The sequence below is a fragment of the Ahaetulla prasina genome, chromosome 1 (assembly GCF_028640845.1).
Source record: "Ahaetulla prasina isolate Xishuangbanna chromosome 1, ASM2864084v1, whole genome shotgun sequence".
NCBI lineage: Eukaryota > Metazoa > Chordata > Lepidosauria > Squamata > Colubridae > Ahaetulla > Ahaetulla prasina.
Window position 1 is genome coordinate 293,985,509 of NC_080539.1, and position 144,179 is coordinate 294,129,687.

At 38.4% G+C, this 144,179-nt stretch overlaps 2 protein-coding genes across 3 annotated transcripts; both read right to left on the reverse strand.

Annotated features, from left to right (window-relative positions):
* Positions 1-427: 427 nt before the first annotated feature.
* SYT13 (synaptotagmin 13) lies at positions 428-29,453 on the reverse strand. Its single transcript, XM_058161718.1, has 6 exons — positions 29,161-29,453; positions 22,092-22,314; positions 17,738-17,872; positions 14,627-14,940; positions 3,904-4,033; positions 428-780 (listed from the first exon to the last, which is right to left on the reverse strand). The coding sequence occupies exons 1-6, from the start codon at positions 29,341-29,343 to the stop codon at positions 476-478; spliced, it is 1,290 nt and encodes a 429-aa protein (XP_058017701.1). The 5' UTR covers positions 29,344-29,453; the 3' UTR covers positions 428-475.
* Positions 29,454-49,890: 20,437 nt separating this feature from the next.
* On the reverse strand, positions 49,891-77,315 carry LOC131187445 (embryonic protein UVS.2-like). Of its 2 annotated transcripts, XM_058161719.1 has the most exons (11): positions 77,144-77,315; positions 76,995-77,019; positions 70,829-70,969; positions 68,785-68,902; positions 67,273-67,451; positions 64,461-64,542; positions 61,659-61,786; positions 59,008-59,123; positions 55,258-55,483; positions 54,322-54,440; positions 49,891-50,178 (listed from the first exon to the last, which is right to left on the reverse strand). In XM_058161719.1, exons 1-11 carry the CDS (start codon positions 77,213-77,215, stop codon positions 49,951-49,953), a joined length of 1,434 nt encoding a protein of 477 aa, XP_058017702.1. In that variant the 5' UTR covers positions 77,216-77,315; the 3' UTR covers positions 49,891-49,950. The 2 variants fall into 2 exon arrangements, with proteins under 2 accessions (XP_058017702.1, XP_058017703.1); XM_058161720.1 differs by lacking the exons at positions 76,995-77,019; positions 77,144-77,315 and adding an exon at positions 76,249-76,821.
* Between the last annotated feature and the right edge of the window lie 66,864 nt (positions 77,316-144,179).

Genomic DNA, 144,179 nt, shown 5'->3' on the forward strand with positions numbered 1-144,179 from the left:
TCTGCTGATTGCACAGGGTACAAATTGCTAGGTAAATAATATAGTTTTTCATAGCTTTCCAAAATAACCACAATTGGGTGGACAATACTGAGCCCAACCCAATTGGGGCTTGTGTTCTTAAAGTCTTGAATGAAATTACTCATTATATCTGATAATATTGGTCAGATATTAAGTAGTGAAAAGTAAAATTAATCCTTTGTGCATGGCTAGAAATAGAAGCGGAAGAAATGATCCGACATGCCAATCATTATCATGGCTCAATGAACTATTTGCCATTTTGACTAGCCCATTTCAACAATATTCATTTAGTAAAACACATTTAATAACAGTATTAATAAACAAGACTTGTGCTTAATCACGTGAAATGATTCAATTCATGATGTGTGCGTGTTTGGGATGTTAAACAGAACTCTTTTTTTCTAGGTCTGAGACCAGGTTATTGAACATGACAGGATCACCATTTCCACCTTGTGATCTACATGTGAAGTTGGTGCCACATAGCAATCTGCCTCCTGGGGTTCCTCAGCATTTCCTCCCAGTGGTTCCTCTCGGTTCCCACAGCATGCAGACCAAGGCTACACTTGCCCAGTAAGCGGTTCTGCCCATCAGCATCCTGGCTTAGCATCTCCAGCTCTACACTTGAAGCACAGAGCAGATCATGGGGCACCTCAAACATGATCATCTCATTCCATACTGGGTTGATCTTGTGTTTTGCATGCTTTGTCTGCTTCTTTTTCAGTTTCAAGGCCTGGTGCTTCAGTGTCACTTTGACAGATATATCTGCAGGGACAGGGATAAGATTTGGTCAGATGAAAGCAATCTTCAGATGTCAGCCTTTTTATCTTCCTCCTGACTGCTAATACCTTGGGAATTTCTTGAAAATGTCAACCATCACCAAGGACCAAACTTTGTACGAGACATGGGAAGAGGACTAAGAAGCTAATAAGAGATCTGAATTTAGCTTCTTCCCATGTCTAATCTCCTCACAGGTGGTGAACTCACAGATCACAGATAGCTCCCACAGAGTCACAAGTGTCAGCTGCATATTGTGAAAATTGATAGCAAAGTTTCCTGTTAAAATTTAACACTGCCATTTTACAGCCTTATGTGCTTTCTTTTTGAGACACTACTTATATGAAATGTCTTTTCATTGTTGTTTGTTTATTATTTATCATATTTACTGCACACACACACCCTAAAAAGCAGGCCAACCTAAATTCTCCAAAACGGAAGCTGAGGCAGAAAAAAAAGAAAAAAAGAAAATGCATCTTTGCTTTTTGTTTTTTAACCACTTAGCAATCCATAAAAGGATCAGTCCCCGTATCCCACATCTACTAAATTTACTCTAGAGCTTCTGATATAGAATTTAGTCAAATGCTTGTTGAAAATTTAGATATATAGTATCAGTAGGATCATATCCGCTGATACTCTCAAAATCCAGAATGTTGGTAAAGCAGGATTAATCTTTGTTGAGTGCTAAGTGATTTTCCTTCCTCAAAGCTTGCTCTTTTTCAATTATTGATTCTACCCAGTCTACATTTGACATCTTTAAGAATTCTTGAATGTACCCCATTAGAGAGTTTATGCATAAGTTCTATGTAAGCTTTGAATTATTTACATAACACCATGAAAAAATACATTAAGTGCATACATGCAATCCATACATATCCACACATCCAAACATGATCTTTTCTCATATACTACAGTTTTTATTTCTAAAAACTCTGCCATTTAGAATCTGATCCATTTCAATTTTGTGGCTCATATTAATCATGTCACCCAAATCTGTACAGATCAACAGTGATAAAGTGCACTAAACTGTTGGATACTTTTAGAGGCATTAATCATTCTTAACATTTAGCTGAAAAAGGAATAGGCAGCCATATTTGCCCTGAAGGCTGAATGTGGCAATTGATAAGGGGTATGGATGATTATCTCATGGGCCAACAATAAGAGTGGATTGATCCTGAGGTAGCAGTGCTCACGTTTCCTATAAACACATACAAATACTTAAACATAATCACTTGTGCAATTTACACTTATATTCTATCTTTTTCAGGGGCTAGGACGTTGAGCTTGTCGATCGAAAGGTTGGCAGCTCAGCAGTTCAAATCCCTAGTGCTGCCGTGTAACGGGATGAGCTCCTGTTACTTGTCCCAGCTTCTGCCAACCTAGCAGTTTCGAAAGCACGTAAAAATGCAAGTAGAGAAAATAGGGACGGGAAGGCGTTGAGTCATGCCGGCCACATGACCACGGAGACGTCTTCAGACTTCAGCTCTTTGGCTTTGAAACAGAGATGAGCACCGCCCCCTAGAGTCAGCAACGACTAGCACGTATGTGCGAGGGGAACCTTTACCTTTACCTAAGCTTCAAAACACATAGGCAATAGAAGTCACTTCTCTAGTCCTTCCCCATGGTAGTCTCATGTTTCTTTGAATGTGAGTACAGCTGCCTACCTGATGTGGGAAGTTAATACTGTAAATCAGACTGTTCAACTGAAGGTAGTTCAATTCTCCTTCAGAAAATAGTTTAAAATATGGCCCTGCGACTGATTGACTGAGGCTCACTCTACCTTCCTCCCTCCCTCCCTCTCTCTTTCTCTCTCTCTCTCTCTCCTTTGCATGCATATGTACACCTATACACCCAGGTCCACAAATGAATTCCCCAGACTGTGAACCTTTCTACCTGTGCTGTGAGATTCTATCATGGATACCCACTTGCCAATCTGACAGATGCTGTGAACAGATAAGGATTGTGCTTTTTCATTTTGTTCAGAACATGTAGTTAGAAAAAGGAAAATAAATGGTACTGTGTCTGTCCTTACAGTTTAAATTGCATATTCCCCAGCTTACCAAAAATTGTTCAATAATATGGAGAAGTATGATTTATTTATTTATTGTAGCATATGTATCACATCTTTCTCTCAAGCTTTCTTTCAAGCAGAATCTGTAGCCCTCTCAAGTCTTGGATACAGTTCCTATAGTCCCTCCAAAAATAGTTGCTGAACTGTAGCATTTAAAATGCGAAAAGGGAAAATTATTCAATCTGTGAACAAATCATACTGAGTACATCTTAAAAAACTTTAATTTAAACCTGTATAAGTTTGTTCCTAGATCAACCAGGTACGATGGCTCTCAAATTTAGTTGAGAGACAGATAGGCCCAAAGCTACACTGTGCGTATTGTGGTCAAGTAGGGGCTTCAGTCTGGGTCTCCTTGGTTTCACTCCAACATCTAGACATTGTAATTCGTGGTTCTCCATTTCTCAAGTGTGATGGAAAGAAACTAACAGCTGTTTGGCTGAAGAAATGCCTGGATGGGTGACATGAAGAAATTATTCCCTCCCCTCTTTCAATCATCTTCCTAATTTCATTTATTCATCTTCCACCTGTCATTGATCTTCCATAAGCAAGGCTAGCTTCAGAAGCATCCAAGACCTGAAAAATTAGTTTCACAGAAGGAGTGCATTTTCATTTAAAACAGGCTGTATTGCCAGCATTGGATGAGTTTGTTCACAATCATATCACTTCTACTCTGGACTGAATCACAAATTCTAGGTTCAATCATTTACTGCAATGTCCAGGCAATGCTTCAGGGCAGCATCTGCACAATCTTGAGAAATGTGGCCAGTTAGGAGAATATTATTGCTTCAAAGTGACAGATGGAAAACGAGGCTCAAATACAGTCCAGCTATTAAATCTTAGCAGAAGTATCATTCTGGCTCAGAGCCTTCTTATATGAGCTAACAAAATACAGTATACAATATATATACTGTACTGTAAACAGCTGCCAGCTGCCCATCTCACATATGTGACTAAATAGTGTCCTTGGCATTAAAAAAATGAAACTAAAAGAAATATTTCAGTTGATAGCATTAATCAGCAGGCTTTTATTTTTCCCATACCTTTTCCAATGAGTTCTTTCAGCTGCTTGGAATGAAGGCTCTTGGCTTTTATAAGTACCACAAGCAGGCGATTTGCTGCAGGCAAATAGCTGATAGAAAGCAGAACTTCTCCATAGCCCATGTCTGGTTCCTGCAGTTCAGGGAGGAACAAAAAAGGAATGCCCAATATATTTTTTTATCTTTTTCAACACAAAGAAGATGACTGACAGCCAGAGAATGAGATATGTCAAAAAGACAAAGATCTGTACAGTAAAAGTATAAAAGGTGAACACACCTCACAAAACACAGCTTTGTTTTGGTATCAAGATGTAAAGATCAATACACATTTCATCTTTCTTCCAATGTAGGCTTCTATTTTTTGTTTACATTAGCCTATGGTGAGATTTAAACAGGGTATTTGCAGAACAAAAATAAATGCAGAGATAACAGTGTTTGGAAAGCATGCTACAAAGCTACAAATTCTGGGTTATCTTTCAGTAGCATCTTCAAGGTATTTGAAAGCCATGAAAGCATGAATGTGCAGCTACCCAGGGAAGTAACTCTGGATGCAGGTTTCCTAGCAACCAGGTGGAATAGGGAGCTTTCCTTCTGAAGTTCATAGGGGATAAACAGGGGAATATTTCTGATGTACTTACTGGTGGTATTTCTCTGGTCTGCTCTTTTATTAGGCAAAGTCGTGAAGTGTCGTTCTTTTTGAAGTGACATCCTGCAGCAAGGCTACAATTTTATTCAATCTACTGGTTAAAGTTTTGATTTTAAAGTTTTTTTGTCTTACTTATTATGTTATATTGATATATTGTATAATGTCGTATAACAGTTTTGCTGCCAGCAAGAAAGAAAACGAGAGCCTACAGAGTGTGTTTATCCTAGCATGATCCTGTAATTAAAGGGCTATCAAAGCAAAGTTTTCTATCTGACAGTGTCTTCTATTGTCCAGTCCAAACAATTATTTTAATGAGAAATATCAGGAAGAGGTAAAATGCAAGCGGCTGGACTTGTGTAGTAGATTGAACATGCATTGAATGGTCTACTGGTCATACTCTTCACCACAGTAGTTTTAAAATCCAAATTATGCTATTTCCAAATATCAATCTACGGTACATTTCTTCTACTATTTTTTTTTTTTGAGATCATTGTCTTCTATTGATACATTTCATCATTTCTGGAAATGTATGAGTTTCACTCCATGCTTCAGTGATAGCAATTTGCAGGTGTTATGCAGGGTAATTATATTTTCCAGTACTGAGAAGAAGAAACAGCATTTCTCAGATAAAGCATCTTGATTATGTCATGTTTGTGTGATGAACATCTACACTGATTTATAGCAAGGGGAGAGAATTGCTGGCTTTCAAACCCAGTCTGCCCAGAAGAGCCTCATATAAATCCCTTTCCCTGCCTCATCTTCCTCAGCAGCAAAAATCAACCTTTCATCTAGTCTTTCATCTAGAGGACTCACACTTGCTCCATCTCATTTGCTCCATCTCTTACTTCTTCAGGAGAGGCAAGGTTTAAATGTTCAAAGTACATTTCTGTCATTCTACCCTTCAGAGGAAGTGGTGAGTTGGCAATGCATGGGGGAAAATAACTCCATACAGAATATAATAGGGAGTGATGACTGTCTACCTCACTTATGGCAGAGTCCTTTGGGGTGGGGTTTTGGCTGTCAAAGCTTCAAAACTTGACATCATCTCAAAACCTGAAATGAAGTGAAATGATGTACTGGAACCAGTTTCCCAGATTAGATTTTGTTCCTCCAATTCATAGTTAGTTGTACAAATAAAATCATCTAAATTAAGTTTGATTGAAAATCAAATTTTGTAGCAAATATGAGTGTGTGTGTGTGTGTGTGTGTGTGTGTGTGTGTGTGTGTGTGTAGGGTTTTTTTACTTGTACATCTCTTTGCCTCTCTTCAGAGGTGAGAGAAGACTTAGAGCAAGCCCTTGAAAAAAGTGGGAACCACTGGTGAAAGCACTAAATTTTCTCTCAGAATATTGCAATAGCCTGTGCCATCCACAACCATCACACATGGCTGAAGACAAACACAACCCATCCAAACAAATTAATTAGTGCAACAAATAAGTACAGTATAATGCCAATACATGGGTGATGTTATTATTGTAACTTTAACACAATATATTAGGAGTAATAAATATGAATACAATAATAACATTAAAATATACGTTAACATTGCATACTTCTAACTTTTGGTTTATATATTTACTAGTAAAGCGAATCCAGATTAAAATATTGTCAATCATAGTAAAGAATAAATGGATACCTGAGGAAAATATTATGTTAGACTGAATTATCATATTTAGTAAATAATTCATAAACTCTTTTAAATTTAGCAATTATTATAAACATACTCTTACTCAAGTCCTTTGCTGTAGCTTCATTTTTGGCAATTTCTGATACATCTTTCTAGAACTTTCTGGATGACTATAGAATACCAGTGATTATTCTAAATTTCTTTTTTGTTTCCTAATGATTCACATAACAGCCTTTTCACTCTCTGCATATTATTTCATTCATTCATTCATTCATTCATTCATTCATTCATCTTTCTTTTTGCACAAACCCTTGAAGGCAATTCAATCCCATTAACAATAAAAAAAAAACATTTGCCTACAATCCATCCAAACAGCATTTGTAGGTTAAAATTTATTTGTTGGTTGGTCTCAAAGTCACAAATTAATTTAATAAGGACTCATCTAGTGGAAGGCAACAGGTGGATAGAAGAATAAATCTATAAGAGCAGGGGTGAAATCCAGCAGGTTCTGACAGGTTCTGGAGAACTGGTAGTGGAAATTTTGAGTAGTTCAGAGAACCAGCAAATACCACATCTGGCTGGTCCCAGATTGGGGTGGGAATGGAGATTTTGCAATACCCTTTCCCCAGGAGTGGAGCAGGAATGGGGATTTTGCAGTTTCTTTCCCCTGCCACACCCACCAAGCCACGCCCACCAAGATACACCACACCCACCAAGCCGCACCCATAGAACTGGTAGTAAAAAAAATTGGATTTCTCCACTGTATAAGTGGTAAAAGGAAGAGAAAAGGGAAGGGAAACTGGAAATATATAATCACCATATTAATTCTATATTAAAAAAGGGGACAGGTTACTAAAAATAAGTTTGGAGCATCATACACAATTAGCCTTGGGACTCCCACTCCTCTATGAACTAGCAGCGAAGTTATTTTCAGAGTACCAACTATGCTGTAATCAAAATGCACAAGAGTAAAGTTTATCTTTACACATACTTTGGGAAATCCCCAAAGTATACATAAGAGTATAAAGTATTTAAGAGTAAATCTGATGTCCTATAAGAGCAGACTCTAGCCATAGCACATAAAATATCTTGCATAAAAAATAAAAACTGGCAAGTCAACAAGAAAAAGCTATTTAGAGAGTTATAAATATTTCAGAATTTTTTTTTCTGACTAGATGACCCAGATTATTACAGACATGGTTTTCCCTCCCTTTCCATGTATGCTTGAAAGTCTTTTTTTGCCTGGAATAGCTCCTATGACATTTTTTAAAACTCAGTTTTCTCAGGAGAATTCAGAGTGAAAGATAAGGAAGAATATATTCTGCTCAGATTATGTATACCACTGAAACATCCATCTTGTCTTGTCTTGTATAAATCCCCTCAAAATGCAGTAAACCAACTATAAATAATTGATTCTACTGCTTTAATCCAAAAAGGAACATTTAAAAAAATTTTGAAATCTATTATTTTAGTTTAGTTTTATTTTGGGAATATGGTGAAATTCAGGGGTAAAATCCAACAGGTTCTGATAGGTTCTGGAGAACTGGTAGCGGAAATTTTGAGCAGTTCAGAGAACTGGTAGCGGAAATTTTGAGTAGTTTGGGGAACTGGCAAATACCACCTCTGGCTGGCCCCAAGGTGGGGTGGGAATGGGGATTTTGCAATATCCTTTCCCTGGAGTGGAATGGGAATGGGGATTTTGCAGTATCCTTTCCCTGCCACGCCCACAGAACCAGTAGTAAAAAAAATTGGATTTCACCATTGGTGAAATTCTTTCAACAGAATCCTCATGTAGAGATATATCATTTTGTTGTTGTTGTTTTTTCCTAAAAAAGGCCTGTTTGGCAGAATTTTTTAATGCTGAAATATGAAAAGTGGTTGCCATTATAAAACAAAATGTCTTATTTGCCATTCACTGAAGATTACCACTACAATGGAGAGTAATAGAATATTAACTGAAGATACACTACATTAGCGGTATGTGGCCTGTTTGAAATTGGGTCGCACAGCTGGAGGTGAGCAGCAGGCAAGGGAGTGAAACTGAAACCCTGCCCCCATCTGTGGAAAAATTGTCTTCCATGAAACCAGTCCCCGGTGCTAAAAAGTTTGGGGACTGCTGCACTGCATAGAATGGCTCAATTATTATTCCAACAACTCATTTTATTTATAGACAACAGTGAGGAATAATCTGTAGTCCAATTCATAGACCTTATTGGACCTTACTGGATAGCAGAAAAATGAGAAATAGTACAGTTATATCCTATCAATCAAGAAACTACAAAACATGAAGTGGCTACAGAAAGGATTTACAAGGTAATAGTGAATTCATGTCATGATATTGTCAATGACAGGACCTTGATAGAGTAACTTAGTAACCCATATGGCCTAATTAGGTTTTAGGGTTATACTCAGTTTAACACTTTCAAACGCAAGATGCAGCATGATCAGTTAAGAATTGCTATGGCATACTAGGAAAAAGCTAAAAAAAAATTGGTTGCCTTTGCCTACATGAAATTTCTATACTAGCTGTAGTTTAAGTTCAGTGGTTCTTTATCTCACACCTCCTATTGTTTAGTAGACATTCTGCTCTGCTGTTCTTGGCCTTGGGATTGGGCCATGGTTGATTCTGGCAGAACTGATACTTCTTCACCGTGAGAAACTTTGGCTCCCAATATTCATTTGAATATTTTGTCCAATTGACAAAATACCACACTTCCAGCTGATTTGTCCAATTATTATATATAATCTATGAATAGGGGAGGGAAAATATACTATTCACTCTATATTAGACTTTAGCTTCAATTCATCAGTGCTAACCTAATGCCCTGAATGTTTGCAAAGCTGTGCTAAGACATTTCGGTGTCTGGCAGTGAACTATCCAAACATTCTTCACTTTGCATTCATTTTAGTGATGTTTCATCAGAATAAAAAATGTTTTTATCACATGGGTTAACATATTTGTTGTTATCCATTTCTAAAAGCCCTCAAATATTGTTACGGTATTGAAGCAAATGCCTTTTCCAATCAGATATATGATTAATATTCAATCAATTTGACTACTGAAATTGAGTTGAACTAATCATTTAGAATGATTTTGGATGATTTGAATAGCCCTGTTGAAAGTTTTCCATGTCATTTCAACAGTTTCACTGTAAAATGCCAGATTCTTCTTCATTGTAATTCTGTCCTGCAGATTTAAAAATGGGCTCAGTAAATTCATTGATTTCCAAAAAGATGTATCATACCACAGTACCTGCTGGTATCACCAAAATATAAAGCTGTATCTCCTGCATTCTATCAACTAGCTTAGAAATAATAATTGTAATACAATTTCAGCATGAGTTTATCACTCATTTTAAGGACAGATTCCAATTAGACAAATTGATTTAGAAGTGGATCTATCATGAAAATGTATGTTTCTGTATATAGAAAGGTCAATTCAGAGGCACCCAATTTGATTGGATGCATCAATTTGATTCAGCAATAAGAAGGGGATTCAACTAAATCATTTTCCGATCAAAGCTTGAAACTCACATTTTCGTACAACTTTAATCATACAACTTTCAACAAACCTAATAAGCTCATCTGGGAAATACAGTACCAAAAATATTGCTTCTTTTCCTTGTGCTCTTTTTTAAAAATCTCTTTTCTGCCACACAACTGATTAATGATTCAAGACTTCTGTCTCAGTTTACAATTTGATAGCTGTCTCTCTGAGGTCCCCTGTGAGTTATCCTTTCTTTCCATATGTTAAATTGGAAAATGAGGACACAATTCCAACCATGTTAATCTGCTCTTTTCAGGTTGGGAACAGCATTTCTACCTTATTACAACCTCAGACGATTTTTGAAGAAGGCCAATCAATGAGAAATATAATTGTCAGTTGCTAAATATAACTGGATAGTATATCTTGCACTTATTATGTACAAACAATTTCTTGGCATTCTTGGTATTGTATGTTCCTGGAGACCATCTGTAAATTGACTGAGGCCGTCTGTTTGAGAGGTATAATTAGCCACCTGCTAGGATTCTTCTAGGTTCAGAACAATTTTTCTAGAATAGTAAGACTTTAGTAGCAACATCTCAACTTTAGCACCTCCAAGCATCTGCTGAAAAGCCGTAGTGCTTGCCCTCTGGAATCAAACCCAGAAAGTCCCCACCCTGTTGGTTTTCTGAATAGCTACAGATCTAGTTGTTCTCCTTGGGCTAAGGTGGTTGATTTTCCCTTTCTTGCATATCAGTTGGTAGTGGCATGTTTTGGAGTTTGATATTTGCGTGAATTAACCAGTTCAGAGGACAATGTAGCTGTGAGTGTGATCTGTTAGTGCATTCCAAGACTGTATTACAATTACCCTAATTGTTTTTTGTTTTTATTTTATTTTATTTTGTCACAACATTATACACAAACATTGACATAAAACAACAACACATCATATAAACATATGTATAAGCAAAAGTATGCAACAACTATATTAATTTGATATAATGAAAGAGAACAATAGGACATGAACGGTAGGCACTTTTGTGCTCTTATGCATGTCCCTTATAGTCCTCTTAGGAATTGAGTGAGGTCAATAGTAGACAGTTTTTGGTTGAAGTTTTTGGGATTTTGAGAAGAGACCACAGAGTCAGGTAGTGAGTTCCAAGCGTTAACAACTCTGTTACAGAAGTCATATTTTCTGCAATCAAGATTGAGCGGTCAACATTAAGTTTGAATCTATTGTTTGCTCTTGTATTATTGCGATTAAGCTGAAGTAGTCTTTTACAGGAAGGACATTGTAATAGATGATTCTGTGTGTTAAACACAGGTCTTGTCGGAGTTGGTGGAGTTCTAAGTTTTCTAAACCCAGGATTTCAAGTCTGGTGGTATATTTATTTATTTATTTATTTATTAAACTTATATACCGCACCATCTCCCATAGGACTCAGGGCGGTTCACAGGCATATTAAAACAATATAAAACAATATAATAAATAAACATTTAAAACCCAGATTAAAACTAAATATTATCAAAGCCTGATCACTAAAACAATAAGAACCAATAAAACCCCCATTAAAATTTGGTTAAAACATTTTGTTCTTAGGCTAGTCCCGCACGCTGAAATAATAGAGTCTTCAGTTCACGTCTGAAGGTCCGGAGGTCAGTATAAGGTATTTTGTTGTTTTCAGAGGAGCGGAGAACTCTTCTTGTAAAATATTTCTGGACACGTTCAATTGTATTAATGTCAGAAATGTGGTATGGGTTCCAGATAGGTGAGCTGTATTCAAGAATAGGTCTAGCAAATGTTTTGTATGTTCTGGTTAGTAGTGTAGAATTTTTGGAAAAGAAGCTGCATAAAATTAGGTTTACAACTCTTAGAGCCTTTTTTGCTATGTAGTTGCAATGGGTTTTGGCACTTAGGTCATTTGATATGAAAACTCCAAGGTCTTTAACAGGGTGGGGGTCATCTGTAAGGTAATGTCCATCAAGCTTGTACTTATTGTTAGGGTTCTTTTTCCCAATATGTAAGACTGAGCATTTGCTGGTTGAGATTTGGAGTTGCCAAGTTTTAGACCAATCGGATACAAAATCAAGGTCTTTTTGAAGGGTAGAAGTATTGTTGGTGGTGTTAAATAGTTTGACATTGTCAGCAAAGAGAACACAATAACTTGAGATAAGGTCACAGAGATCATTTATGTATAGTATGAAGAGCGTTGGTCCAAGAACGCTGCCTTGGGGAACGCCACTTTTGACAGGAACAGGATTTGATAGAGTGTTGCCAATTTTGACCACTTGTTGTCTGTTTGACAGGAAGGCATTTATCCAATTGTGAAGAGGTCCTGAAATACTGTAGGATTTTAGTTTTAGGAGAAGTTTATCATGTACTACTGAGTCAAAAGCTTTGCAAAAGTCTATGTAGATTGCATCTATTGCTTTCCCTTGATCAAGGTTAGCAGTCCATATGTTTTTGCAGTGGAGAAGTTGTAAGTTACATGATCATTTTTTTCTGAAACCAAATTGTTTATTAGAGAGTAGGTTGTTTGTTTCTAGGTGGAGGGTAATGGATTGATTGATGATAGATTCCATTACTTTGCAGGTGATGCAAGGTAGAGAGATTGATCTGTAATTTTCAACTAGTCTGGGATCTCCTTTTTTTGAAGATAAGGATGACTGTGGCTAGAAACCAAAGTTTGGGAAGAGAACTGGTCGTGAAAGCTTTATCAAAGATTATGCTTAGGGGTTCTGCTATATTAATTGAAAGTTTTTTTTAAGAAGTATGCACATAGTCCATCAGGCCCAATAGATAATGATGGTTTCAGGTTGCGAAGAGCTTTTTTAACATTATCTTCTGTGAAGTCTATATGTGTTAAGTCATTGTACTCATTGTTAGTACGATTGGGGAATGTCGGATATGAGCCATCACTATTTACAAAGACTGAGTCAAAGAATGTGTTAAAGAGGCTTGCTTTAGCTGTTTCATCAGTACATTCTTTGCCGTTAGATTCTTTTAGTGGTGGGATGGATCTTGTTCTTTAAGTTTATTGTTCACAAAATTATAAAAAGCACGATTGGAATTTGTGTGTAGAAGATCTTCTTGCTTGGTGTGGTAAATGTTGCATTCAGTTTTTATTTGGTTGCAAATATTTCTGTAGCGGTTTTTGAAGTTTGCTACATAGCCCTTTTTGTTTCTTCTCCAGAGGGATTTTTTTTTGGATTGAAGCTTTTTTACTTTTATGGATAATTTGTTTTTGTTTTTTTTATTTTGGTGATGATTTGTGGTACGTATAGTTTAATGATTCTATTAATTTCAAGTAGGAATACTTTATAGTGGTCTTCTGCAGTGATACAGGTTGAGAATAGATTTTGCCAGTCAAGAAATGAGAGATTGTTGTTTATAAGGTCATAATTGGCTTTTTTAAAATTGTAGTTAGGAGTACTATTATTATGACGATTTATGTGAGGGCGTATATCGAGACAAAAATCTATCATGCAGTGGTTACTGTTGGAAAAGGGTTCTTTTATTTGTAGTCCATAAATTGAGTTCGTGTTATTGCAAAAGATGAGGTCGAGGCAGTTGTTGAGTCTTGTATTGTTAGTTACTAGTTGTTCAAGACCTAGGTTTGTAACGGCGCTGTACAGTGTAATATGGATTGGTTCAGTTGTACATTCATTTGTTATCCAGTTTATAGAAGGTAGATTTAGGTCACTCAGGAAGATGAGAGGATATGGACAAGAGGTAGCCCATGTTAGCAGTGAGGTTAACATATTTGCATGAGCGATGTCATAGTCAGGGGCTCTGTAGCATAGTAAGAATCTAAGTGTGGTGTTAGTGGACAGGTCACATACAATAGTTTCAGGAAGAGAAATATTTTTTAAATTCAGTAATTTTTTGTAAAAGATAGCTACTCCACCACCTCTGCGGTGTTCACGATCTGATCGAAAGACTTGTTACTCTTTGTTTGAAATAATAGAGTCAGGGAGGGATGAGTTCAGCCATGTTTCACAAACAAATATAATATTAAATGTACCATTGTTTAATAAGAGGATAAATTCGGGTAATTTGTTTACAATACTTCTTGCATTTATTAATTTACATTTGAGACCTGTAGTGTTTGGTGTAGGAGAGGTAAGGGGCGTGCATACCTAGTTTTGATTGATAGTTGATTGAGGGTTATGTGCAACAGGTGGTTGAAGGAAGGTTCTCCAACTGATGGTCTTCTATGATTGCTGCAAGCCTCTCCCACAATGCTCACATCAAGATAGATTCCCCCAGTATTTCTACATTTGATTTTTCTTGCTGAACATTACATATCTCTTCACTGAACATTATTCTTTTGAACTTGGTTTAATCCTAGCAAGGTAACTTTAAATCTTGATGCTGTCTTTTAATAAGGTGGTTCCCAATTAATGTGCTATGTGACTGTTTTTCTTATGTTATTTTTTTTCCCATTTTTTTCATTAGGTATATTCTATATAATAGGTTTATTCAATACAGTGCAGCGATCTTAAACATTTCATAACTTTTCCTCAAACCATGACTTACACATTTAAAAATAAGTGTATAAGATTAATAATTTTTGGTGTGCTACAGAATTGCTACTATATTCAATATTGTTCATCTGATTAACAAAGGTTGAGAACCAAACACCACTTAAAATTATTATCCAATTACTTATTATTAGGAATTAGTATCACCTTTCTATCCCTTCCATTTCATCTATATATCATTTATAAAGATATTGATGAGTTTTGGGCCAAGAATGGAACCCAAGGGGGTTCACATTCAATACTTCTCTATACGCTCATGGTGAAACATTCAAAGAATCTAATAATGTTGTCACTGTGACTATGGGAAAAAGTGAATTAAGAATTTTTGGTGTGTCTTAAGTTTAGGAACACTCACATGCAGCATTCTATATCCCAACAGGAGAATATAACATGCAATAATCAAAACAAATGAATTGATAGAATACCTTGTTAAGGACTTTCACTTTCTCAGACTGTACTGGTCCATATTGCTCCCCTACAGAAGCCAGATTTGGTTTAATTTCACCAATAATGCTGTGTCTAGAGAACTTGTCACAGTTCCTCAAGGTGAGGGTTAATGTCACCTCCTGCAGCATCTTCTCCTTAACCGGAAACAGTAGACCTTCTTCCCAGACAACATGGATTTCCTTCTTCTTCATCACAGTCTGGGCTTCTATAGTTCCAGAGTTGCTCACCAAAGTGCCTAAGATGTAGCAATCACTTCCATTGTTTTGGTCTCCTGATGTGGTTCCATATAAAACTGGTAGAGGCAGAGTGAAGGGGAAAATGCAATTATCATTTAAGTCTTGTGCTAAAATATTTTCAAGAGACCACTTGAAACCATTTGATTTGGTTTGATTTAGAATCAAGTCAAGATTTTGATTTAATGCAAAAAAAGCAAACTTCTATTTCTGCAAGCATGATGGGACATGGGTCAAAGTACAGAATTCTGTCACCTATCATCCTGATTATATATAGATTACATATTTGCTGTTGTGATAACAGAGTTGAATTCTGACATAAATGAATGGCAATAGAAAACATATCTGTTTTTCTTTAATTGTAATGAATGCCATTCAGATCTTGGTTTTATGGTGATTTAGAAATACCTAGAGAGAAAGGAAAAGAGATGTAGTCTAGTGAACTCTGTATTGTTTGATTTTTGAATTAAAATAATAAATGATATATGCCCAATAGTAGTCTTGAAACTGTTAATTGTCACAGTAGGGAGGAGTGTTAGAATTAAGGGGGGCATCCAGAGGCCTCTAAATGATCATTCTTATAGTCCTAGCCAGAATGGCCAAGAGTAAGGGATGTTGGATTGTATAATAGTTTAGCAATGCCTAGAGGTCCACAGAAATACCACTGCTTTTTTAAAATCAAGAGTGACCAACATTTTTCAGTATTACCCTCCATTACTTCCTAATTCAGATATCATAGAAAACCAGTAAAGCTTTTCAAAAGTCAACTGTATGAGAAGAAAGGGGAAGGGCACGGAATTAATAGATGGAGACATGGCTTATTACTAGGGTAAATTAAACTATAATTTATTGGATAAAGATAATTATTTCTTATTGGACCTTTATGTGACCTAGTCAATTACTTGTTCTCTTCTGTAACGTTTGCCATATGCAAAAATAGTTTAATTTTATGTTTAGAATAAAGTCAAATGCTGAGAAATGTGAGACATTAAAGTTTATTAAATATTTGATTGACTGCTCCTAGCTATGAGGATGCAAATCATTGCTTGGAAAGTAAATTATATGTTTTTTTATAGCCTTTAATATTCTTTTTCCCTGATGTTTTATACTTCATATCTTTTTTATGCTTTATATCTTTAAATCCAGCCCTGAATCCTGGTGGTTGTATAGATATGTCCCTAGCATTTTCTAGGCCAGGGGTCTCCAACCTTGGTCCCTTTAAGATTTGTGGACTTCAATTCCCAAAGTCCCTCAGCCAGCAAAGTTGGCTGAGGAACTCTGGGAGTTGAAGTCCACAAGTCTTAAAGGGACCAAGGTTGGAGACCCCTGTTCTAGGCAACGTTTTCCAGAACATTTTTGCCTCACCCTTCTTCCTGGGGATCAGAGAGAAGGTCACCCAGCTGGCTTTGTACCTGAGGCAGGACTTGAAATAACAGTTGCCCGGTTTCTAGCCTGATGCCTTTAACCACTACACCAAATTGACTGACTATATAAATGTCTTCTGTTAAAGTTTTATTTGTCTGGAATAATCCTATGTCAGGCTTTTTTTTTCCTCAAAGAGATTTGGATGGCCCCCATTCTGATGCTGTTAAGAAGAGCCATGAAGACCTGGCTCATCACCCAGGATGTTGAGGAGAGAGAATGATACCTCTTGTTTCATTGCATTAGCCATCATTTATTTTTATTTTTACCTTTTATTTTTTTTTAAATCAAGTTTTTTATTTTTGTATCATTTATACATATCATTATGTGAATGGTGTGGTATCTGAGCATCATACAATTCAATACAAATAAACATATTCATAATTATTACATTCCATTTTCCTTATTCTATTTAATAATACATTGCTTTACCACCCTTCCATTCTAAACTTTCTTTAACATTTCCCCCCTTCACATTATTATATTCAAATATACGATAATCTATTTTATTATTCACATTCCCATTATTTAACTCTTCCTCTCTATATTTATTAAAATTCCTTTCTTTCTTTCTTCCATTATTTAATATTTCAATAGTGACTTCTAATATCAAACACAATCAATTAAAGCATTCAACATATTCCTATTCTATCTTTTTTCTAATTTTCTCATTCAAACTCTAGTTTTCTTGTTCCATATAATTCTATTATTACGCATATAAGTAGTTATATCTACTTATCACATTACCTACATAATTGTCATATTTTACACACTTTTGATAATACCATCATTCATCTCATTTCCAATTAATAGTAAATTCTCGTTTATAATTTTTCCATAGTTACATATCCATTTATAGTAAAATGTTTATCCTAATATTTATTATATTACATACCAGCTAATTATCCAGCCTATATCATTCTAATATTAATACAATTATTAAAATATGATCATAACGTATCTATAACTCTTTTTCTCCCCTTAACCACTATTTCTTGTCCACATCCAATCCTTTAATCCTATTTTTTTTTACTTATCTCCCATATTTTTCTCTTAAGTCTTTTATTCCATCTACTTTGAGGTTTATAGTCTGAATCCATAATTTAATTTTTTCTCCTTGCCCTGCCCTTTCCCACTGTTTAATTTGAAAGCTTTCTGTTCTAAATCCTATCTTTTCCCCCCAAGCCTCTTCCTGTTCCTCCCATTTCTTTTTAAAAATCTTTTAAAGTGTTTTCCCCCTGTTTTAGTTTCTCAATCCTTATTAATTTTAAGTGTTTTAAAAGACACATTTTTACATTTTATTGAATGCATTGTAATTTTTTTGTTCTGAGCTGCCTAGAGATATTAAGAATCAGGTGACATACAAGTTTAATAAATTATAATTATCAGTACTATCATTTTCAATCACCCGCTTGCAAAATGGGAGGTCTTTACCTTCAAGCAAAGCAACTGACAATGCTTCTTTCTGCCGGTTGTAGCCCAGACAATAATGAAGTTCTGGGACTTGATTGCAGCCTGCAGCATTTTCAGGACTGAGGTGCTCAGTGACACAAACATCCTTCACACCACCTAAAACTCAAAAGAATGTTAATTAGAAATTGTGTTCTATTCCAGCTAAGATGACCATTGAAGAATGTTGTTGTATCTTTCCACTTGAAACCATGATATAAAGTGAATGGATGGCCTTTTGGAAGGAGACTTCAGGTAATATCTAGAAACTATACTTCAAGACAAAGAAATAGGTGTAATTAAGATCAGAGCTAAATTTGATTTGACCCAAATTAAACTTAAATTAGAATTAATATGAAAAAAATATCCCTGGGTGTAGTAATTTTCCTCTTTTATCATATCAAAAGGCTACTTTTGAAGCGTATCAAAGTTTTTCTTGAAGAAAGCTGCAAACAGCTGATGGTCTCCCTTATCCTTCTTCAATATAAAATTGCCTATTCTATTTGTAGGATAAGAGCAGTGGTGGTGCAGTGGTTACATTGCAGTACTGCAGGCTACTTCTGCTGACTGACAGCTGACTGCAGTTTGGCAGTTCAAGTCTCACCGGCTCAAGGTTGATTCAGCCTTCCATCCTTCTGAGATAGGTAAAATGAGAACCCAGATTGTTGGGGCAATATTCTGACTCTGTAAACCACTTAGAAAGAGCTGTAAACCACTGTGAAGCAGTATATAAATCTAAGTGCTATTGCTATTGTAACTCAACATTTTATGATGTTTTGAAAATTTGGACATTTATTATGGCTTAAATGTTGATGAACTACTTAACAATTGCTCTGTAAATGGCCACTTTCAAGAAAGCAATTGCTTTTGTAAATGAGTGCTACAACTGATTTTCTTCTGACTTCATTCTTTATACTCTAAAACCTCAAATTTGGATTTCTATGTATACATAGAGAATCACACATGAATCACAGGAATTTCATCATGAAATCAAAGATGATGGTGTATTAGGGAGCCAAAAATATAGGTATTTGTTGCAGGAATACTATGGGCTTCCTAGACTTATCCTTGGCCTGATGGCAAATAGGGCAGGTGGACAATAGACCTTGGTCTTGCTGCATGGCCACCAGAAATCCCATGTCACCAGCTTTAGTCCCTTACCCATGGGCATTTTATGAGCTAGGCATAATATTTACTTTTGAAACTCAATCATGTGCACTTCACCGTTGTAGAAATATGTTTTGGACATTAAACAGGGAGATTATGGGGATTGGAATTTCTGGGGTTGGCCCTGCATATATTGGTCATTTCTCTATAAGTTTTGAAAGCATGAAGTCAAAGAGTCAGTGGGGAGAGCCATGGAGATGAACTTGAGGAAACTAAGCAGAAGCAGTTGTTATATATAGGAAAGCATTCCTTAAAGTCAAAGAACAGCAAAAATAGGAGAAGAAACTCAGATTGACTCCTCCTTAATTCAGAATATGATAAGAGGGAGGGAAGAACCCATGCAGACTTTCACCAGCCTTTCTTATTATAATCTTATATCAATAAAAAGTAGTTCCCTAAGGACCTCCATCCCCATCTTGATGTTGTTTATACTTGCAGGGTTAAAGGCTCAGTAATTTTATTCATATATCTAGTGTAGTTGAGTGATCCAAGGGTAAAGAAGGATATTCTTGATGCTGTATTTGAATCACAGTAAACATTTGGAACACGCCAAGTTAAAATAATGCAGTCAAATTCAGAATTGCAGAGGAAGGAGTTGGATGCCAAAATTGCTTCCAATAGCTGGGGAACAGAGTTGCCTGAGTTTAATTACTTTTTCAGCTGGATGTGCTCATCTGCTATGCCATTTCATCAGCTGATGCTAGTAATAAGGCTGTAAGGTATAACAGCAGTGGTGGATTTCTACCGGTTCACCCCAGTTCGGGCGAGCTGGTAGTAGCGATGGCGAGCTGAGCACGAACCAGTTTGCTCCCACTGACAGCTGGGCCCTCCCACCTGCCCGTGTATTATACCTACCTATATTCATTCATTTTAGCCCAGCTGATAGGCACAGCAGAACAGATTGCTTCCCCTCAGCTGTTCTGAAATGCAATGCACTTGCACACAGCGCAAGTTTGGTGTGCATGCAAATGAAGCGAAAAGCGTGTGCACAAAGCGAACCGGTTGTTACACCAGTTGAAAACGCACCACTGTATAACAGGTCCTTTTTCAGGGCATAGGACAGTCTGCTGGGCCACTTGGCAAAGCCCATCTTTTAGAAAGACACCCATGCTAACTGAGCAGGGTCCCAGCAGTCCTAGAACCAGGACAAGAAAGTTCCTTCAGCATCCTCTGTAGTCTGATCAGTCAATCTCTTCCCATACGCAGAGGCCAAATCTACCTCATGAGAATGACAATATCTAGAAGGCACCATTTATTTCTGTTTCTGCCCATAACTTTAGGGTAATCTTTCTGTTACTGGCAGAAAGATTTGTTTCTTGATTCCACCCAAGATTGTTTTACTTACATACTTATCACAAGACAGCCTGTCATATCTTCTTACAAAATAGCTGCAATAAGGAGCTTGCCTATCTGCAACATGGTTGCCATGGTAGACCTAAGCAACCACAAAACATAGAAGGAGAGTGGGTGACACTGTTCCTCATAACCTTCCTCATTTCTCAGAAGTTCTTTGTGGTTACTCTTGATATTAGAAGGGGAGACAGATAGACATTCCAAGCAAACACTGGGTTAAAGCCATTGGCTTTTGATATTTTTCAGGAAGGTGTTTTGGGCAAGTGTTGATTTCAGAAATATTCTTAAAGAATGTATAGTATGTCTATCTGTCTGGCTATCTATTAAAAGGAATAGAGTTTCTAATAGGAACCAGGACATCTACCAATGAGCAACTGCCCATTGCTAGAGATAAAATCTGAGTAGCCAGAGAAAATGGTCCATCTGAAACTCTAAAGTTAAAACTGGACAAACCCTTTAAGATTTCAGAATCCTCTTCCACTTCACTCCTAGGAACATTTTCAATTTGCCATCTGACATCTTTTAAGTTTTTTTCCTTCTTGTTTTTTCTTTATTCACAACCCTCATAGTGCATGCATCCATGAGCAAGCAATCACTGTTCTTTAAAAGGATGAATAACAAGTAAACTATTTAACCTGTAATAGCAAGTTAAATTGTTTAAAGGAAATAAATGTATCAGTTTAATTTCTGTGTGAAATGTTCAGAAAAACAGAACTGGATTTTTATTTATTGTCATTAAAACCAGCTTGATAATATATATCAAGAGATTCACAATGCCATACTGAGCTGTCAACATCTGTTGTGCATTCAAAGGTTTTCTCTATATAAGCTTTTCCCATGGTGCTCTCTGATTGGGTTGAATTATAAATTAAGTGCACCTGCCCTCTGGAATAATCTGCATCTTAATATCTGTAAGGTGTCCATAAAGTGCCCTCTGGAATAATCTGCATCTTAATATCTGTAAGGTGTCCATAAAGTTAGAGCATTATGTTGCTTGTTGAATTTCTTCATTCAAGGCTACCTTTTGGACAAATGGTTCTGTTTCATTTTTCTTCTCCTACAACATTTGGAATTACTTTAAAAAAAAACATTATTATAACAATTCTTTTAATGTATAGCTGGTATTATAATTTAATTTAAATCACTTTGAAGTGCAGTTGCATAGGAAATCATTTAAAAATAACACAGGTAAATTAAGTTACCTTCAGCCACTATGGCTTTTGATCACACTCTCTGAGGAGGTTGTAGACCACAAAATGGGAAGCTGACCTATTAATATCCAAATTAAATCTCCTAGCTTACCCAAAATAATTACTGTTTCTTTTATTCTTTCATTAGTATAATAGGCAGAGCTCTCTGTCCTCAAGAAATTGAAAATAATTAAATGCAAATGATTTTTCCATTCAAAATACATTTCTTTATATGCTTCTAGAAGTTTTATCATGCCTGCTAGCAAATCCCCTAGAAAATTGAATAGCCGCTACCATCCTAAGAATAAAATGAGTTTTTTAAAATGATGCTATGAAAAGGAGAAAATCACAAGGGTGTTGAACAATAGCATGGAATTTGCCAGATGTGAACAATTACATAGATAATTTGCTTAAAGTAGAGATAATATAGATTAACATTGTTAAAAGCCTTGGTGCATTTCACCTTTTATATGGTATATTTTTGTGCAGTGTAAGTCTGACCCTTAATTGCATAGTTTTACTATGTTGATCATGTGCTCTGGGATAATATCCTATAATTAGAAAGAAAATTCATTATGATTCCTCATTTAAAGAAGAAGCAATCATAAGCAATTTAACAAAGGCCCCACCATTTTGAGGGAGAAGAAATAGCTCTTCATTGACTTGTATGGTCATCCTTTTCTTATCCAGAGCTTCAGGTTTTCCCTTGCTTGGCTCTTCTACTGTCTTCAAGTTGTAATCTACATAGTTAACAATTTCTGAGGTGGTCACGACAGGCTTTGGGCCATAGATATGAGGAAAGCCAAGGATTGTCCGTGGTTGTACTGGCTCTGCTGTCTTCTCAACATTAAACTGAAACGAAAAGACCCCAGATTTTATTTTTATTGCATTCATTTAGAATTTATTACAGCAAAATGTGCTTCTTTGACTGTGAATTTACATGATACGAATGCTACATTGCTGCCACTATTCATCATATTTTGGAAATTAGGGAATTTTCCTCTTAAAGAAACACATTGGGGCCTATTTTTAATTAGTCATTCCAGTCCCTACTCCTAATTCTCTAGTAATTCTTTTCTTCTTCTTTTCTCTATACCATGTGGATTAGAAATCATTTAAGCAGAAAATGCAATTGCTTCAATATTTTGTGGCACATACATATAGGTCCCTAGAGTAAACAACAGGAAAGAGTCACAATAAACTCCCCCACAGCCCCAACAATCATGCTTTATATATAAACCTTGAATTCCTGACAGATATGTCAAGCTTTCCTGAAATAAATGCAGATTCATTCACATTGCATATATTTATGTTCTGAAAATATTTCTCATGTGTGCGCGCACATAAGTAGGAATGAATGGGGAAAATTGGAAGTCTTGATAAATTTAAATGGTATTTTCTTCCCTCACAAATGTTTCTAGATGTATTCCAAAATGCTGAGGATTGCTCTTTTCTTGTGAAAAAGCTAAGCCTACTGACCGCACAACCGCAGCTCTCTTTCAAGCCAAAGTAGAGAGAATGAAAGCATATGCTGAAGTGTAATTAATGTTTTTCATTCTTTTTTTAAAAAATCCTTGTCTTGTTAATAATGCATGTAGACCGCATCCCAGAGGAAGCATTCAGTGCAGCCAAGTCCTTTCCTTGCCAATCGGCTTGTCTGTGGGGAAGCTGTCTAATTCATAATGCACTCTATTGTAGCATCTTTTGCAGCCACGATCAGCTCCAGACCCTACAGTTCTAAACATAGCCAAGCAGAGCCAAGAATAAAGATGATGGGAGATGTAGCCAAATAGCTATGAAAGACTGGATAATGTTGTGTTCAAAGCAGTATTTTAATTTACTCCTTATATGCTACTTGCAAGATCCACAAATTAGGCTCCTGCCCAAATTAAGTTAAATAATTATTTAATTATTTAAGAAAATAATAATTGGCTACTTAGTCTATTAGAAAACCTAACTAAGAATTACTGTATATGGTTCATTCTGTTCTTTTTTTCTTTTCTTTTGCTTTTTATTCTATGCTTCCCTCCTGTAAGGCTCCACAGTGAACTTAAAGCACATATAATTTGCTTAAACTGGCTCTTTTAATTGAGTTTTATAGTATGTTTATATTTTTTATTGCTGAGACTCCTATTGGTAGATGGGGAGCCATATAAATTTGCTGAATAAATAAATGGTAATAGTCCTAGTATTATTGCCCATGTTTTAAAACAAAGCACAAGGTTGATAGCTATTTTAAAAGTAGCATGTTCTTCAAGTCTTAGGGTAAAAAAGCCAAAGGGAAGAGCATCTTATAATAAATACATAATACAGTTAATCACATGCCATCTGCTATCTATCTATCTATCTATCTATCTATCTATCTATCTATCTATCTATCTATCTATCCATCCATCTATCATCTGTTGAGAGAGAGAGAAAGAAAAAGAGAAACTGAGTTGTTAACTTTAAAGGGGTTGTTGTTAAATTATCTCTCTATATAGGTAGCATGTATGAAATTATTTAATTTCTCCTTTCTTTGGAGGACAAAGTTTGGGCTTCATCCTTGGAGGGAGAAATCAGAAATTCTGGTTCCTCACGCTTGTCTGTCTTCCAGCCTCTGCAAGCCAGGATTTTTCCAGAATCTTCCAGAATTTCCAAAGAGGATCAGGGAATATTATGAGGGAAATGGAGTAGAGAAGAAGCAGCGAAGACTGTACTGATCGAAAAAATTATAATGATTGTCACTTCTTACTCCCCATAATGGGCTCTGGTTTGGCATTAAGCAATCATGTCTCCCATTATAGGTAATAAAATGAGAAACTCTTTTTTGGGGGGGGAATGACTTGTTTCTTTCCTCCTACTACAGGTACCATGAAATTGACTGGACCAGACCATGTTCCCTAAAAGTAACAGTATTCTGATAGCTGCTCAGAACTGTCCTGTCCATATAATACTACTTGAAGAAGGTTTTGTACATGAACAAAACTTCACTACTGATATGTGTTTCTATTCTATCTTTACTAATGTCCAAATGGATATTTTAGACCATAGCAAAGCTTATGTATCTGTATATTATGGAGTATTTTGTCTTACTTAAGTAACAGTGGATTTATAAATATGAGGCACTTTATTGAAGCCATCCTGCCAAAGCCAGGCACTCTAGTGGCACTCTGTCATCATGTAACAAGAGACCATCCCTTTGGGAGCCATATACATCTACAGTGGGGAATGATCGAGTGCATTGCATCTGTTCCTGTTTATTGTGTATATGACCTACACTGTCAGTCATAAAAAAGTGATCTACGTTCCCTTTGACAGATAGGTTTTGTGTTAAATAAAATTATCCGAAATGAAAGTTTGAATAAGAACAATCTGTAAAATACTGAGGCTTTAAATAACACTTTGGATTTTTTTCCCCCTTTGGCATGAGTAAAATTGGCAATAAATCACTGCTAGGCTGAACAAACACCAGCTGCTGGCTTAGAGTAGAAGAAAGAATCCTGCTGTAAGGCAGACCCATCACAAATTAAAAATATGCAAATAAAATATACGTAGGTTTTAGATCTAGTTAGACTGCATTTATTAACTAGATGTTAATTAACTGCTACTTTATTAACTGCATCCCAAAATTTGATTGCTTCCACTTGGGTTTAGGATTAGACAAGTTTAAGACCAATACACTTGGAAGCCATCAGTCTGAGAAAGATTAGTCTCAATTTGTGGCATTTCAAATGCAGACAGGCAATAATAATGCATGGAAATATTTGTGGCTCCTATTAAGCCATGGTTACGATTGGCCAAACACACTTACCTGTGGTTTACAAAATACAAAGATGGGTTCACATGCCCAATTCAAGCAAACCAAACCATGGAATGTTAGTTTCCTCAAGAATATCACGGTTATTAATTCAAATATGAACCTATGTGCTCGACATTATGATAACTTTTAATGGATTAAAACCTATTGCAATTATTATACTGTATGTGCAAAGCAACTGTTATTAATGGATAAAAGAGACATAAAAATACACCTCACACACAAACAAACCAAATTAAGTTTCAGAATTGAAAGGAAGAGACTTCTCTTCTAAAACACACATTTGGAAAGAAATCATTTTCCTGTCATTTTTAAAGGTAGAAGCAATAATCAGGATTAGGCAGGCAGGCAGGCTGCTCCTTTAATCATGTAATTACGACACCAATTCACAGTAGATATGATCCTCGCTCATTGACTGCATTGGCGGATAGTGAATATGTCTAGAGAAACAGACACTACAGATTCACATTCAAGGGCTAGAATTCTATCATTCCATTACAATAGAAACCTAACAGTAAGAAGATGGATTCTGAATAGGCAGAGTAGTTGTGACTATAACACAATTTTAACTTCTCTTGCCTCACATTTCAATGATGTGATCAGTCCTTTGTCTTGATTTATTGAGCATTAAGCATAATCAAATGCTATTTCATTTAAAGCTAAAATCACAAGGCTTTCATGGAACCTCTGTAGCACAGAAAAAGAAAGCTAGAAAAGAAAGCCTAAAACTGCTTGCACATATCATGTTCTCTATATTACAGGTAAAATCTGGCATCAGGCTAAATTGCTGAAATGTCGTTACATGGAAGACATAGTTTTTTCAGTGCTTCTTTTAATAGAACCCCACCACCACCTAAAGCAATCTAATGTGTGCAAATACCATTTTTTGATTATTGTTTTCCTGCTTGTGCTCTTGTTTTAAAATAATGCACATCCCATAGAGTCACTTTAGCAATTGGGGTGGCTTATAAAAGGAGAAACTAAGCTGTATATAAATAGATAGCCTACCCACCCTAGGCTCAACTTTTCCAAGCAGAGGTCTCTCCTCTTACAGCAGAGGAGATCAAAGCTGTATTATGTCTAGAATGCAATAGGTCTTTTTAAAAACATGCAAGAAGTATAATGCATGTTTATTTGGACCCCCTAGTTGCTAGGCAACATGAGTCAGGTCTACTAATTAGGGCTGCACCCCAAATGATCCCACTTAGTACTTTTTATAGTAATAAACAAATTATTCCTTCATGCAAACCACCCCCATCTCCTGCCTCACTGTCATTCCAACCCATCAATCCAATACTATCTATTGTGGGTCTTAGTCCCATTTCATGGTTTTTAATATATGACATATACATTTTTTAAACAGCAGAAGAAGCAGAATATTTGTCGCATTAAGATCAAACATCTGTTTCAAGAAAATGGATGTATGTATCTGTCTATTTGTTATTTCTATTATCTACAGATATAATTCTAATGTGAAAGAGCATGGTGGCTCACATGGTTAGAATACTGGGCTGACAATCAGCAAGCCCTTGTTTGAAATCTGAGTGCTGCTGTGTGATGGGATGAGCTCCTGGCATTCACTCCAGCTCTGCCCACTTAGCAGTTTGAAAATGTGCAAATGCAAGTAGATAAATAGGTACCACTTCAGTGGGCACATTAATGGGGACATGAAAGGAGTCTCCAACCAGGTGTTTCCAGGCAACACTGATATCATTGGCTAATCTTTTCAACCTGGAAGTATTTTGGTGCTTCTGACATGAATGGGATGGGGTTTTAATATGTATGTTCTGGGGGCGGGGCTTAAAGCGCCACACACATACACATATAGATTGCTCAGTGATTTGGATTCAGTTTGAAAGAAATGGTAAGGAACAAGAGTGTGAATGCAGCATCTGACAGCAAATCATTAAAGCAGCTGCATCATGCAAATCCTAACATATTTGTGTGTGTGCATTTTTTTCAAGGGAAAAAGCAGGAACAAATTGTTTCATTTGTAAGCTATATTTTAAATTAAGATAATTGAGTTGAATATAGTGATCAATTATCAAATTACTTTTGCTCTCTGCTGCAACAAGTTATGATTTTATTAGTTAAATTGTTGATTCATGATAGCTAGTATCAACATCTTCCATTGATCGAAAAAGGGCAAAAGTGTAGCAGCACGAGGCCATCCAGAGTTTTATGGAGTGAAATGGGCATCTAAAAGGATTAAAATCTTTTCTCAATTTCTCCCCAATGTGAAAAAAAAATGGTTCAAATTCAGGAGTCCATCAATCTGAGAAGCTTGGGCCTCTGGTGGCTCAGACTGGTAAGACAGTCTGTTATTAACAGCAGCTGCTTGCAATTACTGCAGGTTCAAGCCCCACCAGGCCCAAGGTTGACTCAGCCTTCCATCCTTTATAAGGTAGGTAAAATGAGGACCCAGATTGTTGGGGGCAATAAGTTGACTTTGTATATAATATACAAATGGATGAAGACTATTGCTTGACATAGTGTAAGCCGCCCTGAGTCTTCGGAGAAGGGTGGGATATAAATGCAAATAAAAAAAGAAGAAGCTCTGGGACCCACAAAAATAAAAGCAATTAGCGTTCACACACTTTTTGCACATGCAATAATGCAGGCACACACAGCACAATTCCAGAATCAATACTTTTGTTATTTATTCATGTCTTTTAATATAACAAAGAATGGTTTTGAACTTCATTCCTTTTAATATCTAATTTGAATTTTAGATACATTCTATTTATCTCTTGAAAGAAAACCAATGAACAGAGTGATTCACCATTTTCCAAATAAATAGCTAAACTCAGGAAAGAATGGATGCATTCATACATAATTCTAACCGAGAATATTTTTAATCATAGTTTATTGAACTAGCTATACTGGGCGGATTTGCACATCATGTTAAAGCAAAAGCAAATAACTCACATTATGCTTTATGAGAATATATGGGCCCAGAAAAGTATTTGACCATATCCATGAATGACTAGTAGGGAATTTGAACCCTTATCCCATATTAATTGAAATCTTTGTCTAAGTACTCTTTGTCATTCTCACCTATTATTGACATGCTAACATAGATATTCGCAGCAAGCCATTATCACATCAAAATGATGATGCTACATGGTGATGTCATAGTGCAAACTCCACTTTTACTTATGTAAACTGCGGGATTGTATCATGACACACATTTTGTCATTTTCCTTCTCCCTCCCTTGTGAACCCGATCGATGGTAATTTTCCATATGCTGTATTGTTCAAATCCTGAAATGATTCAAGAAGATTAACATACTACATCTAACCTGTGTTATGAACATTTAAATGTATATTATGCCATAACATTATATTCTTCATAGCTGTCTTAATATCCTTCATTAGTATCTGTTTATTGCAAACTAGATGTTATTGTCTGTCTTAAATTTTAACCAACATTTATTATTATGCCTGACACTTGCCCAGAATTTAGCACACTAGTTACACACAAGACTTCCTGTGTTGCAAAAGCATATAGACATAGGTGTTTATAGATAAAACAATGAGAATTATACAATGTTCAAACATTATTGCTATTTGGCATCCAAGCTTCAGTATTCCATCAATTATACCCTGTCCAGCTATCAGACCGACTATGAAGTCACTGTATCTTTATTATGCCATCTTTCTCTTTCATAAGACAAAAGCTGTCTGGCTGTTGCTTTCATAATCCCATATGCCACCTGAGCCCCCTTCCCACCTCCTTTGTATAGAAGTCACGCTACACCCTGAAATTCTGCAAACACAGACAATTGCTATAAATCTTAAATTATCCCATACCCTAGGTGACCTTGCTCAAAATCTACACTTGTTAAGCAACAGCATCTCTGAAAGAAGAGGAGAACAAAATCAACACACTGCTTTACCTGATGGAGTGCCTGAAGCACGCTAGGTTTGGCATTTTCCGTCTCCAGATCCCGTTCCTTGTCCGAGGATCCTTTCCCAGGTCGCTTATATTTGCAGAAGCAGGTAAGACCACATAAGGCAAGGAGGCTAGTAGCAGTCCCCAATGTAGCTCCCAGAGCAATCACTGGGACAGACAAAACCATTATCTCAGACTAGGAAGCCACAACTTTTATTCAGCCAGGGTGATCCTCATTCCTTGCTTTGCAGAACTGAGCCTGATCATAGCTTCTTTCAAAGCGTGCAGTAGATCCTCTCAAGCTGTTGATAGAGAAGAAACTATTGGATCCCTCCTGTTCTGTGAGATGATCCCATGCACTCACGATCCCTCCTGACAGTGTTTCTGGCTTAACGCTCCAAGGGAGCCACGCATAAGCAGAGAAAATAGTAATTCAAACGCCTGCAGCCCTTTAAGACTGCAAGCAGACAGCTTTTATTGAACTCATTCTCCAGCTCCACTGGGAAAAGTCTGATGTGCGATAGAATCAGACGTCAGCAAGAAAGGGGGTGGGCCATGCTGGCCAACTCACAAAAAAAGTATTTCCAAATCTATGAATGACCCCTTAAAGGAACAAGCAACAAGCCTGCTTTAAAAACTGTCAAGGCTACTGTTGCTATCTTAATGTAAAATTACATCATGATGTAACACCAAAACAACAAAGTTGTTGGATTGACACCTGTATACAGATGGCATTTTTTTTAAAGGCATGACAAGCGAGGCCAGTATGCATATAAAAATTAGCAACAATGGGATCTCTGCACATTTAGGGGCATCAAAATGGCAGGTGTCATTCAACAGGACAAGTGTAAAATGATGCATATTAGTGTCAAAATTTCTAACTACTCACACAACCTAAGGGGGCCAGAACTCACAGTGACTAATGAGGAAAAGCATTTTGGAATAATGATAAACAGTCAATGAAGGTGTTCACACAGTAAACATCTCCTGTAAAAAAAAAGCCAGCAGCATGTTAGGGATAATGAAAAACAGTACTAGAAATAGAGATGCCAACATTATAATGATTAATATAAATTGATGGTGCAACCACTTTTAATTCAATTTTAATGTATTTATTTTTATCCCACCTTTATTATTTTTATTAATAATTCAAGGCGGCAAACATACCTAATACTTCCTCCTCCTATTTTCTCCACAACAACTCTGCAAGGTGAATTAGCCCGGCCCCAAATCATCCAGCTGGCTTTCATGGTTAAGGCAGAACTATAACTCACTGTCTCCTGGTTTTTAGACTAGTTCCTTAATTACTTGTCCAAAGTGGCATCTGGAATATTGTGTACAGTTCTGGTTGCTGTACCTTAAAAAGGATGTAGTGGAACTAGAGAAGGTTCTAAGGAGGGAAATTAAGAAGATCAAGGAAAGGTTGTGACGTTTGGGACTTTTTAGTCTAGGAAAGAGATGAATGAGAGGGGTGCAATTGAAATGTACAAAATTATGGATGATGTGGATAAAGTGGCAAGGAGAAGCTATATTCCCATTCCCCAAATGTTAACTCTGAAGGTCACCCCCTGGAATTGAATCCTGGAAGAACCAAGACAGAAAAAATTGACACAATTATCAAATTTTGGAATTTGCTACCATAAGTTGTGGTGCTGTCTATCAGCTGGGTTGATTTCAGAAAAGAGGTGGATCAATTCATGGAAATCATGGGGATTAATGGCTATCAGTCTCAAAGACAATACGGTTGCTTCTAAAGACCATATTTTGGGAGACTAGTGGGTTTCTTTGTGCAGTTGGCTACTGTGACTGCTGGACTAAATGGAGTAGGCATTCAATCCATCAGGGCACTGCTTATTTCTTAACAGAGGGGAAAAAAGGTAAGGAATCACACTTTTTGAACATAAAAGCAAAATACTGATTTAGCGAATGAGATCAGTCTGAACTGAAGCTGTTGTGAACTATTGTCAAACCGCAACTAGTTTTCCTTCAGGATTTTGCCTGTGGAATTGTGGTAGAATTAAAGGAGCTGTACTTTTTCCTGGGTTTACTGAGTAAAAAAGTAAGTTTGCAGAGTTCCTCAGCAAAGCTGGCTGAGGAACTGGGAGTTGAAGTCCACAAGTCTTAAAGGGACCAAGGTTGGAGACCCCTGGTTTAAACTGTCCTAACTGAACATGTCAGAAATCCATCATCCTGATAATTCAGACCATCATTCCAGAAACCAAACATCTTTGCTGATACCACATCTAAAGTCAATCATTCTCCTACTCTCATATATTTTTTCCTATAGCTGTGAATCATCAATTACCATTTCAGTTATTATTCTCTTCTTGAAAATCTCAGCTATATTCTCTCTAACCTTCAGATATCTGGTCTCTTTTTCCTGTTCCACAGGACCATTCAACTCTTCCACAAAGGTTCATAATTTCTTCCAAGGTCTCCCCCAAGCTCCTGAGCTTTACAGCCACTTGTTTTTAATTGTCTCTTTTATTCACTAGGCTTGGTCCTTTTTTCTGTCATCTTCTGTTGTAATTCCTCCTTTGCTTGCCCTGATAAGCATTCATCTTTCCTTATGTATTTAAGTGTGGCTCCTCAAATACTTTGGTCACCTAATGCAAAGGAAAGATTCACTGGAGAAGAGCCTAATGTTGGGAAAGATTGAGGGCAAAAGAAGAAGGGGACGACAGAGGATGAGGTGGCTGGATGGAGTCACCGAAGCAGTAGGCGTGAGCTTAAATAGACTCCAGAGGATGGTAGAGGACAGGAAGGCCTGGAGGAACATTGTCCATGGGGTCATGATGGGTCAGACATGACTTGGCAACTAAAAACAACAACAACCTCCTGTTCCAATCCTCTTTTTTTCCTTCAGGTACTCTTGCAAGAAAATATACTGCAAATGTATTTCAAATACATTTTAATTGTTTTCAAGGAGAAATATAAACTTGCCAGACTGAAGTACTCGTCTTCATTCTTAAGGCATTACTACACAGGTTTTTTTATTTTCTCTATCATCCTTTCTTAGGTTAGTCGATCTCCATTTAGAGAGAGAGTTTAATAGAAACCTATCCTTAAACTCTTCTGCCAAATTCCTCTTCTTTTTATTTAATCAATAGTGATCTCATTAAAAAATAATTAGCATGACTAGAAATAAAGATGAACCAGCTACTTGTACCTTTCAGTGTGTCTCTACAAATAATTTTATCAAGAGTGTCATGGCCTACTTCTCAAACAGAAGGGGAGATGGTAACTCTTTTGCTTGGATTTATCTTTTCAGACTGAAGGTAGAGCATATGTGGTACCATGGTCCTTCTAATACTTATGTGTCATTCATACAACTAGAAAATAAGTTTGTCAGATTTTCCTCTGATAATAGTTTTCATATGTAAAGAGATTGGTTGGTTAGTTGGTTGGTTGGTTGGTTGGTTGGTTAGTTGGTTGGTTGATGAAGCATTGATTTTATATGAAACCCCACTTGCGTTCTGAAATGGGATTTCATCATTATCTTCTTCATCATCATCTTTATAATGTACTATTAAATAAGATGCATAATGAGCAATAGTTCAACATACAGCTATGATAGCGGAATAGTAAAGACAACAGGTATTTATAATTTTTTACATACTGTAATAACATTACAAAAGCAGGACAACATAGTAAAAAACTAATTTATAGCAATTAAAATAGCAAAGCTATTTAAGACAGATGCATCACCATATTGCCCAAAATTGTCAGCAAAACAATTCAATATAACTTCTAAAATTTACATGTTGTCTGGTAATTAATGATCAGGTTTACAGTATGGCTCAAAATGCATTCAGTTTCTTCTGCACTCTCAGCTGAAATATGTATGTTTTTAAACAATTCTTACATATTGTATGTCAAACACTCCCCCCCCCAAAAAAAAATTCAGATAACACCAAATCTGTTATTCTTTTGCAAGGCACTGAAGACTGGGCTATTTCTCCAGGCACTTGGGTCAGGGAGTTGGTGAGCTTTGTTTCTATTGATGGTGAGTTGGATTAACAGTTTATCCTTGGGCAGTAGGGACTTATTTTTGGTGGCTATTTTGTTGTAATCTTCTAGAGAGTCACTTTGTGAGATGTGTGGCTACATAAATCACATAAATAATAAGTTGTCCAAAGAGTAACCAGAGGGAAGTGATCTCAAAATCTAAGGCCAGATACTAGAAGCTCTTTGGCATGAAGAGACTCAGAGGAAAAAGGCTCAAGCAAAAATGCCAATGAGACTGGATAAGTAACCCAAGTAGGGGTCCATCAAGAAATAAGAGGAAAATGGAAGATGTGGTCTTACAGAAAATCTCTTGAAGGGATCTAAGCTCTACCACATCTATCCGACTAAGAAATGAATACCATGTAGATTGTAGATCAATACTACTTTTACCCTAACAGCTATTATAAGAGAATCTTTCAAGTCTAAATAAGGTCCCTCCACCTCCCTTTATCTTCATGTGAACTGGGGAGGGGCTTGACTAGGTCTTTTTGTCAAATTATGTTTTTGCCCTGGACTCAAGTCTCTTCTTTGTAATTGTTGCCCTGGCCATTAATGGCTCCAGTTCTGTCCTTCAAGGCCATTCTCTTTTACCTTTACAAGAGTATATAGAAACCCTTATGAAGAAATGTAAGAGAGATTTCATAGAATCAACTTACGCCTGAACAAGATGACGAATTGAGAAAGGATTTCAAGCTCCCCCACTTCTGATTCTCTTTGGTATTGGGGAAGAGAGATCCTGTCAGGCTTTCAAGTTCTTGCCATTATTGCCCTATAATCATGTCTTGGGATTCCATATCATACAAGGCATATACAAAAAAGGAGAAGGTCAAAAGAACATGAGGCAGACCCAGAAGAAGATGAAGAGACAACATCAAAGATACACTACAACAGCATCAAATAACATTGCTTGAGGCCTTCAGAGGAGCAAGAACCAGAACTTTTTATCTCCCTTGACACCTGAAGCAGTAAAAGAGGAAGTAAAGAAGAAGAATAAAGTAAAGTTTCAATGGTTCATGTGATGCTCCCTGACCTGCCTACCTAGAAGATTATCAGGAGTTGAAGGTCCCTATAGGTATAAAAAATATGGAGAAACTCCAGAAGATTCAAGTCAGATTGAATATCACTGGATATTCTAGAGTCTGGGCCCAGAATAAGATGAAAAAGGCCAAAGTGAGAAGACCTGACACAGGTTCACCACTGCTGGTACTGCTTCTGAGAAATAAAACATTTAAAGCAGAAATTTCTGGGCTTTATTTTTTTCATTTTACAGACCAAATAGCCAAGCATCCTCTATGTATGTGAGGGTCTTCCCAAATAGGATATTGCCATTTGCATTGCCATCGGCATGGCAGTTTCATAAAATATTCATCTATGATAATTGTCAGTCATCTTTCTTATGTTGAAGTCAGATATTAAGAGTACAAGGATGGAGTGGTACATTGAAGAACAGGGAGACAGAATAAAGATTTGAGGCAGCAACTATAAAGCTGCAATTGGAATAAATCTACAGGTTGACAGCTGAGGGGAGAGGGAAGTAATTAGGGTTGAAGCAGCTTGCTATGCCAGCAGAGAAGCTCTGCTTTTGTGTCTTTGGAGGATAACAGAGTCAATCAGTGCCAAAGTGCTTCAGATCAAGCAGTTCTGCCTATTCAAAACATTTTGCTGACTGGTGTGGAACCAAATATATAACTTGCTGTATTTGTAGAAACATTTATTTGTTACCTATTATTTTCCAAATGATTTTCCAAATGAATTTACAGCAACAGTGATAACAAAACACAATTCAATTCTATAGGGACAAAAAGATGAAATACCAACAAAATGTCATCATTCAAAGTTTGGTGACAAAGAGTTCTAATTACTATTCCTCTAAGAACATAAGAACATTGGTCCCTAATAAAGGACCAGGATAACTACTCCTGAGAATTTGCTAATAGAATCTGCCCTTTAGAAATCTTGTCTCGCAATACTGCCAACTCTCTTTGTGTAGAGATGTTTTTTTTTATTTATTTTTGTCACAACAGTATACACAAACAATTGTCATAGATAAAACAACATATTTTGAAGAAAATATATACATATATGTAAAAAAAATGCATCAACTATATCAATTTGATATGATGAAGGGACAGGAACAGTAGGCACTTTTGTTGAAGGTTTTTCATGATGTTTTTCATGATGTTTTTCATGATGTTTTGTTGAAGGTCTTTCATGATGATGGAGAGATCCATGCAGAAGGAGATGCTCTTAAGATATACCAGTCCCAAACTATTTGGGGATGAAGTTGGCACTGGAAATTAACTGGAACCATTGTGCTGCTGATACAAAACCAGTGTAATTTGATGAGCAATAGCAATAGCACTTAGACTGATATACCCTCTCTAAATGGTTTACAGAATCAGCATATTGCTTCCAACAATCTGGGTCCTAATTTTACCATCCTTGGAAGGATGGAAGGATGAGTCAACCGTGAGCCATTCAGAATCAAGCTCCTGGAGTGAGCAGTGAGTTAGTCTGCAGTTCTGCATTCTAACCACTGCGCCACCATGGCTCTGTAGATTTGAAAAGTAATGGCTGAGAGTATTATCATTGCTGTATATTGTATCTGTTTTAGTTTCTGAAAAATATTGAAGGCAGTTCCATGATAAATTCCAATAATCTAATGGTAATAAGAGAACTAATTTAATCTGGTGTTTAAGGTAGGTGGACTAGGAGTGGGGAAACATGAATGAGAAGGACTAGTCCTTCTTTCTTGGCCTTAGGAAAAAGCCAGTGGCAAACTGTAATGTATCTTTAAATGTTTTGGCGGGAAACAAGCACGTTGCTGATTGGTTGAAGCCGCCGGCTAAACTGTATTTAAGGAGAGGTTTTTCCCCAGCCCGGTTGCTGGGTTCACCCTATAGTAAAGAGCTGTTGTCACTATCCTGGTCTCCTGCCTCGTTATTGCCCGAATCTAACACTGGCGACGAAGGTGGGATCTCGAGGCTAAAAAAGCACCAGGAACGAGCTGAACGCACGAAAGAACCGAACCCAGCAAATTCAGGGCGGAAACGCAGAGATGGCCAGCTACACACCGCCCGCGCCGTTTGACCCATCCAAGGAGAAATGGGGAACGTACATGACCCGTTTCGAGAGCTTCCTCGAGGCGAACGAACTGCAAGGAGTTCCAGATAACAGAAAAAGGGCATATTTCCTGAGCCACTGCGGTCCCGAGGTCATCGACATTGCAGAAGCCCTGGCAGAGCCAACGCCGGTACAATCGGTACTGTGGCAAACTCTGCAGAACCTATTGAAGAACCATTTCGCGCCAACACCGTCCAAATACGTGCAACGTTTTGAATTTGGAGAGCGCAGACAGCAAGAGGGCGAGTCCATCAGCGATTACATGGCCGCCCTAAGGAAAGCCTCTAAATACTGTGGGTACAGAGATTTGGATGAGGAACTGTTGGAGCAACTCATCCGTGGGGTCAGGGACATTCGTTTGCGGAGGCGGCTGCTATCCAAGAGCAACCTAACGCTGGCAAACGCTCTGGACGAAGCCAGAGCTCATGAGATGTCCACCCTAGCAGCAGAAACCCTACAAAAGCCGCTCACACCAATGGCGAGCGCAAAATCAACTCCGGTCCACAACGAAGAAATCCAGACCGAATCAGACGGCGAGGATGAGGAAGGAGTTTTCCACACCGGGAGAATGAGCAAAGAAGACCGGGATGCGGAAGTTGCGGAGGGCAACACCAGCGTCAACAATGCAAGTTCAAGGACGCTACATGTCGGCGGTGCGAGAAGAAGGGGCACCTGGCTCAAGTCTGTCGAGCACCCCAACCTTCCCGCCGAAAATTCAAACCAACCAATCAGAGCGCGGGATCGGCAAGGCGACCCGTGATTGGTCAAAACAAAAAGGGCGCGAAGTCAAATCGAACGACCGTGATAGTGGGTCGTGCAGCAACCCGCGTAGAGAAGAAAATCTTCACAAAACCGAAAATCGAAGGAGTACCATGCCGACTGGAAGTGGACACAGGGTCAGCGATCACAATCATGTCCTGGGACACTTTTGCGAAAGCTTTGCCGAAAATCGCCAAACGCAAACTGCAAACACAGAGGCTAAAAGTTCAAGACTACCAAGGGAATCGCATCCCTGTTCGAGGGACAACCTCCGTCCGCGTCGAGTACGGACCACACAAGAAGACCCTGCCCATCACGATAGTCGAAGGGACCCTGCCAAGTTTGTTGGGACTAGACTGGTTCCGTGCGTTGGGCATGGGAGTGACTGGCATCTACAGAAATGACTTTAACCTAAAGGACACACTCATGGACGAATTCGAAGATGTTTTCAAAGACTGCCTGGGCAAGTACAAGGGGACCCCTATCTCATTCAATTTAGACCCCCAGGTAGCCCCCATACGGTTGAAAGCTAGGAGGGTTCCTTTTGCCCTTAAACCCAAGATTGACAGGGAGATAGACAAACTCATCAGTCAGAGGATATTAGTGCCAGTCGATCACGCAAAGTGGGAGACGCCAATCGTCACCCCAGTGAAACCAGATGGGTCAGTTAGAATCTGCGCTGACTACAAGGCAACGTTAAACAAAGCCTTGCAAAAAAGCGCTTACCCGGTCCCCGTGGTGCAACATTTGCTGCACTCACTTGGGCAAGGGCACGTTTTTGCCAAATTAGATTTGGCCCAAGCCTATCAACAACTGCCTGTAGACGCCAACACAGCCGAAGCCCAGACAATTGTGACTCACAGAGGTGCTTTCAAGTGTACCCGGTTACAGTTTGGGGTGAGTGTGGCACCTGGTCTATTTCAAAATTTAATGGAGCGACTTCTGCAAGGGCTCCCGGGGGTAGTCCCCTATTTTGATGATGTATTGATATCAGCCGAAAATTTAGAAGAATTGGGGGAGCGTTTGAGAAAAGTTTTGGGCATTTTCCGGTCAGCCGGTCTAAAGGTTAAAGTGAACAAATGCCAAATAGGGGTAGAATCCGTAGAGTTCTTGGGCTACAGAATAGACAAGGAAGGAATCCACCCCACTGAGAGCAAGGTCAAGGCAATAAGAAAGGCCCCAGCGCCCAAAAACAAAACAGAACTACAGGCATTCCTGGGTCTAGTGAACTTTTACGCGGTCTTTTTGAAAAATAAGGCAACCGTTGCCGAGCCGCTACATAAGTTACTGGGAAAGAATACTGTTTGGTCTTGGGGAAAGACGGAAGCAAGGGCTTTCGAAGCAGTAAAAAACCTACTCTCGAGCAATAGCTTACTGATCCAGTATCATAGCAAAATGCCATTGGTATTAGTTTGCGATGCTTCCCCTTACGGGGTGGGTGCGGTGCTCAGCCACAGGCTTCCAAATGGCACAGAAGCCCCAATAGCCTTCTACTCCAGAACGATGTCCTCGACAGAGAGGAACTATAGCCAGTTGGATAAGGAAGCTCTAGCTATAGTATCAGGGGTAAAAAAGTTTCACGAATACGTTTTTGGTAGAGATTTTGAAATTGTTACAGACCACAGACCACTTTTAGGGTTACTGGCTGGCGACCGCCCAACGCCTGTGGCGCTTTCGCCCCGATTGACCCGATGGACTATCTTTTTAGCCGCCTACTCCTATAAACTGCGGCATCGGCCAGGAAAAGAGTTGGGGCATGCGGACGCGTTAAGCAGATGCCCACTGCCAGGGGCGATCGAGGACCCCACTCCGGGGACGCCCATACTGTTAATCGACTCTCTGGACTCTGGCCCAGTCACGTCTAAGGAGGTGGCTCGGGCGTCATACCGGGACATTATTTTGAGAACTGTACTTGGTTGGGTACAAAGAGGGTGGCCCGCTGCGCCGGGCGAGCGTTTTAAAGAGTTTGTAAAGAAACGTGGGGAACTTTCGGCTCAAGGGGGGTGCCTGCTATGGGGGGATCGAGTGGTGATCCCAGAGAAATTGAGGAAAAGGGTGTTGGATCTCCTCCACGAGGGTCACCCAGGGATCGTGAGGATGAAGGGTCTAGCGAGAAGCTATGTGTGGTGGCCTTTAATGGACTCGGAAATTGCTGAAAGGGTAGGGAAATGCCAGGCCTGCCAGGAGTCCAGACCACTACCCCCAACGGCCCCGGTTCGGGAATGGGAGAAACCCCAAGGGCCCTGGTCTAGAATCCACATTGATTTTGCTGGCCCCTTCCACGGTCAAACCTTTCTGGTAGTAGTCGATGCCTACTCCAAATGGCTGGAAATCATTCTCATGAGATCCATGACAGCCGAGGCCATGATCTCAGTCCTACGACACCTATTTGTAACCCATGGGTTGCCCGACACGTTAGTATCTGATAACGGCCCGCAATTCACGGCAACCCAGTTTGAGGAGTACTTGGCAGAAGAGGGCATCCGGCATGCCCTCTCGGCGCCCTTCCACCCTGCGACGAATGGCCTTGCAGAGCGTTTCGTCCGGAGCGCAAAAGAGGCATTGTCCAGACTCAAGCCAGGCGACTGGCAAACAAAAATCGATGTTTTCCTGGCCGTCCAACACAGAACCCCCTGTGTCACAACCGGCAGAAGCCCAGCAGAATTATTAATGGGCCGAAAGCTCAGGTGCCCACTAGACCATTTAAATCCAAACTATACACCGGAGGGTTACAAGGGGGGACTCGAAAAAACAAGAGGAATGGACATAGGCGACCGAGTGTGGGCACACAACTATGGTGAAGGCCCGACATGGGTAGCAGGAAAAATCCTAAACATAACAGGTCCAAAATCATACTTGGTGGAGATAAAAGACGGCCGGGTATGGAGGCGCCACATAGACCAAATAAGAAAACGCATAGCCGAACAATCCGAATTAGACGAAACAGGCCCTGACTATACAATGTTTGAATCCACAGCTGACTCAAACCCGGGAAAATCGCAGGACTTATCTGAGTTCCAGGAGGTCCAGCGACGCCAACAGGTTCCATTAGAAAACAGCAGGGACGACTCGGCAAATAATCCAGGGCCGGATGGCCTAGAGGAGGAGCTGAGAGGAGCAAACAGCCCCTCCGCTCAGCTTGACCCACTCCCAGGGAATGAATTGCGCAGGTCCGAAAGAGTCAGGAGACGCCCAGTCTATTTGCGTGATTACGTTGACAAATAATATGTAAATATCATGTAAATATTGGTAAAGTGTTTTCTGGGAGGGAAGGAGTGTAATGTATCTTTAAATGTTTTGGCGGGAAACAAGCACGTTGCTGATTGGTTGAAGCCGCCGGCTAAACTGTATTTAAGGAGAGGTTTTTCCCCAGCCCGGTTGCTGGGTTCACCCTATAGTAAAGAGCTGTTGTCACTATCCTGGTCTCCTGCCTCGTTATTGCCCGAATCTAACACAAACCACTAGTGAAAATGTTGCCAAGAAAACTGCAGTAACATCTTTATTTGGTTGCCAACGGTCAACACTGACTTGAACACACACACACACACACAGACCGGGGGGGGACGGGACTGGAATCCCCACAAATAATTGGTGAACTTATCATGTCTTTTCAGTTCAATTCTATCTTATGTCCCTATTTGCCATTAATTGCATTTTTTTCTTAAATGTCCACATTCTATGGACAAGATACCCAGAATTAAGGATGAAGGTGTCCAGCAAGGTACTTTGGGTGCATGTATCACAACAAGGAAGCACGTTAGATTCTTTTGGGATCATTCCTTTCCTCACTCTTTAAGAAGAGTATTGCAGAATCATGAATCAGGAAACAGTGCAGAATCTTAAGGCCAAAAATGTTTTCTGCTTAAAAAAAAAGGCAGAAAAACCTCTGAGCTTTCCAAGGTCAGTGGGGAGGAATCTGAATTCATCACATTTCATTGTTTTCTGCCTTCAGATATCCATTACTGCCATCTGCCTGCTATTCATATAAGTAATGCTTAAAACCATGACAGGTCTCACATCCCTCCCATCACTTCATGGTTTATGAAAGGCTGAATTGCAGCCTGTAATGCAAATTAGAGAGGGAAATCTCAATAGGGAATCATAGGTATCTGAAGCTATTTGGCTTTTGCCCATGAACTCAGCAAAAGTCTCACATTGCATTAAATCCAAATGTGGTTTGAGTGGTTTGCTTCTTGCTGTGAACCCAGCTAATGTAAGTTCAGTCAATAAATTGTGAATAAGTCAGTCTGTGAAGCCAACAGTAGCAACACAGAGAAACTGGGCAGGAAAAAAAGAGTAACTATGTGGATGATTTAGCTGGATTGTGAAGCCATTGAAATTATTTATGAAACTAAGAGCTATGGTGGCCCAGTGGTTAGAATGCAGTATTGCAGGCTACTTCTGCTGACTACCGGCTGCCAGCAGTTCGGCAGTTTGAGTCTTACCAGCTCAAGGTTGACTCACCCTTCCATCCTTCTGAGGTCACTAAAATGAGGACCCAGATTGTTGGGGGCAATATGCTGACTCTGTAAACTGCTTAGAGAGGTCTGTGAAGCACTATGAAGTGGTATATAAGTCTAAGTGCTATTGCTATTTAAGCATATAGAGTGGCTCCAACTTAATTATCGTCCGGTCTCCAACCTTCGCTTTGCGGCGAAGGTTGTAGAGAGTATGGTGGCATATCAGTTTCCCCTGCACCTGGAGGAAACTGTCTATCTGGACCCGTTCCAGTCCGGCTTCCGGCCCGGTTACAGCACTGAGACGGCTTTGGTCGCATTGGTGGATGATCTCTGGAGGGCCAGGGATAGGGGTTGTTCCTCTGCCCTGGTCCTATTAGACCTCTCAGCGGCTTTCGATACCATCGACCATGGTATCCTGCTGCGCCGGTTGGAGGGATTGGGAGTGGGAGGCACCGTTTATCGGTGGTTCTCCTCCTATCTCTCCGACCGGTCGCAGACGGTGTTGACGGGGGGGCAGAGGTCGACCCCGCGGCGCCTCACTTGTGGGGTGCCGCAGGGTTCGATTCTCTCGCCCCTTCTGTTCAACATCTATATGAAGCCGCTGGGTGAGATCATCAGTGGCTTCGGTGTGAGGTACCAGCTGTACGCTGATGACACCCAGCTGTACTTTTCCACACTGGGCCACCCCAATGAAGCTATCCAAGGGCTGTCCCGGTGTTTGGAAGCCGTACGGGTCTGGATGGGGAGAAACAGGCTCAAGCTCAATCCCTCCAAGACGGAGTGGCTGTGGATGCCGGCATCCCGGTACAGTCAGCTGAGTCCACGGCTGACTGTTGGGAGCGAGTCATTGGCCCCGATGGAGAGGGTGCGCAATTTGGGCGTTCTCCTGGATGAACGGCTGTCTTTTGAAGACCACTTGACGGCCGTCTCCAGGAGAGCTTTCCACCAGGTTCGCCTGGTGCGCCAGTTGCGCCCCTTTCTAGACCGGGATGCCTTGTGCACAGTCACTCACGCCCTTGTGACGTCTCGTCTGGACTACTGCAATGCTCTCTACATGGGGCTCCCCTTGAGGGGCATCCGGAGGCTACAGTTAGTCCAGAATGCAGCTGCGCGGGTGATAGAGGGAGCCCCTCGTGGCTCCCGAGTGACACCTATCCTGCGCAGGCTGCACTGGCTACCTGTGGCCTTCCGGGTGCGCTTCAAGGTGTTGGTGAACGTCTTTAAAGCGCTCCATGGCATAGGGCCGGGTTATCTACGGGACCGCCTGCTGCTACCGAATGCCTCTCACCGACCCGTGCGCTCTCACAGAGAGGGACTCCTCAGGGTGCCGTCGGCGCGACAGTGTCGTCTGGCGACACCCAGGGGAAGGGCCTTCTCTGTGGGGGCTCCCGCCCTCTGGAACGAACTCCCCCCAGGACTTCGTCAACTTCCGGACCTCCGAACCTTTCGCCGCGAGCTTAAAACTCACTTATTCATCTGCGCTGGACTGGGTTAGTTTTTTAAGTTTATGGGTTTTTTAATGGGTTTTTATTTTTAAATTTTAATTATGGCCAATTTAATAAGTTTTTTAACTGTATTTTAATATTTATAGTGTATTGTGTATTTTTTACTTGGCTGTGAACCGCCCTGAGTCCTTCGGGAGAAGGGCGGTATACAAATTTAAATAATAAATAAATAAATAAATAAATAATGAGTATTGCGCAAAAATCTTCTCTGAACTGTTAATCTAGGCACAGTACTAGACTAGATTCCCTCCAACTTCCCCAGTCCCTCTATGGGTCAGATTACAGTTCCCACCATTCACAGTCACATAGCTCTGGGGTGATGGGGAATTGCAATCTGAAACACTTGGAAGATATATGGTTGGGGAAAGGCTGGACAAAGACACACAATGAGACATGACAAGGGATTCAAGTCAGCTGATGTCAAAGTTATATCCTCCCTATAAATGTACAGATAGTTCTTGATTTATAATCCCAATTGGGGCCAGAATTTCCATTGCTGACCAAGTGTCATTGTTAAGTGAATTGCATCTTATTCTACAACCCCTTTTTGCCTCAATTGTTAAGCAAATCATTGCAGTTCTTAAGTGAACAATGTGGTCATTAAGCAAATTCAGCTTCTGCATTGACCTTGCTTATCAGAAGTTGGTTGGGAAGGTCACAAGTGGTACTCACATGAGGCCAGAACACTGCAAATGTTGTAAATACATCCCAGTTACTAGGTGCCCAAATTTTGATCATGGATGCTACCGCAATGGTTATAAATGCAAAGTCATTTTTTTTCAATGCTTCAAACAATCTCAAAACAAATGGTTGTAAGTCGAGGACTACTTGTATATGCCATTCCTGTAGTTACTATTCAGCACTTGCCAAATGAGAAACTCTTTCTCAGTTGCAGCCTCTGTTTCTTTTTTTGTCAATCTCACATTTCTCCACAAATCTTAGCATCTGTACAAGTTTGTACAAATGCCTTCAGTACAATATTTGAATTAAGTAAAATATATATTTTATCCCAATTCCTTGTTTTCTGCTAAATGGATGTTGTGAAAAATTGGTGAAAAGAGAATATATCCAACTAATATTCAGGATAGTATGATTAAGTAGTTAGTTTTTAAAGGCTGTTGCTGCTCTGAGAATATTAACAAGTTATTGTGATGCCTCTAAAAATGTTGGAGTTGCTTTTCCCTGAAAATGACTTATTTCAATTTCAATCACAAGTCTGAGCAAAATGGCTCATGCATATATATATAACTCTAGGTGGTACTGGAATTTAAAATAGATGGGATAAACACAATTGATCCTTTAGAGTGACAACACTATATCAAAAACACCATGAAATTTTCTTCCATAAACATGAAATTCTAAAGATTGTGGTGAATAAACACAATAGCTATAAATTCCATGAACTGAACTCTGGCATTCAAAATAATAATTCTGAGAAGTTCTAAACATACACGTGGCTACTGACCATTCTGTCATAGGGGAAATATCTGAAAATCTTCTGACTATAATAAATACAGGCATCTCGGTCAATGAAGGCCCCAATTCAGGAGGGTGAGGTACAAGAGGAGAGGCTTTAGATAAAATGCTCTTGAGGGAACTTTCATTTCCAGTGACTCTTTCTTCTTCTTGCAAATTTGCCTCATCCTATTTTAAATCAACCCTGACTGCTCTTTAGAAGGCCAGATCCTGAAGATGAAACTCAAATACTTTGGCCACCTAATGAGAAGGAAGGACTCACTGGAGAAGAGCCTAATGCTGGGAAAGATTGAGGGCAAAAGAAGAACGGGACGACAGAGAACGAGGTGGCTCGATGGAGTCACTGAAGCAGTAGGCATGAGTTTAAATGGACTCCAGAGGATGGTAGAGGACAGGAAGGCCTGGAGGAATGTTGTCCATTCCTCCAGGCCTTCCTGGATGGGTCGGACACGACTTCGCAACTAACAATAACAACAAAAATTTTAAATCATCCAAACAGAGGCCAAAAGTTTATAATGATCTGAAGATTGGTTTCTGCAGTTTGTTTTGTGCAGATAAAACATTAATCATGCCACTGTCAGTCTCCTGCCAGTGCCCTGATAGCTTTCACTAGGCAGGTGGAACAGGGATCTAATACTGAGTTGGCTAGATTTAACAGCACAGAGAATCCTATCCAATTCCTTAAGATATAGAAGCTCAATGTGATCACAGATAATCTTGCAAGAACTTTCTTCTGCCATCTCTGCTGGCTTTGTCAAGTCAGTGTCCACTTCTGGGTGAACGTTGAACAATTGTAACCTCTAAATGTTGTGGTTTGGTTTTCTAATAGGATCCAAGTGACTTTAAATAATACTGCTGGATGACTGTTTGTAGATGTGATAAGGATGGAACCTCTTTGCCATTCTTGCCGCTATGATAGGGGTTGTATAACTATTTTAATTTACATTTGTTCTTCATTTTTCATCAATGTCACTCCAGACGTCTCTTCTATCATTTCATCTTCCAGGATACCTAAGTAAATCAAGCATTTCCTTTGGGAAGGCTGGCAGCGAAATAACAAGTCTACAGAGTATGTGGCATGCACACAGACACACAGACACACACACGCTTCATATTCCAGTGCTTGATCAAGAACCAGAACCTCAAGAAAACTGCCTGCCAGGTCTTCTAGAAAATCCTGAAGGAACCTGTGGAAATCCAAAGAATCCATTAGGTACCTGGGGTAAACCATTCAAATGGGTCTGAACTCTCTGTGGAAGTCCATATGGTTGGCCACTTCCATAGAATCTAGAGAATGGTAGGATGACAAGGACCTGATAGAAATATCTTCCATCCACAGATCAAATCTCAGTGCTTTTAAACATGCCCTGCTCAGATCAATGACCACCTTCATAAAACTGTGATGTTTAGGAACAGTGGTGGGTTTCAAAATTTTTTACTACTGGTTCTGTGGGTGTGGCTTGGTGGGCGTGGCATGGCTTGGTGGACGTGGTTTGGTGGGCATGGCAGGGGAAGGATATTGTAAAATCTCCATTCCCACCCCACTCCAAGAGAAGGATACTGTAAAATCTCCATTCCCACCCCAATCCAGGGGAAGGTTATTGTAAAATCCCCATTTCCTCCCAATCAGCTGGGACTTGGGAGGCAGAGAATAGATGGGGGCAGGGCCAGTCAGAATTTTTATTACCGGTTCTATGAATTATTCAAAATTTCCGCTACCAGTTCTCCAGAACTGGTCAGAACCTACTGAAACCCACCTCTGTTCAGGAACTCATTAGCCGTCTCCATCCCATGACCAAACAAATTGTTGTCTCCCAAACCCATCAGCCTGAGGAGCTCCAATGCTAATCGTGTAGAGAGGTCCAGCACTTCAGGCAGGATTGAAGTTTAGCAGTATGATAACCAGCATAGTAGCAATAACTCCCAGCTGGTATTTTGAGCCAGTAACACAAATAAAATCTTACATCTCATTATCTGTGAAAAGTGTCTCTGCTCATCCATAGAGTTTTTCAAGCAGTAATTTACATTCCTTCTCTACTGCCATAGGTTGAATGGCATTACTGATTTAGATGTGGGAGAAAGATTGATGGCAAAACAAGAAGCGGTTTGAGGGGGGGAGGTAATCCAGAAGACCTTGGAGAACAGAGATGCCTGGTGTGCTGTGGTCCCTGGGGTTGCAGGGAATCGAGCACGACTACAGCAACAACAAATTATTTGAAATCCAGATGAGCCTGTGATCTCTAACCTCTCTCTGCCTAACAGTAGTTAATCATTTCTCTCCTGTCCTCGCTTCAAACCTACTCGCCCCTCAGGGTAAATCTTAGAGACACCTGTCTCATCCCACCTCTGTTATTATTCACATCAAGCTCTCATGCTAATATTAAGCTACAGTTTACAACCAAAACTTTATGGTATTCTTTCTGTTAACAAAAAGGGGAAAATTACATGCACTGGCATGTATACAGAGAGATAAAAGCAGATGATTTTAAGGAGAGACTGGCTCTGACAACCAAATATTGGGGATTTGGTGCTTTCTGACTGCATGCAAATACCTGTATCTTCAGGACATGAGAATTTTTGGAAATAATCTACAATTTATTTTTAGAAATTAGTGTGTTTTTCATTTTGACAATTTCTGTCTGGGCTCAGGAGGAAAGGCAAGCAATTTCTGAGGCTTTTAGTGATTCCTCCATTACTATAGATTTGGACAGAAAATCCGTCTAAAACTGAATTGCAAAGGTGTGCAGAAACAGGAAAAGATCAGGACAACAGTTGCTCCTGGTAAGAACATTTATTTTTAGGTATCATTTGTCTTCTGCTGCCACCAAGAGGTGATAAATGGTTATAAACCATCTAGCATTTGCTTATTAGTAAGCCTATACTTATCTGAGTGGCTAAAATGATAGAAAATCTTGTGGCATTTTGAAAATTAATACATGTACCATAGCACAGTTTTGGGTTGTACTTCATCAGTACAAACTTGATCTCTTCTGGAGCTGAAGTGAGCTTATCCGTCAAGAACGTTGGCAATATTTGAAGAATTGTACCGTTTAAAATCAAAGAAATATTACACACAACACTACATAAAATTCCTGATATAAAATTCCTCTAAAATCTATTAAGACAAGTGTATGTTTGTGTGTGTGATACAAGTTTGGGTATATAGATTTTAGATGGCTTATACTATAAAAAGCATAATGACAAATGATTAATTAAAAAAAGTAAAGCTTATAGTACCTAATTGAGGTACTTCTAAACCTTGTGGAAGAGCATCATTTTTATAGCTTTCCCTAAAGTCAATAGGGAGGCAAGATTTTTTACAGTGAGGAATTTTCAAGCTATCCTTAACCCCATGTGTTACCCCAATCTCCCAAATTTGGACAACCCATGATGCTATTTCTCCCCAAGCACATACTGAGTAGGCAGATTGCCATAAGAAGGAGATAAACTAAAGATAGCTGCAGATTAAACCCATAATAACTTTATAGGTAACAACTGGAATTTGGAATTGGGCCAGGAAGCCGTCCAACAATCATTGCAACTCTCTAAAGGTAGGTGTTATTATTCTGAGAAATCTCTTAGTATCAATCAGCAGATGTGAAACTAAATTTTGTTCCAACTGTGGCTTCCAGGTTGTGTTCAAGAGCTGAACCATGTAATGCAAATTGCTGTAGTCATTTTATTTTGACTGATTCACAGACAGTGCTAAACCTCCTTAAATGGCATGCTATTAACCAAAGTCTTTCTAAATTGTATTGAACAGCTTGTAATCAAATTACTTCCATCTGTACAAATGTCCATTTGGGTAAAAATATTGGATATGAATATTTAAAACTGCTTATCTTTAGAATTACAGATGTATTTATATTAATCCCAAAGTGTGTATTTGTGTGTATGTGTGTGTGTATGTGCTTGCTTTTGTGTGGTTTCTGTTTTTAGAGAGGTTTCCTTTAGTTCTGTTGAACATTGTAAATTTAAATAAAAATTAAAAATTAAAAAAAGATAAAGGCACTTTTATATTATTGCAGTTAATGCGATTAATAATGCCCTGCTGATTATGAATATTGTTGAGCAATGCGTAAAATTTTCTTTCTTAGCTGGAAATAAATATTCATAAATGTGTTTCTGACTATGGTTAGTATTTAATTGGATCGCTATTACATTCATTAGGATGCTAATAATTAAACCTTGCTGAAGAAACACCTCTCAAGCCATTCTAAACATAAAAGCAGAAAATAAAAATAACTGGAAAATGATTAAAAGGCAATTTTTATTTCTACTCAGAAGATTCACATATTATTTGCAGCTACTTGAAAATCATCTATTCCCTGGTGTTAATTTTCCAAGCTGAACTCATGCCACCAATAATTAATGAGATCTAACTTCACATGTTGTTTAAAAAAAATTGCATTTCTGTAATCCTTAGGGGGGGTTTTGGCCTCGTGTGCACCCTCCTCTTCCAAAAAAGCAGTGTGCATATAATGAGGTCATGAGGTCATACTTTAATTTCTGTCTTTTTCTGTGTCCCTCTGTTACTCACACAGACAATCTTGTTGCGGAGTTTCTTCTATCATTCTGCTGGGTCGCATAGCAAATATCTGCAGCGAATGGGAATACACTGTTTTGTTTCCACATAAGAGAAGTGTGTATTTTTGTGTGCTTTTTCACATATTTTTATATTAGTTAAACAGTAATAATAGCAGCAATAATAATGTAGTTTGCTATTTGAAAATGTTAATATGTTATTTAAAGCTGATTTAATTTCAGTCAGTTTAAGGTGGTGTTTTTAAAGATAATACATTTGAACACAATCAAATGTCACAATGTGTCTATATCTACAGAACTGTCAAGTTGTAATATTTTCTGTGCCTTTCTATGGAATTGAAATTTGTATTTTGAAGAAGCAGGATATGAAGAATATTGATTCCTTTGAACTTTGGTATTCAAGAAGACTCCTGAAAATACCCTTTTGTTTTCTATAATGACCCACCAGGTGACTCCAGGATTCCCCACAGAATGAGATGAAGATATTCTCTCCTGCCATTTTCCCCCTGAAAATGGTTTTGCGGATGTGCAGTCTTCAAACCATTGGCAATACTGAATCTTGAGATAAATAGCCCTTGAAAGATTTGTCCTCCATGACTTTATCCAATTATATTTTAAAGCTATTCAAATTAGGAGAGATCACCATTTCTTGCGTTGATCAATTTCACAAGTTAAATATGATAAAATGTGTGGTCTTTCTTTTAATAAGCTTTGCATAAATAAACTCTTGAAATTGAAAAAAAATTAATGTTATCTATCCAGCCATTTAATCTCTAATGTTTTGCAAGCACAGAATGGAATAAAACTTCTGATTACATAAGTAATTTAATTATTTATTAAGCTAACTATGTAGCATACAGTATTTGATAATTTTTCATAACACAGCCCACAAACTGATGTTCAGAAATTCTAGACATTCTATTTAATTGAGTAGTCCATCTTGAATCCAGAAAGCTGAAAAGCAAAGTCAGTGTAAAACTCTATACGAAGGAAGTTTCCAGTAGAAGTATAAGGAGGAACTTCCATTTTTCCACAGAAAGTGCCGATAAGTGAAGAACTGCTTTGACTACCATCATAAAGCACAAGTCTGTCGTATCTGCAACCATCAATGTCTTCCAGCTCAAAAGAGGTCATGGTCAAAGATATCTGAGGAATCCAGAAAAAAGTACACTTTTTTTGCGCATGTGTTTGTATAACATAACATTTACTCTAAATTCTGCATCACAGTATAAGTTTAAACAACGGGAATCAGGATTTGGATTTGATTTTTTTTATAAATCAGTTATGTGAAATGAATCACATTTTTTAAAAAAACTATAGCTTATGATTTAGCATACTGTACAAACCCATAAATTATTTGGGAATAACCTATTGCTTTACATGCTGTTCCTGGTTATCCGTACATGTGCATGCATACTTGAGTGTTCTACTGTTCTACTGTTACTACCAGAGAAGCCCCCAAGTTGCTTTTTCAAGAGGCAACTGGACTTGGATGAGAAGCGAAACATTTGAAGATGTTTCGCGTTTCATCCAAGAAGCTTCTTCAGCTTAGACATTTACCAGAGAAGCATGTGCATGAACCAATATACACAGAAGCCCAGATACATCAGTGCTTCAAATATTTTACTTTGCTCTAAGATACACCGCAAAGTGCCCATTTGAAATACTTTTCAGAGTTCTCATACCCAGTTTCTTTTGTTGATCTCCTTGTAATGTTACCACTGACTGTTTGGAGAAAAAATAATATCCAAAGTTTTGATATAAAGTAGAATATTCTTGAATAACTTGCAGATTCTATGACACTTTCCCTTCAGAATCCTACTAGAGATGCAGGATTTCTCTAATTGGAATATAATAAAGGTCATGCAATAGCAAGACTAAAGATGATTTTGATAAACCATTGGCTATTTTTATCATAAGCAGTAAATAATCACAAAAACTGCTATCAAGAATCTTCTGGCGTTACACTAGATTTACCCTTAAGAGCAAAAGACTGGCATCAATTAAAAATGTACGGTAATTATGATTCTCTTTCATTAAGATGGAACTGAAGTCATAACAACATTATCTACACTTGACAGAATAGCTGCAATTAAAATGACAGTTTTTTCCTAATTTTTATATCAATTAAAATCCCCTTATCTCTTACTTGGGTTTACATATTGGAAAAATGCTTTTTAGTGCATAATTATGGTGACTAAGATTACATAAACCATATAAGGAAATGTATGATGCCAGTTAATCTGAAATGTTATTTTGATGTTTTTCAATTTAAACAATTCATGCGATATGGAGCTTAAAAGATGGTCAGATGCTATAAACTAATATTGGACTCTCAATATCTCAGAGTAAAAATGTTATTTACTATCTTAAATCCATATTTACAAAGATTTATAAAAATGAATAGAGATTCTGGCCTTTGAGCCTTTCTCTTTTCTCTCATAATTTATCATTTGTCATGGTTAAATAGGATCAGTTACAAGAAATGGCAAGATCAAGGGCTATCTACTATTATTGACTTGAGTATTAATAAAAAGGCTTATTTCTGCTGAGCATACACCGCAAAAAAATTGATTGGAAATTCTGAATTGTTTTTAAAAGAAATGATTATAATACTTTCTTCTTAAACTCATGACAACTTACCACTGAAGAATATCAGCAATGTTTTTAAAATGCTTCAAATCTACTTCATTTAATGTCAAAGAAATATATATTGAACATTAATCAGTATTTCTATATCTATCACAACAGGTTCTTTTGAAAGACTAAAAAATATTGAAGAGGACTTAAAAAGGGAACATGATTGCAATATGGGAATTTTGATGATATAAAATTCTTTAAAAACTGATCAGGTTTAACTGTAAATATATTTCATAACTGATACAACTATATTATATACATAAATATTTTTTCTATATGATGTTGGTAGAACCATCTTGGTATAGTGCTTAAGGTATCAGGCAAGAAACCAGAACACCAGGACTTCTATTCTTTCCCCCCCTCCCCCCCACCGCTGCTCCAAGACACAAAGCCAGGTGGGTGACCTTCGGCCAGTCACTCTCCCTCAGTCCCAAGAAGGAGGAAATGGCAAGCCCTATTCTTAAGTCTTCCCAATAAAACTTCAGAGGACTTGTCAGGCAGTTGCCAGAGTCAACACTAACTCAAAGGCATATACGTGATTAAATTGGTACTTAACAGAATAACAGAATGATAAAGTTGAAAGGGACCTTGGAGATCTTCTAGTCCAACCACTTGCTGAGGCAGGAAGTCCTATATCATTTCAAACAAATGGTTGTTCAATTTCTTCTTAAAAACTTCCAGTGTTGGAACATCCACAACTTCTGGAGGCAAGTTGTTCCATTGATTAATTGTTCTAATTTTCAGGATTTGTTTAGGTTGCTTCTCTTCTTGATTAGTTTCCATCCATTGCATCTTGTCCTGCCTTCAGGTGCTTTAGAGAATAGGTTGACTCCCTCTTCTTTGTGGCAGTCCCTTAGATATCGGAACACTGCTATCATGTCACCGCATGATAGCACTTAGTACATCATGTACTTCTTTTCATACCCAAGAAAATACCCAATTCCATCAAACATTCTTTATGTTTTAGCTTCCAGTCCCCTAATAATTCTTGTTGTTTTTCTCTGCACTTTTTCCAGAGTTCCATCATCTTTTTTACATTGTGGCAAACATTAACTTTATTCTATCCCTCTGTTAATGCAGCCTTGGCTTTTTTGGCAGCTGTAGCACACTGCTGGCTCATATTTAAGTGATTGTCCACTAGGACTCCAAGAACCCTTTCACAATTACTACTATTGAGCCAGGTACCATCTACATTATACCTGTGCATTTGTTTTTTCTTGCCTCAATATAGAACATTACTTTTTTCACCATTGAATTTCATTTTGTTAAATAGATTCCAGAGTTCAAGTCTGTCAAGATCCTTCTGTATCTTAAGCCTGTCTTCTGGAGTGTTGGCTATTCCTGCCAGCTTGGTGTTGTTGGCAAATTTGATGAGTTCCCCATCTATCCCCTCATCCAAATCATTGATGAAGATGTTGAAGAGTACTGGGCCTAAGTATGCCCACTGCATACTTCCATCCATGTAGATGCAGTTCCATTGGGGACTACACATTGAGTGTGGTTATTACCATCTTATTACCATACTGATTACCATCTATTTTCCAAAGCACCTGAGGGCCAGACAAGGAATAATGGATGAAATAAGGAAAGATTTAACCTGAAAATAAGGAGAAATTTTCTGACAGTGAGAGCAATCAACCAATGGAACAGCTTGCCTTCGGAAGTTGTGAGAGCTTCATCACTGGAAGCTTTCAAGAAGAGACTGGACTGTCATCTCTCAGAAATGTGTAGGGTCAACTTGGCCAGGGGGTTGGACTAGATGACCTACAAGGTCCCTTCCAACTCTGTTAATCTATAATCTGTAATCTTTAATGACAACACCGCTCAATTTTTCACCCACCCATTTATGATTCTTTTTCTAAAAACCCTTCATAATCCAATCCCACTTAACTCTCTCTCTTGCACATGAGTAATATTGTTTTGCCCAAAGAGCCCAACTTGCCCAGGTAGACCATCTGCTGCCTTTCAGATAGTGTTCTATTACAACTGTTATCAACCATAGCCAGCCTACATTGGGAAGTGATGGTGGCAATAGCTTGTCTTTGATATGGAGGATGTCTGTTGCCTTCAAGGATAAGTTAAGAAGAAAGTTTTGGGTTAATTATGAACTATTCCCTTGTTATTGCTGTGCTTTGAATGAGGGGATCATTTCACTTTCATGACACTATATATTTCTGAGAAAAGATGTAATCTGCACCCAGTTGGGTTTCTGTAAATTTAATCTCTGTTCAGAGGCCCCTGCAGGAGGGGCCAAAAAACTCTTTAAAATAGTGGTAACAACCACATAAATGTAGCCCTGTTTCTTTTGGCACACATTGTGACACATATTAAAAAGGAATAGGGCTTCAATCACAGTGTAATGGTATATGAGAATAACCTTGGGAGACACAAGAAAAACCCACAGACTGGGCAATCAGCATGTAAAAGATGTCTCAGCCCACAGAAGGACAGAGGCATGTAAAACATTTCAAAAGGGACTATCCCTAGTTTTATGGAGAGTAAAAGGAAAGGAAGTAGAAATGCTTTCAGCCTTCCAGACAAAAAGATTGTGCTTTTTGTCTGGAACATCTCATGAGGTTAACACACAGTCCCAGCCACCATCTTCCCTTTTTTTGATCTTTCACTGTCCTTTGCCCCATTGTGTCTTACCTTGTTTCCTGGAGGAGCACTGATAATCCATAGGCAAGCTTGATTTGGAGGGTATTTTTTAGGAAAGTTTGGAGTAGTAATGGCTCCGGAAGTATTTGTGAACGTTCCTCCACACTTTACTATGGTTAAGAAAAAGAACACTTTGTGGAAGTAAAAATAATAATAAAATAATAATAAAATAGACTAGACCAGATAAAATGGGTTATCTTATTACCTACACATTTTAAAAAGATTTTCTTTCTTGTGTGTTTCTTGAGACTCTAAGCAGGAGTGCAAGATTTTGCAAAATAATCGTTATGAAGCATTGGAAAGTGTTATTCCTTTTTCATTTTCATTTCATTTTTCATTTAGAAATATGAGCTCAAAGAAGCCAAGAGCGAAAGAGAAGATGGCTGCTGACATGTGAAATATCTGCCAATATCCGGTGAGAATTCCTAGCTCAGAAATACATGACAAAGGACAAAGCAGATGACTTCATCCTAGGGCTATCCATCCTCCTATTGATGATAGAGTTGAAGATATTGGGCTACTTTGAGCTCCACGGAAGCAGTATTTACTGGAATTGCATAAACTGGAATTGAAACTGGTTCTCAGAGAAGCACCAAATTAGAAGCCATGCAGTTTGATGAATCATAAAGTTGCATTTAGAGAATTTAATGAGATTCTCCAATGGAAGGTATACAGTGGTGGGATTCAAGTAATTTAACAACCGGTTCTCTGCCCTAATGATTTTTTCCAACAACTAGTTTGCCAAACTGCCCAGAAAGTTAACAACCGGTTCTCCCGAGGTGGTGCGAACTGGTTGAATCCCACCACTGAAGGTATACATTAACTGACGTTACAGATACATTTAACCATTACTAATGATTTATTTTGTGTGTATCTGCTTTGTCATTTCACAAGTAACTAGTAATGAGACTTGAATACCATTCATACCATGTGTGTAAGAGGCCATAAATCCTGTTGCAGTCTCATCTTCATCACTTACAAATTCTATAAGCATTGTGTTCCCAGAAGCCAACACAGCAGGCAATTGCCCTGTCCCACAACACTTGTCAACGAGAATCCGACCTTTTCTACTGCTTCCATCATAAATTCGGATATAATCAGAGGAACAATTTGGAGAACTCTGGAGATCAAGAACGTGAAAACTCAGAAAGACCTAAAGCAGAATAAGAAAAAAAATAAGCAGCTTTAAGTTATTTAAATCTGTTTCTTATAGAATAGAATAGAATAGAATAGAATAGAATAGAATAGAATAGAATAGAATAGAATAGAATAGAATAGAATTTATTGGCCAAGTGTGATTGGACACACAAGGAATTTGTTTTGGTGCATATGCTCTCAGTGTACATAAAAGAAAAAGAAAAAAAAACCTTCATCAAAGGTACAACATTTACATTTTTATAAAGAAATAAATATTTACAATATTTATTAAGTGTATCTTGATTTTGGTAAAATGTATCTTCTTATATTCACTATACCTTAATTGATGTAGCAGATGCTACGTACCACAAGAAAGCTGGGAAGAAAAAAACTCTTGTCATGTATAATTCAATGTCGCTCCATCATACTATAGAAGGTTTGTGGTTTTTTTGCTATGTATGTAATACGTTTTATTCTGCATCAGAATTAAAGAACTGATTGATACAGAAATGTTGAACATGATGGAACTAATATATTTAATAATTAATTCTATACTTCATTTATCTATTTTTTCTATTTTAAAAATTCATTTTCTAAAGGCTCTTCCACTTTTAATCTGCATTTAATCACAGTTCTCTGTTTCATTTTATATTCTGGGCATAAAAGCATATTGTTTATTTCTAATTACAACATACTCTTTCGAGTGCTACTCCACTCTCTTCTAGTCCAGTGATGGCTAACCTTTTTGCCGTTGCATGCCAAAAGCAAGAGTCGTGTGCAAGCATGCCCACACCCATAATTCAATGTGCCCTGCCCCCCCATGCTCCCCCTGCTTTTGGCACGCAATGGCATGATGGCACCGGAAGTCCTGTTTTTCACCCTCCCTGGGCTCCAGAAACTTTCTAGGAGCCTGGGGAGGGTGAAAATGGAGCCCCTCCAGAGGCCGGAAATGGACCGTTTCCTGACTTCCGGTGGGTCAAGAAGGCCTGAAAATCAGCTGGCAGGCGCATATGCATGCTGGAGCTGAGCTAGGGCAATGCTCACGTGCCCACAGATATGGCTCCACATGCCACCTGTGTCATAGGTTCGCCATCACGGTTCTAGTATATTAGCTAAATATAGAGCTGGTTATACATAGGGCTGAAATAGAAATATTTTAACTAAAACTTCCCATTTCATTTATAAGATTCATTTAAGAAGATGCTATGTATTAGATATTATTCACTGCAAAAATTACAGTAAAATGAGCAATCATGATAAATATGGTTCTGTACACAGTTGGAAGTGACCTCGGAGGTCTTCTAGTGCAACTCCCTGCTCAAGCAGAAAACCTGAACCATTTCAGATAAATGGTTGTCCAATCTCTTCTTAAAAATCTAAACTGTTCGAGCACCCAAAACTCTGGAGGCAAGTTGTTTCACTGATTCTCACGGTCAGGAAATTTCTCCTTAGTTCCATCTAGTTTCCATCCATTGCTTCTTTTCTGACCTTCTGGTGCTTTGGAAAATAAGTTAACCATATCTTGGAGCAGCCCCTCAAATATTGGAATACTGCTACCCCTGGTTCTTCTTTTCATTAAACTAGACATACTAATTTCCTGCAAACATTCTTTGTATGTTTTAACTTCCAATCCCCTACTCATGTTTGTTGGTCTTCTTTGCACTCTTTCTAGAGACTAAACATCTTTTTTATGTTGTGGGAACCAAACCTGGGTGCAATATTCCAAGTCTGGTCTTACTAAGACAATATAAAGCAATATTAAGAATTTGTAGAGCATAGCATTGTGCCAGTAACTATGGTTTTCACTGAATTCTGATGTATTTAATTCAACATCAAGAAAACAAATAGGGGAATGAGCAAATAAGATCACTGAACAATACATTTTATCTTCAAGTGTTTTTTTTAAAGAAATGTCTGTTCCTTGTTTGATCTTTTCCACCAGTTGTTCTGATTATGGGAATGGTTGGAAGTACTCAGCTGCTACATCTTTGAACATGTTCTCAAACATTTCCATGCCAGCAGTGGAGTTTAAGTTACCTCCAATTCTCAAATTTCTCAAACAGCCCTTCTTAAATTTGAGAAATGGCCTCCTGAATGGTTCACAGTACTGGACACATGAAACACAATGAAGATTTATTAACTTTATATGCAAAACTGTATAAGCAAAATGCACCAGCCCAAGGATAGAAATGAAAATTGGATAAATGCAACATACTTCTTAATTTAGAGTATATTAGCCTTTACCAACCCATCACCCTATAGTTTTTGGAAATTATAGTGGTTTAGTGAACTTGTCAAGTTGGAGAAAGGTGATTCAAGATGTTTGTTTTCTTTCTTAACTGTCACAGTTTCTTTCTTTCTGGACAATGACCTCCAGCTTCTTGATACTTTGAAGTGTTTTTCCTCAGAAGACATGGAGTAAAACAGTAAAAATGTTAATTTTATTTAGAAAACTTCTCTCTATCTTATTTTGGCCACCATTCCAAGGGGTTTGGAAGTATCTTGCCCAGAAATTATGAGGAAGAATCCACGTTTTTACAGGTGTTTTTTGCTTAATACATATTTTAAAGCAAAAATAGTCATAGTATTATTAAATCTGTATAGTATTGTTTTGATGAATTAAAGATTTTTTAATGCTATACAATTAAAAACCAATCTGTTCTAAAGCGTCCCTTCACCTCAAGAATGCAAAATAGTTAGATTTTGGAAAGTTTCTGCTTAGCTCTAAGAAAGATTTTCAAATCTAATTATAATGGTTGGAGGACATTTGATGTGGGTGGATGTCTTTTTTTCTCTTTTCAAATATTGTATATTATCATAAAACACAGCTAATATTATTTGAAAGCCCAAGCAGTGCATTCTATTACAGTGGTAATTATAATATGTTGACTGGAGTTTAACCCTCCAGACAATTTAAACATTTAAAGCTAAAGGGAGAAAAGTTGGAATAAAACCTTAAAGTAAATGAATTTTTTTTTTTAAAAAAAATCTCCTTTTCCCTTATATTGTTACTCATCCCACCTAAGGAAATCAACACCTGTGAAAGTAGATATGAATACAACATTCAAGTGTATGCTTGCATGGATATATATGAATGCACAAGGATGTGTTTTTGTGCGACTGTCTAGTCCCTGTGTATGCATGTATGTGTAAATGAGTGAAAATGTGTTCTGGCCCTGTTTGCTTTTACTCTGCCTACATTTTATTTTGTTTCTGCTCACTGTGATCAGAGAGCCCATGGAAGGGCAATCATGAAAAAATGTGCAGCTCAGACTAAAAAAATATTTCTATTCTGAAATGGGAAATGGATGATATGATATATTATCTATGGTCATTGATCTATGATATGAGATTTCTGCCTAGACTTGGGACTGATGAACTAGAAGAAATCTATTTTCAAAGATCCTTAGAAAGCACATCTCTAAAGTTTACAAGTAATAAGGGGTCGTGGCTCCCGTGTATTATCTATGGCTGCATTTTGTATCGCATCTAGATATTACTGCCTAACCCCCAATGCAACTACAGGTTTGAACATCTTACCTTTCCTTGTAGAGTTTGGATGAGCCACAAGCAGGTGATGTTTCTGGGATATGAATGGGGGTAATTATAAGAGCAGAAATGACCATCTGGATTACGTAGCACAGTGCTACAATCATCTAAAGGACAGAACAACACGTTGGCAAGGAAGAGGAGACATTTAAACAGAAAATTCAGCTAAATCATCTAGATTCACAAGGGAAAAATCATGTTTATTAAATATCTTTCAATGTAGTTTAGTAGAAATGTAGTTTCTTTTGCAGAAAACAATGTAATAATTAAATTCCATGTCAGAGAAACACCTTTCAATGACCACTGGTCTCACATCTCAGCAATGAACAACGTATTCAGAACTTTTAGCTCAGTTAAGAACAAAATATATGTTATGACTATAAGGGAGGCAGAAAAGGATGCAAAAGAATAGCTTTTATATTATTGGAAAGATGATCTCTACTCTGCCTTATGAAGGCCCTTTGTTGGTAAGGAAAAAGCTTCTGGTATTTGGCTGATGGATAGATTTTGCTTTCATAGAAGCAGCAGTAGTGGTCTCAGTATAATGGGTATAGTGGGTGAATGGATGAGGAAATTTAAGTGGGGACAACAGGGCTCCATTACAGTAAGGGAGCGCAGTGGCTCATGTAGTTAGACCACTTGGTTCCCGATTTGCAAGCCTGCATTCAAAACCCAAATGCTTCGGTGTAGTGGGATGGGCTCCCGTCATTTGTTCCAGTCCCTGCCAACCTACAAAAGCATGCAAACATGTGCATGTAAATAGGTACCACTTCAGGGGCTCATTAATGGGGACATGAAAGAAGACTCCAACTGGGCAATCCTCAGGCAATGGTGACGTCACTGGCTAATCCTTTCACTACGAAAGTGCCTCAGGGCTTCCAACATGAAAATAGAATCCATTGCAATTGCACTGGAAGCATCATATGAGTTTTTTTTCTATCTGGAACTTCCATAATTAGAGAAAAATGGAAAGGAATGATGAGGAGAATTAAATTACAGATTACATATTTGCATTAGCCATAATCCTCCAATGCCAGAAAACTCACATCCTTGTCTGAGGAATATAACTGGAATCGAAGTAAATTACCTTCTTGGTTCAGTATGAAGTGTATAGTACATCTCCCTGAGATCAGATGACATTCTAACAGTGGCATATCTGCCATGGCCACACCATTTCTGAAATAGCTCCATTATTCAATAAATTTTATGGAGCCATTGTTTCTCCATCTTATTTCTAATTGAGATCCATAATACATAGACCTTTTTTGGCATGCTTTATTTGGATGATTGGGTATCCTCTGCTCATTTTCTGTTTAATGATCCCAAAACTATAACTCACATTAGGTACAAATGCATCCCGGCTTTCTTCCATTCCAGATATCCCTTCGTTGTTTTCCAGCTACTTCAAGCCACTGAATGTCTCCCAGAGAATCAGTTGGATTACACCACCCACCTATAACTATTTTCAGATTGGAAATCTATAGTAACCTACGTAGTGCAATAATCAGCGCAATAACCATCTCAGTGTTTGAAAAGATTCATAAGGAGATTTCATAAGTAGGCATACATAAATACATGCATATTTATAATGTTATTTTCTTTTACAAATCAGAAGTGTTATGCAATGCATTGAAGAACTTTATGTAAATAAGCACATTTTGTTTCCACCATCACCATACACGATTTCATACACGGCCCTTTATTCCTTAAAATTTCTCACCCTTCTTTTCTCAGGATCTCTACAGCTTCATTGAATTATCACTTTCTCAGTGTTCCCATCATTTTAATTTGCTCACTCTTATTTTATATATTTGTTTTAAGATCTGATCTTTATTCAATTTATGTGAACAAACCGATGACTCAGCCTTGTGTTCCATCCACATTCATTTATTACCCATTCATTCTTGATCCATTTTTCTTATTTATCATGTGCTTTACATAAATAACCCATTCCTGTTACATTAGATTTAATTTTAAACGTCTTGTAACATAGCCAATGCTCATTTCCATATATCAAAATGGACAGAAGCACGTTTTTATACCAAGCTGTTTTTAATTTTCAATAAGCATTAATTCTTCATAATAAATCACTGTTTTCCTACCAATATTTCCATGTTGTAACATTTCTCCTTTCATTTCCCCATCTTTGGTAAACATTCTCCCTAGATACAGCAATTTATCTACTCACTCTAACTTTTCACCTATTTTATCTTTAATGCATACATTTTCAGATCCATATTTTTCCCTGCATTTGCTATAAATTATTTGAGTTCTCAAGTACATAAATATTCATGTCCCCAACTAAGTCACCAGAAATATTCTCTGTACATTTCTTTAATCATAAGCACATTAAATAATCAAGATGCATTCTTTTCCATCACATATTGCTCTCATTGCATTTAGTAGCTATTCTTCAACTTTATACTTATACAAAATACTCCATATTTTGAGCCAGTTCACACTGTCTTAAACTTTCTTTTAATTAACAGATGTACAGTAAATTATTCAAATTATACATTTGAAGCACTTTGTTGAATAATGTCATGCAATGTTCAATTATTTTATGTCTTGTAATTCAATGTTATAAAAATTCACAACCTTAAGATGAAAAGTGTGTGGTAATATATGACTTTATTACTCACTGCAGCTGTAGAGCTTATTGATTTTTTTCACATCTAAGTTGCTCAGCCCTACTCTTTGACCAATTGGTACAGATTCGTTAGGAATGGGGATAATGGTTGGTTTTCCAGCAGTATTAGAAAAATCATACCTGCAAACAAAACAAAACAGAACAAAAAACCCAGGTACAAATTACAAAGTCTAATTTGGCAAATTTATTAACAGCCCATATCTTATGAATGACAATCCTGGAAAACCAGGATCAGGATATAAGAAAACTAACCCATTAATTTCTAGGATAATATCTGAAAATATTTGTCACGTATAAGCATGAGAACTGAATTTGACAACAATGTGGCAGTGAGAGTTTTCCCTTTCCATTGGAAGCAGGAAAAAAAAACCCACTCTTGTTTTAATAAGAATTTCCCAAAAAAGAGATAATAGTCGAAGTAGGAGTTGGAGGAAGGGGGCGAATTAGACAACAATAAAGGGGAGTATTTATAGCTCAGGGATGAAATGAAAGGTCCTTGGTTGGTTGGTTGTTTCATTAGCTAAACTAGATAATCAGTGTTATCACTAGCATTACCAGGGGTGGGATTCAGCCTATTCAGACCAGTTCAGGTGAACTGGTAGTTCGGAAGATCAGCTGAGAGCGAACCAGTTCACTCTGACGATCAGATGGACCCACTGATCTATATTTCCTTTGTTTGAAGCCCAGCTGATCAGTATGGCGGAGCGGATTGCCATGCCTCAGCTGTTTTACTCAATGGGGCTGCAGTAGAAGTTAAGTTTTTGACCTGTTTTCAAATGTGTGTGTGTGGTGCGCACATGTGGCACACATGCGAGTGAAGCGAGCATACATATGCGAAGAGTGCACTTAACAAACTGGTTGTTACACCTGAATCCCACCACTGAGCATTACAATATCACTGATGATGTTACCTAGTAATGAAACATCTGCCAGAAAACAACCAAACTCAAAGAATACCAAAGACCATTAATTAGATTACAAAAAACTCCTTATAGCCAATGGAATTGGTCTGGTTCTCCTTTTTTTTCTTGCTTTTTGTGGGGTGAGGGATTTGTTGAATTAGATGAGAAACTATTGGTTTCAGGTTTTTTGAGTCTTTCCTTAACTTGGAGCAAATTATTCCTAAAGCCATTGAATAATGAAGGAACTATCACTTAACCATGCTTTTCAGCCAAAAATTCCATGAAGCCTGTATACTTTTGTTTATGGCTTCCCTCCCCCTGCCCTGAGTGACAATTGTGTTATTGGTTGTCACCCCATGATAACCAATAATATGTTAACCCCATACCCAAGAGTGGTAACAAACCACAGATGTCCAGACACTTAACTCTTTACTGAGTTCTTGGAATAACTTGGCAGAAGACTCTCAGGCATGACTCTGCTGCATTAGCATTTTATTACAAAAAACAATGAAGTCCAAACATGACAGTTGAATGGCTGAGCAAGGAGAGAATTACATAACTATGTTTCAGATTTAAATCTCTCGCCTTCGCTCTGCTTCTTTGCTTTTCAGAAATTAAACACTGCTCTCAAAAGAAGAAAACAAAAAGAATATTTTTTTCTGATTTTAAATGAAGGATTCTTATTTGAAAATGACCTCTGTGACCATATTATAAGTAATTGTGTTCTCTGATGATGTTAAACTATTTAACACTACCAACAATGCGGCTACCCTTCAAAAAGATCTTGACTTTGTGTCGGAATGGTCAAAAATTTGGCAACTCCAAATCTCAACCAATAAATGCTCAGACTTACACATTGGAAAAAAGAATCAGAACACTAAATACAAGCTTGATGGATATGATCTTGTAGATGATCCTCACTCCATCAAAGATCTTGGAGTTTTCATATCAAATGATCTAAGTGCCAAAGCCCACTGCAACTACATCGCCAAAAAGGCTTTAAGAGTTATAAATATAATCTTGCATAGCTTCTTCTCCAGAAAGATTGCACTACTAACCAGAGCATACAAAACATTTGCTAGACCAATTCTCGATTACAGCTCGCCTGTCTGGAACCCACACTTCATTTCAGACATTAATACAATTGAGCATGTCCAGAAATATTTTACAAGAAGAGTTCTTCACTCCTCTGATCTCAACAAAATACCTTATATGCCACCAGACTTGAAATCCTAGGTTTAGAAAATTTAGAACTCCGCCGCCTTCGGCATGACCTGAGTATAACTCATAAAATCATCTGCTACAATGTCCTTCCTGTCGAAGACTACTTCAGCTTCAACTACAAAAAAACACGAGCACACAATAGATTTAAACTTAAAGTGAACCGCTCCAATCTTGATTGTAGAAAATATAACTTCAGTAACAGAGTTGTTAATGCCTGGAATGCACTACCTGACTCCATGGTCTCTTCCCAAAATCCCCAAAGCTTTAACCAAAGACTATCTACTGTTGACCTCACCCCATTTGTAAGAGGTATGTAAGGGGTGTGCATAAGAGCACCAGCGTGCCTACCGTTCCTTTCCTAATGTACCCTTCGGTTGTATCCAATTCATATGGTTATATCATGCTTATATATATTGTTGTGTTTGACAAATAAATAAAATAAACAAAAATAAAATAAAACAATAAAATAATGTAGATTCCTTCTGTAATTGCAAAGAATTATGTCAGAAAAGAGAAAATGCTCTGAGTCAAAGCTTGGATTTTAACTGAAACTGTTCATTCTGTTTTGTTTAACAGCTGCTTTATGTGCCAGTAGTTATGGTGCTGAAGTTAGGTAAAAATTCTATAAATTCTATAAATTCAGTCAACTACTCAGTCAATAAACTTACGCGCCATAATGCATAACTGAATCATAGTCATATGGAAGACCCAGATTGGTGGTGTTCCCTTTTTCAAAATTCCCCCGTTCTCCTGAAATATATTAAATAATAAACAGATTTGCAAACACAACTTAACACGAACACACACACACACACAAATGAGTAAGGCTGGTTTCCATCCACCTATTTTAGATTTAAGGATTTGTGAGTGTAGTAATATTTTACCTGTCACTTTGTGAATTCCTGATTGCTTTTAAATTTTATCCTGTAGGAAGATTTTGTTAATGGAATCTAATTCAATCTTGGCATATTAGCACAGCAGACTCACATCACACAATTAGCCATTAAAACTGTTAATAAAACATAGAATTAATACTATATATATACATAATAGATGAGATAATTCCGCCATTATGATAAAGATAATAGATGGTGCTTAACTTATGCTATAGAATCATAGGGATAGAAGGGAGATTTCAGAGATCTTCTAGTCCAGGGGTCTCCAACCTTGGCAATTTTAAGCCTGGGGGGCTTCAACTCCCAGAATTCTTTGCTTTGCTGGGTGGGGAATTCTGGGAGTTGAAATCCCCCGGCTTAAAGTTGCCAAGGTTGGAGACCCCTGTTCTAGTCCAACCACCTGCTCAAGGCAGGAGCCTTATGCCATCTCAGTCAAATGATTGTCCAGTTACTCAGTGATCATTTGAAGTTACCATAAACCCCCATTCCCCAGGGCTACTTACAACCCAGATTTGAAATTCCAAAGAGCCCCAAATGGTCATGTGATCAAATTTTGGGTACAGGCAACTGACTCACATTTAAGGTTGTTTGCAGCATCTGATAGCCACATGACTGCAATGTATAATACAACACATTTTCTCTGAAACTGGTGTTACTTTTGGTTTCAAGCAAAAAAAAAAAAGTCAATAAAAACAATGGATTCGCTTAATGACTGCCACATTTGCTTTATAACCATCATATGCTCTTTACAACTGCCATTTGCTTCACAACCACTGCTAAAAAAGGTAATGGGTGTCTTGCAAGACAAAGTAAGCTTTATTACATGGTCACTAATTGTTTAATAATAAAATTAAAAAAAAAGCAGGAATAGCTAAGCTCTGGAGTCATGGTTTTTCAGGGTGGAACTGAATCCTTGGATTCGAACATCAGAGTAAAGCCTTTATTTTATAAAAATTGAAAAAGATCAGGAAAGCTTTCATCCATTCTTTAAGGAGCTTATCCCTGGAGACATCGGAAAGTGTCTTTGTCTTTATTATGTTTTCTGAAAATCAGAAGTAGTATTAATTTGCTTTGTATTTTCCCATCACAACTGAAGGTCCAGTTCACATTTTGGATGTTAAATAGTATTAATTATTGACTAATAGATGCGCCCCATGCAGGGCTGAAATTCAGCAGGTTCTGACAGGTTCTGGAGAAATGGTAGAGGAAATTTTGAGTAGTTGGGAGAACTGACAAATACTACCTCTGGCTGGCCGCAGAGTGGAATGGGAATGGAGATTTTGCAATATCCTTCCCCTGGAGTGGGGTGGGAATGGGGATTTTGCAATATCCTTCCCCCAGGAGTGGGGTGAGAATAGGGATTTTGCAGTATCCTACCCCTGGAGTGGGCTGGGAATGGAGATTTCGCAGTATCCATCCTTGGACTGGGGTGGGGCTGGAGATTTTGCAGTATCCTTCCCCTGCCACACCCACTAAGCCACACCCACCAAGCCACACCACGCCCACCAAGCCATGGCCATGGAACTGGTAGTAAAAAAAATTGGATTTCACCACTGGCCCCATGTCCAAATTTGTCCTTATTGGACCTCTTCAAGCTAGGTATCCTCCATGCTATTGTAGGTTAAAATCTCTTTAAAGAATTGAACGTGAAGCTTCTAGTATATCTAGCTCTGAAAACTCCCAATAAGGACAAAACAAGTTATGCAGCAATGATCCATAGCTAATGTAGAATCCAAAGGTTCATTTAAGAAGCAACCCTGAAGTTTCTAGAACGCTCAGACCAATACAAATCAGGGTAGTTTCTAGTATTAAGACCATATAGAAACAAAGAAAAGCATTGTTTCATAGCTTCTACAGTACATTTTAACACAAATTGTTAACTGTATTTATGTTTGCAGATACCTGGAAAAACTACAGGTAGTCCTCTATTTCTGACTATTTGTTTAGTGGCTTTTGAAAGTTACCCTGGTGTTCAGAAAAAGTATCTTACAACCAGTTCTTGTACATATGATTCAGGCACTTGGCAACTGGCATGCATTTAGGACAATTACAGCCTCCCAGGGGCCATGAGATTACCATTTCTGGCCACCCCAGGGGGCTTTCAATAAGCAAAATCAATAGAAAAGTTGGATTTGTTTAATGACTGTGTGATTCACTTAATGAACATGACAGAAAAGTTGTAAAACCAGGGATGACTCACGTAACAACAGCATCATTTAATGACAGAAGTTCTGATCCCAATTATGGTCCTAAGTCAAGGACTACATTTAGAGGAAGATTCATTTTGAAGTCACACTCTGGCTGCTTTGAAAACTTTGGCATCTCAGACTAGTTTGAACTTTTCCAAATACTTAGGCCTAATTAAACCTTCATTGGAAACCATTCTCTGATTCTGGCTAAATTGCCTTGGGCCATTTAATATGTACATATGCATATGCATACAGCTGTCCAATTCTAACTGGATTTAATGCATGTTACATCCAGAATGCTTTGATGGATAGATAGTCACAAGAAATAGAAATTTCAAAGCAACCAATCATTTCAGGCAACAGTTGACATGCTATCTGAGTGCTAACATGCCTACCTTTGGCAACATATTCCAGGTTAATTTTAACATAATTATCTCGGTCGCTGCGGGTTTGTTCATGTAGAAAACCTAGTGCGTGGTTGAGCTCATGCTGAATCAATCCTTTATACATGCAGCCATTTTTCAACAAACTGAGTTGCTGTCTGCCTCCAATCTTTCCAAAGTAGGACCAGCATCTGATAATACAGAAACGGAATGAGGTCATTATGTAAATTATGTTCTAATGAATAGAAAATTATTGTCTATAAAAGGTAAGACTATGCAAGTCTGAAAGGTACTTTGTGTTCTGGTTAAAGCATCAGGCTAGAAATGCAATATCATTGCAGTTTTAACAAGTGAGGGAGGGTTTGTAATTTAAAAGTAAATATTTATTTATTTTATTTTTTATTTATTTATTTTGTCACAACAGTATATATAAGCATAAGCATGAAAATAACTATATGATATATAAGCATATATATAACCATAAGTATGTAATAATTATATTAATTGGATATAATGAAAGGAAACGCTAGGACAGGAACGGTAGGCACGCTTGTGCTCTTAAGCACGCCCCTTACAGACCTCTTAGGAATGGGGTGAGGTCAATAGTAGACAGTTTTTGGTTAAAGCTTTGGGGATTTTGAGAAGAGACCACAGAGTCAGGTAGTGTGTTCCAAGCATTAACAACTCTGTTACAGAAGTCATATTTTCTGCAATCAAGATTGAAGCGGTTAACATTAAGTTTAAATCTATTGTTTGCTCTTTTATTGTTGTGATTGAAGCTGAAGTAGTCTTCAACAGAAAGGAATAGAATAGAATAGAATAGAATAGAATAGAATAGAATAGAATAGAATAGAATAGAATTTTTTTATTGGCCAAGTGTGATCGGACACACAAGGAATTTGTCTTGCTGCATTTGCTCTCAGTGTACATAAAAGAAAAGATACCTTCATCAAGGTACAACATTTACAACACAAATGATGGTCAATATATCAATATAAATCATAAGGATTGCCAGCAACAAAGTTACAGTCATAGAGTCATAAGTGGAAGGAGATGGATGATGAGAATGATGAGAAGATTAATAGTAGTGTAGATTTAGTAAATAGTTTGACAGTGTTGAGGGAATTATTTGTTTAGCAGAGTGATGGCCTTCGGGAAAAAACTGTTCTTGTGTCTAGTTGTTCTGGTGTGCAGTACTCTATAGCGTCGTTTTGAGGGTAGGAGTTGAAACAGGACATTGCAATAGATGATTCTATGAGTTAAACACAGGTCCTGTCGAAGGCGGCGGAGTTCTAAATTTTCTAAACCCAAGATTTCAAGTCTGGTGGCGTAAGGTAATATCCCATGTGTGCTCTAGGAAATGGGTTGAAAAATTGTTATCTTTCTTAAGAAATATATTGAGCTTAATCCAAATAATATGTGCTCATATCTTATACCTCAAATCTTTGTTTTAATATAGAAATACAACAGCAGAGATAATTCAAGGAATATGTTGTTAATTCTTGAAGGATAAATGTTCCTTACCTGTCTCCAGGGACAACGTTTATGTAGTCATATTCTACTGTGTGTTTGATAAACTTGATGCATGTCAAGATGACAAATTCTTCCATTGCTTTAATTATCACATCTTTGTGCTCCATGGCTGAAACAAAAGATTATAGAAGGGATAAATGAATGCGCTCATATACAGTACATTATGTTAAGTTCTAAGAAAATCATTTTTTTGCTGATGTGGGAAAACTTCTCACTTCTGAGGATTATTCTAATAATAAATACATTTGCTTCTTGAAAATAAAGTTTATGTTTGATAAAAGATTGCTATAATGTTATTATTATTTACATGGCTTCCACTCAAATAGCAGGGTTTTTTTTAAAAAAAACCAACACCTCTATTATTGCAAGGCTAGGAAGTCGTTCCAGTTTGGCTAAGAGTTCCAATTTCAAGGAAGTTTAGAAAATTGGAAACCATTATTACTTTGGGGGCTTTCTGTTGGGCTAATAGAGGGGAAAGTTATAATATACTTGAAATGCATGTTGATCTCACATACAGGTGTAGCTGCATCTCCATGAGGTTGTTTGTGTACTTAGAAAGATAAAAGTCCATAATATGAAATAACTCTATCAGAGTTATCAGAGAAGTATCTGAGAAAAAGAATGTGGGGTAATGGTAATGATTTTGAGTTAGTATCTCCACCACCAAGTGAATAAGACTGTGGGATAGATCTAGAAAAGCCCACAAAACTTAATTCTTTTTAAAGACTACCCCAAGGAATTCAGTCTGGAGGCAAAGGAGAGGAATGAGTTCCATTTGCATAAGCCATGTGAACAATTTAATAACTGTGTTAAGTTTATGTACATTTCATTTGTCATGAAAACATTTTGCAAATAAATCCTAGCCTGGCCCTGTTACTTCAAGCATACAATAAAGATTGAAATCCTTTACATATAAATATTAGTCAAGCAGTTCTTTGTTTAAGCATTTCAAATTATGAGATCCTACCAAAAGGAGCCTTCTGATTAAGGATTTGCAATTTTTTTAAAGCCACAACAATACTTGGCCAGTGAATGGTATGCCAGGAATCACACTGCAAAAGCATTCCAGTGTGCCAGACAAAGGAAGGGGTCAGGCATGCTGAAAGCTGAATTTTCTTTAATTGAATTAATTTAATAGCATTCAAATGATTATTTTCCATGTGTTTAATCACTGTACTCTTCAGTTGCAATGAAATTATAAATTAACAACCTTGGTAGGGGTCAAACGCTATCATTTGAAATCCCTTGCAATCTTAGCTATATCAACAAAACCCATTTGGAGATAAAAGAATTCCAGTAGTCTTTGCTATCACCTGAACCTAACATGGACTGTATATAATACAGTGGTGGGATTCAAACGTTTTTACTACCGGTTCTGTGGGCGTGGCTTGGTGGGTGGGGCAGGGGAAGGATACTGTAAAATCTCCATTTCTTCCTGATCAGCTGGGACTCGGGAGGCAGAGAATAGATGGGGGAGGGGCCAGTCAGAGGTGGTATTTACCAGTTCTCCGAACTACTCAAGATTTCCACTACCAGTTCTCCAGAACTGGTCAGAACCTGCTGAATACCACCTCTGGTATAATATACTTTAGTACTACAGCTAATATTATTGATGCTTGCAGTTTGCAGGTAGTGATGATGTTACTTAGTTCAGTAAGGAAACATCTGCAAGGAAACAGCCAATCTCAGAGAAAACCAGGAACTCCACAGTTCAATCCTTAACTACAGACATTTTCTTCATTTGGAATTATTCTTAAAATGTGAATACAGCTCTTCAGTTTAAAAACATACTAACAGAACTTAAATAGGAAAATTAAAAACAATACTATAAAATTATTGTATTACTGATTGAATAAGAATTCTATTTTATTATTAATGACCCACATCATGATCAGGCCCGCTCTGACCTTGGTTAGCAGGAATAGGAAAATAACCTCAACAAATCAGTACCAGTTCCTATTTGTTGCTGTCTATTGAAAATGGTTCTTTAATTCTTTTGTATGAAAGGATGTTCATTGAAGAGATTTAGACGTACAAAACTCAGGGGAGATATTAACTGGGATCTTGACCAGGCCATCTTCTGATCTGGGCCAGTAACAATTTCCACTACAGCTCATAGCACTTCTCTGTGTTCTTCTTTTATAAACGATATCATCTTGGTGAAAATCGGTTTCCCCTGCAAAGAAAAATGAGAGAAACAACTGAAAAATATTATCAGCTCCTGAGCAATTATATTACTAGCCTTTGGAGGTAGGCAGTCAAGAAACAAGCATGGCAGAGATTCCAAAGATATTCTTTTTTTATAGTCAGAGAGAATAATGAAATCTTGAAAGCCTGACCAAGTTTTTGTCTGCCCCATTGTTATGCTACAAAAGGATCAAGGAGTTATTTTGAATTTTTTCTCATGCTTTCCTCTTTCTCAGCATCGAATAACCTTTTCTAGAAGTCCCCCCTTAATGGCTTTCTCACCTCCTTCCTGACTAATTGAAGGGCCTTCCAGTTTGCCAAAGTCAGCAGGTAAGTCCAGAAGAGAAGAGTAGATAGATCTGGTAAGTATCTACTCTCTCCTGTGATACAGCACCTGCATTTGGAGGATCCATTGTGGAAGGAAACAAAAAGTCTCCTTTGGCTTGAAGATCATCATTGGTGGCAGTTTGAGGGAACAGAAGTTGTGTAAGAATTCCAGAGGGAACTGACAGACAATCTGGGCATCTTTAACCTCTTCCCACAACTTCTCTAATTCAGAGTAACCTTTCCAATAAATATGATATTCTAAGAATTCCATTCTGTGTTTACAATCTAGAATATATTCCACTTTGTATTTCTCTTGAAGAGCTGTGGTGGCCCAGAAGTTAGCATGCAGAATGGCAGGCTAATTCTGCCAACTGCTAAAAGTTCCTCTCAAGGTTGACTCAGCCTTCCATCCTTCTGAGGTCAGTAAAATGAGGATCCGGATTGTTGGGGGCAATATGCTGACTCTGTAAACTGCTTAGAGAAGGCTATAAAACACTGTGAAGCGGTATATAAGTCTAAGTGCTGTTGCTGCTATTGCTCTTCCTCATCTGCCAGAAACATTGTGGAGTCAGGTGGGGAAAGAGGTACACAATGCAAGGGACAGGGAAACTCCACATGAACAAGGAAAGGAATCTTGAGTGAAAACTATAGACAACTATAGACACAAGGCCACTGAGCTGATATATAACGTAATAAATTTTGTGTCTGGTTTCTTAGGTAAGAAGAATGTAAAAAACTTAGAGGGAAGTATTCCAAACCCCCCATCATAACCTTGTCTTTGACGTTTTGTTACATTTGTTTACAAAAGCCAAATTTAGCTTTTCTTTTAAGAAGAGTTGAGCAGCCTGTCTCTCTGGAAAAAACTGCTCAAGGAACAATGAAGGCAGGAACTCTGGACATCAATATGTAGAGATTGTAGCCATAAATTGCTTGAAATGGAGGCAAGATCTTATAGGAAAATTTTGCAAGAGGCAATACTATAATTCAATCCAATTTTCCTGCTGGTAAGAGACATAGCAATGCAAACACTAATGTTTATTAACATTAACACTAATGTTTATTAACATTAACACTAGTGTTTATTGTCTCTGATTGCTCAATAAATTCAGGGTGATGAGAGGATGATAACTGAATACAAACATCCAGGAAGTGGAGAAGAGCCTTCTAAACCCTGGGTGTAAATTGAGTGCTAAGGTCTGAGGTCACACAATTGACTCAGCTTCTATATCTATAAATATGGCCTAGAAAAAGTTATGCATCCTCTTGAGTTATAGTATTAGTAACTCCTTGCAGAGATTAAAATAAGCCACCTTGGTAAACAAATCTACCACCAAAATTGTGCTATACCTTTGGATAGCTGGAAGATTATAAGAGCACAAAAGTGCCTACCGTTCCTGTCCTATTGTTCCCTTCATTATATCAAATGCCTCCACCCTCATTGCATCGGCAGATAACCGCCCGGCCGGCCGCCCTGTTTCGGGTGACCCGCTCCCTCCTTTATCAGGAGGTGCGGGATGACCCGTTGCAGGGACATGCCGAGGAGTTTAGTGGTTATCTATATGATAAAATCGCTCAGCTCCGGGATGGTCTGGACCGAAATTGGGATGATCCAAGCGAGGGGGTGGAGACACGTCTTGTTGAGTCTGTTTGGGATGAGTTTGACCCTGTGGCTCCCGAGGACGTGGACGGGTTGTTGGGGAGGCTTCACACCACTACATGTTTACTGGACCCGTGTCCTTCCTGGCTGGTACTGGCCACTCAGGAGGTGACACGAGGCTGGCTCCAGGGGATTATCAACGCTTCTTTGTTGGAAGGGGTTTTCCCTGCCGCCTTGAAAGAGGCGGTGGTGAGACCCCTCCTCAAGAAGCCCTCCCTGGACCCAGCTATTTTGGGTAATTATCGTCCAGTCTCCAACCTTCGCTTTGTTGCGAAGGTTGTAGAGAGTGCTGTGGCGCGACAGCTATCCCAATACCTGGATGAAGCCGTCTATCTAGACCCGTTCCAGTCCGGCTTCCGACCTGGGTACAGCACGGAGACAGCTTTGGTCGCATTGGTGGATGATCTCTGGAGGGCCAGGGACAGGGGTTATTCCTCTGCCCTGGTCCTATTAGATCTCTCAGCGGCTTTTGATACCATCGACCATGGTATCTTGCTGCGCCGGTTGGGGGGATTGGGAGTGGAAGGCACCGTGTATCGGTGGTTTTCCTCCTATCTCTCTGACCAGTCGCAGACGGTGTTGACAGGGGGGCAGAGGTCGACCCTGAGGGACCTCACTTGTGGGGTGCCGCAGGGGTCGATCCTCTCGCCCCTTCTGTTCAACATCTACATGAAGCCGTTGGGTGAGATCATCAGTGGCTTTGGGGTGAGATACCAACTGTACGCTGATGACACCCAGCTGTACTTCTCCACCCCAGGCCACCCCAATGAAGCTGTTGAAGTGCTGTCCCGGTGTGTGGAAGCCGTACGGGTCTGGATGGGGAGAAACAGGCTCAAGCTTAATCCCTCCAAGACGGAGTGGCTGTGGATGCCGGCATCCCGATTCAGTCAGCTGCAGCCGCAGCCGTAGCCGTGGCTGACTGTTGGAGGCGAGTTACTGGCCCCAAAGGATAGGGTGCGCAACTTAGGTGTCCTCCTGGATGATCGGCTGTCGTTTGAAGATCATTTGACGGCCGTCTCCAGGAGGGCCTTCCACCAGGTTCGCCTGGTTCGGCAGTTGCGCCCCTTCCTTGATCGGGATGCCTTGTGCACAGTCACTCATGCGCTCGTTACCTCTCGCTTGGATTATTGTAATGCTCTCTACATGGGGCTCCCCTTGAGGTGCACTCGGAGGCTTCAGTTAGTCCAGAATGCAGCTGCGCGGGTGATAGAGGGAGCTACGCGTAGCTCCCATATAACACCGCTCCTGCGCAGACTGCACTGGCTACCTGTGGCCTTTCGAGTGCACTTTAAGGTTTTGGTTACTACCTTTAAAGCGCTCCATGGCTTAGGGCCTGGGTACTTACGGGACCGCCTGCTGTTACCACATGCCTCCCACCGACCCGTACGCTCTCACAGAGAGGGACTTCTCAGGGTGCCGTCCGCCAAGCAATGTCGGCTGGTGGCCCCCAGGGGAAGGTCCTTCTCTGTGGGGGCTCCCACACTTTGGAACGAGCTTCCCCCGGGTTTACGCCAAATACCTGACCTTCGGACATTCCGTCGCGAACTGAAGACACATCTTTTCATTCGCGCGGGGCTGGCTTGAATTGAATTTTATTAATTTTAAATTTTTATTAATTAATTTTAAATGGGGTTTTTAGTTTATTGTATATTTTTACTTCTCAGGCTAATTTTAAAATAAGTTTTTTAATTACATTTTAAATTGTACATTGTATTATCTGTTTTATTTTTGCCTGTACACCGCCCTGAGTCCTTCGGGAGAAGGGCGGTATAAAAATCAAATAAATAAATAAATAAATAAATAAATAAAAATTAACATAGTTGATGCATATATTTTTTTACATATATATATATATATATATATATATATATATATTCTTCAAGATATGTTGTTTTATCTATGACAATTGTTAGTGTATACTGTGTGACAAAAAGAAATTAAAAAAAAAAAACATCCAGGGAGACTGGAATCCATAGACCAAGCAGGGATGAGGGCAGTTGGTGGATTTAGTCATGACAGTCTTAGCCTTGTGACAGATGTGACAAGATAAAACATAGTCCTTGACTCCAGCCCTTAATCTTGGCCCTGGTGTATGGATCTTGTTCTTGTTGCAAGCAAATCTAATCCACAAATCTATTGTCTCCCCATTCTTAGCTGAGTAGTTATGATCGACCTCTCCTCTCCCCTTCTCTCCCTCAGGCTTACCCCACAGAAGCCTCTGCTCTTTATCCCCTTCTATCTCTCAGGCTTGCCCCACAGGAGCCTCTCCTCTCTATCCCCTTCTCTCCCTCAGGCTTGTCCCACAGAAGCCTGTCCTATGCTATCCCATTCTCTCCAGAGTTATTTTCAAGTTGGGAGGGGGAGTAGAATGTCTAACTAATTAGCATCAGAGTATGTTATTATAATATAGAAAATACTAATGCTCTGATGGTTATTTCAAAAAATCCTATCTTAGTGAGCACCTAGAAGCCAAGAGGAATATATGTGGCAAACTTCAAGTTTGTAGGCTTTATGGTTCTGGAGATTTCGTGATTCATGTGTGAGTGGTTTTCGCTTTTATATATATATGATTATATGGGAACGCATTTTTGGAAATACATCATATTGGATCCCAAGCTTATTATTTACTCTGGGAAGAAGAGTTATAGTTCTTCTATATGTATTTGTAACTTCTAGGGGATCTTCTTTTTGGAAAGAACATTAATAGGACACAATATGCTTTAATCTATTGGGTACAGATGATTGATAAATTTTTTAAATCATGTTGTTACTGAAAATGAAAAAGAGAAATGATCCTTTGATTATGAAAAATATATACACTGGACAGTTTAATAGGAGATGTCCAAAACCAAGGACATAAGGCATCTTTTTCCTCAAGTGGAAATATTTTCTCTCAACTTATTTAATTTGAAGAGGGAGGAAGCAAGCCTCCTATGTATAATTATGTGACAGGAATTTTATTTTCGGATGTCAAATTAAGGAAAGGTTTTATAAACTCAAAGATTTGACAGTTTCCCTCTTATCTGGATAAATCAGAAATAATCTGCTATAATTCAGGACATTAGCACAAAATTGATAACTTACTGATAGCCAAAATGACAACTTTAATCAGAGAAAAGACATTGTCTAAGTTTAACGTTGACTGGAACATCTTATTGATTTTTGTGTATGAAACCGAAAAGATGAAATTATGAAATGACTTGTAGTCCTTATAATTAGAAAAAATAAATTATAGAAAATGTTAGTAATGTTGTAAACATAAAGTAAGCGGTTAATTTACTTACAACTGTTGTAAAAGAAAATCGGAAGTCACTTCTTTATATTGTTTTTCTCTCTCCTTTTTTCTGCACTTTTGCCTTTGTCCTTTTCTTACCTCTTTTCTTCTTTTCCCTCTAAATGTTTTCTAGTTTTTACCTTGCTTCTTTGAAACAGGGGGAGGAGGAGGAGGAGGAGGAGGAAAAAGAGAAGGCGAAGAAAGAGTACCAGAGCATGAAGGAAGAACTAGAAAGGTTTTATTTATTTATTTACATTCCATCTTCACAATTTTTATAAATAACTCAATGACATGATGATATCAAATATTCCTATTTTCTCCTGTGAGTTTAGTTGGCCTGAGAGAGAGAGGTGACTGGCCCAAAGTCACCCAGTCTAAGCCTTTCTCACCTAAGGCGTGAGTAGAATTCAGTCTCCTGGTTTTTAGTGTAGTGCCTTAACCACTGGACCAAACTGCTTCTGTGGAATGTGAGTAATGAAGGACAAAGTGGTTCCAATGGTAGTAAGAGCACTGGGAGCCGTGACTCCTAAGCTAGGAAACTGACTTCAGTGGATCCCAGGAATAACACCAGAGCTCTCTGTACAGAACAGTGCATTTCTAGGAACAGCTAAGATATTGCACAGAGCATTCAAACTCCCAGGTCTCTGGCAGAGGTCCTGAAGCCAAGGAACACACATTCTACCCATAGGAGAGAGAAGGGATTTTGTTTTAATAACAGTGATTTATAAAAGGGTTATAAATATAAATAAAACTTACCTGAGTCCTTCGTTTCCAGAATTCCCTGCAAAAGAGAGAATATCTTTTTAATGTATATAATGTATTACTATGGCAGAGATGCAACAAAAAAAGAGGAGTTCTTCAAGGCAGAAGTCAAGATAGTTGTCTTCAGTTGATTGAGGACGCACCTGGACAGGTTTACTTGTTGTAAGCCTATGGAAGGTTAACCATAAGGTGCTCAATAGTGCTAGAAGATTCATCTTTGTATTTTCCCCCCACAGGTTTTTGTAAGTTACAAGCAGCTCTGCTTCTTCAGATCTAGTGGCTGTATTTGTTCATTGGATTACAATTTTCAGTGAAGACTGCTGGCTTTAATCATTGTATAACAGTTAGATGGCAAGATGCAGAAAGAAACAAGCTGTGAGAATTCCCAGTAGAATTGGCCAGGGATCATCTTGTGCTACTTTATCTTAAAAAACAAAAATAAGGAATGTTGCAATATGAGCAAGACTAACTGTTGGGTAACTAATAATGAGATGTGTGAGTAATCAGTACATAAATGAGAAGGAAAAAAGTGTTAGGAACATGAGCCCACTGTTCAACCATGCACCCGTAGCACTGTGCTTTTCTCCTGGTAGCTGGCAGTATTCCCACTTGCAAGTCCACAACCCAAACATAGTTAATCATGGGGATAACAATATGCAGATTACTACAAGAACTGCAGAAAGAGTCTAGTGCCAGATAAGGAGTTAAAGTGATAATATATGAACACTATATGACACAGAGGTGGGTTTTAGCAGGTTCTGACCAGTTCTGGAAAACCGGTAGTGAAATTACCGGTAGTTCGGTGAGCCGGTAGTAAAAATTCTGATTAACCCCAACCCATCTTTTCTCTGCCTCCCAAGTCCCAACTGATTGGGAGGGAATGGGGATTTTGCATTAACCTTCCTCTGGAGTGGGGTGGGAATGGAGATTTTACAGTATCTTTCCCCTGCCACACCCACCAAGCCACACCCACAGAACTGGTAGTAAAAAAATTACTACCACTGATATGAAACCCACCACTGATATGACAACAGCCCTCAACCTTTTGGGTACCAGAGATGATTCCATGGAGGGTGTTTTTTCCATGAATTGGGGGTATGGTCTCATGTACTGCCTGAATCCCATGTGCGGGCAGATGGAATTTTGCTTGCTTGTGTGTCCTGGTTCCTGATGGGCTGTGGACTAGTGCCACTCTGCAGCCAGGGGATTTGGGACCTCTAATATATGACAAGGATCTGGCATATACTTTTCTTTTTTGACAATATCTGCACATATTGCTGCAGTTATCAAGAGCTAAATATGATAAATTGCCTCTTGAGCCAAATTGCCTTCAGAATTAGGTATTCACTTCTTTTATTTCTCTTGGGCAATAGTTGATGGTTAGAGGAATGAGTTTCAATTTGGCCCATTGCACCAAAAAGACAACTTTGTCAGCTTTGCTTTTTGTGTGTGGAATCTTTAATTTCCTCTAATGTCTAATTGCTAAAATTATAAAGTCTCAAATTTATGTTTTGATTTTAGTTTAAAAAGCCAAAGAGTGGCATAAAGAAGTCAATGTGTGCTTCAGTGATTACAGAAAACCCCTCAGTTTTGTTGATTATATGAAGCTGTGGTATATCCTTAGAAAAAAATTGAAATCCCTGAACATCTCATTGTCCTAATGCAAAATCTATTCTGTACCCAGAACCAAAAGGCACTATCTGGATGAAACATGGTGAAATGGAGTGGCTCCAGTCTACAGTGGAGTAAGACAAAGTTATATATGTTATGGAGATTCCCAGGCATCTAGTTCATGGTTGTTTCAAAGGTGCTTTTCCAAAAAGCAACAGGACTTTCTTGGTTTTCCCTTGAAAACAGCTTGCTTCTCATCCAAGCTGAAGCCAGAACTGAAGACATTTTCAGTTGCCTTTTGGATAAGCACCTTTAGGACAAAGCCTTTCTCCTTAATTAATCAACTAAGGAAGGCTAGATTGGAAGAAGATTTGCATATTTTTAAATTAGAGAATTATACATCAATAACTTCTACTAGCTAGAAATGCAAATGATCTGAAAGTCAGAGTGCCTGAAAAAGGTGTGACTACAACTTAATAAAAAGAAAAGCAAACTGTAAACAAAGACATTCAATTAATAGATAAATTAATATAGTTGATGCATATTTTTTTACATATATATATATATATATATATATATATATATATATATATATATATATATATATATATATATGTATATATTCTTCAAGATATGTTGTATTATTTATGACAATGTTTGTGTATACTGTTGTGACAAAATGAAATTTAAAAAAAAGTCTACTTTTTCAGTTTAACTATTAAAGAAGAAATATGCTACAGACTAACTCTTAGTAGGGCAGCAATAAAGGGCTGGGGGAGGAGGAAGAATACCAGATGCTGTGATTTGTCTCTACCTACAAAGTTTAGAATCATGATGGCAATGCTTTTCTTGGCAATGCTTTTCCTCCCTCTATGGAAGTGAAAGATGGACTTTGAGAAGCAGGAATGAAATACTGTTGAAGCTTTTGAATGCTAGTATTGAAGAAGGCTCTTGAGAATACCATGGATAGTCAAGAAAAGTAATAAATAGATCCTTGAACAAATTAAACCAGAATTTCCATTTAGGGAACAAATGACTATTTTGGGGGGATATTCTATGAAGGCCATTCTCTCTTGAGAAGTTCATAGTACTGGGTAAAGATGAAGGAAAGGAAACAAGAGAACAACCAGCAACAAGGTGAATGGATTTGATTGCAGCTATGATGAGTGCATCATTCAAAGATTTGAAGGACAATTTTGGGGACACATTCTTTTAGAGAAAATCCATCTATATGGTTGACTATTTGATGACACGGAGTTAACCAGTCAGTCAATCAATCAATCAATCAATCAATCAATCAATCAATCACTTTCTACTTAATTGTTATGACTCGTCTGTACTTTATGACTCATAATGTTGTATCATTAAGTGATAAATTTGTACCCTATGACCATCATTTGTGTGGTAAACGTTGTACCTTGATGAATGTATCTTGTCTTTTTATGTCTTTTTATGACCTTTCGCCGCGAACTTAAAACTTATTTATTCCGTCTTGCTGGACTGGCTTGAATTTTTAAAATTTTAAATTGATTTTATGGGTTTTAAATTTCTGTAAATTTTATAGGGAGATATTTTATTTAAATGTGGCCAATTGAATAAGTTTTTTAAGGGTTGTTCTTAGTATTGTATGTGTACTTTTTGTATTTTATTCTGCTGTGCACCACCCTGAGTCCTTCGGGAGAAGGGCGGTATACAAAATAAATTATTTTTATTTTTATTTTTATTTTTATTATTTTTATTATTTTTATTTTTATTTTTATTTTTATTATTATTATTATTATTATTATTATTATTATTATTATTATTATTATTATTATTATTATTATTATTATTATTATTATTATTATTATGTACATTGAGAGCATATGCACCAAGACAAATTCCTTGTGTGTCCAATCACACTTGGCCAATAAAAATAAAAATAAAATTACTGTTCAATCATCCCTATCTGACAATGTTGCATTTCATTTGTATTGTGGAAAACAGATGATATCACTCTGAGCTGCTTTATTATCATACTGAGGTTGAATAATAACAGTTACTAATTTGTTCCCTACAAAACAATGATTTTCAAGTTCCATTTAAATGGATAAATTTCTATGCGAAATTTAAAAGGGAGTTAATTGTATTACATTTTAGCTAGGATATCTCCAATACTTAAAGTAACAAGAATGATAGGGAACATGTATTTACTCTCCCTGTACTATTGTTACCCAATTCAACTCCGTATGTAAATGTAAGTTCAAAGTGATGACCAAAGAACTAAGATTCTGGTTATTTTGATAGCTGTAAGAATGTCCAGCTCAGTATGCCACTCACAATCACATTAAAAGGAAACAGGGGATCTTATTTCTACAGCTGCAGGTTATAAAATAGGAGACCAGCCAATTGCAAATTTATCTGGCAAGGAAAAGGCAAAAAAACAAGAAAGAGGTCACTGCACTGAGCATAGCCTAGATGACTCTTTCCAGCTGGGGGAATAAGAGAAAAGGAATTTCAGATTTCTGCCTTGGAGGAATCTATGAATCTTGGAGATTTCTATTGTCTCCGTTAGACTGGGGAGGGGTGGTGGTGGAATGGAATCTGAACAAACAATTGGAATTACATAAGAACTTTAATCAATGCATGAAATAACTTCAAAACAATGGAGTTATCTAATTGAATGACAGCAGCTCTAGACATGTTTTAACTAGAGTCTTATAAATAAAACAGATTTTCCCCAAACAACCTTCCTTGCATAATTTTCTCTTTACTTGTTTAATTAGCACAGATAGTTCTCAGGAAAGGATTTGATCAGTTGTTAAAACAGGAAACAATAGTATGGATTCAGTGTTCAATTTACTTCAAATCTAACACAAGCTAATGGCTGTCAATAGTCTCATTTTTCATGTAGTTATAGCCTCTCCTTTAAAGATGCCCATGTCGATGACTATTGTTATGTCCCTAACATAACAATCCTTTTTTTAAAAAAATCTCTCCATCAGGCACAATCTGTCTGTCCACTTTCTCCACAGCAATCATAATTGCTCATGACCTTTTCCTAAACTAAAAATCCAGGCATTAAAGATCTGTTCTCAAGTGTATCATTTTCTGTTTCACAATATCCTTTTTCAGGCATAATGACCACAGTTTCACAAGAGTATTCCAGCTGTAATTGCTGGAATTGTCTTGTACAATATAATGTTTGTTTTATTCTTTACACTACTTGTATAGTTTTCATTCTTGTCACTGTGACACACCATTTATTAATAGTGTCCATCACTGGGGCAATATTTCCACCAAGAATACTTTCCTTAATAGGCATTGCTACCTTAAATCCTATAAGCATGTACAGTATTATTGGGGGCAAGTCATTGGCCCCCACAGAAAGGGTGCGCAACTTGGGCGTTCTCCTGGATGGACTGCTGTCGTTTGAAGACCAGTTGGCGGCCGTCTCCAGGAGAGCTTTTTACCAGGTTTGCCTGGTTTGCCAGTTGCGCCCCTTCCTTGACCGGGATGCTTTATGCACAGTCACTCACGCTCTTGTCACTTCTCGTCTGGATTATTGCAATGCTCTCCACATGGGGCTACCCTGAAGTGCACTCAAAGGCTTCAGTTAGTCCAGAATGCAGCTGCGCGGGTGATTGAGGGAGCCAAACGTTGCTCCCGGGTAACATCGCTCCTGCGCAGTCTGCACTGGCTACCTGTGGTCTTTCGGGTGCACTTCAAGTTGTTGGTTACCACTTTAAAGCGCTCCATGGCTTAGGGCCCGGGTACTTACGGGACCGCCTGCTGTTACGTTATGCCTCCCACTGACCCATACGCTCACACAGAGAAGGTCTTCTTAGGGTGCTGTCCGCCAAGCAATGTCGGCTGGCGGCCCCCAGGGGAAGGGCCTTCTCTGTTGGAGCACCTACCCTCTGGAACGAATTTCCCCCTGGTTTGCATCAATTACCTGACCTTCGGACCTTTCGCCGTGAATTGAAAACGTACTTGTTTATCCAAGCGGGACTGGCTTAATTTTTTAAATTTTTTAAATTTTTCAAATTTTAATAATTTTAATTGGGGTATTTTATTTATGGGTCAAATTTGACGGTTTTAATTTTCGGCCATTTATAGAATAGGTTATTTTAACGGTGGTTTTAATTTGTATATTGTACTGTTTTAATCTGGCTGTACACCGCCCTGAGTCCTTCGGGAGAAGGGCGGTATAAAAATCTAAATAATAAATAATAAATAAATAAGTATGAAGTTGGAAATTTTCACCCAATTCTGCACCATTATATATTTACTTATAACCGCATTTAAGTTTGATACCTGCTCAAATTTGTCAAACTGTCAATCTCTGGAGTTAGGGACTGTCACTACTGTGAGAGAAGCTCCCTCACTTTAGCAAGTATCATCTTACAGCTGTTCAGCAGATTTGTTTTGACAGCAGGGTACTTTATGAAGTGGTAAATCTGGCCATCTACTTATCTCTGTCTTCAGATCACTAGGGTAGAAAGCAATAGAACCCAATTCAATTTTTTGCATGTTTATTTCACATATGTAAACAGCTAGATACAATAGTTGTAATGATCCAAAAATACCATACCATGCCAGCAGATATTTTGAAAGCGAGGCTAAGACTAGCAATGCTAAATATATTTAGCATCCAATTTAATTCCATCTGTTGCCAGCCACCAAATTACATTTTGTCATGGCAATAGTCTGTAAGTAAAGAGAGATTTATTTATAACAGGCTATCCTGATATTGTAATTTAGCCAAATGCCAGAGAAGCTTAGAATCAGAAACAGTAAACATATAAAATAAGTCTTACCAGTAAAAAAAAAAAAAACAAGCCTTAAATAGACTCTTCCCTTCTTATGAAAGTACAGATAAAGTAAAATACCTGGTCATCTGACTAGGTGGCTCAGTGGCTAAGACACTGAGCTTGTCAATCAGAAAGATCAGCAGTTCGTTGGTTTGAATCCCTAGTGCAGGTCTCCTGCGTGATCAGGGGGTTGGACTAGATGACCTCCAAGGTCCCTTCCAACTCTGTTACTGTTAATCTAGGGAATCCCAGATCTAAGGTGCAAAGATCCAGATGATTTTTTAATTTATTTTATTTATTTAATTAATTATTTGTCAACAAGTACAAGGAAACAGTATCAGTATAGACATAGACATGGACACATGAAAAAAAAGGCACAAATAAATGGATAAATAAATAAATAAGCAAAACATAGCCATAAACACATAAAATCATCATAATGTATTGATGTGACTGATACAAATTAGATAATCACATCATTGCACAATGACATAATGATGCTTAAGTCATTATTTTGACAATATTTTGGCTTGTTCATTGTTGCATTCATGGATAAATGTATAAGGAAGGCTTGTAGGGATGTTAAAGGTTTGTTTATTGGTGTCGTGAATATGTACCTTGGTATGCAGAGAATGTTTTGTTGTTGACTGAGAACTTGAATGATTTGCCATGAATGTTAGATAGAATGTATGATGCAGTGAGAGACAAAGATTTGCAAATGAATATACCAATGACCAAAAAGTTGTCTCTTGAGAGGGGAAAATGGGACGAACAATAACAAGTAGCACATCATAGGGAGGAAAACTTGAAGAAGTAGATGACGTTGTATACTATGATAGATAAGGGACATGGTGGCTCATTGGTTAAGATGCTGAGCTTGTCTATCAAAAGGTCAGCAGTTCAGCGGTTCAAATCCCTAATGCTATGTAACAGGGTGAACTCCCGTTTCTTGTCCCAGCTTCTGCTAGCCTAGCAGTTCGAAAGCATGTAAAAATTGCAAGTAGAAAAATAGGAACCACTTTTGGTCACACAGCATTCATGTTGTCATGCTGACCATATGACCATGGAGATGTCTTTGGACAGCACTGGCTCTTCGGTCTTGAAACAGAGATGAGCACCGCCTCCTAGAGTCAGGAACGACTAGCACATATATGCGAGGGAACCTTTACCTTTTTTACTATGATAGAATGTGTACTAAAGATGCAAAAATAGAGTAAGTTTAAGATGGACGAATACTGGAATAACAGTTATGTGTTGCAAGGAATAAATGTTTATTGAAATAAGTGAAAATAGCTCTACATAAGAGTTATTCATTTATTATATGCTATTTATATAGCACTCATCTCACTGTTGCAGGAACTCTTGGCAGCATATAAATTTATACCAATTTTGCTAGGTGGAAATGACAGCAAGATTTATGAAGGATGTGGCATACAACAAAAAGTTGCAGAGCCAAATTCTGTATGAATATTAAGTGAGTGTGGATTGGCCAGTATGAAAGAAGAATGTAAGAAGGATTGGTTTTATAGAGAGAACAAATACACCGCCCTGAGTCCTTCGGGAGAAGGGTGGTATAAAAATCGAAATAAATAAAATAAATAAATAAATAAGAACAAACTGTCAATGGTTTAAGAGTAAATGGAACAAATGAAAGACAGAGTAAATTGCAGGGTCCAATCTGGGTTGGTCACCAGGACCAGAGGTGTTGTCTTCCGAGCTTTCGGTCTCGTACTGGAGCCCATCTTCAGGGACCTTCTCTCTAGCAGAGTGTTTACTGTTTTGTGTGTAGTATTTATAGTTATGTGGCTTTTTAAAAGTTCAATTCAGTTCAAATCTTTATTGTCAGTGCACAACATATGTGCAATGAGATTGGTTGAGCTCCCTCAGTGCCTCCCCCAACACAATACAACTCACAGTGAAGACAGAAAATCCATAACTCAATATGCTGCTAAGAGTTCCTGCAACAGTGAGATGAGTGCTATATGAAGAGCATATAATAAATAAATAACTCTTATATAGAGCTATTTTCACTTATTTCAATAAACATATATTCTTGCAACACATAACCGTTATTCCAGTATTTGGAACTTACATCTTAAACTTTCTCTATTTTTGCATCCAAGTACTTGATACGCTTGTGGTAAATCAGCACTCTTTTGATTGATGAGGGGCCTGTTTCCCAGGCTTCAATCACTTCCCTGGCTGTTTTTGTGCTTGTTCATCCAACAATCTTAGTAGCTGCAAAATTGAATGTGTCCTGTTATCCTCGGACACATAGTACATTCGCCTTCATTTGACAAAGTAAATTGTAATTGGAGTTGATGGTTGATGATATCCATGAAAAGGAAGATGAAAAATTTGAAGAAGAAAATGCAGTGCTGAAGTGATTCTGGACTTGGGGGAAAAGGATGGCTTACCAACATAGAAGGTATAGGAATGTGTCATATCACAGGAGAGCTGGGCCTCCTGGCTGCATGTGTTTCTCTTTGTCCCTACAAGTGGGGGTTTTGGTTTTGTCCCTATAACTAGGTGGGTTTCAGCAGGTTCTGACCAGTTCTGGAAAACCGGTAGTGGAAATTTTGAGTAGTTCAGAGAACCGATAGTAAAAATTCTGACTGGCCCCTCCTCCATCTATTCTCTGCTTCCCGAGTCCCAGCTGATTGGGAGAAAATGGGGATTTTGCAGTAACTTTCTCCTGCCACACCCACTAAGCAACACCCACCAAGCCATGCCACGCCCATAAAATTGGTAGTAAAAAAATTTGAAACCCACCACTGCTTCTTACCCTATTATATATTTGGGGGCAGTGCTTCAACCTGAACTCTTCCCCTTTAATACTCAGAGAAATCTCATATGCCAAACAGTGATCCTTGCCAGTAGCTGGACAAGAAGAAGATAATAACAGCAGCAAGAGCAGCAGAAGCAGCAATAGATATATGTAATCCTTATCTCCATCTCCTGGTCTCTGTGACCAGAGAAATCAGTTTCCCCATCTATTTTGGGGATCTGGAGCAAAAGATACAATTTAAAAATCAAGGAAAAATTAGATTTCCTTTGAACTTGAGGTAGTCATAAGAAAACAGAAACAATAGCATTGATGAAATCACAGAATCTTAAACATTAATCTCTCCTAAAAATCTACTGGGAGACTGGGTAAAGATCGATGGGCTCTCTGGCTCAAAAACGACTGCAATGGAACAAACAGACAAGAATTCAGTTTACTGAATTGCACAAATATAATAAACTTCACATATAACAGAAAAGGCAATTACCAAAGCAATCAGGCAAATCCACCCACAGAAAATATAAAGTATAACATATTTAAATGAAGCTTTGGGAGCAGTTTAATTACTTCTATGCAATTGGGAGCTTCAGAGGTTCTAATCTAAAGCTCTATTTTTCACCTTTGCTACCCAAGAAATCAGCTTGCCTCTGCAGCTTCAGGCAGCCCTCCATTCCACAATCCTTGGAGACCTGCAGATAGTCACTCTTGAGCATTAGCTTTAGCCATTGCTTTTCTGAGATCAGCTTTGTCTGGGGCTTATGCAATCCTCTCACCAAGGTTGTATCTGCACTGTGCCTCTGTACCCATTGCCATTTCCGTGCAATTTCTCTCCTTTCTGCCTCAAGGCCAAGACCTTCCACCAGAAAAGGTGTGGCTGGATTTTTGGACTTTATCAGGGAAGGGTCCCCTTCCCCCCACTTCCCTTCCTTCTGCCAGGATTCCAAAAAAACAATTGAGCTCAAAGAGAATTGATGGTGACTTGAGTATCAATCATCCCATCTATTAGTTATCACATGTTTTTCAAGCAAAAAAGGGCTGGGGAAAAGTCCTTGTTCAGTGAGATTTTGTAGCTTTAGTGTATTAGTGATCCTGATAAATGTGGAATGGGGGAGAGAGAAGGGTTGGACATGTGCGAGGAAGGTGGAATGGGGGAATGCCTTTCACTGTAACAGGTGGAGTGAATGGTGTTGGGATCATCTTTGTTGTTAATTGCGAAGTCATGTCTGACCCATCACGACCCCATGGACAACATTCCTCCAGGCCTTCCTGTCCTCTACCATCTTCTGAAATCCATTTAAGCTCACGCCGACTGCTTCAGTGACTCCATCCAGCCACCTCATTCTCTGCTTTCCCATTCTTTTGCCCTCAATCTTTCCCAGCATTAGGCTCTTCTCCAGTGAGCCCTTCCTTCTCATTAGGTGGCCAAAGTATTTGAGTTTCATCTTCAGGATCTGTCCTTCTAAGAGCAGTCAGGATTGATATCCTCTAGGATTGACCGGTTTGATCGGCTTGCAGTCCAAGGGACTTGCAGGGGTCTTCTCAGGGGTGAAATGTTTTCAGATCAGAACAGATCATGCGATCTGGTAGCGATTGTGGCTGGTAGTTCGGCGATCTGAGAGCGATGATGGAGCAAAGCTCCACCCACTTGCCCAGGTGTCATTACTTCCTGGTTTTACCTTCTGTGCAGTACGTGCACTTCCAGACCGATAAGGAAGGTAAGTAGATTTTACCCCTGGGTCTTCTCCAACATCATAGTTCAAAGGCCTCAGTTCTTTGACGCTCAGCCTTTCTTATGGTCCAACTTTCACAGCTATACATCGCAACTCTGATCATCTAGTTTAGCTATATTTCTTCTTTTTTTATCTCATGTTGTTAATGTTTTCTTGATTTATTCTACTATTAATTATACTTTTCTTGGGCTCTGCCTAACATTGCTTACTCCAAAAGGCAATATGAGGGGTATAGTTGTATTTAAGTGGTTTATTTTGTTATTCTTCTTATTTTATTGTTTCTCTCTACTTTTAATCGGTCTGTGAGTTTACACTGCCTAAATATTATGTAAATGGAACATATAAAATAAAAAGCAAGTTCAGGGAAGCTTTTGATCTCCTGAAGTTGTTTCTGTGAAAAAAAAACACCTCTATTTTTCCTCACCGTTTTATGTAACTGGCTTCCTAGCCAGTTCAAAGCATGGTTAGTTGTTGCACTCTTCTGGCAGATTGTGCATATTACATCACAAACTTGTTCATTTGTTAAAGAGTGCCAGGGATCTGATTAATGGTAAAAATCTGAGTTGATATATGTGAAAGAGATCAGACCCAATCTGTACAGTTTTCTTTTCATATATTCACATAATTCTATCAACTCTTTTATTGCTTTTTAAAATAAAAAATCTAAGCACAATGTATGTTTCCTTGTATATTTCATAGGATGTTTTTTTTCCTGCAAATTTCATGGCAGGTTTTGGATTTCTCTATTGTATAGAGGGGTTTGAAGGAGATTTTATTTATTTATTTGAGTGTGATTTTCCTTGTAACATTTATTCAAGGAAAATAAATGAAACTGAATCTTTTCATACAGAACTTCAATGATAGAGGCAGAAATAGTCCTATATAGAATAGAATAGAATAGAATAGAATAGAATAGAATAGAATAGAATAGAATAGAATAGAATAGAATTTTTTATTGGCCAAGTGTGGTTGGACATACAATGAATTTGTCTTGGTACATACGCTTTCGATGTACATAAAAGAAAAGATATATTCATCAAGAGTCATAAAGTACAACACTTAATGATAGTCATACGGTACAAATAAGCAATCAGGAAACAATCAATATCAATATAAATCGTAAGGATATACTTCTGTGCTTTCTGTTTTCTATATAAGTCTGAAGTCTGATTTTAAGATTATTTTTGAGTTTCAAAGTAATAAGAGTGTCAGTGCCCTGACTTCATAACGCAGTTTATTGGAAGTATATGGTCTATTCTACAAAACTAGGAACATTTCCACATCTCATGTACAAAGATCACAAGATGCTTTATGCATTGTTGTTGGCTCCAGATGAAACAAAAGAGGAAGAGAGGCAGGCATTCCTTTTTTTCAGGGAATGACCAGTAGCTATTATGATTGATGTCGAAGACTGTCATTACGCTTTCTCTTAGAGGACAAACTCCTTCCTGTTTGTTGCTCTTGCCATGAAAAATATCATGTTTTGAAACCTTATTGGGAATCACGTGGTGGTTAGCAGCAGTTAGGATATAGCTGAATAAAAGCAGCTGGTTGGCTTTCCCCTGTATGCAGCTGCTGACAGATTTTGTTGGCTTGAAGGAACAGCAGGAATCCTTTTTCCATATTTCTCTGGGTGGTAACTGGGGCTCCAAGCCATGAGCCTGTCTCCCTTTCTTGCACTGAATAGAACATTGCTAAACTGAAGGTCGTTGGTTCTCCCAGCCAGAGGTGCAAAAATCAAGAGTCATTGCTGTGAAATTGGCATCCATAACAATGATTTAAACAAATAAATACAGGTAGTCAATATGAACTTACAAACAGTTCATTTAGGGACCGTTCAAAGTTACAAATGTCACTGAAAAAAAATGACTTAGGATTGTTTTTCACACTTACAACCATTGCAGCTTCCCCAGGAGCACATGATCAAAATTCAGATGCTTGGCAACTGATTCAGGTTTATGACGATTGCCGCGTCCAGGGATCATGTGATCACCTTTTACGACCTTCTGACGAGCAAAGTCAGTGGGAAATCAGTTTCACTTAACAACTGTGTTACTAACTTACCAATTGCAGTGATTCACTTAACAACTATGGGAAGAAAAGTCATAAAATGGGGCAAATGTTTCACTTAACCAATGTTTCACTTAGCAACAGAAATGTTTGGACTCCCTTGTGGTCTTAAGTTGAGGACGACCCGTAAGTATTGGCCCTGAATTACATTGATTTATATAATTTTCACTAATTTAATAGCTGGCTATGGTATTTTACTTTGAGGATTATAACGCATCTCTAATTGGGAAATGTGTTAGTGTTTTTCCGTCATGCTAATAAAGCACTTTTTATTAAAATTGAAGTATTTTCCACTGAACTCTGTTTTTGTTTGCTTGGCATGTGAACTCTAATACTTGCATTCCCCCAGGACTAAGATATAGGCAGCAAAGCTTTCATTAAAAGACTGGGTTGTGCAAAATTAAGAACAAAAGCCCTCCCGAGAGATTTATAAATTTGGTTTGCTAAGTGAGTTTTTAGGTCATTTATGTGGAACATTAAATTGTCCTCAAGATGGAAATGTGTGATTAAACAGAAATAATTATGGGATTATTTAATGGATTCAGCCTTCTGGTTCTGCTTTAGTATTTATTTATTTTTCTTTATATAAAGTGCTTGCATACTGTACTTCAGATAACAGTTTCCTTGCACTCGGATTCAGTTATGAATTAGAAACATATTATTGATAGTAACTAATAAACAGAATTTAAATGCAAAATATTTGTTTCGCTTTTTTCAGATTGTTCTGCTATGAGAAGATAGAAGCTGAAATACTGTATTTTAAGAGTTTCATGTTTCTGTTTTATTAGGGTCATGTGTGTGTGTGTGTGTGTGTGTGTGTGTGTGTGTGTGTGTGTGTGTGTCTTTATATTCATACACATATACAGAGAGAAAACAAACACATTTTTCTTGCTCACTTGCATTTCCCTGTTTGATTTTTTTCTTTTTTACCTTCCTACCTTCCAATCACATAATATACATCATAATATATGGGTTCTTCATATAAAAGGACACTCCTGGCTATTACAGTGTGTTGTTATTCCAAGAAATAGATTGGCTCTGCAGGCAGTATGGTAGGCTTTGATTTCAACACATTTTTATATGAAATGACCTCTTTTTGATGGATTCATGACAATTGCTTAGAATCCTTTTGTTTAATAAAAATGCATTTCAAAAATTGTAAATTATTTTTTTTGGGGCGGGGGGGAATAATATTCATGAACCTAAGGCAATTTATACTGATCTTTATATGTGTCTTTTTTTTTAAAAAATGCAAATAAGCATCATTATATTTGAAGGAAGTAATGTGTTTGAATTCTAGTCACACAAATTTTGTGTAAGCTGAGCATCTAATAACAAAAAATTTCCTTCACTGAATATGCGCTAGAAATACAATCTATTATATTGAAAATATGATTGTGAGTGTATCTTTATCCTGTGCTGGATACTACTTCAAACAAAGCTGCCTGTGATGGGTGTATTCTTTTGTCTTTGGTTTGAAATAACTTGGTGATTCTATCAAAACAAATATTTTGGAAAAAATATTTTCTCAAAGTTCTTTCTTAGCTTGTGACATTGGTAGATACTTCGATAGATGAATATCAATATGAAAAGGCATTAAGAGTTGTAAACCTAATCTTGCGTAGCTTCTTCTTCGGTAAGATTACAATTAACCACAACCAGAGCATACAAAACATTTGCTAGACCAATTCTCGAATACAGCTCATCTGTCTGGAACTCACACTGCATATCGGACATTAATACAATTGAGCACGTATAGAAATATTTCACAAGAAGAGTCCTCCAGTCCTCTGCTCGCAAGAAAATACTTTATGCCACCCGACTTGAAATTCTGGGTTTAGAAAATTTAGAACTACACTGCCTTCGGTATGACCTGAGCATAGCTCATAAAATCATTTGCTACAATGTCCTTTCCGTCAAGACTACTTCAGCTTCAACCACAACAATACACGAGCACACAATAGATTCAAATTTAAAGTGAACCGCTCCAATCTCAATTGCAGAAAATATGACTTCAGTAACAGAGTTGTTAATGCCTGGAATGCACTACCAGATTCTCTAGTCTCATCCCAAAATCCCCAAACCTTTAACCAAAGGCTGTCTACTGTTGACCTCACCCCATTCCTAAGAGGGGCATACATAAGAGCACCAGCGTGCCTACGATCCCTGTCCTAATGTTCCCTTTAGTTGTATTCATTTTATGTATTCAATTCATGCTTATACTTATATATATTATTTAATATGTATTTGACAAAATAAACAAATAAAATAAATACATAAAATATCTGTATTCTATCTTACTGACTTACTGAGAATTGTAGTCAAGGATGAAGAATGTACAAATTATTTTTCATAGTGGACACAGTTACTCTACAGAAACATTTAAATATGGAAGATGGTTGCTAAACAAAATGAATGGATCAAAAGGAAGGAAAATAATAAAGATTTAGGAATGCCAGGGGTTTCCAAGCACTTTTCATGGTTTTTCAGGTGGTATGTATAACTCTAACATCTAATATTGTGACATCAAGACACCTCTCATTAAAATAGTAGGTTCTGTTCTACAAAGCAGCCCCAAAGAATTCAAGTGTGCATTATTATTGAACTATATCAGAGTCTCCTATATATTTGAACACATATATAGGCTACTTTCCTTTCTTCCAACTTGTTCTCATCTCTTCCACCTGAGATGTCACTATAGCCTATAAAAATTAAGTATTCCTTCTCCTTTTTCATATATCTGGGTGGAAAAAAGATAAAATAATTTTTAGTCTAGTTGGGTCACAGTGGATGCACTAGTTCAGCTTTCTGGCTTGAAATGAACTTTCTGGATTTCAGTTTCTATTCATAAGTATGTTTTCTGCCTTCCCTTTGTCTGTTTTGCTATTTCATGCAAAAGTGATCTTGTGACAGGCTCATAAGTCAAGTCAATAGTTATAAAAGCAAATTCATATGTTTATGTTAGAGGAAAGTTAGTGGCATATCTAAACATGTGACCCGTCTTTTTTGCAAACCTTTGACTGGGTAGCTATTTCTACAGAATATTTTCCCACCCATACAAAGCAAATACATCAGGGAAGAATTGTTCCTTGTCATTTCTTATGTAACTTCCAGCTATCTTGGCGGACCACTTATTATCTTGTTATTTTAATCATATCCATTAAATCTGTAGCTTCTCCATCAGGGGGTAGAAAAGGAGGAAGAAGTGAAAAAATGCTACTTGTGGATTGGTGATGGTTCCAAATAAGGATCCTTGATTGGCAGGTCCTAAATCAGGCTGAAAATCTCTCATAAGCCTCTGACAATTTTTGAAGTTCTTCCCAATCTTATTGCCCTATTGTATGATAATCCATATATATAAAAGCAAAAAACACTTTGATTGGACACACAAGGAATTTGTCTTGGTGCATATGCTCTCAGTGTACATAAAAGAAGAAGAGAAAAGATACCTTCATCAAGGTACAACATTTACAACACAAATGATGATCATAAGGTACAGATTTAACACTTAATGATACAACACTTAATGATAATCATAGGGTACAAATAAGCAGTCAGGAACAATCAATATCAATATAAATCATAAGGATTACGAGCAACAAAGTTACAGTCACAGTCATAAGTAGAAAGAGATTGGTGATGGGAACGATGAGAAGATTAATAGTAGTGCAGATTTAGTAAATAGTTTGACAGTGCTGAAGGAATTATTTGTTTAGCAGTGTGATGGCCTTTGGGAAAAAACTGTTCTTGTGTTTAGTTGTTCTGGTAATCACAAAATCTCCAGAATCGTAAACCCTACAAACTTGAAATTTGCCACGTATGTTCCTCTTGGCTTCTAGGTGCTCACTAAGAAAGGATTTTTCGAAATGACCATCAGAGCATTAGTATTTAATATAACATAATAACAGAGTTGGAAGGGACCTTGGAGGTCTTCTAGTCCAACCCCCTGCCCAGGCAGGAAACCCTACACCATTTCAGAGAAATGGTTATCCAACATTTTCTTAAAAATTTCCAGTGTTGGAGCAATCACATCTTCTGCAGGCAAGTTGTTCCACTTATTGATTGTTCTAACTGTCAGGAAATTTCTCCTTAGTTCTAAGTTGCTTCTCTCCTTGATTAGTTTCCATCCATTGCTGCTTGTTCTACCCTCAGGTGCTTTGGAGAATAGTTTGACTCCCTCTTCTTTGTGGCAGTCCCTGAGATATTGGAACACTGCTATCATGTCTCCTCTTCTTTTCATTAAACTAGGACTCCAAGATCCCTCTCACAGGTACTACTATTGAGCAAGTGTTGGCTATTCCTGACAGCTTGGTGTCATCTGCAAATTTGATGAGTTCCCCATCTATCCCCTCGTCCAAGTCATTGATGAAGATGTTGAAGAGTACTGGGCCTAAAACGGAGCCTTGGGGTACTCCACTGCATACTTCCCTCCATGTGGATGTAGTTCCATTGAGGACTACACATTGAGTGCGGTTGGTCAGCCAGTTATGAATCCATCTGGTGGTGGTGCTGTCTAACCCACATTTTTCTACTTTATCTAGTAGTAGGTTATAGTCTTGGCCATACCAGGTTTGGGAGATATGCTACATGAAACCCCAAAACAGCTTCCTAGCCAAAAATTGATAACCCTGCCTAAAATAATTTGCCAAGAAGGATTACAAAGTTTAATTTTCCTACAGAATTCCATGTTGTTTCTGTTTTGTCTTTCCCCACCATCTGCAATCATCTTCTTGGATATTATAGATCCCAACTCGAAAAAATCAACGATGGGAAGCAAAGCAGAAACAACAGCTAAAGAACTCATTTCCCAGATGGGTGGGAACTTAGAAAGTACACAAACTAGCATCACAAATATTACATCAATTTTCAAGGAAAGCCTGGCTTGTGCAATTGATACGATTTTTTTCATGAGGACTACCATTTTATTTAACTGCCCTATAGAAATTCAAGTAACTTCAAAGCTTTCCAGATGAATGAAGGAATTACGCTGTACGGTAATATTCAGATTAAATATGCTTTAATAAGATTCCTGTTAAACAATCTCAGTTTAACCTTTTGACTTCTCAACCAGCCATAACATAGGTTTAAAATAGTCCATTCTATCTTTATTAATAATAGAGTTCCAGTATCAGGCGACTTAGTTAAAGCTTCTGTATCTTTCCTTTAAACTTTATAGTTATGTCAAATGATTTATTCTTTCTAAATGGGATTACATTTTGCTATTGAAAATACTCCTTGGGATCATGTATATCAAGTCAAAACCAGTCTCCAGAAATGCCAACATCTTTTCTTCCCTGCTTCCTGCATGGACCTATTATTTCCTAGGTTCTCTCAACTCATTTTATCTCTACCTGACTTCATGGAAATACACAATAGAGGCAGAATTCAGAAGGGTGGTTGTTCACATATAAATGTTCTGTTGCAATTCTAATTCGTGACAGGGATAATAACAGACCAAAAAGAGATTTGATTTTGAATTAATAAGAATATAGATGAATGCTTGTGTGTCTACATAAATAGAAGGATGAAGACAAATGTCTGTCTGAATTATTTAAGACTCACCTGAGTTCAATTTTGTTACTTTTGCACATGAGGCAAGGGAGTCTTTCAATCTAGATTCTGAGCTGAAGAAATAAAGATATTTTTCCAGTTTTATAACCCAAATTATGTGAATAAAACTTTTTTTCTATGACATTGTACTAAACAAGTTTTCAAAGAGCAAGGATAACATCTTCAAGATTAAGAACAGAGATGTGAATGATATTGTTCAACTCTAGCCTCATATGAACTTTCTAGTTCACACACATATCAGTGACAAATTAATACTTGGTAGACTGAGATTATTAGATTTAGTAAAATAAAATGGTTAGCTTGTATTTTTCAGACACTAATTCTTTCAAGTTAGGTATAATATATAAATTTTAGGTACTTTATTTAACATTGCAAAAGATGATGAAATGTTGTGATGAAATGCTTTTGATTAATTTAATACTTTAAAGTGTATGTAAATTGTGAATTGCTTTTAGAATAGAATAGAATAGAATAGAATTTTTTATTGGCCAAGTGTGATTGGACACACAAGGAATTTGTCTTAGTGCATATGCTCTCAGTGTACATATACTTTAGTTAAATGAATAATATGCTGAATAATCATGATGTTGGATGAATTTTGCTTACATTTCCATGAAAACAAGCCACATTTTAAGGAGTTTAGCATTATTTGGAGAGACAACCTTGTGACCTAATCCTTGGTATGTTTAATATTATGCCTAACAAACTCAAAACTTTACTTACAACTTTAAAAAATGACGATTGGTCTAAAACAAATATAATGCTGTGGGAGAGATTTTTGTTTGTTGCTAATGTATGATAGACAGTTTAGTGGTTAAAACGATGAACTAGGAAGCCTTGTATTGTAATCCTGCATTATGCATGGAAGCCAGTTGAATGATTTGGGCAACCATCAGAAGAAGACAAATGGTTCAGTTTTGCAAAATGTTGTCAAAGATGTGCAGGGACTCATCAAATCCAAAGATTGTTTGGGAAGGGAAGGGAAAGGGAAAGGACCATACTGATTGGGATTATTTATTTATTTAATTTTAATTATTAATAATTATTTATTTAGGCCTCTTTCATAGAATATGCTAATATTCTATCTCACCTCTCCATCAAGCATCCAGTTATCAAGGAAATAGAATCTCTCACACATTCCTTTCATTTGTCAAGGTTCATATTGGAAAGTTGGATATCATTTTAACTGTAGATTTTGTAATCTTTTTTTTTCCTAGCTCTTTTTGCTATTACTGATATAAGACGGTATGTGTGAGAAAGAAAGAGAGAGGGGGGGGAGGGAGGGAGAGAGAGAGAGGGAGAGAGAGTAGGGAAAGGTTAGTGCTTGAATTAGCATTGACCTTCTTCATATTGACCAGCTACATAAATACATCTTTTTTTTTTAGGTTAAATGCAAGAACATCCATGAAATGATGCCATAGATTTGTACAGATATGGCATCTGTGGCAGGATGAGGAGACTGATAGCTATACAGATGTCTGGCAAAGAACCTCATAAAATTCAATAATTGATAGGCTGCATTTTCTTTATACACGAAGCGATAAGATCTACAGCACAAGATTTTAAACTATGACACTAAAATCATTAAAATAGAGTGGTTTGCAATGAGAATGGATCTCTGAAGTTCTTCTCATAGAGCATACCATTAAACGTATTTCTTTTCTGTCTTTTTATTAGGGCTCCCTCCCTTTAATAGGCCTTCCCCTATGAAATCAAACGCTTTGCAGATAAAATAAAACCCACATAAACAATGCGATTGCAACCGTGCTGTCTTCTCATTTTCTGTGATCTCTCAATTGGAAACACTGTCTCTTACCTTCCTGTAATGAGGAGTCGAGGGACAGCTGGGTCTCCAGAGGACCAGCTATTCTAGCTTCTTCCTGTAAATGGTGAAATGGCATCACATTTCCATTCTGCGGTGTGCAGGTCATCGGCTCCTTGGGAGAGAGGAGCTGACAACATCTGACACTTTATCTGCTATAAAATGAAAGGCCGCTCTCTACAGGGGGTTACCTTTTTTGTTCCAAAGTAATAAAACTGTATCCTGCTCTTCTATGCGCGAAAGCCTTGAACTTCATTTATATTTTACTCCTGTGCCTTTAGGTGTTATCATTCATTAGGATGGAGCTGCCTGGTTGTACGTTGTATGTCTCTGCTGCACATGAGCATCGTTAATTTAAACGAGTTCATCATGAGTAGATGATAGAGTGAACGGAAGCTTTTAGACAACTTTGGATAGGTTTTTCTGTTGTTGTTTTTTTTAAAAGAAGCCGGTATCTTCTAATGTGCTGCCCTCCTGAGTCGTTGTTTCTAGTAAGATTAGCAACAGACAAAAATAAAGAACAGGAACAAAACTAGACCTTTGTCTAGCTTTGTGATTTAGAATGGATTACTCCCAGTGGTGAAATCTAAATTTCTTTCCTACCGGTTCTGTGGGCATGGCTTGGTGGGCGTGGCTTGGTGGTGGTGGGGTCATGTGACTGGGTGGGCGTGGCTATGTGACTGGGGGATCAAACGATAGAAACTCACTAACAATGTCCTGCTGGAGAAGGGTTGCACTAGATGACCTCCAGGTCCCTTCCAGTTCTGGATTATCTTCTGAAACTGCATCTAGTGCCAGGTTTGTAGTCCTTCCTTCCTCTCCTTTTTCCTCCCTCCCTCCCTCCCCCCCCCTCTCTCTCTCTCACACACACACACAAATCCCCCACCCCAGGGGTGAAATCTAAAAATTTTCCCTACCGGTTCTATGGGCGTGGCTTAACTGGTGGCCATGGCTTGGTGGTCAGGTGACTGGGTGGGCGTGGCCAATAATAATAAATAATAAAAATAATAACGTACACAAAACAATAAAAGGTACCAAAAAAGCAACTTTCACAACACAACACAACACAACACAACTGACTCACACACAATGTAAAAGCAGCTTCACTTCACCCAAAATGGCCCCTGCAACAAGCAGGAACCTCACACAGCCACAAAAAGCCCAAAAACCAACTTTCACACTTTACACACACACACACCACACCACACCACACCACAACTCAACTGATTCTCTCTCACACACACAAAATGCCACATACAGCTTTGTGAATTTTTTTGTGTTTGTGTAGTTAGAGTGAAACACTACAGAAACAAACCAAATCTCAGAAAGCTGCACAAATATTTTATTTCATTATTTTATTTTATTATATTTATATTTTTAGATAAAAGCAGCTAACTTTAAAACTTCCTTAACTTTAAATACTTATGTCTAAAAAAAAATAAAACTCCTAAAAAACCCCAATTAACTCTTTTTTTAAAGCTCCCCCCCTTACTTACCTAAATCAAGGGAAAAGGCAGGCAGATTGAGTTGTTCACTGATGAGATGGATTACAGGCAGGCAGTTTCAGTTGCTAGCTAATGCAATTGATTGCAGCAGCCAAAGCAAGGCCGGAATAGCGAGCAAGGCCGAAAGAAGCAGGAAGCTGCCAAATAGGCAAGTCGGGACCAGGTGATTGGGTGGGCATGGGTGGGGGGGGGCAGGGATTTTTGCTACCAGTTCTCCGAACTACCCGCCCTCATTGCTACTGGATCGCGCGATCCGGTCTGAACCAGGAGCATTTCACTCCCGCCTCCCCATTTTTTGCCTACACCCCCCATTTTTTGCCTAACAGGCTTCAGCTTTTTTACCTTTTAAAAAATGCTTTTGAAAGTAAAAAAAAAAAAGCCTCTGACGATCAGGCACTTCAGCTGGGATTGACAGAGCCTTGTTTTAACCCTTTAAAAGAATTTTTTAAAAGCATTTGGTCGAAGAGGTTGTTTAAAAAATGCTTTTAAAAGTTAAAAAAAAGGCTCTGACGATCGCGTGGCTCAGATGGGCATTGTGGGGTGTCAGGGATTTTTGCTACCAGTTCTCTGAACCACCCGCCGCCATTGCTATTGGATCAGCTGATCGGGTCTGAACCGGGAGCATTTCACCCCTGATTACTCCCCTTCCACTTCTCGTCTCTCTTTGTATATTCCCTTTGAAGAGTTAATATTACAGCACATTGCACAGTCCTGAGTACTTTGTTTTTAATTTGCCTTGAATCATATTGTGATAGGTGACTCTTAGATGCTCTATGGTTGGCTCATGGTGACAAATGACTCTATTACCTGCTGTCTTAACACATACACCACCCGTTGATTCTTAATATATCCTGGAGAACGGAGAAAGAAAACCTTATCAGGAAGAGCACAGAGGCTGAAATGAGGTCAGGCCCATCGGCAGAATATTGGAGTCGATTAGGTCTACAAATGAAACTCATTGAAAGGCAGAGCACAGTCTCTCCCATTGGCATTAGTCTTTAAAGCAGGCCCTCTGAGACATGGTTGTAGAGCCAGGGCAAGACAGTACTAACTTAGTCATGCAGTCTGAACAAATTCTCTACTTGCTACAATAAACTTTCTATCAGAAGGTTCCTACAGACCCTTATTGTTGCATCAGAAGACCAGGCTGCAGAAAGCTTCACTTACTCTTAGCAGTGTCCATTGTTAGACTATGTGGATCATGTATGACCAGAGTTTCAGCCAAATATATCGTATTAGTTACATGTGAAGGCTCTGTTATTCAAGGGGTATTGTCATAAAAACTGAACCGGAGAAAGTTGTGCAGAAAATTGCCTATAGAAAGCTCTTCATATGTGTAACTTGATCCTACATAAATTTACTCAGGGGTGCTTTATTCATTGGCCTTTACCTTTTAGAAATTCAATTGCTGAAAATCATTAGATTTAGGCAATCCTAGATTAACATTTCCCACAACTCTACACAGATAAAACTCTGCAGTGCAAACAAATGACATTACTAGTCATTTTAAAATATATCGCTGGTGTATAATAGTTTATATAATTCAAAATCAATATGGGTTCATTGCAATAATAAATAGTTTTTATTTCCACCTATAAGCGTACAAGTCAAGACAAACAGATTTAGGAAATTTCCTTTCAATGGAAATGTTTGCGTAAATCAATGTTTTTCGAACTTGGCAACTTGAAAATTTGTGGTCTTTGACTCCCAAAATTCCCTAGCTAGCATATTAAATCACACATCTTAAAGCTGCCAAGTTTGAAAAGCACTTTATTTGAAAGTACCTTTACTCTTTTGGCAAATTTCTTATCCTGTCACTAGTAGATTCAAAACATCGGAATCATAGTTTCAAACTCCAGATTTGATACTTACACATCATCTTATAGGGTCCGTTGAGGTATCTATTTTTGGATATATTTTGATTAAATCTGAAGTGAACCATATTCACTGTACCTCTTGCGCCTGCCTAAGTGGAAGTCTCAGAATTACAACTGGGATTTCTGACAGTAATGTAGAATCCCTTTCTTGACAACTTGCTGTGTATATGAGACTATTTCCAGGCACCTGCTGTTAGAAATCTGAGGGGGAAAATGATTTGCCAGAAATAGGATTGAGGGATTATCTGAGCAGATGTGTGAGTGTGATTTCTGTATCATTTCCCCTCCAAAAAGTTGAATATCTAAAAAAAACCACAACCCTACCTTCTTTGCCTATCTTTTTAAAACATTTTCTGTAGCATAATGGAGTTCTTTCTTCCTAAGCAGAAAGGGTGATATTTATAAATCTCTGATACTGGACGTTAACTGTGTAGTTACATGTAACATAGACAGACTAAGAAGTCAGAATACAAATAATTTTTCAATGAGTCAAATAAATATTTTTAAAGTTGAGTTTGGTTCTCGGTGATGTTTTTTATTTGAACAATATGAAAATGCTCATTTTCTTTACCTGAAATACTTTCTTGACTAGCCAGTTTACCATACAGTCCTGGGATCTATTGGTGATGCCCTATCCAACCACTAAAGAGTCTGATATCACTAAATGTTGCTTAGTCTTACTGCTATTATGATTTATAGCTCCAGTGTAAGTAGGAAAGGTGTTGTGACCCCCAGGCCTAAGTAGGTAGTAGTAGATACAATCAGTTCAAAAACAAGCAGACTTTATTAGAACAGCTGAGAATTAACTCATTCTCAGCATAGTCCAAACCAAATCAAAGCAAATTCTTCATAACACAATTCTTCAGTTTTATCACCAACCTTGGTCTAATTAGGCAAACTGCCAAAGGCTTTTCTTGGCAAAAGTTCAAAAGCAGAAGACGCCGACAAGAAATAAATGCAGCAAGACAAGGAGCAAGGCTATCAACGTTGTTTTCTGGCAAAGAGCCCAAACCCTGTTGTTGGTCTTTTAAGCCTTATGGGAGGAGACAATCATCTCTTGCCCCTAGCCCCGAGTCGTCCTCTTTGCTTTAGCTGCTCTTGCCTTCTGGCAGCTCTTCTCATGCGTGCATTAGAAACAGGCTCCTCCTATTCCTCTGCCTCACTACTGTCAGCCTCTGGAGGCTCCAGAGTCCACACATCACTCCCAGATGGCCCTAGCCCAACCTCTGCCTCTGACGCAGAGCCCTCTCCAGGCCTTCCCCAGCCTCCAGGACTGGCCCATGTTCTTCTTCAGCCTCATCACTGTCCAACTCCATTGCCAGCTCCACAGGCTGCTGATGAACCACAATAAAAAGATCCCTGATCTGGATCATGCTTTATGGGCCAATCTTTCATTCTTTTAACTTTTAGTCAGTTATCAAGCACCTCTAAAATCATGCATCATCTAATTCTGTTTTTCCTATGCACAAGATGCAAATATTTCAGCTGTCTGGAGAGTCATAAGGTATATCCAGATTTGAGCATATCTACCAGAACATAGTCAGGTTTAAGGGCCCAAAATAGCCCTATGCAGTTGTTCACTACCCTACCAACGTCTCAGTGGTGGGCTTCAAATAATTTAACAACCGGTTCTCTGCCCTAATGACCGTCTGAGTAGGCATGGCTGGGTGGTCATGTGACTGAATGGATGTGGCCCACTTGAAGTCACTCATGTCGAGGGGCGCTTAGCCTCACCTGGCCTCTTGTGACCATAGGGATATTGAAATTGTCATAAGTGTGAAAAACAGTCATAAGTTGTTAAGGTACTGAGATTTAAGACCTGACCAACTGTAAAGCTGATACAACTATAAAGCTGATGAAATGTAAGGCTGATGCAATGAAGATGAATCAGCATTGGTATTGCCGGTAGTAGACTAGAAAGGGGTCCACTGGAGTTTTTACCACTTTAAGAGGTGTTTATAAAGGCAGCCAGGAGAGGGCGTATTCTCTCTCCCTGTGTCTGGTATTCATTGCTGAATACCATGTAGAGTTAAGAAGATTGATTGCTTGTCAGGTATTTGCCAACCACGTATATTTCTGTATATGTCTTATATATAAACCACTGTTAAATGTCTAAGTCTCTATGTGCTGTGTTTTGCTCCTGGGTTGTCTCCTAATAGTAGTCATGCTGTAAACGCCCTGACATAAGTCACTTTTTTCATTGCCCTTGTGACTTTGAATGGTCACTAAATGAACTGTTGTAAGTCAAGGATTGCCTGTACAAAAATACAAAAAGCTTCTTTGCTTGCAAAAAACTGTCCTAAATACCAATCATTAGATTAGAAATGGGGGAATACACACTGAAGATCAATGAGTTACAGCTGTCATGGAAAGCTAAACCATTCTGTCTGAATACCTTCCTTTTCCTCAGCAATACCTGCAACCCAGAGTTACAAATCAGGCAGGGTGCCAGAACACATTGAGGAATTAAAATAGTTAAAATACAACCAACTGTTGCTCATAAAGTGAAATCCTTTAACACAGAGGTCATTTAAGCTCTCCAGAAAGTGAGTGGGCATATTTGGGCTACAAATTAACATCTTGCGTGAGGGCTAATTCCATTCTGTCTTCCTTCAGACTTTGCTGCAGGGAATTTTTGCCTATGAATATAGCTAACTATCTCTTTATCTTTTAAGTGCTGACATCTGCTGTGGGCTATTAAGGAAGGTGGGGGCTGTTTTCTCCTTCTAAGAAAACATGTTTCTCCATGTCTCATGCAGGGAAATATATTCTTTTTAATATTTCTCAAAATATTCCATTCTTATAGGAGAGGGGTGAGTGTTAACTTTCTACAATTGGTGCCATGTTACTATGCCATATTATCATGAGAGCAAACTAAAACAAATTGGAAGGAGGATCCACTTATTATCAGTGAGCAATCATGTAGTTTGGCCACTCTGAAGCAATGCAAGATACTCCTGTCCCAAAGGTGCTTTTTCAAGAGGCAACTGGGCTTTCTGGAAACCAAGAAAGTCCAGTTGCCTCTTGAAAAAAGCACCTTTGGGACAACCATGACCTGGATGACTGAAGAATCCTCATAGACAAGAGTGCTCAGTGAACTGAGAAAACACCCAGGAGAAGCAATCATTAGATTCATTTGCACCACTTAAAGATATCAGTTGTCTCACTCACCTCACAAGATATCTAAGGTAATCATCCAGATTTAAGGAAAAATCCCACGTCCTCAGAAAGGCAGTAAAAAAATCAGACTGAATGCCAAGCTTGCATCCTGTCTCTTAGCCATTTCTTCTATAGCTATGCCAGCCCTTCTGTAAATTGCTGTTCAAGCCGCAGGAATAAAAGTATCACAAAAAAACTCGGTGGGGGGGGGGCACTCCAGAGAAGCTCAGGTACAAACAGAAAGTCTGGGCATACTGCCAGGATCATTAAGACTGCTGCTGTTGTTGTTAGTTGCAAAGTCGTGTCTGACCCATCACGACCCAATGGACAACGTTTCTCCAGGACTTCCTGTCCTCTACTATCCTCTGAAGTCCATTTAAGCTCATGCCTACTGCTTCAATGACTCCAGCCAGCCACCTCATTCTATTTATTTATTTATTTTATTTATTAATTAGATTTTAATACCGCCCTTCTCCCGAAGGACTCAGGGCAGTGTACAGCCAAAAAGATAAAAACTCAGAATATATACAATTAAAACAAAAAATTTAAAACAGAGCATATTAGAAAAAGGCCGACATTAAAAATTTAAAAATTTAAAAAAATTAAAAATTTAAAAACCCTAACACAATAAAACCCCAATTAAAATTAATAAAACTATTAAGCCAGTCCCGCTTGAATAAATAAGTATGTTTTTAGCTCACGGCGATTCTCTGTCGTTCCTTTCTTCTTTTGCCCTCAAACTTTCCCAGCATTAGGCTCTTCTCCAGCGAGTCCTTCCTTCTCATTAGGTGGCCAAAGTATTTGAGTTTCATCTTCAGGATCTGGCCTTCTAAAGAGCAGTCAGGGTTGATCTCCTCTAGGACTGACTTGTTTGTTCGCCTTGCAGTCCAAGGGACTCGCAGGAGTCTTTTCCAGCACCAGAGTTCAAAAGGCCTCAATTCTTTGGCGCTCAGCCTTTCTTATGATCCAACCTTCACAGCCATACATTGCAACTGGGAAAACCATAGCCTCAACTATACGCACTTTTGTTGGCAGGGTGATGTCTCTGCTTTTTAGTACGCTGTCTAGATTTGCCATAGCTTTCCTCCCCAGGAGCAAGCGTCTTTTAATTTCTTGGCTGCAGTCCCCATCTGCGGTGATCTTGGAGCCCAGGAAAGTAAAATCTGTCATTACCTCCATTTCTTCCCCATCTATCTGCCAGGAATTGAGAAGGCCGGATGCCATGATTTTAATTTTCTTAATATTGAGTTTCAAGCCAACTTTTGCACTCTCCTCCTTCACCCACATCAAGAGGCTCTTTGGTTCCTCTTTGCTTTCTGCTGTTAGAATGGTATCATCTGCATATTTGAGGTTGTTGATATTTCTCCCGGCAATCTTAATTCCAATTTTTGATTCATCTAGCCCCACCTTTCTCATGATGTGCTCTGCATATAAGTTAAATAGACAGCCTTGTCGGACTCCTTTCCCAATTTTGAACCAATCAGTGGTTCCATGTCCAGTTCTCACTGTTGCTTCTTGACCCGCATACAGGCTTCTCAAGAGACAAATAAGATGGTCTGGTACTCCCATCTCTTTAAGAACTTGCCACAATTTGTTATGATCCACACAATCAAAGGCTTTAGCATAGTCAATGAAGCAGAAGTAGATGTTTTTCTGGCACTCCCTAGCTTTCTCATGATCCAGTATATGTTGGCAATTTGATCTAGTTCCTCTGCCTCTATGAAATCCTGCCTGTACTTCTGGTAGTTCTCAATTCCCATACTGCTGGAGCCTAGCTTCTAGGATTTTAAGCATAATTTTACAAGCATGTGAAATGAGTGCAATGGTGCGATAGTTTGAACATTCTTTGGCATTGGCTTTCTTTGGAATTGGAATGTAGACTGACCTTTTCCAATCCTGTGACCATTGTTGAGTTTTCCAAATTTGCTGGCAAATTGGGTGTAGCACTTTTACTGCGTCCTCAAGGATTGTATTCATATTGCTCCAATTTCTGGAGAAGATTGAGAAGAAAGGAGAGGAAGAATGCTTCTTTTATGAGAGAATTTGCTCCCCTTTTTCTCCAGATTCAGAAGAGTGAGGATGAAGCTACTGGAACCAGAAGTTCCCAAAGCAAAGAAGAACAATAACATGAGTACAAGTTCACATTGAGACTAATGAATTTCAGACAAAAAAGATTGACTTACAGCAGCCAACCCCTCCTTACCAAGGGTTGTTACATTATGTTTTGTCTGTAATCCTCACTGTTAGCATGATTCTGAGAAGTTGCATTCACAACATTCCTTAAGAAAGGCAGATTTGCTCTCAAACCTACTGTATTTTATTTATATATTATATATTGTAAAGTTTTCTTCTTCTGGCATATAGCTCTAAAAGGCTCTGGACTCTAGTTTGACTCCACTTGCAAAGCTTTTCATACACATTTTTTTTCCTGCATAAAAAGACTTCCTTCACTCGAGCTGAACTTTAGCAATAACTAAATCTGTGTTTTTCTAAATTGGCGTGTTTAAGATGCATGGAGTTCAACTCACAGAAGTCTTCAGCCAGCACTGGATTAGACGGCTGTTTCCATGTGTTCTAAGACTGGCAAAATGGTCTGGCAAAAAGTCACTACTCGTGACTTTTTTTAGGAAGTTTAATTCAACTTCCACGACCTAAACTTTGGTGCCTTTGTCAAGTTTTATAGGTGGTGCACTGCTAAAATTTGATACTTAAAATGCACCTTTAGGTAAGTGGCTAACTTACCGTATTTTTTGGAGTATAAAACGCACCGGAGTATAAGACGCACCTTAGTTTTTGGGGAGAAAAATAAGAAAAAAGCTGATTGGCAGGTGGATTGGCCTTTCAGAATACCCCCAATCAGCTGATCCCAGAGGTGAATTTTAGCAACAGGTTCCTTGATTGTGAGCTCTGTGCCTTGCTTTTTTTTTCTGCCTCTGAAACTCTATTTCAGAAAAAACTTTTTTCTGCCTCTGAAAGCCTCCAAAACAGAACTTCAGAAAAAAAAAAACCTCTGAAGCTCTGTTTGGGGGCTTTTTTTCTGAAGCTTCTTTCAGCCTCTGAAACCTCCCTTTGAGAAGCTGGACGAGGCTACATTCGGAGTATAAGACGCACCCAGATTTTCACCCTCTTTTTTTGGGGAAAAAGGTGTGTCTTATACTCCAAATAATACAGTACCTAAAGTACATTCCAATGTACTTTTACTGGAGAACATACATTCACAACACAACATTAAACATACAATTATAAGATCTTTATGTGCTTTGTAGACAGAAAGATGCTGAGTTCGTTCCAGTTTCTATTTGAAATGCAGTCACGTTTCCTATAAATTAGTGCAGCTGTTTAACAGCTGAAACAGTAACACCCACCATGTTTTATTCTTCGTATTTCCATTTTACATAATATAATCACTTCGTTTTGAATGTTGCTTGGACACTAGAAACAATCCTTCTGCTTCTTGTAAGATGCTAATAATCACAAATGTACAGTACCTCTGTGTATGTGTGTCTTGCTCACACACAAGCGAATACGCACCTAGTATGTGTGCATGCACATATTTTTTTCATCTCTTGCCATAGTGACTAAAATAAATAATCTTTAGAGCAAATTGGGGAAATGTGTTAGAAAGAAATGTGATTTTTAAATCTGTTTCACAGAGAATTCTTGGAAGGTTTGCTCTGTTGCACAGTGGGAAGCATGATTCTAGAAGCTGGTTGACACATTAGTCCATCTGTTTTTGAAAATGCAAAGCATATGCACTCAAAAATTATAGCTAATAAATGTGTGCAACATTCCTCTAAATACTACAGAACTCCATGATTGTTCTTCATCTTATTCAAACTGGTAACCTGTACTTGCATGCAGAAAAGTGAGGCCTTCTCAGAGATTTTTTTGTCTCAGGAAAATAGCACAAGATGAAGGTGTACTTGCCCATTAATTTGGCAAATTATATCTGCCGAGGTATAAAAGATATGGGACAGTGGTGACATTTGTAGGAGAAAATCAGCTGGTGGGTTATTGAATTATTTTCTGCATTTGCTGATCTTCCCACTTTAGGGCTCTTCAATCAGTTTCCTCTGTAGTTCTAGTTTCAGAAGCCAACTTTGGAGACAACACTCAAAAGCTCTGCAGGAGAAGAATCAATGAGAATGAAAAGCATCCAGCATTTTTCTCCCTAGGTATTTTTCTGCAACAATATTTCCAACTCCAGTGAACAGTAATAGAGTTGGAAGGGACCTTGGAGGACATGTAGTCCAACCCCCGGCTCACACGGGAGACCTGTACTAGGGATTCAAACCGCCGACCTTTCTGATCTACAAGATCAGTGTCTTAGCCACTGAGCCACCTAGTCAGGGTGGATTAGTTAAGGAATCTTTTGTTTGCTAGTGTAGAAGCTCTTTTACTACTGATCATATTTATTGCTTTTTTTGTTTGTTTGTTTTAATTCATTGATGTCATGTTGTCCTAAAAGTGGGATATAAATGTATAAATAAATAATACAGATGTCAAAACACAACTTTTGGCAGCTTGGGGTATAGAGTTCCCACTCTCTGCTAATATAAATTCAAGCTTCATGGGCTTTGATGAGAGCATCAACACAATCTGAGAACAGAGCTTTCCTTTCAGTTATACAGACTATGAAAGTAAACATAACCAAACCAGGTTATGAGCAAATAATATGGTATAGATCAGTGGTCACCAACTGGTGGTCCATGGACCACTGGTGGTCTGTGAGAAAATTTTGGTGGTCCTCAGAAAAAATTATTTGCATTTTTTATATTGCACTAAATCAGGGGTCCTCAAACTATGGCTCCTGGGATGGATACGTGCAATGAATGTTTGTGTTGCTGCAGAGAGTCTCCCCTCTTTTTGTGTGGGTTGGGGGAGGGGACAGAAATTCTGACTTGGGGTCTGCTTCAGACTCCTGGTGCGGGGCTTTGGGCAAAGGCTGGAGGAAAGTGCTGCTGGTGGCAAAGAGCTGGAGGGCCTTGTTCCAGTGGGATTGCCTCATGGCCTGGAACTGGCTAATCATCTCAGCCTGCTAAGCCTCCAGGCGCCGGTACCGGGCTTTGCACTCCCACAGGTCTTTCCTCTGCTTGGAAAGCCTATGCTCATAGTCCTCATTGAGGTGCTTCTGCTGAGCCTCCTTCTAGGTCAGATCCAATTTGAACTGAGCCAGCTGTTTTCCAACTCTTTCTCATGGTGGCTGCTTAGCTCCAATAACTGCTCCCTGTTGGGCCCAAGGAGCCCGGGCGGGCAGGCGAGGAGGGGCTGGGAGGGGAGGGGAGGGGAGGGTAGATGATGGTGAGATGGCCCTCAACGTCAGTGACATCGAGTTGACCATGCTCACCCAGTCACATGACCACCTAGCTACACCCACCCAGCCGGACATTAGGCAGATCATGTTAGTGGTCCGCAGGATTAAAAATTATGAATTTAGTGATCCCTGAGGTCTGAAATGTTGGGGACCCTGGTATAGATTATTTCCTTTCTTAAGACATAGCAAGCTTCATTCATTCCAGCAAAAGCTTTCTTCAAGAGCTTTTCTAAGACTTATATTCCCTATGACCATGATGGCGAACCTATGCCATGGCTGTCAGAGGTGGCACGCAGCATCCTCTCTGTGGGCACATGAGCCGTTAACCCAGTTCAGCTCCGCTGTGCATGTACGCGCACCTCTTGCTGGCCAGCTGGTCTTTAGGTCTCTGATGCGCATGTGCGGGGGGGGGGGGCAGAGGCACAGAGGTTAGGTGCATGCAGGGATGCATATGCATGTGTGGGGCGCATGCACAGGGGTTGGGCGCATACGTGGGGGCCATGTGCGCATTGCATTTTGGGGGTTCAGGCACTTTGGGCACTTGGTCCGGAAAAGGCTAGCCATTACTGCCCTATGATCTTCCAATTGACTTTACATACTCCTTTGTAAGAAATGGGTATTGAATACAGAGAGACAGCAGAATGTATGTATGATAGCTGTGTATACAGTACAGTATGATCAGTTGTATGATTATTTCTTGAGTTCTGGGAGACAGGATAGGTCAGCGGGTTAAAGATGCTGGATCTGCTGGCCAGAAAAAGTCAACTCTCTGTACTCCAGTGGTTTGAGTCCTTACATTGCATCATGGATTGAACTCCCATCACTCACCTCCGCGTAAGCCTAGCATTTGGAAGCATGCAAAAATGCAAATAGATAAATAGGTACCACTTTGGTGGGAAGCTAATGGCCCTTTGTGCAGTAGCAAGAAACCAATTGGGGCTGAATCTACCAAATGCAAGGAGAAATTGGTGGAGAAAAACCTCTGATGATGCCAATACTCTGCAGAATGTCGTTAGCCAATCTCTGTGTGAAGCTAGTTTGACCCCTGCAATGCACCTGTGAGAGTGAACTAAATGAACTAGCAATCTTATGCAGCCAAACTACTCTGTAATAACATTGCAGACTCCCTGGCTCTCAATGTACAAATACCATAAAACAAACAAACAAACAAACAAACAAATCTTGAGTTCTAATTGTGCTGGTTTAAATCTGTCCTCTGCAAGCTGTATAAGGGAATGACTTTTCACCTATTTCAAGATGTCCTTTCTCTTTTATAATTGCTTCTTCTTCTGGTTGATAAATTTTTAAATTTCCTTTCCATAGGACTCATGTCTTATCCAAGAGAAATATAAAGTTAACATAGAGTTAATAAAAATTTTCAGAATCATTGTGAAATTGGTAAAAAAATAGCTCTATTTACAGTGTTCTTTTTTTTTTTTTTTTTTTTTTTTTTTATCCAAAAAGTTTTTATTGGTCAAAAAAGGTTTATACAAATACATATCAGGTATGGTAAATTTTCATTTTTCTTATACAAGATAAGAATTTTACTCAAAATTTTAAACACATACAACAGCCATATGGCAAGCAGGTGATACGAAGTAGCTAAGTTTATCAATCTTACATACGCAATAAAGAAGGGTCAAGAATAATCAGAATATCATACAAAGGAGAATAAGGAAAACCAACACAATACCAAATATCATTGTCACTTCCTAGTTTTGGATCTCAGAACTCTGGGTTCAGCCTGACCCAACTCCAGGGCGCAACAGCGGCAGCCGCCTCCTCCCATGGTCTATAACCTCCCTTCTTCAACTCCTGGGTCATCTAATTCCAGGAGGGCTTTGTGTTCCTCCACGTAGGCCGCAGCCTCCGCAATTGTACTAATTTTTTCGTAATGCCCTCCCGGAAAATCATCAATCCTCTGGCATCAGCCATCTGAAGCCTACTCCCTTCTGGTACAATTTGCTTGACAAAAAGTAATATTTCTTTCTCATTTCACGTACCTGTCTGGGAATCTGCCTCAGAATGGCTATCTCCCTGCCCCTATAAGTCAGTGCCCCACTCCTATGTTTTCTAAGAATTTCATCTCTCGTCTCTCTTCTCACAAATTTGACATGAACCTCTCTAGGAACTGCATGCGTGCGTGCATATTTTGAATTAACTCTATAAGCTCGATCCACATCCCAATTCATAAAGTCAACACCTCTCCCAAGAAATTCTCCCAACAGTTAGTCACAACATCTCTCAAGTCTTCTTGGTCCACTTCTTCCAGATTTTGAAACCTAAGGAAATAAGACATTTTATCCATCTGTAGTCCAAGCACAGCATTGCCTGTCGCCTCCTCTCTTTCTGCACTGCCCGCATCTCTCCTCAGACCTTCCACTTTCTGCTTGTTTTCTGCTGAGACTTGTTGAGTGTCCTTTAAATCCTTTTGGATAGTCACAATTTCTGCTCTTATTTCATCCAGTTTCTTGTCCATATTAGATAACTTTTCCAAAATTCTCTCCATTTCTCCAGCAGTTGGTCTCTGACCTTTGCCATTTAAAAATTTTTAAAATCCTCAGGCAAGCACAGTATCCTTGTAATTTCCTCCGGATCCACCAGGGGCACTCACAGGAGCAACGAGTCCAGAGTACAGTTAGTCAACCAGGAAGTCAAGGGAAGTGATGTCATCAAGATTCTCATAGTGAAGGCGGAAGCTGGACGCCACCATTGTTCCCCAGAGGAGGGGGCCTCAAACCTCCCTCCTAAATTTCTCCATCACCTCTTCTCTCCAGAGCTCCACAAAACCGGTAATCTTGTTATTTTAAGTTCTCCTCTCTCCAAAGTGATTCGTGCTCCTTCCAGTCGCAGGGGAGAGAAACCCCCCCGCACTCCAGGGTACTCCACTCACATTTGCCGATATCTCCTTCCCTTCTCCCTTCCTCAATTCTTCTCCGTTCCCTGTTCGCCACCAGGCTGCTGCAATTATAAATCCAAAGCCCCGGTGTCACTGGGCACAGCGGCCTAGGCGACGACCAAAATAATGGCCGCGGCCTGAGGCCTCCGAACCCCTCCGAGCCTAGGACGCGCCAGCATCGGTCCCCCCAGTCCTGTATGTCGGCTGGGAGACCCCTGGCGAGCCGTCCGTGCGGCAGGTGTCCTTTTCGGAACACCTGGCCCCTAAGGGCCTCGGAGGCGGCCGGATTCGGACACTGGAGGCAGGAGAGGCACCTCCAGATGTCCGTTGCCGCCGGATACCGGAAGTCGTCCTTTCTATTTACAGTGTTCTTTAGATCTTTAGCTGGTATATGGCACTGAAGTTCAAGTTTATAGATCAAGTTTAAAGTATTGGATATATATTGCTTCTCCCAGAATCAGTGCCAATATATGGTATTTTTGGCCTCCCTACTTGACCTTCATGCTCATTTTCAAGATATATCAAAACCAATACTTTAAGCAACGTCAAGCATTTTAGTTCCATACTCTGCCTTTAGAGTTGCCATATCAAGGACTTTCTATGAGAACTTGAGATAAGGAAAAAGCATATTAGTTAAATTTTTAGCACCTCTGCTGGTGTTCCACTAAGTAAAATTGTTAAAGCCACCATTAACTTGGAGTCAGCTCTTCTTTTTTTCAACCATATAAAAAGGTTTACACCAACTCCATCTTCAGTTTCCATAATATATTCCACACAACTTCAAGGGTCTTTTAATCTCCCAGGAACAAATTGAGGGATGCTATAGGAAAAGCAGAAAAGCTGCAACTCATGAATATGATTTTTGTTATATTCAAGCAAGCTGAATAACTGCAGAAGTTTGTTCCTGCAGATGGGAAGAGAAAGATATTCAGTCCACCACCCGCCATTTCTTTTTAAAATAGTTCAATATTTTAAAATTGAAAGTATTGTTTCTTTTATCTGAGAAAGCCCCACAAATATTTTTCATACGTCAGCAAGTTTTTTAATGTGAAATCTGGACTTTTCTAAAGGTGGATATATTTCATGTCTAGATTTCATATGAAAAAAACACCTCTGTTTAGAGTTCAGCTATGCTAGCTTAATTAAAATGAAATGATGGCTACTGAATACCAAATGCAATTCTTAATATTGAATAGAATTAGGACTTTAACCTTCAGTAAGTGTAATATTGATTGATTGATTGATTGATTGATTGATTGATTGATTGATTGATTATGTGCTATCAAGTCATTGTCAAGTGTAGAGATTCTCAGTCATCCAGGTCATGGTTGTCCCAAATGAGAATCTCTACAGACTTTTAGCTATATGATTTGGGTTGAACACCCTTTGAATGGTGTGGGAGTAGGAATGGATTTCCAGAGAAAAGAATTCCAGACTACAGGAACCAGGAGCACTACTCAGGTGACCCCGAGGACACAGATAAAGTGTCCAAGTGCTTCAATGACCCTCTAAAAGGATGCAAATTACCAGCTGTCTGCAAGGAATATAAATCCTTCCATTCCCCACTATCCTGTCAGAGCTGAAGAAGCTTCTTGGATGAGAAGCAAAATGTCTTCAAAAGAAAAAACAAGAAAGTCCAGTTGCCTCCTGAAAAAGCACCTTTGGATCTTAGCCACCACATACATGTATTTTCTCCATGATGATCTGTCCCAAAGGTGCTCCTTCAGCTTTTCCAATGGCATACCCATTTTAGACCAATTATAAAGTATTGTTCAACTGTTTGGAATCCCCACCATATATCTGGCATCAGAACAATTGAGCGGGTTCAGAAGCACTTCATGAGAAAAGTATTGCACTCTTCTGTACACAATAGAATTCCTTATGCTACTAGGCTCGAGATTCTCGGTTTGGATAACTTAGAACTGTGTCGCTTGTGGTCAGACCTGGCTATTGCATACAAAATTATATGTACTAATGTTTTACCTGTAAACGACTTTTTCTGTTTTAATTGCAATAATACACGCGCGAACAACCACTTTAAACTCAATGTAAATCATTCTAAACTTGACTGTAAAAAATATGATTTCTGTAATAGAGTTGTTAAAGTCTGGAATGTCCTACCTGATTCAGCTGTCTCAGCTACAAATTTTCACAGTTTCAGTCACAAATTGATTTCCGTGGACCTTACTTCATACTTAAGTGGTCAGTAGAGGGGGCGTACATAAGTGCACTCATGTGCCTATCATCCCTGTCATTGTATTTTTATTCTTTTATTTTAGTTCTCATTTTTGTTTGACAAATTCCAATAAATAAAATAAAATAAAATACCCATTGTCAGTGTAACTGAATCCATCCACTTTGCTGCTGGTCCACATCTTTTTCCCTTTTCTCTTCCCTTTTCCATAATTAGAGTCTTGTTCACAGAACTCAGTCTTTGAAAAATATGTCTGAAGGAGGATAATTTGAGTATGAGAATGAGGAAGCATCTCCTTGTAATTTTTTTGATCTATCTGTAGATGAGGAATGGCAAGACGATCTATATTATGCCCATAAATTTCATTTCTTGAAGTCCAAGGCCTAAATTATTTTTGATGATAAGGCTTAGTTATAGTCATGATATCTCTGGATTTGTGTGTTACGTTGATTAAGTTGTGTCCAGGTGTCTTAGTCTGAATATACAAGGCAAGGAGAAACATTTTATTACTTCAGTGAAAGGACCAGAAAAGCTGGATTTTTAGCAATGGTGACTGCTGAGGAACATTTTCTCACTGCTATGTCCTCTCCTCCTCATCTTTAACAACCAAGTCACTGTTGTCAGTCACCCAAAAGTCAAATTTGGCAATCTGGGCTCCAGATCGTTTCTTCCAACCCCAGCAACAGCTTGTTTAAATGGATATGTTTTTCTCCTTTTATTGATAGCTTTATTGTCAACTTCACTATCAGACTTTAAGCAACTAACTGATGATTTTTAATTCAGTGTGAGCTACCTCTTTAAAGTTTCAATTTTAAATAATAAATTGATGGTAAAAATTTTCATTGAGGCCTTTGAACTCTGGTGCTGGAAAAGACTCCTGCAAGTCCCTTGGACTGCAAGGCGAACAAACAAGTCAGTTCTAGAGGAGATCAACCCTGACTGCTCTTTAGAAGGCCACATCCTGAAGATGAAACTGAAATACTTTGGCCACCTAATGAGAAGGAAGGACTCACTGGAGAAGAGCCTAATGCTGGGAAAGATTGAGGGCAAAAGAAGAAGGGGGACAACAGAGAATGAGGTGGCTGGATGGAGTCACTGAAGCAGTAGGCATGAGTTTAAATGGACTCCAGAGGATGGTAGAGGACAGGAAGGCCTGGAGGAATGTTGTCCATGGGGTCGCGATGGGTCGGACACGACTTCGCAACTAACAACAACAACAAATGAGATTCTCAGTCATCCAGGTCATAGCTGTCTCACAGGTGCTTTTTCAAAAGGCAGTTTTTTTTATTTATTTTTTTTATTTGCATTTATATCCCGCCCTTCTCCGAAGACTCAGGGCGGCTTACACTATGTCAAGCAATAGTCTTCATCCATTTGTATATTATATACAAAGTCAACTTATTGCCCCCAACAATCTGGATCCTCATTTTACCTACCTTATAAAGGATGGAAGGCTGAGTCAACCTTGGGCCTGGTGGGACTTGAACCTGCAGTAATTGCAAGCAGTTGCTGTTAATAGCAGACTGCATTAGTCTGTTGAGCCACCAGAGGCCCAGTTGGATTTCTTTCCTTGAGGAAGAAGAAGAAAATATTTTGCTTCTCATCCAAGAAGCTTCTTCCTCCTCCTCAAGGAAAAAACAGTCCAGTTGCATTTTGAAAAAGCAGTTTTGAATTTCATCCAAGTTCTCCCCTTCTTGTTCAGCTCACTGACTATCATGCTAAATGGCCAATAGAGGGCAGTAGAAGCCAACTAAACCATTGCAAGTCTAGCCATCAAAGCTGCCTTTAAGATATGAAGACAGTTATGCTTAGAATAATAGATTGGGGTTTCTTTAAAAGATTGTTGAGCTTACATTTCCAACTTGCCTAAGTTTAAAGTGTGAGGCATTAAAATGTGATTTTTTCCCCCTCTTTCATAATTAATTCATTTCAAAGGGCAAAGATGAAGAAAGTAAATGGGTTCTTCCCTCTGCTTTCTCTCATACTGGCTGTGAATAAATTTATCCACTCCCCACCCCCACCCCTTTTTTTTTGGTTTTCTTTTATATTAAAATTGTGGAGGCATAAAATTGTTGGAATTAATCACAAAAGAATGAGTGAGTGTTATATGTGATGAAAAACGAATGGCATGTACAAATCAAAAACCTAATGTGGCAAAGTTACGAATGCTTTGATCACTTTATTTCTTACTCCTCCACTTTTATGTCCCTGTTCCCAAATCATTCATCAACCTCAATTCCCTGCTTCCCAGCCATCATGGCTGTGACAAATTTGGGGGATCCAATATGAAAGTGTCTGATAATATTCCTTTATATCATCATTTTCAACACTTACTTTTGTCCTATAGCTTTCCAATGGGTTTAATTTATAGTTTACACTACAATGTAAGTTCTCAACTTACAACAGTTTATTTAGTGACCATTCAAAGTTACAATGGCATTGAAAAAAGTGACTTATGACTGTTTTTTATACTTACAACCATTGCAGCATCCCCAGGGTCACATGATCAAAATTCAGATGCCAGTCACCTGACCCATATTGACGACAGTTGTAGTGTCCCATGGTCATGTGATCACTTTTTGCGACCTTCTGAGAAGCATAGTCAATGGGAAGCCAGATTCCCTTAACAATTGTGTTACAAACTTAACAACTGCAGTGATTCAACTGTGACAAGACAGGTCGTGAAATGTGGCAAAGCTCACTTAACAACTGTGTTGCTTAACAACAGAAATTTTGAGTTCAATTATGGTCATATGTCAAGGACCACTTTTTTTTTGTTTTTTTGTTTACATTTATACCCCGCCCTTCTCCGAAGACTCAGGGCGGCTTACAGTGTATAAGGCAATAGTCTCATTCTATTTGTATATTTTTACAAAGTCAACTTATTGCCCCCCCAACAATCTGGGTCCTCATTTTACCTACCTTATAAAGGATGGAAGGCTGAGTCAACCTTGGGCCGGGCTCGAACCTGCAGTAATTGCAGGCTCTGTGTTCTTAATAACAGGCTTTGTGTTCTTAATAACAGGCATTACCAGCCTGCGCTATTCACCGGCCCTTTGTATATTGTTTTTAAATTTTAACTTGCCCTGTGGGACATGGGATATTTCTCAGGAAATTTTATAATTAACGAAGAGGGCAGTGATGGTTGTGGTATACAGCAGTTTAGTGAGGAAGGAACTTTTACCAACTGTTGGGAAAAGAACACAACCTGCTCTGTTTGGTGGCATCTGGAAGATGCCCTCCCTGCTCCTGTTTCCTTGACATCTGCCGTGCTGCTTATGCTTCTACCATCTGACTTCTTCTGCTTCTTGGTATGGTCCATTTCAAGACTAACAAAGTGCACATTCCAAAGATTATACTGCCAAGTCAAGGAAACAGTAAGGGGAGCATGTGGAAATGTTTAAAGTTACTGCTTACTTACTCAAGAATAGCTTGAAGATACTTATTAATGGATGTTGCTTAAATTGAGATTAAGTACCTTACATTTTCTACTTTACCTGTTTTTTTTAAAAAAAAGTGGTTTGTTTTTTTTCTTCTATTCAATTTTGTCCAATTTTCAGAGAACTGCCTAGCCAAGTGTCCGTTGCTTTTTTGGCCAGGTTTTTCATTTTCAGACAGTGGTTTGCCATTGTCTCCTTGCTAGATTGAGCTTGCTAGGTCATCCAACTGGCTTAATATCTAAGGTGGGGCTAGAATTCCTGGTCTCTTGGTTTCTAGCCTGGTGCCTTAACTACTTCACCAAACTGACTAGAAATTGTAGAGAATATTTGTAACTTGGGTTATAGATTTAGGCAGAGGTTTGTCCTCTGAGCTTGCTGTTTGGCTCATGGACATTTGATTACCAGACTAGATAACATCTTCAGTCATTTTTTGGGGGAATGAAGTGTTGTGTTCGCTTATATATGTCCTAGGCGGTTGGTTTGTCTTGTGACTTGTGACTGGTCTCAAGACTGATTGAGCCACAAGACTGGTTGAATCACAAACTGACTTTCAACAGTTTACTAACAACAAGTTAGTAAAACTTTTATTATTTTCCTCAGATTGGTGTGGGGCATAGATGTGTCATTGCATTTAAACAAAGTTCCCCATGCTATCCATCAGGTCTACCTGATACTAATGTGCCTAAGGTCACTGTGTTGAAGTTCTTATGGTTAATTAAAAGAATTGTTCTGTTCATAAGAAGAAATCCATTAAGAGTCCAAACCAGCATGTGAATCATCAAGTTCTTTCTGAGACCTTTTTTTTTTTTTTTTTTTTTGTGGTGGGGAAGGGGGTATGGTATCTTGGATTTGGTGGGTTATTTAGAATACACTACACTCCTGTTTACTATGTGACTTAATCTGCAGTATATGTTTGCAGTAGACCATGCACAGCATTGTGCATTAGTCACTTGTAGGTGCTACATTTGTGCTTGCCGTTTCACTATTATTTGAAAAAAAATATTCCAGAGTTTATGATGGAAAATTGATGCAACCAAGATCTGGCATCATGGAGTTGACAGTAGCACCTCTTTGTCTATTTCAGCCCAGATTTTAACCTTTCAAAAAGTCCCTTTCAAAAATTAAAAACTGTTAAAACTGGTTGACTAATTGCAAGCAATGACCAGAATGGTAAACTGACCCATTCAGATTTTATTGAAGAATGCCATAGTTATAGTAAAGTAGTTATCTACAGAAAACATGGAAGACAATTTTCACTTTACTTACTTCCAATTGTATTAATCGTGGAAATTCATTCCATCTTTTTCAATCTGCAGCTGATAGACAAGTATAATTTTTTAGGCAGGCCAGAGGAGTCTGGTGCGTTAGACTCCATTTGGCACACTAATAAGAGCTTAGTGTCATTAACCATAGGACTAACTGGAAAAATTTTCTTTTATATTTTTACTTAATCATAAGCCTGATGTATGTATGTTCAGGGGTGCAGAGAGATAGCTGAAATGAAGCAGAGTTATTTCTAGTTTCTGCCTTTTTAGCTACATACACACAAAGATACACACACACACATACACACACACACACATACACAGAGTCAAAAAAGCAAAAAAAAAAATTATGAAAATTTGCCTGACATTTTACATCGACAGAATGTGAAACAGGCTGAAACTAACAACATGAAATTCAGCAGAGACAAAATGTAGGACTGGGCATGTCTTGCTTTGCAGAAATAATTTTTTAAAAGGATTTAGGGGTTGCAATCAATTGCAAGCCAAACATGAGTCATAAGTGATACAGCTGCAAAAAAATGTATAGTGCAGTTTTAAGTGGCATAAGTAGAACAGTAGGTTAATAAATAAAGCAAATTATAATTGCTTCACATTACCCTGTTTCAGAAAATATCAAATCCAGTTTGTGCATAATGAAGGATGAAGATAAATTTGGGAATAGGCTTAATGGAAGGTAGCTAAACTGGGACATAAAGCAAATTTTATGAAGAAAGTTTGACAGAATGAGGTATGTGTTACTTCCTGAAGACTGGGAGAGAAACTTGACAGCATTTCTAAAATGTTGAAAAGGCTGTCACATACAAGAAAGCAAAGATTTATGCTTTGTTACTTCAAAAATCAGAACTGGATCTCGAGGCTTAGGTACATGGTGATAAATTTGGATTGAGCATTAGAAGAAAAATGGATTGTAATAGCAGAATGATAAGACATCTAGTTAGTAGTAGTGATTGTTTATTTTTTGTTGGAGGCTTTCAAAGAGAAAATATGGTCTACTTTGACTTTCCAGCATGAAACAAGAGATTGGATTAAACAATTTATAGAACTCTCCCTTCTAATTCTGATTTTTTAAAATTTAAAAATAGCAAGGCTGAATCACCCTATGTTCTACCATCTGTAATAACTTTCCATTCACTGTGCATGTGTTGCATATTTGAGACAGTTCTAGTAGATGATTAAGTTAGCCCATCAACGCTGGCTCACTTTATAGCTTGATTCATATGTGGTTACAGCAGGAGTGTCAAACTCAAGGCTGGATGTGGCCCATGGGGTGCTTAGATCTGGCCTGTGCGGCCACCTGGAAACAGTGAAGGACTGGTCTGCGTTGCCTCTGACAGCAAAAACAGACGTGGGGAGGGCCGCACATGGTCCTCCCATGCTCCATTTTTGGCCACAATGACCTTCTGCTGCCTCTGCCAGTGAAAACGGAGCCCGGAGAGGCCACATGGCCAAAAAACAGAATCTCAACAAGTGACATTGAGCTGGTCAGGCCCCCCTGGCCAGGCCCCCTGCCCCCGGCCTCCCAAGGTCAAACACAACCCTGGTGTGGCCCTCAGTTAAATTGACTTTGGCACCCATGGGTTACAATGTTTTTTCAGGAAGGTTTAGAGGGGTCCAGAATGCCACCAACTTATTCAGCTGATTAATGGCTCCATGACTGCTAACAATATAGCACTATAGTAAGGAAAATACACAAGTGTGCTACTGTTTTGATCAACTCTACAACACTTTTTGGGCTCAGTTCAGGATGATGATGATGATGATGATGATGATGATGATGATGATGATGATGATAATAATAATAATAATAATAATAATAATAATAATAATAATAATAACAACAACAACTGTGGCTCTCGAGGACGTGGACAGGTTACTGGGGAGGCTACATGCGACCACATGTTTACTGGACCCGTGTCCTTCCTGGCTAGTGCTGGCTACTCAGGAAGTGACACGAGGCTGGCTCCGGGGAATTATAAATGCTTCATTGATGGAAGGAGTTTTCCCCGCTGCTTTGAAAGAGGCAGTGGTGAGACCCCTCCTCAAGAAGCCTTCCATGGACCCAGCTATTTTGGGAAATTATCGTCCTGTCTCCAACCTTCGCTTTGTGGAGAAGGTTGTAGAGAGTGTGGTTGCATGGCAGCTTCCCCGGTACCTGGATGAAGCTGTCTATCTAGACCCGTTCCAGTCCGGCTTCCGGGCCGGTCACAGTACGGAGACAGCTTTGGTCGCGTTGGTGGATGACCTCTGGAGGGCCAGGGATAGGGGTTGTTCCTCTGCCCTGGTCCTATTAGATCTCTCAGCAGCGTTTGATACCATCGACCATGGTATCTTGCTGCACCGGTTGGAGGGGTTGGGAGTGGGAGGCACCGTTTATCGGTGGTTCTCCTCCTATCTCTCCGATCGGTCGCAGACGGTGTTGACAGTGGGGCAGAGGTCGACCACGAGGCACCTTACTTGTGGGGTGCCTCAGGGGTCGATTCTCTCGCCCCTCCTGTTCAAAATCTACATGAAGCCGCTGGGTGAGGTCATCAGTGGTTTCGGGGTGAGTTATCATCTGTACGCTGATGATACTCAGCTGTACTTTTCCACCCCGAACCACCCCAACGAAGCTGTCGAAGTGCTGTCCCGGTGTCTGGAAGCTGTACGGGTCTGGATGGGGAGAAACAGACTCAAGCTCAATCCCTCCAAGACGGAGTGGCTGTGGATGCCGGCAATTTTGTGACTGGATCAATTGAGGTGCCACTGAAGGTGTCTTCTTACTCTTGGTCTACAGAAGCCACCTTCTGAGGTCACACCAGGGTCTCTGAACATGGGTTTTTGTAAGGCTGACACAGGGCTGATAGCGGGAAAACTCAGGCAAAATTGTCTTTGCGTGGTAAGCGGTTGTGTGACTGCAGAAAGTAACCCCCCCCCATTTCATATTCCTGTAAAACACAACGTCCGCAGCTTGCAACAGGGTGGACGTAAAAGCCCGTCTTGACTCAGACACAGCAAATTGAGGATGTAGTTTGGCATCAGACTACATCAGACTGTGTTTGGTCCTACACAGAGTTCTTGATCTCTGTTAGAAATACACACAGTAATCATGTGTCAATATGTCACCTCTTGTGTGTGGCCCGGGCCACACATGAATTTACTAGGCTTATATACTGTTTGTTGTCCAGCCGCATGCCTTTCTGAATAATTATATTTAAAAATATTACATTAAAAATCAACATAACACAAACACACACGTACACAAACATAGAGATACACACGCACATATATATAACTCACACACATATAGTATACTTAAGCCTAAACTGTGCATAGGGACTACCCAGACGGCTGAAAAAAGTGATTTCTGACAGGTTCTCACACTTTTGACCAGTCCTCACACTTATGACCGGTCATCATTTATGCCTGTTGCAGCATTTTGTGCATAAGGACTACTCAGAGGGCTGAAAAAGTTATTTTTGACCTGTCCTCACACTTTTGACTGGTCCTCACACCTACAACTATCTTTACATTTTGCACCCTATCTTGTAACCGTGGTGAAGAGAAGCAGTTGTGAAATGAGTGATATGGTTGTTAAAAATGCTGCAATGGGCATAAATGTGAGGATGGTCATAAGTGTGAGGACTGGTCAAAAATTACTTTTTTTAGCCCTCTGAGTAGTTGCTATGCCCATAGCCACATCCACTCAGTCACATGAGCAGTTAGCCACGCCCACCAGTCACATGACCACCAAGCCACACCCCAAAATAAGCCACGCCCACAGAACTGGTACGAAAAAAATTACCCCCCCCCCTTTCAATGGTGTGGCCCGGGCCTTTGCTTATTTTTCTGTATTTGGCCCTCACCAAAAAAACTTTGGACACCCCTGGTCTAGATAGACAAATTCATCCAGGTATTGGGGTAACTGATATGCCACCACACTCTCAACAACCTTCGCCACAAAGCGAAGGTTGGAAACTGGACGATAGTTACCTAAAACAGCTGGATCAAGGGAGGGCTTCTTGAGGAGGGGCCTCACCACCGCCTCTTTCAAGGCGGTGGGAACTTCACCCTCCCCCAAAGAAGCGTTGACAATTCCCTGGAGCCAGCCTCGTGTCACCTCCCGGGTGGCCAGCACCAACCAGGAGGGACACGGGTCTAATAAACATGTGGTGGCACAGGATCAAACTCCTCCCAGATGGTCTCAACAAGACTAGCCTCCGTCATCTCGCCCAAAACTACCCAATTTTGGTCCAGACCGTCCCGAAGCTGAGCGATTTTGTCAAACAGATACCTGCTAAATTCCTCTGCACAACCCTGTAAGGGATCATCGCACCCCCCCTGATGTAAGAGGGAGCAAGTCACCCTAAACAGGGAGGCTGGGCGGTTCTCTGCTGACGCAATGAGGGTAGAAACATAGGCCCGCTTGGCCTCCCTCAATGCCACTAGATAGGTCTGGGTGAAAGACCTAACTAGTGTACGGTCAGCTTCAGAACGGCTGGACCTCCAAGCGCTCTCTAGGCGTCTTCTCTGGCGCTTCATCTCCCTCAGCTCCTCGGAGAACCAAGGAGCTGGTTGAGACCTACTGTTCTGTTTCCCTTCCCCCAATACTCCCAGCAAAGAGTCAGTCAGAGGCCTCTTTTCTGATTTATTTACATATATATAAATGTCCTGGCTACGTCTACCCACGGGCCTGCCAAGTTTCTGGAGATAACAAGGAAATTACAGATAAGGCCAGAATTACTCACAAATATATTCTTCCCTCCGTTGATACAGATTGCCCGCGCAAATTCATTACTTTGTCCAAGACAAAAAACCAGGAAGTCCTGCCTCCTATTTATAGTCTCTGCAGATGTCACTGCATGACAATTATGACTTGGCTTTGTCCCAACTCTTCCGCTGCTGCGCACGCCGATCACGTCTTCATAATCTTGCATCACTCCAAAACTGTTCTTGGGGCGTTGCCAAATCAGAAGGAGGCTCCATGGAATCAGGCTTTGCCGGCCCCTCCTCCTCCCTTTGAGTGGGTGCCAGGGAGGGAAAGGGCTCACGAGAAGCAGGGCTGGCCAGGTCTTCTCCCTCACTTTCTGAATCATCCGAGTCCAGGAGTCCGGGTCCAGGAACTTGGGTCACAACACCTACGCCGGGTCAGAGGCCGCATAGGCACGACACGGTCCAAGGCTCCCGCCGCGGCCTGTTCCCAGGCCGCAACAAGCTCCTCGGCCGAGCCGTGGGCCAGATCGCCAGGGAACGGCCCAAGCTCCATCAGGAACCTCTCCGGGTCCATCAGTCGCCTGGGACGGAACCAACGCATTGGTCCCGTCTCCCTGCGGTGTTGAGCGGCGGTCCGAAAATCCAGACGAAGGAGGGAGTGATCTGACCATGACAAAGATTCATTGACTTGTTCATTGTTGATTAAAGACTTTTAAGAAATTGAGGCCAGAATACTTGGGACTGCTTCTGACTAGATTTAGCTATCTATTCATATTCAGAGTTTTATGGAGGCAGTTCTTCAAATGCTTCTATGACCTAGGCTAGTGCTTCTTAACTTTAAGATGGGTGGACTTCAACTCCCAGAATTCCCCAGCCAGCATGGGCGGTGAAGATGTGTTGAAGATTTGTGGACTCCACTTTCATGCTGGCAGGGGAATTCTGGGAGTTGAAGTCTACCCAACTTAAAGTTCCCAAGGTTGAGAAGCATTGGTCTAGGGCAAGAGCAGTGGTGGGATTCAGCCAGTTCGTACCACTTCGGGAGAATCGGTTGTTAACTTTCTGAGCAGTTTGTTGAACTGGTTGTTGGAAGAAATCATTAGGGCAGAGAACCGGTTGTTAAATTACTTGAATCCCACCACTGGGCAAGAGTGTACAAAAATGATTTTCAGTGGATGTTGTCTAGATGAAAATATACTTGCTGGTCATTTTTGTATCAACCTTTTAATTTCTTTCAGTCAGTCTTGTCCATTCTGAAATCTCTAGCATCCACCTGATCCAATACCTTTTGAGGCTCCCAGATTGGAGAAGACCATTATTAGCTTTCAACTTTATTTACTCTCTGCAAATATCTCTATATTGTAAGTTCCTAAATCTGAAAGTATTTTATTTTGTATTATAAGAACTTTGCTAAAAGATGGCCTAACAATATTGCTAAATTAGTCATTGTGCCACATAAAGTTTTTATTAAAAAACACTTCTGATATGTAGGTGTTTTAACAGCTATATTATATTACTGCTACTTAATTGTTTTTATTATATATTGCCTTGTTTTTCAGCCGGAGCTGAAATGAATGCTTTTTTTAAAAATAAAGTAATGGTAAAGGTTCCCCTCACACATACATGCTAGTTGTTTCCGACTCTAGGGGGCAGTGCTCATCTCTGTTTCAAAACCGAACAGTCAGCGCTGTCTGAAGATGTCTCCATGGTCATGTGGCCGGCATGATTCAATGCCAAAGGCGCACGGAATGCTGTTACCTTCTCACCAAAGGTGGTCCCTATTTTTCTACTTGCATTTATTATGTGCTTTTGAACTGCTAGGTTGGCAGAAGCTGGGACAAGTAACGGGAACTCACCCCGTTACACGGTAGCACTAGGGATTCGAACCGCCGAGCTGCTGACCTTTTGATCAATGAGCTCAGCGTCTTACCCACTAAGCCACCGCATCCCCCTTGTGAACATTCCTAAATCACAGCTATGCAACTTCCATTGCCTCTTGGATTGCATCAGATTGATTTCTAAGTGAAATGAATATTTTCGTACATTGATGAATTCTTTTGTCCCACACTTGCTCCAAATTAAAAACAAACAAACAAACATCTTTTTCAGCCCCACATGCTCTAGAAAGGTTTGTAGCAAATGGGACATAGAATTTAGCTGAAACGCTCCCTTTCACCCAGGAAATAAGTACCTACATCCATAACTTTGGATGTACTCCAAAGTACATCCTCTTTGGATTAAGTATGTACTCTGGGTTTTTTCCTATAAGAAGTTGCTTTCTTTGAATCTTGTTGTGACTTAACACTGTGTGTGCAGAATTGTATTTTCATTGTAATTTTACTTCAGGTTTTGATTATGGAGGCGCCTTTTAAAAGTTCTGGGATTAGACTGGACTGAGGTAGGCAGAAGTACTTACAATGCAACTTTAAATATGACTCAGAAACAGACTTCACTATGCTCAGGGTAATATATATTCTCAGGTTAGTGAATATAGGATTGTTATTTACAACCCTATGTATACCATATATACTTCACTTGGAACAGGTTTCTCTGAATCCACTTGGATTTGTTTCTGAGCAGGAATATGTAAGATTGCCCTATTGAACTATTCTCTTTGGTGATGGATAATGATGCTTGTGATCCCAAAAATCTATTTAAATTTCTCTACTCTTCACAGTATAAAGCAGGGGTCTCCAAACTTGGCAACAATTGAGCGTGTCCAGAAATATTTTACAAGAAGAGTCCTCCACTCCTCTGATTGCAACAAAATACCTTATGCCACCAGACTTGAAATTGTGGATTTAGAAAATTTAGAACTACGCCGCCTTCAGCATGACCTGAGCATAACTCATAAAATTATCTGCTACAATGTCCTTCCTGTTGAAGACTACTTCAGCTTCAACCACAACAATACATGAGCACACAAATAGATTCAAACTTAAAGTGAACCGCTCCAATCTTGATTGTAGAAAATATAACTTCAGTAACAGAGTTGTTAATGCCTGGAATGCACTACCTGACTCCGTGGTCTCATCCCAAAATCCCCAAAACTTTAACCTAAGACTGTCTACTGTTGACTTCACCCCATTCCTAAGAGGTCTGTAAGGGGTGTGCATAAGAGCACCAGTGTGCCTACCATTCCTGTCCTAATGTTCCTTTTGGTTTTTATTCATTTTGTGTGGTTATTTCATGCTTATACTTATATATATTGTTGTGTTTGACAAAATCAATCAATCAATCAATCAATCAATCAATCAATCTTTAAGATTTGTGGACTTCAACTCCCAGAGTTCCTCAGCCAGCAAAGCAAAGTCTTAAAGTTGCCAAGGTTGGAGAGCCCTGGTATAAAAGAGTATTGGAATCACCAGCACTGGAATGGTCTTGTTGCAAACAACATTGAAGAAATAAATTGTCGCAATGTAAGGAAATCTCTCCCAGGTTGAATCTTTGCACCTTGATCATAAATGCCTAGATCAGTGACAGCACTGAGATTGTTCAGGCATAGCCAGGTGTGGGATTACAGGACAGTCAATCTCAGGTACAAAAAAATTTCCTTGGTTATCAGTATACCCCTTTAGTTGATAACAAAAAAATATGTTTTCCTCTGTGCTTTGTACTGTCAGTAGAAATTGCAAAGCACATAAAAAGTAGAAAGACTGCTTCAAATAGACCAAAAGGTGTGTATGAAGGGGGAAAAAAGGATTGCTGGGTTTCCTGTATCATTCATTATTTCATATTTAATTCATTATAACTTCATTCAAATAGCTGGGAGCTTATCATGCAGTTTCCCTTTGAACCATCCACAGGCCAGGAGCATTGCACAATTCAGGGTCCATTTTCTATGCCTGCTCTTTCACTGACAGTTTTGTGGCTTGCAGCTGTCAGCAGAAATGGAGTAAACTTCAAACTAGGTTATGCAGATGCCATGCCATATCATGGACTGATTCCAAGCCGCATTTGTATTAAAAGTATGGGATCATGTGTTATTTTCTGAACTTAGTTTTTTCTATCTCCCATCAAAACCCTTGAAAATATTCAGATGCTGAGAATTTACAGAACCAGCTATTTGTTTGATTGAGTCAGAAATAAGAGGTAGAATGATGAAACAGAAAGGAGCATAGTGGATAGGAAGATTACTGTCTGAATGTGAACTGGTTTCTAAAGTTGCTCTATTACATGGTGCAAGTTATTAAACCTTTGAAGTATTCAAACCTTTGGAGGGGTATTTGTTAGTTTGTTTTAATGTGTACTTTTCCAGTAGGAATTGCATGGATTTTGACAGGAATGTGAATTGCACCCTGGATGATCTCTCTCTGTTCAGTGCAGTAGAGGAATAATTTATTTCACCTGTAAAGGGCAAACTATTTTTTTATGGAATATTGATATATTCTTTAAGAACTTCTAGAGAAGTTCCAGGAAACATAAGGATTTTACAAAACAGTTTGGAAAACTTCTGTTTGAGCCTATGATTGTTGTGGATAGGATAGGATAGGATAGGATAGGATAGGATAGGATGGGATGGGATGGGATGGGATGGGATGGGATGGGATGGGATGGGATGGGACAGGACAGGATAGAACAGGACAGGACAGAACAGAACAGAACAGAACAGAATAGAATTCTTTATTGACCAAGTGTGATTGGACACACAAGGAATTTGTCTCCGGTGCATATGCTCTCAGTGTACATACAAGCAATAAGTGATAAATCATGATCATAGTTCATTGTAAAAAGACATTCATCATAAATCATAAGATACAATATTTAGGGATAGTCATAGGATATTAAAATAAGCAATCAACATAATCATACTAGGATGCTAAATAAAACAGCATAAATCATAATATACAAGCAATAAAGTTATAGTCCTAAGAAGATGAGATAGGTAATAGGAAAGATGAGAAGAATAATAGTAATACAAACTTACTAGGTAGTTTGATAGTGTTATGGTGATTAGTTGTTTAGCAGAGTGATGGCATGGGGAAAAAAACTGTCCTTGTATCTAGTTGTTCTGTGCAATGCCCTATAGCATATTATATTCAATAGAATAGCCATTGTAAATGCATAACTGAACTATATATATTCTCTTCTACTGGCATCATTAAAATATGACCATGATCAAGTTTGCTACCTCAAATGAATTCAACATCTTTCCACTGCATACATACATATGTACATACACACCCACACCCATACATCCACACACAAATATGTATATATAGTTTTCTTAACATTCCTTCCTAGTCCTCGCAGTTTATCAACAACTTTTTTGCCTGTGGTGTGAGAGTGTAGCAACAGATGCAGCTAATGTGTCACTGATCTGAAGAATAAGATTTTGCAACCTTCTTGATAAAATGAATTTCATCAGATACCTGAAATTTTATCTTAAATTGCAAGTTTACATGAATAGGAGCTGGAATTCACACAACGTGATAGGCTATGTTTCTCTCAACTTATTGAATAACCACAGTTGGGTAGATTGTGTGACATGTTAATCCAAAACAAAAAGGGCCTTTGTGTGAAGTATGAACAGGGTTACTGTTACAGAGAGAAAAAGATTGTTAGCAGTAATGTTCGGAATGGAATGGCAATCATACAACAATTATATTACAATTTAACAATAACCATTGACAAAGCAGTATGATGGGTAAAACTGCAGACGATAGAACAGAACTTTTTGATATACTATAATTTATAGTATAGTATAATTCTTGTTCAATCTCCTTCTGATATCTCCTGGAGGACAAACTAATTAGGAGTGGCACTTTTAACACATTCTAACTTTTAGTCCTGAGTCCTTTCCTTTCCTTTCCTTTCCTTTCCTTTCCTTTCCTTTCCTTTCCTTTCCTTTCCTTTCCTTTCCTTTCCTTTCCTTCCCTTCCCTTCCCTTCCCTTCCCTTCCCTTCCCTTCCATTGTTTCTTTCCCCTTTCCCCCTTCCCCATTCCTTTCTTTTGGGACAAGATAAAGGGGTAAATTATCCCTGGCCTACTCCTGTTCTCCAGCAGGAGAAATTGCTATACAGATGGAAGAACTGGGGAAAGCAATCTCATCATCTTGGATTTCTAGATAATTTGTAAAAGAAAATTTGGGAAAAGTCAGTTGTATAAGCAGAAAACAATATTCAAGGATCTACCAAGGAGACAAGCAGACTATCAAGCACGAAACAATACCCTAATCGAAAAACTCTCAAGGAGAAAACCATGCATACCCCAGTAACACTGGCAGGGCAAGCTAATGTAAAGAGAGAGCATAGTACATTCACCAGCATTGATGATTTTACCTAGTCAGGTAATAAAATGTTTGTAAGTAAATAACCAATCTCTGAAAACTTGAAGGACTCCACAGTTCAATCCTGAGCTACGGGTAGCTCTCTTTTAAATCTTGTTCCTATTTCTCCACATTCTCTTAAAATGTGGTATCCAGAAGTGAACAGAGTACAGAAAGGGTGGTCTAATAAAGTTCTTTTAACTGATGATCACATAGCTTTCTCAAGTTTTGTAGATGGCCCATTAGGAAACCTAGATTCTTTTTTTTATTCACTACCTAGTTCCTTGTCTATACATCTAACTTTTCTAATCCAGATGCAGAACTTTAAATTTACAATTCTTGAATGTCATTCAGTTAGATTTGGCCAAGTATGAGGGATAGTCCAAATCAGTATGATATCATCGAGATGTAAGAAAATCCTCTTGGCTTAGTGTTTGACACTAAGTTTGACAGCAAATTTCAGAAGTATTCCTTCCATTTCATCCTCAAGATTATTTACAAAATATTGAATACCACAGGACCGAGAATGAAAGAGAGCCACTAAATGTTTGTCTCTAAGTCAATATAGAGCTATAGGCACAGTTCTCAACGGAAAATCCAGCTGACTACACTATTCTCTCCAGTAGTATATAACATAAAGAAATGCTGTCAAATACCTTACTGAGTACACGGTGCAGTGCTACGAAGCAAGGTTAAAAGACCTGAGCAAGTTTAGCTTGAGAGATGATTGGTGGATGGATGGATGGATGGATAGATAGATAGAAAGATAGATAGATGATAGATAGATAGATAGATAGATAGATAGATAGATAGATAGATAGATAGATATGATGTATGTATGGATGGATGGATGGATGGATGGATGATAGATAGATAGATAGATAGATAGATAGATAGATAGATAGATAGATAGATAGATAGATAGATAGATAGATAGATAGATAGATAGATGTAGTAGGTAAGTAAATAGGTTGGCATGTAAGTATGACAATGATTACATAATATCTAAAAGACTGTCACATACAAAAGGGGTGGATCTATTTACTGTTGATACTGAGAGAAGAGCAAAGACTGGTTGTAATTAAAACAAAGGCAATTCACCCTGAATATTAGGATAATATTTTGATGATGTGCTATTAAGCAGTGGCATCATCTGCATAGAACAGCAGATTCTCTTTCACTGGACATTTTTGTAAAGAGACTAAATGACCCCCAAATTAGTTTCTGCATTGTAAGGGAAGTTGGAGTTGATAAATAAACTCTCTTCCAAGCCACATGTTTTATGATTTTGATGGCCTTTGTTTTAAAATAAGTATCAGAATAATCACCTAACAGCTATGTTCTCAAGAGCTTCCACCCTTTGTTATTGGACTGAGATGGGTCTTATACTTCATATTGATTTTCCTACTTTCAATTCATCAATAAACAGTCTGGCATATAACTATGTGATATGCTGCTAGAGATTAAAGATGTTCTTTCTCTAATGCACTTAATATACTGAGTATTTAATTTCAAGCTTGACATTAAATTTAATAAACTCAATAATTCTTTTATAAAATGTTCCTGATGAAAAGGTTTTTATATATGTTATTCAGATGGATTCCTGGTCTCTTTTTGCAAGGTTGCTATTCTTCTTAGCCTGAGCATTAAATCTGTAATAGTCCATGAGAAAGTATCTGAACACTGTGATATTCCCAGTGCTAAACTTTGAGAGCTTTGCTGCTGTTGTTGGTGGGGTGATAGGTTTTATAGATGAAAATGTATTTGTAAACAAATAAGTGATTTGTAATGCAGTGCTGAATCTGGGAATATAATTTCTCTGAGGTAAATAATCCTATTCTGGGTAGGATGCCGATTCTCCTCCCATCTTTGTTAATTTTCTGGTTCCACGAGGCTCTAAATAGTATTTTGAAACTACCTAAGAAATTACTAAGTTTTTCAGTCAACACAACGCTTATTTCCTTGGATTGCTGGTTTGTATACAATTTTTCAATATTACTACATCTGAGTTCAGGCATATGGTGTGTATACTTGGACTTTGATCCTGTAAGTAATATCCTTTAGCTCTTTTTCATTACAGGGAAAAGAAAAACCTATTTGGCTTTCAAAAACTAAACACAGCAGTAAAGTCCCAGTGTTCGTTTTGGGAATCAACTCTCTGAGACATTTTTTTATCCCATTTTTTTCCAACAGAATGTAACTGACTTGTTTTTCGAGTTTATTCCACAGTTCATCCTTCTATACTATAGTGCCTTTCAAAGCTTTATTGGGGTGCACGCTTACAGTTAACCATCAATTTCATTTTCTAGCCTGCTGTTTCTGGCTACTGCTGCCAACCAAATATCAAAATGCTATAACTGGTTTAAGAGAAAAAAATGCAGCAGCTGCCAAAAAAACCCAGTGCAATTCTATACTACATCAACTGAAGGGCAATATCAAGATCATGTGAAATGTTAGCACCCCACTTTATACTGCACTAATAAGGCCATACTTGGAATCCCATATCCAGTTTTGGTCACTACAATACAAAAAAAAGATGTTGAGATTGTCAAAATATTTTAGAAAAGAGCAACAAAGATGATTAAGGGACTGGAGGCTAAAGCATACCACGAACAGTTGTGGGAACTGGATATAGCTAGTCTAATGAAGAGAAGGATTAGGGGTGACATTATAGCAGTCTTCTAATATTTGAGGGCCTGTCACAGAGAAAAGGGTTGACCTATTCTTCAAAGTGCCCTGAGAACAGGTCAAGAAGTAATGGATGGAAGCTAGAATTAAGGAGAAATTCTCTGTCAATGAATTCATGTTGGAAAGGGCCTTGGAGTTCATCTAGTCTAACTCTCTGTTTGAAAAGGAGATATCCTATATCATTCCAGACAAATGGTTGTCCAATCTGTTCTTAAAATCCTCCAGTGATGGAGCATCCAGAAGTTGTTAAGAAGAGATTCCACAGCCATTTGTCTGGAATGTCTCCTGCATGAACAGGGGTTGGACTAGAAGACCTCAAAGGTCCCTTCCAACATGAATTCAATCCAACATGAATAGTGTCAGGAAATTGTTATTTGCCTAACTAGTTGGCCAGGCAATATATAAACTAATTATGTATGTTTGTAGAAAGGCTGATATTGCTTTAAGGCTGTGCTGTATCATGCAAGCATCCTGACTGGCTGAGCTCTGTAGCCAATGTATAAAAGGACTACTAAATTATGGTTTGTGGGGAATCTACAGGGACGCTACAGCATTGTAACCTAATGACATGCTGCAACTGTATATTTGAGCTTTATTTTTTTTTTTTTTTATAAAAAAGTTTTATTTTTACAATCTTATCAAATAATTCATCCAATGTACAGTTATATACAATTAGTCGGGCCTGCCCAGTCACCACCCCCCTTTTTAACCTTCTTCCCTCTTCTACCTTCTTTTACTTTCCAAACCTTCCTCTCCTTCTCTTATCTACCTCCTCTCCTCCCTCCACCCTACACTCTTCTCCCTCTTCTACCCCTCTTCCTTCCTCTTCTCCTCTTTCCTACCTCCTACTCTCTCTTTTTTCCCTCCCCACCGTTCTAAAATGGCAACTGGTCAGACCCGACCCTACATTAATTATATTTATACATCTTCAATAATCCCTGTACATTAACCATCACTCCATCACTAACCTCAACCCCCCAATTCCTTCCCTTTACCCCCACCCCCACCCGACTTCCCAGAACAAAATGCAGGGTATCAAAACTAACAATCATAATCTAAAATAATTCCTAAATTATAATCTCTAGTCTCTCCACGCTTATTCACACTCTCAATTCCCCTCTCCTTCAAAAATATATCTAATACAAATTATTTCCTAAATTTACTCATATGCTATTTGATATTTTTTTATCTGATACTTATTTTGAATATAATCAATCCACATTTTCCATTCTAAAATATATTTTTCTTGTGTATAGTCTTTCAAGTAAGCAGAGATTTTGCCATTTCTGCCAGATTTGATACTTTAAGAGTCCATTCTTCAATTGTAGGTAATTCTTCTTTCTTCCAATATTGAGCAATCAAAAGTCTTATGGCTGTTATTAAATTCAGAATCAATTTAGTCTCTATAGCTGTACAATCCATAATTATTCCTAGTAAAAGAACTGCGGGTAAACTTAATCTTCTTTTCAAAATATTCTGCATGATCCACCATACTTTAATCCAAAATGCTTTAACTTTTTGCAAGTCCACCATATATGATAATAAGTAGCATCTTCACAATCACATCTCCAGCATTTAGCCTGTACATTAGGATACATACATGACAATTTTTGGGGTCTAAATGCCATCTATAAAACATCTTATAAAATTTTCTCTCATATTTTGCACTTGTGTAAATTTAACATTCCTCACCCAAATTCTTTCCCAAGTTTCCAACATTATTGGTTGCTGAAAATTTTGTGCCCACTTAATCATACAATCCTTAACCAAATCAGTCTCTGAATCTATTTCTACTAATACATTATACAACCTCTTAATATGCTGTTGACCTTGATCTCTCATTTGTTTTAACAAATTATCCTCAATTTGCTTAACACCTATTTTTTGATCTAATTTCCATCTAGCTTGTAGTTGTCCATATTGGAACCATGTATAATTTTTCCCTTCTTCCCCCATCTTTTCTCTAGATTTTAATTGTAACTCCCCCTTTTCCATACAAAGAAGTTCTTTATAAGTAACTACCTCCATCTTTTGATATATATTTATATTTTCTATCATGTGTCTCGGGTTTGCCCATATTGGAATCTTTCCATCTAATTTGTATTGATATTTCCTCCAAACCCTCAATAATGCATTTCTAATTATATTATTTTTAAATATTTTATCAACTTTCTTATCATATAATAAATAGGCATGCCACCCATATAACAAACCATAACCTTCTATATTCAGAACTCTTTCCTCAGTTAAATTAATCCAATCAGTAATTAATGATAAAACAACTGCTTCATAATACAATTTTAAATTAGGCATTTTAAGACCCCCTTTCCCTTATATCCTGCATTACTTTTAATTTTATTCTTGGTTTTTTGCCCATCCATACAAATTTACTAATCCCTTTTGCCATTCCTGTAATTTAATATCATTCTTAAACACCGGTATCATTTGAAACAAAACAAAACCTGGGCAAAACATTCATTTTATAGCCGCTATTCTTCCCAGCAAAGATAGTTGTAACTTCTTCCAACTCTCCATTTCTTTCCATACCTTCTGCCACAATACCTCATAATTATTTTTGTATAATTTAACATTTGAAGCTGTAATATATATTCCTAAATATTTAACCTTTTTAACGATTTCAAAACCTGAAGTTCTTTCTAACTCTTCTTTTGTTGTATATTCATATTTTTAGTTATCATCTTTGTCTTTTGCTGATTCACCTTAAATCCAGATACTTTACCATACTGACCAATTATATCTTTTAAACCAGTTACTGAGTATATTGGTTGAGATACAGTAACAACCAGGTCATCTGCAAAAGCTCTTAATCTATAATCTTGATGTTTAACTCTAATTCCCTTTATTCGATCGGAACCACGTATGTTATTCAGAAGAATTTCTAAAGTTAAAATAAAAGTAATGGGGACAAGGGACATCCCTGTCTCGTCCCTTTCTCAATTTTAAAAGTTTCTGTTAACCCACCATTTACTATTATTTGTGCTGTTTGCTTCTGATATATTGCTTTAATTGCACGAATAAAATAATCCCCAAATTGCATTTTTCTATTACTTTAAACAAAACTGCCAATCCAATCTATCAAAAGCTTTTCAGCATCCAAAAAGGAATGCCGCTGATACTTGGTTGTTTCGTTCCAAATATTCAAGTAAATTTACGATTTGCCTCACATTATATCTCATCTGCCTACCCTTAATAAATCCTGACTGATCATTATGAATTATTTGATTCATCACTGGCATTAATCTATTAGCCAATATCTTGGTAAATATCTTGTAATCAGTATTTAAAAGTGATATAGGCCTATAATTCTCTGCTTTAATACCATCTCCATCTTCCTTCGTATTAACGAAATAAAGGCTGTCCTCCATGAAGGGGAACATCTCCTCCCATTTGAATTTTATTAAATAACTCTTTAAGTGGTTCAACCATCTCATTTTGTAAATTTTATAATAAACAGCTGTTAAACCATCTGTTCCTGGTGCTTTACCGATTTTAAGTTGTTTAATTGCTAAGAAAATTTCCTCTGAAGTAATTAATTGATTCAATTCTTCTCTTTGATTTTCTGTAAGCTCACAAATATTTTGTTGTTGTAAATATCTTTCTATCTCTGTATCATCAACCATATCCCTAGAATATAACTTACTATAATACTCTAAAATGCTTTTTAATCAAGTTCTTTTGATAAACTTCCTTACCCCTATATTCTATTTTATCAATCATTCGTGATTTCTGTTTTTTCCTTATTAAATAGGCAAGCCATCTTCCTGGCTTATTGGCATTATTAAACGTATTATGTTTTACATATTGTAAATTAATTGCTACTTGATCTGCCATCAACATATTAAACTGACCTCTCAATATATTTATTGATTCTTTTATTTTACTATTTCCTGGGCTATTTATCAATAATTGTTCTTTCTTTTAATTTCCTCTTCCAGTTCCTTTTTCTTTTCTGCAATTTATTTTGTATTTAATATTCATTTGTATAAGATTTCCTCTCATATAAGCCTTACTGGAGTCCCAAATCATCTCTATAGATGTCTCTTTTTTCATATTCATAATAAAAAATTCTTTCATTTGTTTTTTACATTCATTTACATTTTGTTCATATTTAAACAAATTCTCATTCAACCTCCATGATCTCCTAGCCTCCTTTTCCCGATCAAATTCAATCCAAACTGGACTATGATCAGATAAAGTTCTTGAACAAATCTTCGTCTTCTTCACTCTAGAATACAAGTCATTAGTAATCAAAATAAAATCAATCCTCGAAAATGATTGGTGCCTATCAGAAAAGAAGGTAAAATCCCTCTCTTCTGTATTATGGTCTTCCAAATATCTCTTAATTCCAAGTCCTCCATCATTTCAAAAAAAGCCTTTGGTAATTTCGCCCGGCTTGATATCTTCCTTAAGCTTTTTTTGTCTTTTTGAGTATCCAACACACCATTCCAATCACCCATTAATATATATGATTTATAATCCCAAAATACTATTCTTTTATGTAAAACTTGAAAAATTTTCTTGTTGTTGATTCGAGCATAAACTCCTATTAATAATGTCTTCTTTCCCTCCAACAAGAGTTCAATAGCAATGTATCTTCCTTGCTTATCCACCTCAATTAATTTTGCTGATATATCCTTCTTTATATATATAACTAAACCATTTTTTTTCTCCAAAGAGGAGGCAACAAAATGTACTCCCAGTTTTGAATTTATCAAATATTTCTGGTCTAAAGATCTAATATGTGTTTCTTGTAAACAAGTAATGTCATTTTTAAATTGTTTCAAATAGTGAAATACTTTCCTTCTCTTCTGTGGTGAATTCAAACCATTAACATTCCAAGATAATAGTTTAATTGCCATTATCGGCCAAAGGAAACTTTTGGAACACTAGCATAAATCACATTTTGCTTTAGGCCTTGCTCCTCCCACTGTTTCCGTTGTAGTAGTTGCCAGTTGTTGTTGTGCCTTCATCTCTTGTTCCTTGCGTTTAGCAGCAGCTCTTGTCAGCCTTTGTTCTTTTGAATCTGGACCCGTCATAGGTATTTCCAACACTTGTAATAAATCTTCTTCCATCGCAATCTGTTCTTGAACCTGCTTCACTTCTCTTTCCTTCACTTCAGTCTCCTTTCTTCTAGCATCCAGTGGAGAAAGACTTCCAACTTTTAATGCCTCAACATAAAATTCTCTCGCTTTTCCAACTGTATTGAGACGATGTACTTTCCCTGCATAATATACTATTATACCAGTTGGAATATCCCATCTATATTCAATCTGACGTTTTTTAAGTTCATTCACCAGGAAGGCAAATTCCTTTCTAGCCCTTAACATTTTGGTGGAATTTCCTTTAATATTAAAATATCCTGACCAGCAATCTGAATCTTCTCCCCCTTATATGAGGCTTGCAAAATCTGATTTCTCACTGTTCTATTTGTAAAATAAATAACAACATCCCTTGGCAACTTTTTTTGCCTTGCTATCCAAGAATTCACACGATATATTTTATCAATTTGATAAGCCACATCTGCTGGACGAGCTGCTAATATCTCAGCAAATACTTCAGAAAAATTTCCTTAAATCCTCTTCTTTATTCTCTTTCAGACCACAAATTCTTAGAGCAAATTCCATATTTCTGTATTGTATCAAAACTATTTCATCATCTGTTTTTCCATTTTACTTTGAAATTCAGCCATTTTATTATCTAATTTTGAATTATGTTGCTTAATTTCTTCAACCTCCTCTTCCAATAAAATCACATTATTTGCCAAACTTTGTACTGCAATTACAAATCCTTCCTTAACTTCTTTATTTCCCACTTGAATTTCTGATATCTGCTCTTTCATTTCCAACATCTCCTCAGTTATTACTTTAAATTTTTCTTGCATAAAGTCTTTTAAATTCTCTTGTACCGCCTCTAAGTTCAATGTTCTAGTCTCCACTGTATGAGCTGGAGAGGCACCAGCTGAGGAGATTCCAGAGCCCTTTGTTACAGTAGACTTTAATTGTTTGGCTGCCATCTTCTATAAAATTATTTATTTATTTCCAACTTAATATTCAGTTTAAATCTTCTTAACCTCTGAGAAACACAGTCCTTTAAAGCTTTTTTAAAGCAATATTTAAAAAGAAAATCTCTCCTAGATTCTAGGCAGCAAAGAGTTAAAGAGTTGAAGTAGCAAATAACATGCAATTTACCAAGAGCAGACAGCAAGCGCTGAAAGTATCACTTTCGCTTTCCACTCGTTAACTTGTTAACAATTCGCCTCCATTTTCTTGCTGTTTTCAAACTTGTTACAAAGTATCGGGGAATCGGCTTGGCTACTTGCATAAAGTTCTCCCACTTTCGTTCTGTCCGGTATAATCCTTTATTGTCCAAAATAAATCTCGGCGTTTGGTCGTGGTGATTGGTTCTGCCCAAGCAGAAGAATTGTATATTTGAGCTTTATGATCGTTGCTTGATCATGGCTAGTTACTGATTCCGCAAGATACTGACTTTTGTGAATTGAACTGTGTTTTGCCGAACTGAAAAAAGACCTTGTTTGTTATGCAAGTCTACATTGGTAAGAAGACTTGATATTTGTAATATCTCTGGACTGGCTTTATATGTGTATGACCTGGAATTGTTTTTGGACTATGTCTTTGCCTTTTTCCTAAAAGTAAAGGAATATCAAACCCCAGTTTGTCTGCAAGTGACTGTTATTGTATACAACCAGTCTCAGTCATTTTCATGCGTAGGGTACTCTGCTCAACAGTCCACAACCTTGGTTGTGAACCCAGATTACCCTTAACAAATAGGGTTGCCATGTCTTGATCAGATAACTACCAGTGAGCTGTCTGTATCTGCTTCTATCTAATGGTCAGGCAGTCATATGGCAACCCAAGGTAGGAAGCACTATGAAAATATGGACATGTAAAATGAAAATGGAAGAAATAAGAGGAGGCAGGTTCTAAGAAGGAAGCAAATCCAGAAATGAGATTTGATGTTTCAGTTTTTGAGGCTGAGAAGAACAAAACTCTGCTACGTAGGAATACATCGCTGACGATGTTAAACTGTTCAACACTATTTAATATATTTAACACTATAATAGATGTTAAACTATTCAACACTATTTAATATATTTAACACTATAATAGATGTTAAACTATTCAACCTTGCCAAAAAGGCACTAAGAGTTGTTAATCTAATCTTGCGTAGCTTTTTCTCTGGTAAAATTGTACTACTAACTAGAGCATACAAAACATTTGCTAGACCAATTCTTGAATACAGCTCATCTGTCTGGAACCCGCACTGCATATCGGACATTAATACAATTGAATGAATCCAGAGATATTTCACAAGAAGAGTCCTCCACTCCTCTGCTTGCAATAAAATACTTTATGCCACCACACTCCAAATTTTGGGCTTAGACAACTTAGAACTATGCAGACTTCAGTGTGACCTAAGCATAGTACATAAAATTATCTACCACAATGTCCTACTTGTCAATGACTACTTCAGCTTCAACCACAACAATACATGAGCAAATAATAGATACAAACTCAAGGTAAACTACTCCAAACTTGATTGCAGAAAATATGACTTCAGTAACAGAGTGATCAATGCCTGGAATGCACTACCTGACTCTGTAGTTTCTTCCCCAAACCCCCAAAACTTTAAGCTTAAACTGTCTACTGTTGACCTCACCCCATTCCTAAGAGGTCTGTAAGGGGCGTGCATAAGTGCACCTGCGTGCCTACCGGCCCTGTCCTAATATTCCTTTTTACTTACTCTTTTCATGTATCCAAATTAAGTTTATACTTTTACCTGTTATCTTATATATGATAGACAGTAAATAAATAAATAAAAATAAAATACTGTAAAAACATCTTAAAACAACTTACACATAGTTTGGCAATTTAATTCTTTGGATTTCCTTATATAGAAAGGTTTACAGAGATATACATACAGTTCCAATTCTTTACAGAGGTAGATACAGAAAGCTCTAACTTTTTGCAGCTCACTTTTGGTTATGTGAGCAAGTCATGGTGATCCTATTCATGTTCTGGAAATTCTGCATTCTCAAAGTTTTCTGAAATTTCTCTGCACTCTGAGGGATGATACATGTCTCCTTCCTCTTCTTCTTCTTGCTCCCTCCAGGTCTGCATGTTGTTCTTTGTACAAAGGAAAATCCTAAAGGAATTGACATTCTAGTGACATAGAGAAAAGATGATTGCTAGTGACCAGGACACATATAGGTAGAGGGGTTTCTTAACTATGAGTAACTCTTAAGAACTATCTTCACCTTGCAATTTAGCTGAAGTAAGGGAAGAAAAGAGAAAAGAGAATGGCAGTAAGAGAGATAAAGCATGCTTCTTTGCTTTGCTTCTACATTTGTGCATCACAAATGTAGCCTCTGACCAAAGCTGTGATATACACTAGTATGTCTTTTAATAGGGGGAAAAAATCTCTGCTTCTGCTATTGTGGGTATTTTGCTGGATACTACCAGAAAAGAAGAGCAAAATAGGAAAAAACAACAATTGTCTTCTTGTCCAAGCATGATCATATCTCTGTGCACAAATTGTCTGTTACAGAGTACAGTTACTGTATGTCACTATTACTATACCTGGCATTAATTTGTGTGCTATGACAGACAGTGAAAGGAACGGACACCTATGACCAGGTGACAGGATGCTAAGTTCACCTGTATTATTCCAGTCAGTGAAACAAAAGACATAGGAATTACCAGATGCATGAGGATTTTCATCACGTGTCAAGAATCTGTGTGAAGCCAATAATCCTTTCGATATTATACAGCTCTTGTATGAGAACCTATAACTGTTCAAATGAGATTATGAGTGTTGCACCTTGTGTAGTAAAACCAATCCAAAGGCTTGGAGACCCTTAGCTTTGTGTCAAGCCTTCACAGGAAGTTGAAATCAGAAGCTGACCCTTCTTCAAAGTGCACCCCTTTATACCACTTATGCTGTCCAAGGATAATATGGATTAGCTCCATAGAATGTGACCTTCCCCCTTATAAATGTTCACCGTTATTAGATTATTTTATGCATGTTCACTGCTCCCTCTCCCTATGTAAAGGCTATCATCCAGGAAAATCACAATGTCATGCCATCTGTGGAGTGTCTGATTTAAGTACTCTTCTTAAGGTTCTTCTGGATGCATAATTCAACTTGATTTATAATCTGAACATATGCATACTCTGCAAAGACTAGCAACAGTTCATGATTTGGGACCCCAGCTGCTGGCCACTTGCCTTCCTTATTTTGCTTGCTTTTCAATATTTAAATATAAACATGCAATCAACCTGCTTATCTGTAACTATGACTTATTTATATAAATATACATATTTATCAATTACTATCTGGATGTGAAAGTTTGTATATGAAATATCCTATTGTGGTGTACTTGAGACAACGGGACTGCAGCATCTAGACTTCTCAGCCAGTATCGCTGTAGGCAGTTTTTCTGGGATCTTACTCTTATTCTTTTTTTGCAAGAATGTACATAGAATAACAAATATTGAAAGAAGGAAAGAAGGAAACATGATGCATCTTGTGCCATTGCAATATGTTGGACTACATCTCCCATTATCCAATATATTTAGCAGATCTACAGATACTTTACAAATTCAGTTGCAAGCATAGTCAAGTCTACTAGTTTCCTTCTATCTTAAAATAAATTAGGAGTTAGGGTCTGCTGATTTTCCTGGCATCCTTCTCCTCATTGTCTTGCTCCACAATATTATTATTATTATTATTATTATTATTATTATTATTATTATTATTATTATTATTATTATTATTATTATTATTATTATTTTGGTAGGCTTGTGATTTTTTTAATGACATATCTAAAATTAAAGGTGGCTACCATGTTTTTAAACATTTGATGTTTTGTAATTTTTAGCATTTGAAGTACCTTCATTTTCTACACCAGAAGTGTCAAACACACATTGTCACATGACATATTGTGACTTCCCCCCCTTCGCTAAACTGGAGGTGGGTGTGGCCAGTGCATGATGCATCCAGCCCATAGGCCATAAGTTTGACACCCCTGCTCTACACCAAGCATGATTCTTTATAACTTTCAGTGTTAATGTTTGAATATGTCTGGGGCTGAAAGGGGGTAAAAGCAGTGATCTTTCTTCCTGCAGGTCTCATGTCATGTGTGAAGGCTATCTCTGTGTTATGTATTTACCACTGAAGGGCCTTTATAAAGGCATTTAACACAAGCAAGCTTCTTTAAAACATTATACTAAGATTTTTTAAAAAATAAAACAAAAACAAGAGTGAAGAACTATCAGCATGTTGTTTTATATGATCAACACAATTTTGCCTTTTTAAGGGTGCTGAGATACTAAAAGAAAGTATCTGAAGGACTAAAGAAAAAAAAAAGAAAGGCAGTCATTTGGAGATTAAATTACTCCATACTGCTTTATGCCTTCTCTGTTAATATGATTCTGACCTGACTTCCATTATTAAAGCAAAACTAGGTCAGCACTTAAGTTTTCAATTTCCTCCACTTGTAAAAGATACCCTAACTTAATCCTCTGTTCACACTACAGTCTCAGATCTTGGGGTTTTTTTTCTAAAGTACTATGGCTTTCCATTAGAGCAAAGCCCCTTAGAGGAAGTCCTGATAGCCATATGTAAGCTTGTCAGATTCCAGATTTTAGTCAGGCTTATTTTTCATGCCTTCATTAGACAAGTTTCTGTCTTTAGCAGAGGTGGGCAACTATGGCCCCTTTCCCACTGTGAACTTCAGCTCCCAGAATTCCTAAGCCAGTATGGCTCAGTTATATATATGTTGACCCAGGAATTCTGGGAGTTGAGGTTCACAGGTTGGAAAAAAGGCAGTGGTGGGATTCAAGTAATTTAAGAACCGGTTCTCTGCCCTAATGATTTCTTCCAAAAACCAGAACCACTGAACTATATCTTTCAAAGATCCTGGAGCACAGGGAAACTGCCAGAGGACTGGAAAAGAGCTGATGTAGTTCCCATCTTCAAAAAAGGAAAAAAAAACAGATCCAGGAAACTACAGACCTATCAGCCTAACCTCAATTCCAGGGAAGATTCTGGAAAAGATAATCAAGCAACGAATCACCGAACACCTAGAAGCAAACAAAGTAATCACAAAAGCCAACATGGGTTTGTCAAAAACAGATCATGCCAGACTAATCTTATTGCATTCTTTGACAAAATGACAAAATTAGTGGAGCAGAGGAATGCTGTCGATATAATTTACTTGGACTTCAGTAAAGCATTTGATAAAGTAGACAATAACCTACTACTAGATAAAGTAGAAAAATGTGGGTTAGACAGCACCACCACCACCAGATGGATTCATAACTGGCTGACCAACCACACTCAACACGTAGTCCTCAATGGAACTACATCCACATGGAGGGAAGTATGCAGTGGAGTACCCCAAGGCTCTGTTTTAGGCCCAGTACTCTTCAACATCTTCAT

Excerpts from the sequence above, each read along its gene's own strand:
- SYT13 (XM_058161718.1), bottom strand. The coding sequence starts at position 29,343 with ATGGTTTTGTCTGTCCCAGTGATTGCTCTGGGAGCTACATTGGGGACT. Across the intron at positions 4,034-14,626 it reads AAGTGAAAGTCCTTAACAAG|GAACCAGACATGGGCTATGG; the intron begins GTATTCTATCAA and ends CCTGAACTGCAG. Across the intron at positions 781-3,903 it reads GAAAGAACTCATTGGAAAAG|ATATATCTGTCAAAGTGACA; the intron begins GTATGGGAAAAA and ends CTGTCCCTGCAG.
- LOC131187445 (XM_058161719.1), bottom strand. The coding sequence starts at position 77,215 with ATGAATCTTCTAGCACTATTGAGCACCTTATGGTTAACCTTCCATAGG. Across the intron at positions 68,903-70,828 it reads TAATATCTCCCCTGAGTTTT|CCATGGAGCACAAAGATGTG; the intron begins GTACGTCTAAAT and ends CTTTTGTTTCAG. Across the intron at positions 55,484-59,007 it reads TCCAAACTCTACAAGGAAAG|GTCTTTCTGAGTTTTCACGT; the intron begins GTAAGATGTTCA and ends ATTCTGCTTTAG.